Here is a 144,179-nt window from a genome sequence, read left to right as displayed (position 1 = left end):
AACATTTCGTACTATAATTTCGGCTAACTTGAGTTTCATTGCATTTGAGTAGAAGTTTGATTGTAATTATCCATAATTATTTAAGTTACTCTAACTTGTATGTTGGTACAAGTTAGAGTGATCTGGAGATCAAAAATCGTTGTCAAAACGTTCGTTACGCTTGTAAAGATTCTGGCAATTAGAATCTGGTTACAACAAACTCAGTAGAATAGAATATGCACTGTGAACTTGAATGACTTTCTATTAGGTTGGATCTATTGTCACTGAAATACCTATTGAGTATTTTTTCCGATATTTTTCTTGTTAATTCCTCTAGTTCTGACTTCAGGTTATGCAATTAACATGAAATTATACAACAAGCTTGAAACTGTTATTCTACATCTAAATGAAAAATTTCAAATCGATCGTATTTATAGTTTTTAAATCATCAAAATTCCGAAATATAATTTCAGCTATATTTACGAAACTCTTTCAGACAGATTTAGCCTAATTCATTCATCATCAATCAGTTGAACCTTATCGTTTGAGACCATTCCCGACTCAACCTTTTTGAGGTTGACGAAAAAATATTGTTTACGTTAATTAAAGGAATGGTATACATGTCCTCCACCCTCATAAGCTGTTTTGTAAAAGAGACAAACCACTGGATTATCTAAACACATATATGAAACGGGACATACTATGAAGTTCTCAGAGGCTAGGTGCTTAAGATCCGAGCGAAACAAATATAAAAGAGAGTTTTAGGAGGCGGTTGAAATCATGAGCCATGAAACAAATTTAAATATCTACTCAGATTTTAATGATATTAATTCCATTTATTGCAACATCGTTCAATTGATTAATATGAGTCAAATTAGATGATTATGCATTACAGATGATTCCCTCACTATAAAACGCCTTATCATTCCTCATTGTGTGACGTCACTCGTCCTCTGTTGTCGTTCCTCTCTGTGTCTCTTGTCTTTGTGTTTTTTTTTATGTTTTTAACCTTTGACATTATTCGGTCATATGTCTTTTAAGATTTGACTCGTTTGATTCTGTTGTTAAGATTAAGTAAAATATAGTTATTCCTGCCAAATTACATATTATATATGAACATTGTAATAATTTTAACTTTTAAGACTCACATTGATGTAAGTTATGCTGTGTTAATTTCCGTGTGTTTTTTACAACTTTATGTAATTTTCAGTAGCCCTGAAGAAGGACAATTTATTGTCCGAAAGCTTGGCTGAAGCAATAAAGAGATAAAATTGTTCAAGTTTGACTACACACCCGATATCCTCTCTATTTCAAAGAGATTCATTTTAGCAATGGCATCATGTCAGCAATCGAAAGAATTAAAATGCCGGTACCATACTGTTAACAAAATCCTATTACTACTCACAAAACAATATTTGAGTTTCAATTCCAACCGTTTCTTTGTACACCGGAACATTAATGATAATTATGATTCATTCAAATTGAAATCAATATTTTTATAAATGCTGATAAATATATGAGTTTAGCAGAGCATTTGAAAATTAAATCAAAAACAACCCAAACCAATTCTTATTACCAATGGCGACGTCAGTTTTCAAGGGTAGGGGGGCCAAGGAGAAACCTAGATATTATAAGGGGTGCCAAGATTTTTGGGATGGAATCGAAACAATCGAAGAATCGAAAAAAATATTGAACATATGAAAACAAACAAAAAATTCTTATGCAATACGAAATATTAATATCTATATGTGGCACCTCTGAAATTTTTCATTAGAATTGATACATGTTTCTCATATTTTTGACGGTATTGAATTTCTTTTCACTACTTTGAATGGCTACATTATGCGTTTCGAAAAATTGAGATCAAATAACCTATTCTTCCTGGTCCATCTATAGTTTACGTTAAATTCATGTTGAATTTTTTTCTAATGCAATATTTCAGGGAGGGAGCAAGCAAACATTTGAGGGGGGTGGCCTCTCTACCATCGACACAGCTTATTACGAAGGAAATAAATACGAACTCTAAGAAGAATTATATCGGTAATATGGCAAAGGGTTGAAAATACAAACTTTATAAATTTCCCGGTTTTGTATGCATTTTTGAGGAAGATAACTGTATCTTCCTCAAAAATGTGGATGTCAACTGTGACATCCACGATTCGCCATCGGTAACTTCGTGTAATTGCTAAAAAAAAATATACAATATCACCAGCTGGCAGTGCTGTGTTGATGTGACCATAAGGGCATCAGTAAAAAATCCTGAAATCCACCCCTGTCGCTGCCGGTACAGGGAGGGAGATGAACACTCGACAAAAATAATCACTGTCGCTCCAATTGTATAAATGCTGCAAGGTGGGCGTGGTGATTCGGATTATTAGGGGTTGAAGAGGGTTTTATTCATCTAGATATGAAGTGTGAATACTTGACAGCTACTGTATTATACCCTTATCTCTTTTCTCACCTCTCAAATCGACCGAAAATATCTTTGGTTGAATCCGAAAAATGGGAAACCGAATAGGTGTTAGATAATGTTTGGTAAGGATTAGGAATAATAGTGATGAGGATGTACCCCCTAGTCTGTATTGCATCTTTCAATGCAGATGTACAGGGTGGGCAAATTTCGATGTTTTAGCACTACAACTTTTGAACCAGAGGAGATAGACAAAATCTGATACCCCCTTTTCGGTCTCTCTTTCTGAGAAACCAACAAGGGTAGTATTCATTTTTGGCCAACTTCTTTTGTTTTCGAGTTATAAGCGAAAATTGGTAAAATGGCGATATCGAAAAACATTTATATCTCCGTTAATACTGATGATACAGCTTTGAATTTAAAACATTATACAGGCACTTTTTTACGTAGAATCCAGTGGCGTGCTCGTCTTTTTAAAAGGGTTTTTAATTACGAAGCTATGACCCAAAGTCATGTTTTTTCTAATGGGAACACTAGATTTCTGTGCTATTTTGTTGAAGCTTAATTTTTCCTGATTTCAAAAATAAATGACATCGTATGGTTTGTATCAATATAAATAATAGAAAATGGTCGAAAACATTTTTTTACCTAAGAGTCTCAATATTTCTATGGTTTCAACTGTTGACGAGCACAGAAAAATTGAGCTTTCTATAACAAGAGAAGTGTCCCTCCATTAATCTGATTATTTCTATGATTCTATATAAGCCATTGCTTTGTTTGCACGGTATTTTTCCCATCAAAATACAGTTTTTTATCAGTACACGAAACTCTTTTTCACCCATTTTTCAAACAACAACTGTAGCGTCACTTTATCTTTTATCTCTCTATCCTTTATAACTTTATAACGATTTTCTGAAGAAAGTTATATGAACCTGACAATGAAATCTGTGTGTCAGGCCTGAGACTTATTGAGTCATGTGTTATAATTGTTTGAGCAAATATCTCTATGGCTTCATTTCTTTTATTTGACTTACTTCTTTATTTGAATACATCGACACATCAGGCTTCTTTACAAAAATTTTGTTTTCTCTGAGAATCCTGTCAATACATTGTTTCACTCTTTCCATAAAGTATTCATAAAGTTTTTAGATATTTGTGGATTTATATATCAATTTTTACTCCTTTGTATTAATCAATTCTTACATTAATTTAATAATACTTTTACGGTTTTACCTTATAAAACCAAATGTTTCACGTTTCAATAAAAACATGTTATTCAACAAAAAGTTGAAAAACAAATACATATACAAAATAATCCTTCGAATGAAATTTGAAAAATATATATTCTCATATAGATACCAATTTTAGGTGAAAAGTACTAGTCGAAATGGAATTTAAATTGAAGATGCTTATTTTTTGTCGTATCTACTTATATTTCACTGTTTCATATAATCAAACGCTGAGTAGTTATCGGTATTAGATAATTAACCATAGTTTTCACTTCATGGATATCATTTTTCTATATTTCAGTTGTCACCGCTGAGTTGAATGTATGTTTTTCATGGAAAATATTTTCTACATGAAAATTAATTCCTACACCATTTTTTCACAGTTTCCTACTATTATATTTTTGCATAAATAAACTAAAACACCACAAGTTTCACATTGAAATATACAATTTATTCACATAATACACAAATATAAACATAATAATATATTATAAAATTTGAATAATCATCAAAAACCTTCATGGTAATTGATAATCTTGGTAACAATTTGGTACACCACAGGAGGGATCGAATAATTTAGATGCTACTTGAAATGCCGCCATATCTATTCCACTTTGGTGATGTGCTGACATGTTTCCTTGAGCTAGCGACATGTTTCCCAGAAGCAGTTCCCTGAAAAATAAGTCATGAATAAGTTTCCTTTTAGATTATAATAAAAATGGTCCTATTCTAGTAAGGTTTTCGCAACTTTTGATTTTCTGCTTGACTCAAACGTCTAAAATAGGCCTGAAGGCATCTTTTTTTTAAGCACGCATAATCAGAAATATAAATAGGCTTACGAAAATGGTAATATGGGGTTTGAAGTGCCAGACATCTGCCAGAAAACAGTCCTGATATGAACTTGAAAATATAGGTGTCAAAACAAATACGAAAAGGCCTAGTGTAATAAGGGGATTACATCATCAATAGCCTACTTGAATAATGTTTTAAAGATATGTAGATAATATGAGAATGAATGAGATCAAGTATATTATTTCCATAGACAAAAGCTTTAATAAGTAACACATTGATGTGACCAGCCGAAATTATGAGTTCGAAGATATAGAGTTTTCGGAAAAACTCAAGAAACTAGAAAAGAACAAGAGGGTTTATTCTTTTACCTATATTTTGTTCTTTCTTAGTTTCTTGGCGTCAAAGTAGTCATGATTTGATTGTACTAGTAAATTAGTAAATTACAGAACTAGGAAGAACATTTTTTGTTCCGACTAGGAAAGAGCCTTTATAGAGGGAGAAATTCCAAAAAGTCCACTTGTGAACTCTTATTTTGAGGATCAACCATTCAAACTTCAAACAGACTTCATAAGGTATTATCACCAAAATGAAATAATTACTTGGAGAGAATAGGAAGAGCAAGTATTGATGAAGGTATGTTTTCCTGAATGAGGAATGTGGCATATTTTGATACCTTGGGTTTGAAAGCATAAGGGATTACCAAATAGAATATTCCTACATTGTATACCTATGCAGCACCAGTAAAGCTGTTGACCTGGTTAGAGCCAAATAATTGTAAAATTACAATCAACTGCATTGAATGTGTACAAAAATAATCTGGAAGAGCCTATACTTAATATGTCATAATACTTGAGTAGTCTAATCTTCAAAGAATTTTTCGTAAACTTACGGTCTTGGTTGTGGTGTCCTATCTCGTTGGCGACGATTTTTGAACCAATTCGAAACTTGCGTTAGAGTGAGACCGGTCTTTTTTGCCAAAGATCTTTTTTCATCCGGGGTAGGATATCGATTTTTTGTATAACATTCTTTCAGTGCGTTTCGACTTCTTTCTTTGAAGCAATATACTGTTTCTTCTCCGTCCCATATGGTTTTTGGAAGAGGGTATTTCTTCCTCAGTCTATACTTATCCACAGCACCTGAAACGTAAAGATTTGTTCACCTACAAGTTGAATGGTCAAGCTTGATTTTCATTTTGTTCAAGAGACAAATGAGGTTGAAAAAAAGTTAATAAAATATGCTGAAGCTTCTCACAGTCAGATTGTTTGATAGAGTTGGATAATTCAGTGCTTTACAGCCGTTCTATAGTTGCTTTTCAACATAACATTTCGTGCACTACTGCGGTAGGCATCTTCTCAGGATTCTAGGTCGTAGATCTAGATGAAGTTCACCTCAGTAGGAAGTGAAATGACAGGTGAAAAACCACAACCACAAAATCACAACCAAAAAGGCTGTAATTTTCCAATTATGTTCAAAAAATTATTTCAGATACATCATCCATTAACGATTCCAAATGAAAATCATGTGAAGCAATCGTTTGTTTTTACTGTGGTAAAGGCGATAAAGTGGTAATCTTAAAATAAATAAAAGAAATATTTTTTCTTTAGAATAAGACCAACAGTACCTATCATACCATCACTTGTTTTTTTGGTTTTTCATTTTGATAATAATTAATTTTGTTTCATTTTCTTTCTTTATTTTCACCATCAATTATTTTCTATTTTTTTATGGCAGTTTTTCGAAGTAGTTGATTGAAGCTTTGTTTTATTTGGAGATATTACTCTTAGTTAGTAATGAACAAACTGAAAAAAGAAGGGTTTGTCCTTATCACTCACCTAATGGTCTACCTCTAACTTTTTCTGCTTCCCTGTAATGAGCTTTGAACCAATATGATTGAAGGTCTGCATGCCAGCGTGGATGAAATGAATGCGATTCTAGAATTGTATACAGTTCGTGGTAAGAACCTCTATGGAAAGCCACTGCAGCTCTTGCTCTCAATATACTCTCGTTTGTTCTAAGATGGGATGATGGTGGTAGCGACCAAAGGAAAGTTGCCAATCTGTCTATATCGCCTCTTTGGTGTAAAGCTTCGCACATACATTGCACCTGAAAACATTTTATATATTCTTCTTTGACTCCTTTATTGTAAATAATAATGAAAATCACTTCATATGAAGCAAATATATTCTTCGATTCTGAAGTGTATTTTAATTAAATACATTATATATATTATTTGGAAAGAAGTATAAAAGCAAAGACGTGAAATCAGGATCTACGCAAATCCTTGAAGACCATAGAACTCCTATAGGTAAATTCAAGGGTGCAATTCACGCATGTGTGAACAAGCGCTCAAAAGCACTTCACGTCGGTACTAACTTAATTTTTTTTTTATTTCCTGCTAGAATTTATGATTATGATATCAACTGGAGATTTTGCACGAAGCTTGAAATTTTTATACTATTTAGACAATCAAAATCTCAATTCCGTCATATCTTGTGTCACTAAAATATACTTAAGATTATTTTTATTTTGGATATTCCGCTTCAATTTTCTACAGTCGAGGCTAAGCTGTCAACATGTTCGGCACAAAGCTCAAAAATATTATTCTATAAATAAAGGCGAAATCTTAACTTGATCGTATCTATTGTCAATATAAACTATTGGGTATTTGTTTTCTTCTCGAATTTCCGATAATGTACCTTATGAGCTTGAAATTTTGCACGAAGCTTGAAATTATTATTCTATATCTTTGAAATCTCAACTCGGTTCAAAAATATTCTTCTTGAATTTGTCATTTCATATATTATACACGCAAAATGCCAACACAATCAAATTAGTAATCACGGAAATATTGGGTATTTTTTTAGGAAAATTTTGTTCAATTTTCTATATTATACTTTCTATTGTTTCGATGATATGATCAGCTTGAAATTTTGTACGGATCTAGGAATTGTTATTTTATATAAACTCTCAAAATTTCAATTCCGTCGGTTGGGAGATCACAGAAATATTGGTAATTTATTTTCGACATTCTTGTTGAAGTTTTTTTTTTTTGATCAACTTGAATTTTTGCATGAACTTTGAAATTGTTATTTCAATTCTAAATGCAATATTTCATTTTGCTCGAATCTGGGGTTTTGAAATAATAATAGAATTTCCTCTCGAATATCGTAATTCTGTGGAATAACTGCCTCAATGCTAATTTGAAAAAGCTTGCAAAAGCTGTTGATTTTCACATCAGCACTTTTCGGATTTTTGGGGTTTGTCATTTCTTAAACCGTTCCAAAAATACGAGGACCAACGCAGGATGAATATTTAAGCGTGCAAAAACTACAGATTCCAAGTTTTTTGCTTATTCGCCCATTTTCATTGGTTGAAGATACTATACAATACAATGTACAAAAATTGACAACAGATAAAATAAAAAAAATAGATATTCATTATGATTTTGTATGGTATCGTTTCGAATTTTTCTGAAAGAATATACTTATGGAAAAATGTTGTAACGATAGTGAAAATAAATTGTATCAAACTTCAATTGCCGACAAATGAAATTGGTATATCTCCCCTAAAAAATTCGAAACAATACCTTTAACTCACTTTCATCCTTGTAATTAACGATATAACCAAATATGCATTCTCATTTTATTGTCACAGATAACAAGAATGTGTAGAAGAAATATGATATACTAAGTTTTGTCAGAGTTATCAGCAACTCAACACTGTTTCACATAATCTTGTCGGGATCGAATGACAGTCTACTGAAACGTCTCACGATTATTCAAATTCCGTTTTTCTGCTTGAGTTTTATTTTTGAGTACCTACACTTTTTGATCAAGAATAGAAATATCTAAAACCTATTCCTACATACCCATTTTTTATCCTCGAAAAGTGATAATTTGTGAAAAATTATAGATCGAATTACGAAGACGAATTCGAAGTAACTAATACCCTCACGAAAATTGAAAAAAAGTGGTTAAGAAGACTTTTTATCAATGATAAAAATTTACGATAGGTACATTTTAATTTAATAGAACCGTTCTTTATTCGGAATTGTCAGGTTTCTAATGACGATTTGATTTCATGTATGATTAATTAGACGTTTCGGAGAGACTCTCCCTCTTCAGTAAAAATTGACAAATTTGATAGTTTACACTATGGAAATTAATTGAACTTGAGCCTGTAAAAGAACACAATCATTAAGCAATATTGATCTTTTTTGTAATGAGACATTATTTCATTTAATGTCTTTTCTTGTATAGTTTGCTGTGAGGAAAGCATATCTGGAATGAATATCTATCCATAATTTCATCACGTGAAAACCATTTTTTGAAATGATTAGAGTTATAGATACTTGTATTTATTTTACGTTGGGCTTTGGTGAGCGCTATAACTAATATAGGAACTTACAGCTTTCTTAAGAGAATAAAACTTGACTATTTCCCTCGTCTTAATTTCCACCAATCACAATCACTCAATTTTGAATTACAAATGGATAGAAAAACTGTATAAAAGCACCAGTCAGCAGTTTTTTTGAGTTTACCCGCGGCAAAACTTGACAGCTGTTCTAAAATTAAAATATCTTTGAAAACAAGTAACTATGGTGTCATGAAATAGTCTTGCCAAATAACATTCGAGCATTTAATTTTTCCTGTGAAAAAAATCGAAAAACACAATGCAAAAAGCTTTCGTGCAGTCAAGTTGCCACCAGCTCTCATGCTTCTCGTTAAAATATTAGTTAGTAATGTGTTTTTTCGATTTTTTTTTCGGAAGAATTAGATGACCTCATGATATTCCTTACGAAAAACTTATTATCAACGTTGATTTTTATGTAGAAATGGAAGATGAACAAACCGCAAAGAGGATATCGCTTTTCTCATTTTTTTCAGTTGAAGGTAAAAAAGGTGTTCCTCTATCGATTGATTCTTCGGCTCATTTGCTCCAATGTTCAAGCATATGTTGAAAGTTCTTTTCACCTCTATCAAACATTTTTTCGTTTCCCAGTTGAAACACAGAAACTAAATTAATATTTGCTTGATTATTCATGGCAAATAGTGGATTTTCATTTCATCTGTAATTTTCTAATTTTGAGCGAATTAGTGCGACACGCTGAATGTGCAAGAGATTTGACATTTTCAGGGCTGAGTTCGTTGATTCGTAGAATCTTTTCATATTGCCACATAGTTATACCTAAATTAATTTTTTGTTATCTCAATAGTTTGATTCAATATCCATTCGTTCGAATTAAAATTCAAAAATCATTTTTTGAGAATTATAAAAGATTTCCCGAGGATTATATCATTGGAAGACACCTTTTTTTAATTTCGATTCGATCGATAAAATGCGTTATCCAATAATTCAAAGAACTACGTACTGCAAAAATATTGAAGTTTTTATGATTAGATAATCCTAAATTTATATCAGAAAATAGACCGATTTGTTTCGATTTCTTTCTGTTATTTGCGGGGAGTGTTCAAAAAATGCATTATGCAAGAAGATACAAGTAGGGTGGATCCCTCATTTTTTAAAGTTGTGTGAATTTCGATAAAAATGTGATCTATTTTTTCGAAATAGACAAAATTTCAATACAGCATGTTCTTCTTTCATGATTTGGTGCATAATATAATGTCATATTCTAGTGAGGGGGGAAAATCAAATCTTCTAAGCATACATTGATTAAATTTCTATGCAATTTCATTCTCTCAAGAATATTGATCCAAAAAAATGATGAATGAATGAAGGTTTGGCTTGAGAAACTGGATAAGGTAAGTAATTGTATCAAAAATTCACATGAGAATTTGTAGAATAGTTATATGAATTGGTGCGAATTTGTATATTTGAGTGTGCAAAAGTTTCTTATGTCAGTGCTTTTTTTTATAACATAGAGTTTGGTCTGTTTTGCAATGAGGCAGATTCCTGTATGAATAAATTATATTTGATTTCGTGAAAATTACGTTAATTGAATCAGATTGGAAATTTTGCATAATGCTTTTTGTACTTTTAAATAATGAATTTAAATATTTATTTCAAAAATATTTAAAATCTTATTCTTAATCACAAATAGTTCACAGGCACCCAAAATGGAATTGGTTTTGGCAACATGCCAGTAAACTGACCTAGTGCACTGGAAATTTTTCTAATATTAAGTTATTCAAACTTGATTTGTTTGCTATTCTGGATATAAAACCTGAGATATATCTCTGGTATGTTGTACAAATGATTAAAAAATGGATAATAAATTATAAAAATCGAAACTCACTTGTTCTGATGAAAAACTTATCGTTTTCTTTCCAAAACCACTCAAATTGTTCAACTGAATCACTTCATTACTATCACTGTTATTTTTCGGTGTAAAATATTCCACAGCACCTTTTCGGTTCTCAGTCATTTTTTTGCCGTAGCTGTCGTACAATACAATTTGTTTAGCCAGTTCGTCACTTTTCATTTTTTCATGTACTACACTGTTATTGTTATTACTGGGACTTAATATGAGATCTCTTTTCAATTTGTTGGCAAGAAAATATGGATCCAATTTTTCGTTCATGGAAAAGAATAGATTTTCAGGATAACCACTAGAACTCATAATTTGAGAATATTGCACGCCACTGGACTCATTCGAGGAATTGGTGTCTCCTTCGATTTCCATGAGGAAAACAGGTAAAGACCTCATAGAAATTCAACTGATGTTAATTTCTGTGCTCATACTGCTTGTGTTCTATTCAGAATAAAATCCCGATTTGGGCTCAACTAACAGACCCTCTTGCAAGCACCTCCTCTCAGCCAATGGGGAGAGGGGTATTTCGTTGCCATAAAGGCATACACCCTCAGCAGTCGACCAATCGGGACACCGTACATCTCTTCTGTTATATCAGAAATATCAAATTTCACAAACAACCTCGCACTTTCATCCTGCATCTTGAAATTTCAATGAATTGTCGAGAGTCTTTTAATGCCACGTATAAAGGCAGGTGAGGTGGGTAGTTTCAGATTCTCCCAATATATTTTCCATTTTGAACAATCTTCTAGTGCTTCTTGACGATGAATTAAAAATTGGCTTAGTATGTGTCAGACCACTATTTGTAGTTCATATTCTCTTTGGCCAATGTAGCAATCTTCTTTTTAATGTTGCCTTATACGTATCTTCTGCACATTTCACCTTTTAAGAAATTGCGATCTTATTTTTTTGAGAAATTAAAGCAGTTTGAATGGTTATATGTTACACTGAAAAAATTCGTTCATTAATTGTTTTAAATAACGGCAATCATCGACTGGATTTCATTGACATAATGAACTTTTTCATCAATATAACGAAATTTTATATTTCAACGTATGTCTCTATTCAATGAATTTATGAAAATTTCACCTGATAAAGAATTCCATCTTAATTTTTTGAGAAATTACAACACTTTGAATGGTTACAATGAAAAAAATTCATTCATTGTATGAAATAACGGCAGTCATCGAATTGATCCATTGATATATTGAACATTTTCATCAATATAGGTAACGAAATTTTATCTCTAATCTTAGGTTCATGTTCAGTGTTCATTGTTTCGATGAAACAATTCATTGGATTGAAGAACTTCGTTCGATTTAAGGACATTATTGAACAAATGCATCATCAACTTGATTTCATTGGTATAATGAACTTTCTCATCAATGTAACGAAATTTTATCTTTTAACGTAAGTTTCTATTCATTGATAATATGAAAATTTCACCTTTTAAGGAATTGCTCTCTCTTAATTTTATGAGAAATTACAGCACTCAGAATGTCGGGAAAAAATTGTTCATTGTATGAAATAACGGCAGTCATCGACTTGATTTCATTGATATAATAAACATTTTCATCACGTTAACGAAATTTTATGTCTTAACGTATGTCTCTATTCATTGACATTATTAATCCCTGTTCATCAATATCACGATTATGAAGTTGATGTTCAGTGTTCATTGTTTCGATGAAACAATTCATTGGATTGAAGAACTTTGTTCGTTAGATGTATAAAATCGTAAATTAACTATTTCTGACAACTTCAATGAACAGTAGATACATTATTGATAAAAAGTACTATCCATCGAAAAATGAACCGAAATATTGTAATAATGAAGAGTTCATAGATTCAATGAAAACAATTCATCAATGTGCATTTTTATTGTATTAATGTTTCTGTTCGTTGCGTTGAAAAATGATAAATATAAAAATGATAATAAATGAAATTAAATTTTTCATGGAATTTATGTATGTATAGGTACTTTTGTAATGTATCAAATGAATTTGTCTCGTAGAGTTTCGCTATTCAAAACATGATCATTATCTCCGTCTATTTATGTGCGGTTTTGAAATGAAAACATTATACAGACACATTTTTATAGAAATCAAGTGACGTACTCTGATTTTTAACAAGAGGTTTTTTGCTGATCTATAACATAAAATATTTTTTCTTATGGAAACAATAGTTCTAACTGACTAGAGAAGAAGCACAATTCATTCAGATATCATGGAAAATATACCTAGTTTGTATGTGAAATTTGGCTGAATCTCAGAATAATATTTTGCGCTTGAATATTTTAAGAAACGTATAACTCTCCATGTTTTGATCTTTGCTTTAAAAAACTGTCAGTTACTAGAATTCTATGTAATGATTATATATTGTATATAGTAATTGATTTTGGAATTCAGAATCATTTATTTAACGAATTCAATCCTCACATGATTCATTAAGTATTAAATGAAATAACACAAAAATAATTATATCTAACAATTATTGTATATGTTAAAATATTTGTGACAATTTTTTTTTATTTCAGTCAAAATAATTCAAATAGTTCTATTTTTTTGACCTTCCAGATGGTGTAGTAAGTAGGGACGGATTTCATTTGTTATTTGCTTACCTTACCTACCCGTCGCACGTTGGGATGATGTCAGAAGAAGGCAAATTCAATTAATATTTAAGTTTGCAGATCATATTGTGTTCTTTGAAACACATTCATTTTCATTAAGAAACATTGCAAAGTAACCTAATATGTATCAATACAAAAAGCAGTGCAAAGAACTCAGCACCTTTGGAATTGGATTTCCGTGAATTTGGCTGAATTTTTGGTATGTTGTAGTTCTTGATGATAGGTTGATCAAAGTTGTCTTAAGCCATAAAGCTCAAATATGGACAGTTTTCGAAATATAGAGCTTTGAAATTTTTTTTTATTTTTTCGATAATTGCTCATTAATCGGAAAGCGCGGAATTTGAGTATTCCGCGCCGAGAACCCAAAACTGAGAAAGGTATTCCTTATTAACCAGAGCCATCGATAATTTTCCACGCTAGCTGTGAAATAAGATACAAAGATCTTCCATACATCTTCTCATGCTATAATAGGAGCTAAAATAATTCACACTTTCGAGATGTGACATATTTTGGGTATCTTTCCGAAGAGAGATCATAATAACTGAATCCCAAATATATTTGATGTCCAATAATATCAAATATTCTCGGTGAGCTGAAATGGTGTATTTCAGACATTCTCGGAAAACTTTAGAGCCTGCCTAGACGAATTAGGTACATAAGGAAGGATATTTCAACCAAGATTAAAATAAAATTTGGAAATAATAGAGATCTTCAAGAATTGATGGAGGATTATGATATTCAAAAATATTAATGAAATCAACTACTTAAACGAGAAATGGATCCAGAAAATTCAAATCACTCCTTTGTACAAGTTGAATTTTTGATTGAGCAGAGCTGCCCGAGAGTTGATTAGCTACAAAAGAAATAGATAGGAAACTCAGGGCAAAACTCAATGTACTCCAGTACAACAATAGATGTTTTGAAGATTGAAAGGAAGCTTAAAGCGAAGGATTTCAATGTCAAATATGACATATGAAACAGATATTTTTTTTATGAATTGATTTTTTACATAAATTCTTTGTTATGGATTAATTGTTATGAAGTTGAAAGTTTTTTCGGAATTAAACACGCTATATTAATAAATTGCGATATAATGTGATTATAATTATTCACAAAGTGAGTACAAGAATGGATAATGTATTTGAAAATCAGAATGCAATTATTAAAATGAGTATGTTTATAGAGAACTGTGTATCAAAATAAAATAAAGATATCACTAAGCATCGCGGAGCCGCTGGCATATACCTATCATCACAAAATGCTGCAACGTTGAATATTTCCCAGAAGAAATGAAGACAGATAAAATAAAACATGTATTCAAAGAAGGGGAAAGAAGCACAGCTTCGAATTATAGACCGATTGCGATTCTTCTTGGTCTTTATAGGATAATGGAGAGGTATAAAAGATACATTAACCAACTTTGTTCAAAAGATAAATATGCTCTGCAAGGAACAACATGTTTCCAAAAAAATTAATACACACATACAGCACAACCTTTTTCTGATAGGGGATAGGGATGTAAGCAGAAGAGTAAAGAAGCAATGCACTGAAACTAGTAAATAAGCTACCTTCAAAATAAAACACAGAAGATATTAGTCCGAAGAAAATGTTCGAGATGAATATTGAGTGTGAAATTCTTCAAGGATCTGTACCGGGACCGGTGTTGTTTCTTCTGTACAGGGTGGACAAATAAGCGAGGTAAGCGGCTATATCTCAGGATCCACTCATCGTAGAGACTTCCGGTAAAAATTTTTACCACTAAAGTGTACAAGAAAAAACACTGGAAATTTTTTTGAAGTTCATACCTCTAAGGCTAGGGGGCGTAATAGCTATCGTCGAGTAGAAAAATGAATTTTACTCGATAATGTTTCATATTGAGTTGAAGAAAAAATATCCTTGGAAAATTCTCTATGTTTTTGAATTGTCATATATTCAGTATACCTATATACAAAAGATTGTCAGTGGAGACGTATATGATAAGGAGGACAAAGCAAATTGCAGGAAAGCAGGCATCTCGTCACGCATATTTTGGATACTTCCACAGTCCCATCAGATAATATGCCCTATTATTTTGGAGTAAAGGACATGATAGCAAGAAGATCTTCATAAAATGAAGATTGCAATGATAATTACACCAATGAATTCTACTGGAAAAAAATGTCTCAAAATATTTTTGTTTATAGCACCAGTAAAAAAAGAAATTATGAGAACTTTTTATTTCACGCCATTTTACAATTTTCTCTTATAGCTCGAAAACTTTCGAATTTATGAGGTTGCGGTTTCCATCAAATAATTCTCTCAAAAATCGAATATTTTTTTCTAGTTCAAAGAGATGCTGAGATCCTCTCACCAGACAACGAATTTTGGACAACCGACACTTACTTGTATTCTGTACATCCATGATAAAGAGGATAATTTGACCAAAAAATGTAAATATCAATAGTATGAAACAAGAAATGCAAATATGTTCACAACACCGTACCACAGAATAAATATTGCTCAACTGAGTATAAACCATGAGGCTATCCAATTATATGATAAGGTCCCAGAACAATTTAAAATTATGATTTAAAAAAAAAAAGAGTAAAACACGGATCAAAAAGGCACTTGTCCAAAGGCATTCTTGTCGATGGAGTGATACTGAAGTTATTAGTTTAAATCCTGAAGAAAAATTGAACAAAAAAAATGAATGTAGATATATTGTATATTAATGTATGTGTAAACATGTGTGATAGTCGTATACCTGAATGTTTTGTTGGTTCACTCGATCATTTTATTTTTACATTTAATTGTTTGCTTTTATATATTTCACTCTGATTCATTTTGTGTCCTAATTAAATGAACTTACATTTACCCCATGTAAAACTTGATGGATCTAAGTTATTCGCAGTGTATGTATTTAATAATGTGAATAAAATTCTATTCTATTCTATAAAATGTATGTGCAAAATTTGCAGTTTTCAGCTCCAGCTTGCCAGCAATGAACCAGACTTCAGTGTGGATTTATAACTTGTGTCATTAAAACACGAACCATTAGGGTTGATAGGGTAGTTTTGAAGAACTCTATCATATGATAAATTTTAACGAAACATAATTGCACATTCGGTAACTGCAGTGAGGTGATTTATCTCCGTGAAACGGCGATATCCTGTTACATCTGTCCTATAATTAGCTCCACAGGGAGAGGCAATCATTTCAATTAGGGATTCCACCCTATGCGATCCAGAGGAAGAGAACCCTGACTCCCGTTAGAAACCGAGAACAAATCCGAGTAGTTGCAGAACAAATTTGACGAACAGGTGTTTAATTAACCTAGTGATATTATTGAATTACAGGGAGTGAGGTGAAAAATGATGTGAGAAGAATCGATTGATGTAGGCATGAATGGATATAACATACTGTTTTCGAAATAGAGGAAGCTTTTTATTGTAAAAATTTCGAAAATATTACGGATATACTGCTAAATTTTCAGTTATAATATCACAAGAGCATATCCAATATTCGATTATACACCGATTCATGAGATGTAGTTCGCGAAACATCACGAGAGCGAAGCTCAAGTGGTGTTTCGCGAACTACGTCGAGTGAAGAGGTTCGTATAATCGAAATATATTATCTATGCTCGAGTGGTATTCGTTACGATTATACATCATATAACGAATAATTTCAATAACTATAACCAAAGCACTGCATTTTGATAATTCAATGACATTTTACAGATTGACTTTTATTTTCTGGCGAACGTCCAACAATGTTACTTTGGAAATGATCACAATATGGCAGGAGGCGAAACACCAAAACGATTATACCACTTCGTCAAGTAGTATATTCACTTATCAATACGCCTTAACTATGGGAAATATACAGATTCTATTGGTTCATCAGAACATGAGTTGTATAATCATTTTTATTTTCTATGCTCAAAGGATTAGATGTACTTACAACAAAAATATTATTTCAAATTATGAGTAAAATAAGTATTAGGTATGTAGTGTTTGATATCTTGTCTACAAAATATATTTATTGAATTCTCAAGAGGAATCAAAGCGGTGTAATAAACGATTTTCAATATGTCATTTACAATTTAGCTAGGAAATAAAGGTAATTAGTCATTTTCAAAAAATCCGCTAAACTCATAGTCGAAATTTTTTTATTGCTACTTTGGCACAACTACCATTCCATCATACGAATTGTTACTTAGGGATAACGAGGAATTGATTTTTGATGCATTCAAAAGTGGTAGAGAAGTGGTGAAATTAAAATCGCTAAATTACAAAAAATTAGTTCCCAGTGGACCTAAGGTAAAGTAAGCTTTGTGACCACTTTGGGGTTAAAAAAAAATTGAGGTCTGCGATTTCAAAATTTCCATACACAAAATGTATTTCATACAATTCTAACAACTTTTGTTGATTTCTGCTGTATGTATTTTATGTATATAGCTAGATATTCTATTTGGGCTGTATAGTTTTCTAAACAAATTTCAGGTTTTTTCTTAGTTCAGCTCATTTGATTTTGGTGAAATTTGTTATTATATGTTCAGATTGGGTTGATAATGATTCTATTTGAATTTCAGCTCTTCCAGATATACAAAACGTGTTGGTATCAGTGGAAATGAAGCTGTGAAATTTGATGGAAGATAGGAAAATAATTCCAAACTCCGAAATTCGTGATATTTTCTGATTTAGTAAACATGAAAAGAGCAGGGTTGTATTAGGCCAAATGAAAAGTCCCCGGTCTGATGCACAGATCGCGGTGCTAGTATTGAATCCATATGATTTTTAGTTAGTAACAACCTTCAAACGAGTCCGACCATTAGTTTGTGCGATATTGCGTTGTGAGTGTAGCTACTTTTGTTATTTGAAAAAAGATGGAAAAAATAATTTCGTGTGCTGATAAAATATTGCTTTTCGAAGGAAAAAAATACAGTTGAAGCAAAATCTTGGCTTGATGAAAAGTTTCCGGGGTCTGCACCAGGAAAATCAACCATCATTGATTGGGAGTTTAAACGTGGTGAAATGAGCACCGAAGACGGCAGATACAGTGGACGCCCAAAAGAGGCTGTCACCGACGAAAAAATCAAAAAGTTCTCAAAATAATTTTGAATAATCGTAAAGTGAAGTTGATCGAGATATCAGATATTGTGAATATGAAGATATCATCTGACCGTGTCTTCTTCTTCAACATCCTGTCGCCATCCACTCCTGGACATAGGCCTCCCCTTGAATTTTCCAATTTTTTCTATCTTGAGCCAACTGGTGCCAACATCGTCCGACCTTTGATTTAATGTCATCTAACCAGCGTTTTGGTGGTCTTCCTACAATTCGCTTATGTTCTCGTGGTCTCCAATGTACAACTCTCTTAGTCTGACCGTGTACATCATATCATTCACGAATATTTGTACATGAGAAAGAAGTGTGCAAAATGGGTGCCGCGCGAGCTCAAAATCGATCAGAAGCAATAACGTGTTAATGATTCTGAGCAGTGTTTGAAGCTTTTTGAGTGCAATAAACCTGCGTCGATATGTCACAATGGATGAAACATGGCTCCCCATTTCACTCCGGAGTCCAATCAACTGGACACGATGAACCGAATCCAAAGCGAGGAAAAACACAAAACAGTGAGCTGGCAAGGTTATGGCATCAGTATTCTGAGATGCGCAAGGTATAAAATTCATTGATTTCCTCTAAAAGGGCCAGACCATCAACAGCGATTGTTATATAGCGTTATTTGATCGTTTAAAGAATGAAATCGTTGAAAAAGGGCCCCATTTGAAGAAAAAACAAAGGTGTTGTTTCATCAAGACAATGCAAAATTGCATGGAGTGGGCTTCTGCATCCACCGTATTCGCCAGATCTGACCCCCAGCGACTTTTTCCTATTCTCAACCTAGAAAGAATGCTCGCTGGAAAGAAATTAAGCCAATGAAAAAGTAATCGCCGAAACTGAGACCCATTTTGAAGCGAAAGACAAATCGTACTACAAAAATGGTATCGAAAAGTTGGAAGATCGCTATAATCGCTGTATCGCCCTCGAAGGCAACTATGTTGAATAATAAAATCGAATTTGGCCAAAAAAATGTGTTTTACTTTGGTAGACCGGGGACTTTTCAATTGGCTTCTTATGTTTCAGAAAAGTCATTCCTACTTTTTAAATAAAAAAAGTAAATTGTTGATTGGGAACGTTTAAACAATAATTCTACTTATTTATGAATAGAATGCATATTTTTCAAGAATATTCTTTTGGACTCTGGTTTGAAATATGTTATTAGAAATAAGTTTAGTCTCCTGACTTCGTCATCGTCCGCGATCTTTTTCACTTTCACTTGTTTATCTCAAAAAAATTAAAATTTTCAAAAATCACTACGTTCGGTGCCCGGTGGTACCTAAACACAGGCTCGATATGAAAAGTGATACTTCTCCTCCTTATGAAATAATATTCTATTTGTGTTTTGTTTTTCATTTCTCACGACCACAATTATTTTTTCAGGAATTTATGAATACTACAAACACACTGTTTCTATTCAATTATTATGTGTATAGATTCATAAAATCTAGAATTAATCGAAAGGAAAAGTTTTTTCATCTCTCGAGTCTCGGACGGAAGGGTGGTTCTATAAGCCAGTCAATGGAACAAGGCAATAAGGCATGGCATAACACACTACGAGCATAGGTTATAATAATGAAACCCGATAGGGCTATTCTGAGGGCGCAACACATGTGCTTCATTTTTTATTTCTGAATACCTTTGGACTCACTTAAATTGGTTCTTAAAAAATCGATCCAGTCAACATGGGTGAGAGACTTTTGACCCCAACGTTCCAATATAATTGGTGAGCAATAAATTTTGTAAAATTTACGACCCTTGAAAAAGTGTCGGTCCATTTGATTTTCGAACACATTCTGCCACTTTTAGGCGTCAAAATATTGTATTCCACGGTATGGAATTCCGGAGGACTATTATTTTTTTTTTTTCGTTTTTTTGTTTAATTTATGGCTGGCGATATTTCAATATCGTTTGCACGACGCTTTTTACACGTGTAGAGGATGCAGTCAGATGGAGATTTTGTTACGGAAGCGTTATTTGATTCCGCTCGTACACCTAAGGAGGAAATCTTGTAGATTCTATTTTGGTGAATTGGATTCCTCCTGCTGATGTTACATAGTGGAAAAAAAATTGGGCTGTATTGAGTACTGAATATGCTTAAAATCAACATAATTTTGCCTTAATGGAATAAGAAGTAGGGTAAATGCCCTGGTTAGCCGACCGGCACTGGTTCTCGACCATTCCGTGATTTGAGATAAAATAATAATAAAAATATATCATGTAGTGCACAATATTTTCGCGGTACGTGTTCTCGGCCATTCTACCCTTCCAAGATAGTTTGCATAGTAGTGGTATAGGTCAAAGTTTTCGCGCTAAAAATCAGTTTATAATCGTCTATCATAGAAAAGGGTTCTTTCTCGTCCTCTCTTAGAAAAGTGCTTTGTGATATATGACCAGAAAATAGTAATTATTTCAATCACAAAGCAAATAAATATATATTTTTTTGTTCAATATTCGGCGGTCGCGAACTGTTATTGGACAATTTGTATCTTTTATTTCTCGACCAAAGTGGTCGAGAACCAATATGTTACTTCAATAATTGTTTATTTCAACTGATATATTTCTGTTGGATCATTTTCGTTTTTTTTTTAGATACCCTGATTCGTTTATATATCTACTTTCTGAATATTAGTTTGCGACCACCGAATTAACGTTGAAACAATTATTTCTACCCTTTATTTATTCGCAGTCGAGAACCAATTTGATTGTACTTAATTCTCGACCATTGGTGGTCGGTGTTTTATATTTTATTTACTCATTAGTTTCTAAATAGATATTAAGAGCAAAATAACCAAATAATGTTGTATGAGTTGCTATTTTGAAATATTTATAGAAAGTGGAAACTTTTGCAAAATAATTTTTTTTTACGTTCCGAGTGTTTCTTACTTTATTACCTCATCTGAAACCCATCTGAGTAATAGGTAGTGATGTCGATGGTACGATACGAAAGTAAGTAGGTACTAATCACTCATCTCGCTCTAAAGTTTTTTAAAAAATTCTTAAGTGGAGCGGCCACTATTATTAGTGGTCGAAAACTAACACAAAAATGGTCGAGAACTCTGCGGTCGAGAACCGAAGGTTATTGATATTTTCTATATGTTTTCACATTTCAAAGGTTAAATGCGGAAAGAACGCTTAAAATTATATGACAAATCATTTAAAACTCGCCAAAGAATCGATGAACACCAACACCATTAAAATTTGATAAGTTTATGTGTGAAAAAATCGTGCTCGAAATCGATGTTTCTGTTAACTGGTCGAGAACCAGTGCATTTACCTACTCTACTAATAGGTCAATAAAATGCCACTAGCCGACCAAGAATTAGTAAAATATTAAACACATTTTCAGGAATCGACTTCGACTCTAATGTTAGCTGATAATTTTCTTCTTCTCTTGTTTCTATGGCTCTGACTTCTCTACAAACGCGAAGTTTTGCACGATATTGAATGTATGAAAAGTTATCGGTTACTTTCAAATGCTAGTTTTGTTTTTTGTAGACCTTCATGCTCTTGATAAGAAAAGCTGATCTGAAAACTTTGGTCAACGATGGTTCCCTAGTTATAGGGCGTTTGAAGTAGACATAGCCATAAAAGCAACAAAACTGTTCAAATTTACTACTTCACCAGGCAACTACTTGATGGAAGGAGCTTAGAACAAAAATTATATTGAATTGGCCAATCTGGAAACATCCTAAGTAAGTGTAGAATTCAAAAATTTATAACTCCGAAACTTTTGAAACTAGGACTTTGCAATGTAAAATATTGTATGTTGAATATAAACGCGACAACATGTTCTCAATTTTTTGGACCATGAATTTTTCAACATTTGATTCCTTGATTGAGTGCTTCAAAATGCGTTTATCGCGATCTCCAAATAGGAAGATCAATGCGATATAACGACTAGTTGTACATCTAAGAGAGTAGCTGTTTTGTTTATAATTATTATGGAAAATATTAAACAAAATATTATTATATATACATAAGCTCTATTTCTGAAAATGGAACTTGCTCATTAATCCAAATTTATTTTTTGTCAGCCACTCTACTTTATTTACAGTTGTTAGGTATTACATGAGAGCGTCACTGATAACGACTGATTTTCATAATAAACTTTATCCAAATAGTTCTCACAGTTTCCTAGAAAAGATTTGAACGACGGAAAACAGACGAAACTTCAATTCAAGGTTTATGAACGAAAACTGGGAAAATTTCAATAAAAAATGACTAGAGCTGTATAATAATATTGAATATGTCCTCGTTGGCAAAATCCAATATCTTTCAACAGAACCTTTTCTACAAATTATACGTTTATTTTGGAAAGACTGACTGTTTAATTGTGGTGATTGGCACAATCATTTTCTTGATTCAACTGCTATCGATTTGCGCTGCATTATAGATTCCAAAATAATTCTATTAAACTTTATGAGTTGTGATGTTATGATGACTGAATGACAGATAGGAAGAACTAATAAAGCATTGTGTATAATTTACTTGAATATTTGTAAAACAACTTTTGAAAAATATTGCGGCTTTTCTCAATTATTTCCTTGATTGAGAATTAATTATTTTTTCATCACCTCTAGAGAATAACATTCATTTTATTTGATAATTACGCCAAGATCATGAAAATATTAATCTTATCAGATATATAAGTCTATGTAAATATTTGAAAAACTTTAAACCTAAAAATTCGAGGAATAAAAAAGTGACGGAGCCAGGAAGAATTCCATTTTTTTACATCTTAGAATTGATCAAATTATTATTTTATTAGTGAAGTATGAATTTTCGCTTTGAGCGTTGATTACACGATTGGAAAAATTGATTTTCAACGATGGGCTTCTGACTTTGCTAGCTATTTTAAATATCATTAGGCAAAATAGCCTTTTTATATCAAAATATTATTAATTATTTATTATATATTTTAACATAAGAAATTTCTATGAGCACAATTCGAAAATATTTCATTTTGTGCAATTCATTGTCTCATTTGAAGTTTTGAAACTACATAATGAGAAATCCCGCTCCAGAAAATTTTCGCACAAATAACTTCATATTACAATGTTATTACATTTTTGGTAGGTATAGTTCATTATTTATTTTCATTAATAACTATAATTATTTTTATGGATGCTATAATCATGAAAAGTCGAAAGTCTGCTTGCTGGAACTGAAAATACTGTTCCACTCTATAGTTATTACCAATTTTTTATTCAAATGTACAAATAGGTACGGTTCTGGATAAAAACAAATCTACGAATACTTAATTCTTTTTCATTGAATGGATTAACGAAAAATTACTCATTGACCTCGACTTCTTTATAAATAAAAAGTGGAAAATTCATTTTTCATTCAGTATAATTTTGTTATTACTGAGACAAAATGAAACAATTTCTCATTTTTGCTGTTTTACTAAGTCTTGGGCTCTGCTCGAATATGCCACATGACTATAACGATTGTCCAGATCCAACAAAAGCGTAAGTAATTGCTAAGTAGTATGAGAAACTAAAACAATTTTGCGATTCTTTACGTTTTTCCCTTATAAAACTGTGTTGAAACAAAATATTTTAGTAATTTTAATTTTTAGTGCTACTATGGTATTCGAAAAACAAGTACAAAGGGCAGGAAGATGGTTTAGTATCATTGAAGACACAATTTCTTTCCCTGAAGTTGGAGTTAATAAAGATCCCATCACCTGTATTATGGTTTGTATATCTTTCAGATTTTATTATTATTTAACAACATTCTTCCTAGTATCTTTTTGTTTTGGATTTTATCTTGAGATTTGAATAAAAGCAATATTCATTTTATGGAAATATAATATTGTTTTTTCACATTCAAATAGTTTTTAAATTTTGCAACCAGAACAACTGGAATTTTTTTTTCAATAGTTATAAATATATCTCGAATTGAGAATTACTTATTTAATGATATTTATCCATGAATAAAGAGAGAAAATGTTCATACTGATGAAATTTATTGGTGATTTTAGGTGAAAGACTTGGCAAAAGATGGAAAAGGAGGATATGCCACAGTTGACGGAAATGTTGGTGGGTACAACCTCAAAATAAAATTACGTTCCCAAGTTGGACAAGGTTTACACTTCAGTGTAGCTGTGTACACTTAACTCAATTGAAAATTTATAATATATTTCAATTCATAACAAGTGTACCTACCCAAAATAATTTGTCACAATGATGTAAAATAAATAGAAATGTGAAATAGTGATATAGGTATATTATTTATTATTAAAATTCTTATTAATGTATTTGGCAATAAGGTTAATTTATTTCCTACTTCCAATTTGAAAATTTTCATTCGTCAAAAACTAAAATTTAGTTGTTTAGCAAATCGAGCATACGAAATATACAGGGTCATTCGCGAAAGGCTTCCTATTTAATAGGGGTTCCTGAAGAACCAAATGAGATTCAATTCTGAAAATTGGCATATGAGATGGTTATGGCACGTAAATTTCTTGCCCAAATGGTTGACATTTTTATGCACCTTCCGGTTATACCGGAATGTAGGAAAAATACCCACTTGAACAATTGCAAAATAGCAAAGTGAAAGTTTATGCAGATTGGGTGAGGATCGAATGATTAGAAGATTTAAAAATAAAAACAAAAATTGTTGTAAAATGTCGTTAACTCAGATTTCAATGGAAAATTGTATGTATGGGTGATCAAATAAAAAGTCATTTATTAAAAATCTTCCTATGTAGCTTTCACTCGGGAAAAATGATCTGAACCACATATTTATTTCGGAGGGAAGACTGATTTGCTTCGAATTCTTTCGATCAGTTGCAGGGAAGGCCAAAATACCAAAGAGCAAGAAGATACAAAAAGGATTAAATTTTCGTTTTAAGTTGTCGAATTCACGACAAAAGATGTAACTATTATTTTAACGAAAAGAAATCATTAAAAAAGATTGATTTCAACTGAAATAGACGAATTTGAATGTTCTTCTTGTTTGATTTGGTGTCAATATAATGACTCCTGACTCAACTATTTTTCTTGCGCTCATTCCCCGAACAGAGCACTATTTCATTCAGTTTCGACACACTAAGAGCGAATTCGTGAAAAAAATGCAAAATGTCCACAGAGCCAACCGTAAACATGATAACTCTCGATCGGAAGATCCTAGAAACTTGAACTTTTTAGGGTGGCATCGGAGTTCGGAGCGTCAAAAGAAGCAAAATCCGTCTGGGCGTTCGAAATTTGTTTTCTTAGCTGAAAATTTCAAAAATCGATGGGGATGAAATTACGCATTCAAATGTAGTATAATAAATCACAGCTTAAGGCAAAATATTATGTTGATCCCATCACCAGATCCAAAGAACATTCCAGAGCAATATCGGAAAAAAACACTGAATTGATCGCATCAACAGAACCATAGAAAATTTAAGCAGAATATCGAAAATATATTTAATATTTCCCTTACAATAGATTGAACTAAGTTGAAATTTAGTTTTTTATGTGAAATGATCACTCGAAAGTTCATGCCGAAGTTCAGGAGATCTCCATCTGGACAAACTAACCGACAACGATGACATGATAATAAATCTCATCTTATAAGTATAAAAAATACAGTTATGTGTGGTATTCAATAACCGCATGAATGAACGAGCGCGCAAAAGCTCCTGACATCACTTTCCTCTATTTTTCGATATTCTTTCAAATTTTTTTATGAATCTATCATTTTGCAACAGGTTTGAAAGTTATTCTCCATATATCGGGTGTTTTTTTTCGAGGTATATAACTTCAAGTTGGCATTACTGTTCAAGATGGAGACCGATTCAACAGCTGTCAAGTGATTTATTCTCAGTTTGGTTTGGCAATTCATCATGAATGGACTTACGCCTGAACAACGCTTGCAAATAGTGCAATTTTATTTCGAAAATGATGGTTCTGTGCGGAATACGTATCGCGCACTACGTCCATTTTGTCGTCGACAAAATCGTCCATCAGAGCAGTTGAATGGCTACGTCAACAAACCAAACTGCCGCATTTGGAGTGAAGCTAATCCTCAAGTGTATGTCGAAACACCATTACATCCAGAAAAACTGACTGTTTGGTGCGCTTTATGGGCTGGTGGAATCATTGGTCCGTACTTCTTCAAAAACGATGATGGCCAGAACGTTACAGTCAATGGTGATCGGTATAGAGCCATGATTACTAACTTTTTCATTTCTGAATTGACCAACCATGATGTCCAGGAGCTGTGGTTCCAACAAGACGGCGCAACATGTCACACAGCTCGTGCCACAATCGATTTATTGAAAGACACGTTTGGTGACCGCCTAATTTCACGTTTTGGACCTCCAAGATCTTGTGATTTAACACCGCTAGACTACTTTCTGTGGGGCTATGTAAAGTCATTGGTCTATGCGGATAAGCCACAAACCCATGACCATTTGGAAGATAACATTCGCCGTGTTATTGCCGACATACGGTCACAAATGTTGGAAAAAGTTATCGAAAATTGAACGTCCAGATTGGACTAAATCCGAGCCAGCCGTGGCGGTATTATGCCATAAATCATATTTAAAATGTAATGCCATAAGATCATCTTGCGGATAAATAAAATTCATGCCAATCGAATAATCCATCGTTGTTTTATTGCAACTTAAAGTTCTATAGCTCTAAAAAAAACACCCTTTACAAGCAAAATTTCACCTTGGTCGCATCTGATGTAACTGAAATATTACCTAGGTCTTTCCTTCAGTTTTCTGCTTGTATCTTCTATGGTTCTGGATGACGCTATCAGCACAAAATTTTGCAAGATTCTTGAAATTGTTATTCTCTGTATACACGTAAAATCTCATCAGAATCAAATCTGCCGCCACGAAATTTTTTATGGTTCTGATGGTATGATATACTTGAAATTTTGCACGGAGCTCTCACATATAAATGCAAATTTTACCTCGATATTGAGTCTGGTTATAGTTTTGAAACTATCGCGAAAACAAATTCCGAACAGCCATAAATATCCCTAGTCGGATTGAGTCCATCAACAAATTCAACCTCAGCATTCGAAATCTGAACCTACCGTGAAAATTTTAAGTTCTTCAAGTCTTTCCGTTCTAGAGTTATCCTTTTAACGGCGAACGGTCTGACGATATAGGCAAATTTGGGGACGGATCAGTGATTCGATCGTTGTATACAGGGCCGGCGCTGAGGTGAAACAGTGAAGCGACCATTTCAGGCGCCTCTATTTGAGGGTCGGCAATTCGGCCCAGTTTGCTGGACGCCATTCAACATTCCCTGCAATAAAAATCTCCAATTCTCCAAACTACCTTAACTAAGCCGCTTGTATATTGTATAATAAATAACACATGACATCCCAACCAATATAAACAGAATACCCTATTACGCTCACTGAAAGAGGAATAAAATAATTATGTATTTCACAAAGACGAAAAACAGCACCACTTTCTCTTTCGAATTATTTGGAAGCCGATTACACATTCAACATATGGAACATTCCTACGATTTTGCAAACGAAACTAGTGGCCTACTGTTAAATGCCGAAAATGTTTTCACCGGAACACATATTTGTAGTCTCAATTAGTTTTCGAAGCAATACTGAAACTTTGCACGCCCTACCGCAATTTGTATCTTGTGGTGTGATCGGTAATCATTCTTTGATCGTACGCAGTGCCATGTGGAAGATTTTTTATATTTACGATATACTATATACATACTTTGTGTATTTGTTTGTTTTGTTGTTTTATTTTATTCAATATTCTCGGAAACACTTGGTGTAATATTAGATAATTGAACATTCAATATCCTTCATTCACTAGAATTCAATTTTTTTAAACACATTTGCAAGATTCTTCAACGGAAAAGAAAGTTCTGTATTATCATCGGAGCAGGTGCTTTTTTTTGGGGGGTTGTTTGCTTCAGACACCAAAATTACTGACGCCGGCCCTGGTTGTATATCATTCCCGGCTCAAAATTCGAAATGATGAAGCGATCAGTAGGGAGACGATCAATTATGGCATTCTACTTAAATTTTAATTGTTCACATTACAGCATGAATAGACAGACAGCTTTTCTCAGAAACCATTCAACTAAATTTCGTACAAAAAACTTGACTGCTATATCTCATTGATCGCCCATATGGGTCATATGTCTTTCAAAACTTATTTCTAGTCCTATTTATACTATGGTCCATCATAATGAATATCTAGGTACAATGCCAAAATCTTAGCCTCGATAGTGAGAATGAATGAAAATTGTGGTAATCTAAACAAATAATTTATAGTAGATTCTGAACTATTCACGTCCATGTTTAAATTGCTCAATAATTTATAGTAAAACATATATTATTGGCACCAAACATGTTCATGATTATAATAATCAATCATTTACTACCAGCGACTGAATAGATTAAAAACGTATTTCCTAATTTGATCCAACATCCAACCCAGTTATTAAGAATTCAAATAGCTATTCTTTTAAAACAAAATCAGCCGGAAATGGGAATTCAGATAATTAACAATGATTCGCAATTATGAAGAAATATTAGACATCGAAGAAATCAATGAATGATATAGCATACACTAATCCTAATTGTACTTCATCGGCATTTTTTCAATGTCACCTAATACTTTCAAGACTACACGACCCAGGTTATACGTTAACATTGTGTGTACGAGATAAATACAAAACTTATCTGGATTATTTCGTTCTTATGCAATAGAAATGATTACATACACGTGTTCTTGAACTAGAAAAATTTGCTTGATAGTGTCTGCACTTCTTTCGTGTAATCGAGCATAGGTAGATATTTTATATGTGATCTGAAAATCAGCAGAATAGAAACAGGAAGACAGACAGAGATGTCTGCAATATGTTATCTGTCAATGTATTGTATTATTTATGTTTATGATAAAAGGACATTCTTTATAATTTTGTTACGTTTTGCGAGTTTTACTATTTTCAGACTCTCCTGCGTTCATAGGCATGCAATTCCAAGAATAAATTTCATTTGAGCAGGGCCGGTTAACATAATATAAAAACAAAAAGTAAATTAAAGAGAGAGTAATTTTTCACCCGAGGACGGGAGTATTTCATATCAAACAGGGTGTTCCTGGTTTGGAATGGGCTACCCTCCGGGATAGTGAACATCTTCAAGAATAGGTGGGATGCGTGGATGATAACTGGCCAAGAAATTTTTTTCTCAACTTGTGGTTTTTTTTTATTGGAGAGAATATTTATTTGTTTCTTTATTTTCTGTTTACAGGATAGTGAATTATTTTATTTTCCCTTGCATTGAGTTCTATAGATTTAGCTCAACTCATTTATAATAAATAATAATTCAGTTATAATTCCTGGTACATTTGGCTAACAAGATTATTATTTTTAGTAAGTAATTCCTACTTTAGCCTTTAAAGTGAGGATATTTCTTTATTTGGTTGGTATCAGCACTAACTCTCAAAAACTAGAACCAATAGAAAAAATCTGGTGGCGTTTTTGTAGTCAACTAATCAAAATTGTTGTTATTATGTTTAGGGAACAATGGCAAGTTAATTTATCCTAGTGGTAACACTGATCATATTCTATGATTGTATCAATGACATGTATTGCGCAGCCGCATATAGTCTTGTCTTGTCTATGAGTAGTACGTCATAAGTTGAAAAAAAAAAAAAAAAACTTGGAAGCCGTTGTTCTCCTGTTCTGTTTAAGAATAAAACTTATATTATAAAAGTGTTAAAACAGTTATTCGATCCACTAAACCCACGTTTAAAAACAGGTTATGTGCCCAGTCGTGCAACTGGAATAAAAACAATTTAACGATACGTTTTTCGAGTGTGTGAAAAGTAAAATCGAAAAAATCACGTGTGGTGTAAAATGGCAGATAACACGACCACGACGACATTAAAATTAAATGGTGATAATTGGCCCATATGGAAGTTTCAAACCAGTATTATATTAAAAGGACGAGGTCTTTTCGAGATCGCGGATGGTTCAAGAATAAAACCCAGTTCAGGAGATGAACTTAACAAATGGCTCAAGGACGACGCAAAAACTCAAGAATTGTTGGTTACACGTATGGAAGAAGGTCCTCTAACTCACTCACTGTCATGTGAATCTGCGAAAGAAATGTGGACCAAATTAAAAACGGTATATGATAAAGAATCAGTTGTAAGTGTGCATTTGCTACAACAAAGGTTTTTCATGCTCGACTTTGATTCCTCTGTGAATACATTTATATCCAAAATTGAGGAAATAAAAACCAAATTAAAGACTGCAGGTGAAGTTCTGTCAGATAAAATGATAATTACTAAAATCTTGATGACCTTGCCAGAACATTTTAAACACTTCAGATCAGCATGGGAGTCAGTTCCAGATAAAAATCAAACATTGGAAGAGTTAACCTCTAGATTATTGCTTGAAGAAGAAAGATGCAAAACAGTAGAGTCGACAACAGCACTAGTAAGCAAAACGAGTTCTCAGAATAATCCAACCAAAAAATGCTACATCTGTGCAAAAGCTGGTCACATAGCAAAGAACTGTTACTTTCGAACTAAGAACTCTAAGAATGATAAGGCTGATAAAACAAATAAATTTTGCAGTTACTGCCGAAAACAAGGACATCTAGTTCAGACTTGTTGGATCAAGAAGAAAAAGGAAGAACCGTCGAATAAGAATCCTGTCAAAGAAGAAGTGGAACACAACGCTTTTATGGTATATTCAGATGGTGTAAAATCAGGTGATTGGTACCTTGACTCGGGAGCCACTGAACATATGACATGGGATAGAAGCTTGTTCGAGAAAATGTTCGAGGATCGAACCCCTAGGATGGTGCAAGTTGGAAATGGGCAAACATTGGAGGTAAGAGGATATGGAAATATTAAAATGTGGTCCTATAATGGAAGAAAATTCATTGAAACGTCATTATCGAATGTTTTGTATATACCTGACCTAAAATTTAATTTATTCTCGGCTGGATGTGCTCTTGATAAGGGATATTTCATGTCATCTGATAATTCATCATGTAAGTTTTTTGATAAATATGGAAATATTAGAGCCCAGGCACTAAGACAGAATAAATTATATAAAATGCAGTTCAAGAAGGAAATGTATGAAAACAAAATAGAAAATGAATTAACTAATAATATTTCTGAATGTATGACAGTTAAAAATATAGAAAATTTAGAGACTTGGCATCACAGATTAGCACATCAAAATATTAAGTACATCAAAGATTTCCTTAAAAAAATGAATGTTGAGTATATAAACAATGAATTTATTTGTGAATACTGTTTATCGGGCAAACAACATAAATTAAAATTTCAACATAGTGAATCACGAGCTACTGTACCTTTAGAGCTAGTTCATGCAGATGTGTGTGGTCCTATGGAAACACCTTCGTTAGGAGGAGCTCGATATTTTTTATTATTTAAAGATGACTACACCTCATATAGACATGTTTATTTCCTAAAGCAGAAATCTGAAGTAGCAAAAGCAATTGAAAATTATATATCTATGGCAGAAAGGCAAACTGGTGCAAAGATGAAAGTTTTGAGGACAGACAATGGTTTAGAATTTGTGAACAAACAGGTAACGGAATGTCTGCAAAGCAGAGGTATATGCCACCAACGCACAGTGGTATATACTCCCCAACAAAATGGAAGGGCGGAACGAGAAAACCGAACATTGGTTGAAGCAGCCAGGACAATGTTACATAGCAATAAAAATTTGACAAAAATGTTTTGGGCAGAAGCAATAAATACCGCTACATATGTTCTGAATCGCTCTGGTCCAAGCATTGTTCAGTTTAAAACTCCTTTTGAATTATGGAATCAAAAGGAATATAAGATGGAAAATTTTAATATTTTTGGAAGTAGAGTTTCAGTACTAGTACCTAAGGAAAATAGATTGAAGTGGGACACAAAAAATGAACAAGGATACTTCCTTGGTTATGGAGAAGACACAAAGGGATTTAGAGTGTATTTACCTGATAAAAACAAGGTTGTCATACAGAGGGATGTAATATTCCTACCAGAAAAAGTTCAAGAAACAAAAGGTAAAATAACTGAATTCTGTAATATTGAAGAAAATCAAGACTTGGAGTTAGAAGATACCCAAATTGATAATATTGTACACGATGAAGAGACAATTACCGATGAAGAAGAGTTGGATCCAGAAATCAGTGAAGAAATAGTGAATGGAAGATATAACCTGAGAAGAAACTTAAGAGGAAACCCAAGGTTTGAAGATTTTGAAATGGATTTGGATAGTTTGTTGTTGACAGTTACAGAAGATGACGAACCAACATGCTATGAAGATGCTATGAAAAGCGTTGAGGCTGAGCAATGGAGGAAGGCAATGGAGGAGGAAGTAAAATCGTTGCAAGAAAATGAATCGTTTGAAGTAGTGTGTGATAGTGATGTTAAAAGGCCTGTCATAGAGTGCAAATGGGTGTATAAGAGGAAGAAAGACGAGTTCGGTAGTGTCACGAAATTCAAAGCAAGACTTGTTGCAAAAGGTTTTCAACAGACAATTCCATTAAACGGCGATATTTATAGTCCAGTAGCGAAATTAACTTCTGTAAGAATTTTCTTAGCTATATGCAATAATTTAAATTTCAGGATACATCAACTTGATGTATGTAGTGCTTTTTTAAATGGAGAAATAGATGATGATGTATATATTTTATTACCTAAAGGTTTTAATACTGACACAGGAAAATTTGCAAAGCTAAGGAAGTCCTTATATGGATTACGATCCTCACCAAAAAATTGGTATAAAAAATTTAATGATTTAATGATGACATTGAACTTTGTAAGATCTCAAAATGAATACTGTATTTACTACAAAATTTCAGGCTGTTCAAAGATTTTTGTATTGATCTATGTTGATGATCTATTAATTGCCGGATCAGATGAAAAAGAGGTTGATGATCTAAAAGTTACTTTGAATCAACACTTTAAAATGAAAGACTTAGGAGGTATCAGTTATTTTTTGGGTATGCACATCACACAAAATGTATTGAAAAATGAAATCATAATCAACCAAACTTTATATCTAAAGAAAATGTTGAAAATTTTTAAAATGGAAAACTGTAAACCTTGTAATACCCCTATGGAACCAAATTTTAGACATGATGATCTTAAACGCAAAAATTCTGAAAGTATAGAAATTGAAGAAAGATGTAGAGCAGCAATAGGTTCTATAATGTATGCCATGTTATGCTCTCGCCCAGATCTATGTATAAGCATAAGTATCCTAAGTAGATATCAATCAACTGCAAGTTCACAACTTTGGCAATCGATTAAACGAGTTTTAAGATATGTTCAAAAAACACAAAATTTAAGTTTAGTTTTTAGAAAAACTGATTTTCAGAATGAAATTGAAGGATATGCTGATGCAGATTGGGCTGGGGATAGAACAGACAGGAAATCTACGTCTGGTTATGTATTTAAAGTTTTTGGGTGCACAGTCAGTTGGTGCTCTAGAAAACAATCATCCGTAGCTCTGTCTTCAACAGAAGCGGAATATATAGCTTTAAGCTTAGCCATAAGTGAAGCTTGTTGGCTTAAGAGTTTAATTAGTGATTTAAAAATTTGTGATAGTTTAAATGTCATGATTTATGAAGATAATCAATCGGCTATCAAAGTGTGTAGGAACCCAGAGTTCCACAAGAGACTCAAACATATTGATATTCGTTATCATTTCATTCGAGACAAAATAAATGATAAAACAGTTTCACTAAAGTATATTCCAACCAAACTGCAACTCGCAGATTTGTTCACGAAACCGCTGTCTCTAAGTTCATTCAATAATTTTACAATCAACTGCAATGTACTTTAAGAAATTTTTTTGGGTAACTTACCATTGAGGGGGAGTGTTGTTATTATGTTTAGGGAACAATGGCAAGTTAATTTATCCTAGTGGTAACACTGATCATATTCTATGATTGTATCAATGACATGTATTGCGCAGCCGCATATAGTCTTGTCTTGTCTATGAGTAGTACGTCATAAGTTGAAAAAAAAAAAAAAAAAACTTGGAAGCCGTTGTTCTCCTGTTCTGTTTAAGAATAAAACTTATATTATAAAAGTGTTAAAACAGTTATTCGATCCACTAAACCCACGTTTAAAAACAAAAATCAACACATTTGCCGCCCTAACAGAATCCAATTCTGCAGAATGCAAAAATTTAATATTGGGTAATCAGGGTGTTATACCGAGAGATGAAAAAATTGAAGTCATCAGTTTTGATGAGAACTTAGTGGAAATATTAATTCAAAATTACCTCCAGGGGTTTTTCCTAAAAGAACAAATCTTGAAGAATACTCCCCGATTCTTATAATTTTTTTTTCGCCGTTATTCACACAATGATTTGTGGAACACTTTAGTATATCTACAAAATTTTAAAACCTGTTTATATTAAATGCCATCTTTTCTATGTGATTTACATCGTAGGTATTACCCATGCCGAAAAAATGCTAGAAAAGTATAAAATTAGAGAGCTTACTTTTTCTCAATTTGAAGTTCTCAAATCCAAAGGTAAATTGAAAAAATAAGAATATGATAACACCCTCTTTGCATATACATTACTAAACGATTAAAAAATATTATCATTGATTGTGGTATGAAATGAAAACACTTATATTTCTTAAGATAAAAATTGGAATCCTTTCTCCAATATTTTGAATTCTTCTGAGGAATCAACGTTCTTATTGGAGAATTGAATATATTGATGAAACCTGAAACATGAAGAAGCCGCCCCAAAAACGGAATAAAATTCGGCAAAGTTTATCAAAGAAATCGACATCCTGATGAGTGCATGAGTTTTTGCGTCAATAATTCGTGAAAAGAACTATACATATGCGTCATTTGAGATATTTATTATTATGATTAAAATGAATAATTGCAGCACTTTTAGATGGTGTTTGATATTTAATTTGTCTGTTTTCCTTCCTGTTGTTTCTGACTGAATTACAGTCTCATTCGGTACTGAGAATTTACACACAGGGGTTTTTGTTGATCAATCTAGAAAGGCCGTCCTTGAATTTTAGCGCCCTTGGCGATCACCCACCCCCTAGAGATAGTTGATGGCAGACCAATTAATATAAGAAATTGGGATTCGAAATTATTCACCTAAATCTGCTGTTGGGGACTGCTTGTATCTTATCAAAGGCCTGGAGGAATTCTCTTCGATGCGGTTTATTTTGGTACAATTTTTCTTGATTCAGAAAGCGATTTTTCACAAAAGCATATTTTACTTTGTTCAGGAAAACAACAAATTGAAAATCTAGATTTCCAATTAACATTTTATCCAACAATCAAATTTTTTCAGTTATTTGTGAGGAGTGTATAAAAAAAACAAGGAGAGCGGAATTTGCGGGAGTGTCAATGACATAGCATTCATTTTAATATAATCTCAGATTCTGATAAAACCACTGGTTGTATTCTGTGTAGGCTATGTTACCGTATTCAATCGAAATATGAGTGTTCATTTTTTACATAAAAGCGAACACATTTTGGAAAGTCAGACCAAAAATTACTGGATAGATTGTTAAAGTCATTTAAAATCTCATGCGAAATTTAGTAAAAAAAATAAGTGAATTCGAATTTGCACAAGTACGAGGGAGTTCTAGATTCCACGTCAGTGCTTATTGTATTTTTTATTGTTAAATCTAAGCACCTTTTGAATAAGTTTTACTATGGGAGATATTGAAGATTTACTTTCAATGAAACAAAATTGGGTACCTATTGTATCATTTTTTGATCAAGACAAAAATGGATATCAGGTATGCAATAATCAACAAAGAAAAACTGTAAATAAAATATTTATTCACACTAAATATGCATATTTCAATTTGATGGAAAAGAGGAGAGTACTCAATCTCTTTATTCCTATTAGCTAAACAAATTTACACAACAGACAATTTTTACCTTTTCATGATGCCAATTCAATTTTCATTATCTTGCAATATTAGAATATGGAAAGTATTGTCAGCTTAAATTACATGATTCGTGGAACAATTGTGAAAGAATAAAAAGGCGAACCAATAACTTATTATTTATTTTTTACAATTACTATAAAGTATTATTTATAAATCTGAAATTAATCGACTTATTAAAATGAAATTTGCTCCTAATTTATAGTTGAATTAGAACACTAATGAAGTATCACACTTGGGAAGTGTCAGTGATTTTCACCATAAGTTTTGTTTATTTTTCAACTGATCTCAACGATGCGCCAAAATTGAAAATACGAGATCGCAGTGTTTTTTTGTTGAACTTTCGTACCTTTCGACTATTAGCTTCAATTCCACGTATTGTACACTGAAAACACTTTTTGGTTTATGAGATATTGACTCGAATTTTGTTACATTGAGAACTCAAATTTAGCAATATCAGGATTTCGTCGGTAATCTATTATTGCACTCCATATATGTATATTCTTGTAGGAATGGAGCTGGGTGTTGAGTTTCGATCACTACAAGTGTTGAGGTGAAGGTTCATTTGTAGAAATCTCGCTTGGTTCATTCATGAGCAGTCACAGTTTCAGTTCATTGGCTATCTTGCTTGCAATATTCTTAAAACCAATACTTGTACCTGCAGAATTAGAATTTCTTAGTTATGTTAGTTAATATTCAATCCAACTGGTGATTATTACAAACTGAAGGTAGATATAAATTTAGCAAAAAACCATACAAATAATTTTTGTAGAGAAGAATGTAATACTTCAATTGTCATTTCCAGGATCTGGAAATCCAAGATATCAATAGAGATATTTGTGGATTCAGTAAGGGCAAAATTTATGCAACACAACAATTGTTTTCTAAATTGAATGTCAACGTCTTGAGGAAAGTAAAATGCAATAATTCTAATTCACAACGGTTTCCTTATCTATAGAAAAAGTGAGAAAAATGATATATTTAAGGCAACTGAATGTAAATGTTAGTCACCACACTAACCTGAAGAAGTCAATATGCAGTTGGAAACTCTACTGTTGTGTTAAATGAAATCTAAAGAAATAATACTTATTTCACTTTTAATCACAATATCAATCAATGAATTTCCATCAAGTAGAGACAAAACGAAGCAGAATTTACATTATAGAAGTGCTTTTTTAGTTAATGTTCAATGTGTAAAAATCATTAGTTTACTTTCATAGATAATTGTTAGGCACAAATTTCATGCAATCTTGTTTTCCATGCATATAAACAGTAATTAAAGATCTACAGAGATGGGAATAATTTAATAATGCTAATAAAAAATTCGAGTCAAAAGTATATGTACTCATTACTTTTCTAATTTGCATAAAGAATGAAATCAAATGAGATACTGCCGTTGAAGATAAATTTTCAAATACCGCCTAATTTTTTTAATAAATAATTACCTGAAATTCGTTTGAAGCGTACACCATTGAGAGACAATCTAGGCAGTTTGCATACTTCTATTTCCCACTGCACCAAACTGTCAGTATTGGGATCACCATGAACACATAATAACAGAAATCGTTCACGTTGATCATAATCACAATTGTTTGCATCCAATACTTTTCTGATCTCCTGCATTATTTCAGAAGGATCTCTACTAGAAGTGGTCTTCATAGACCATGTGAAACGAAGAGAGCGAGGTTTTACATGATCTTCATTTTGGGTGCTCCTGAAATAGAAAATTATTCTCAACACATTTCTAGAGGAAAATAACATCTTTTATTCCCGTCATAGTCAGATAAATGTGTTGTAAATACCAGGATTAAGTTTTAAATTTTCAAGGCTTCCTTAAAAATTATCACTTTGTTCAGTCTGAATAATATAGAGATAAGATGTAACTCAATATTTCTATTGAAATAATTTCATAATTATTGACTTGCTATTAAGAACCCGAATTTTATTTGCATATAACATATTTTCCCCATCTTTTTCATCCTGTGGAAATTCAGGTTGTTGGTCCAAAACTTCCAAACTGTTTTAATCCAGCACTAAATAGTCCATTTGATGTGAGATTGATTCCTTGACATATACTTGAAATAGATCACATGAATACTTTACGTAGAATATTTTAATTGAAGCTAGAACTTTATGGAATACATGGCAATAATCTCCTAGTTTTCATTCCTCATCAAGTGCCACTTCCCGAAGGTATACTGGAAAGCGTTGGTAAAATTCCTTTGCATACAAATCACAACATCAGTTAAAGCAGAAATTGATTAGTAACAAAAACATTTTATTGTCGATATTAATTTAGAATTGTTACGTTTCATGTAATATATCCAAAATGAAAAAAAAAAAACTGGCTCATGAAAAGATAAATAATTAATTTTATTCGAATAGTTTATATTGATGTAAACAAATTACAACAAAAATCACAGCACTTGATAAATAATAAAGGCTTCAAAGAAGAATTATTTTGATATTTTTTAGGATACCCGAAGAAGTACACATCCTTTTGGTATCTTTAATTAGATTATCAACTAAAACTTGATAATTATGGATGAAATATTATAATTAAATGGTTTTGAATTATACTGATAATGACTGATCCGTTTTGAATATTCACAAACAATATTATCCAAGTGTTTTGATTTCCACAAATTAATGGAAAATGTAACAACCATAACTGAATACAAATAATTAAATCCAATAACTTCATATAGCTTCAGCAAGGATAATTGTTTTCCTTAAATTACTCGAAATAAAAAGTAGGTTAATTCTTCTAAAATCTTTGGAGAAATTATCATTAGAAGCATGTGTTTCTTGATGAAAATTTGAAAAATATTCGTTCTTGTAATCTTCCTAGTAAATAATCTTCTAATTTTAAATTCAAATTAGTCATGTTCACGAATATCCTCTGGAATGGTGTCTCCTCTCAACCTTAGGTTGTGTAGTTTTCTTCTTACTCTACAAAATATGTATATTGTTGTAAATTATAATTGTTGGTTGTTTTATTTTATTTTTAAATGTATACATTTACACATCATTTCATCCCTCATGTTCCCAATTCAGTGTAGAAAAATGTACAATATATCACAGAAACCTGGGATATAAAGCAGCAGATAGAGTAAAGCACAACTTCCATTTCGCAATGTAAATAGAGTAGTGAATAATAGCTATTTAGATTACACATGGTACATCTCCATATATCACCAAGAGTTTTCTTTCAATTTTTTCATTCCACATGGCTATATACAAAGAAGCTGTTTTGGATAATAAATTTAATTTTTTTTAATGATTTTCCCACTGTTATGAGAATTCAAATAATAGGTATATTAATTAACTATCAAAAATGGTAAGCATATATAGTTTTTTACAGGAGCCTATTATTTCTTCCTTGATTTGAATAAATGAATTTCCACCTAATCACTGAAAAGTTTTAAGTGACACTTAAATTAAAGTGATATTTCTTCTACAATAGTTTCAGTGAATACCAGATTCCTCTAATACATGAAGCATTACTAGAAACAATTGTATGAACTATACATTCGTATTTAATATGTCCAAGTAATTTTGTTGATGAATCTATCGAAATTCTAATTTTTGGTTAATAATTTTTGTGACATTGACTGTATTATTATGGAGAAGTTGCTAAAAACACTAACCAGTAAAATCCAACACCATCCTGTCTTGGCAACAGATATGGTAAATTGTTTATAATAAACATATCAGCAAGTTAGTAAGTTAATGCCCAACAGAGTCATTTGTGAGAAATTTGATAATCTCTCACAAAAATAGAATTGAATTAATGTGAAAACTTTTCATTAAAAAAAATTGTAACTTGGTTGGATCAAATTTTATACTACCGCTTGATTTGGGTTGAAATTGAAGCAATGTGATGGGCAACATTAATCTTAAAGAAAACTTCAGTGAGTTGTACTTATTGTTGCAAAAAATGGATTACTTTGGAAAGGGTTGGTTTTTGAAAAATAATCAGTGAAATCTCCAACTAAAAAGGTTATAAGAATCCTTCAAAGAACAAGGAAAACTTATCAAAATCTTTATTCCTCAGAAATCTTAAACTGAAGGTTAATGAACTGTAATTTTTGGATAACGTTGATCACCATGACTCTCTTAAGACCTATAGGAATTTCTTTTAAGTTTTAAGATTATACTCAGTTGGTATCTGCTTGTTATGTATATACTTAAGACAAATATAGGCTTCAGATTATAATTATTAGTAAAATAACCCTATTTTGACGTTTTATATATGGAAGAAGAACAAGTTAAAGGGAGTATTCATCATATGTACTCATTCAGCCTGCATATGTGTATATATTGTAATGTTTGATGATAAACCTTTTAATTAACAGATATATCAATTATGTTAGAGATCCCTCAAAATTATAACAACTTTAAGTATAGTAATGAATAAAAAAACAAGAACAGATAACACAAAAACAATTCATCAAGAGAAAATAGAGCCCGAAAAGCTATAAAAAAGATCATCATTGATTAGTAGTTTTATAATTACCCAATTTAGGAAATTGGAATCGAGAATTAGAAATAAGCCACCAACATAGTTAAAAAAAAAACCAAAACCAATTATAAAGAATTAAGGAACAAGACTGGAATAAAATTTACTTACGTGACTGTGTTAGGCAAAGGTGAAACTCCGTGTTTAGCTTGTTGACCTGGTTCTAAGGCTCTGGAATTAAAAATATCAAATTTTATTCAAATATTACAAAGTTAATTTCAACATATTTTGATGAGTTTCTACATTTCTACAAGATATTCTGAGTACAAGAAGGAAAAAACTTATGACTATGGAAACCCACTTATACTTGAATATGACTTTAAATTCAAACGGTTTTTTCAACAAATATGCTCTCAGAAGATATTCCTTTTTGATTTACATTTTTTTTTCAATTATTCATTATTATATCTACAAAATGATCGTGAACAACATTAGTATAACATTTTCTATGGCAATGTACAATAAGATGGATTATCTGTTTTTTCATGAAAATCAAAAAGTTTGTTGAGGAAAAAAAAGAACCCCCATATTTTGTCTTTGGATCCCATGCCTATTTAAGCAGTTTTCCTCTACTTCAAACCATCAACCAAATTCTGATTGACATGATATGAAAGATAAAATTAATCTTATCCCAGAATAATAATTGAGAATAATCTTATCTTCTATCAATCATTCATAGCAATTAATTATTGGGACAGATATTTCATTTTACATTTGCCCCAATAAGATTTACAAATATTTCTATGCTTTTTTTATGTAATTTTGGGGTAAGTACAATTTCAAATGGCCTTATTTGCTAAAATTACACTTTAATTATCATTTTTAGAATGAACCGTAATATAAGAGATGTGAATACCAATGGAAAAATTATTTAAAATTTCAGCCAACAATGAAGATCAAAATTGACAAACCATAAATGAAACTTCGAAGATATGATCTGTGTGAAACATTGAATGATTGAGCAACAATTTTGGAGGATATAGATAAAAATTCAGAATTCTTTGTTATGTACTTTTTTTTTTATACGTGGATTTTTGCAGAAATTCCAAATTGGTTGAGAAAAAATGGATTCTGTTAATGAACTAATGAAGGACACATCCATTGAAGAGTAAAGTAAGAAAGTGGAATAATGAAAATAAAGTTTCAAATAAATATAGTCACTGGTGAAAAACATAATAGAAAAAGGGATTGTCTCATAATTGGAAAGCATTCAAAGTTGTCTTCACAGCATTTTCCTGAAAAACTTCTATATTAACCTTTATGCTTTTAATATTTTAATGGTAGACCTCCACTAGCGGAAAAAGCACTAGAAAAAGAAATATTTGTTTGTTCATAGATTTACACTTGCAATCCAAAAATTTTTGTTTGCCTCGGTAGTTATTAGATAGAATTTTTAGTTTGAGTATTGGAAAAAACTTTTCAACAATGTTCAACTACATCCCTATATTCTTAACAATTATAGAGATTTTTCACCTGATTTCAAAATAAGAGACAAAAACTGATACACGACGAAAAATCTATCTATAAGCCAATATTGTTCTAATTGAATATAGTATAATCAACTATAGAAATTGAATCAATAAAAATTACAGCAAGAAATTTAAATGAACATATGAAAAGTTCAGTATACATAGTACTATTACATTTCCAAGTTATTTTGGAACAAATTAGGAAATATAAAGGAAAGATGTTTTTGTCAAATATATTAACTAAATAATGAAAATTTGAATTACTACTATAACTGTTACTAGATATCTAGATTTGGCAGGTATAACAAGGAAGGTGAAGGCATTTAAAACAAGCATTAAACTTTTACACATATAATTTATACTAAACAATATATATAATTCACTAAAAATGAGAATGAATATATATCGAATATATAATCAAACCTCACTTATTTTTCTTTACAAAAGAGTTCTAATAGCATTATGTGCAATTTTTTGACATTTAAAGTGGAAATATTACGAATAATAGTCAAAATACTATCTTTCATTCTTTTAAAACTCATAATTGATCAAATTGAATTTCATTTTGACATATTTATTAATAGAAATGGCCGATCAATAAAAAGGCACTGATGTCTTTTTCTTGAAACAACCTTCAAATCACAGACTATATCATTAACGATATTCACAAAATATCAAATTGTTAACTTTTGATATAATGTTAAGATATATACACAAACAAAAACAAAATTGTTGTATTGAACTGAATGCTTAAAAAACTGATAAATCAAGTAAGGTCATTTGGTCAAATCCTCGTAAAAAAAAATTTATATCAATTGCTCTTTTTCAGACATTATCTGAAACACATACTGACTTACCGAAATAATAAAAGAAAGGAAGTGGACCAATATACCGTAACTTAAATTATCAGTCTCTTCTTTAAGCAAATGAAACTAGACAGTCTTCCATTCATTGAGTATCAGTTGTAAGAGGTCTTCGGGAAGGAGAGGTCCGTTTGGTATCAGCAAGGTCGTTTACTTTGGCAGCAAATAAGCGGGACACATCAGTTTGCGGTGGTTGGTCCCTCTGACACTGGCTAAGCCCTGAACCAGAAATAATTTTGATGAACATAAGAAAGATGCCATACAAAGGGACTAACCACACGCAAAAATGTTTTTGCAATTGTTACTTTTAAACTTTATCGAGAAAAAGCGATTTGTTAACAGTACATTTATCTCTTCAATATTTACAGGTTTTTAATATGCGTAAATACTTCAGTCATTTTTGGTAATGATGAAACAAAAAGGAAATTTTTATAAGTGTACAAATTTGTACAGAATTATTGACTATAGGTACAACATATATAGTCAACAACTGATGGATAATAATCCCTTATTAGTGAAGTTTAGAATGAAGCATTACCATAAGGCTACCGCAGCGTTTTCATCGATTAACAATTTTTTTGTTCGACCTTTATCTCCTAGAGTTCCTAGAATTGTATTCCCATTGTTCTAATTTGTAGATTTGTTGTAACAAATAACTAGATATTAATTAAATCCAATTTTTTTCCCAGAATTTAATTTCCTCAATATTTATATTTATGAAACAACAAGCTTGTCTTACCTGCTGAATTGAAAATATTCATTCATACTCTTCAAAAACTCGAATCAAGTGCTCAACATTCAATAAGAAGACGGTAGTTGGAATAAGTTTGTTTTTATATATTAATTAACTTTCTTGAAATTTAATTAAATAATGCTTTTGGAAACAAAAAATTTAATTTAATCAGTAGTTTTTTCACCTCTTTTTTATTGAATGCTTGACCTATTGACCGAAGAGGAATGCTAGATTTATCATAGCTTTAGGTTATTTCTGTTTTTGACAAAATAAGTGTACTTTTTATTTGATTTCCACATTATAAGACTGAAATTCCAATAGGAATTTCAATAGATTATCTATAAAAGTAACATGAATAAACAGTCACATATTTAAGAATACAATTCTCCAAAAGACAATATATTCAGATTACAATTTTTGGTATCTACGTATAAACATAGTCAAACTGGAAGTTTAACTCACACTCATCAACCTGTACTAAATTTAGAAACTGAGACCATTGAAATACCAAACTAAGCCGACTAGCATGAACAAAATCTAACAGATATGTTCAAATATTCTTGAATATAAAAACCAGTCGTAATTAAATGATATAGGTTAATTGAATCTTACTCTATGTCATGCATTAGTAAAAGAGATATAATTACCTTCGAGTAAAATTTTTGAGAGTGAACTTAGAAAAAAAAGATGTCCTAGAATGAGGACTATCTCCTGGCGATCCCTGAGTGTAAGAAGGTCTGGGTCTTGTTTGTCCCGAGTGGAAAGTACTCCTAGATGAAGTGTTTCGAGGAAAAGCCTGTTGTCTTGTAGTAGCCGGAGAAGCACTTGTGCGACTGTGGGAAAAATATCCAATTAGTTCAATGAATAAATAAATAAAGAACCTTGAAGAATTGCTGTTTCCATCGAAAAATTATTCTTAAATATTGAAAACTATAGGATAAGCAACAAAATTTTTCAGTTGCTTTGGTACATCATCATTAGCTTATTCCATTAATTTTGTTGGTAATTATTTACGATAGTAATATTTCAGTTTTTTAAATTTCAACATAAACCTTTCAATGAAAATTTTCAATTCCCTCCGAAGTTCACACTGTCGAACAAATCAAATGAAAAAAATTCGTCTGTCCATCTTTTATTGATTTCTCAAAAACTTTCGAGTTATTTGCATAAAAATTGGTACAAAAATTGGTTGCTTCACTGCATTGATCGCTGTAACTCCAGAGCACAATCCATTAATTCAGAAGGCCAAAAATGAAAGAACGAAAAAAAAAATTATGTTTCAGAAAATAAGCAATACATAATCATGAAACAGATAACACTAATTCCAATATTTTCATTGCAAACTTCTAGCATTTAAGGTTTTGAACCTATGAATTTAAAACATTTTTATATAGATGTTTAATATGTTTTTTCGCATATCAAGCTATTTATAGTGGAAAGAGAAAATAATAAACCATAGTGTAAAATTTGCAGAGTATTTTCAAGTGTTACCTTGATTCTGAGGGTAATGTAGATTGAATAACAAATAATAAGATAAAAAAGAAATAAAAAAGGACAAAACTAGTGGCCTAATCTCTAGTAGGTACCTGCTACCCTAATTTCTACAAAAGATCACATTCCACCTTATTTCATTAAATCAGGCAGTAAATTGATGACAAACTATAGTCATTAGAAAAATATTGTCGTTTTTGTTCATATTCATGCTTATTTTATATTGCGAAACAGTTATCCTAACTGAAATGTACTCATCTCAGAACAATTTGAAAAAATAAAATCCACCAAAAAACTCATTACACGGTAAATCCAATATCATGCATTATGAGAGTATCTATTTAGAAAGCTTAATCCTATAGTTGAGAAGGCAGATAATACATCAATACATTTTCTTTACAAACTGATTCAAATAACAAAGAAAGAACGAAGCGTAAATTTGAAAAAGCTGTAAAACTGTTTTAGTATGCTATTTACATAATACTCTTCAATATCATGCTGTCATCAATTAGAAAGATAGGCACCCTAGGCATTCCAGACATACCTAGAGCGTAAGGTATCAGTAGTAGCTTCAGGGCCACTACTACTAACTGAAGCCGATTTCACATGGCCTTTTCCTGGCCTTAAAGTATCTCCTGAACCAACATTCTCCCCGGTGCTGAACATGCGGTTAGTTTGGGAAGAGGAATTAAACATTTTACTTTGGATTTTATCATTTTGAAAATAATGTTATGAACTACTAGAACTTAGAATTATTGGAGAAATTTTTTATGATTATTCAAGGAATTCACAAAATCTTCTCAGAATTGGTGAGTAATGAGAATTTTTTTACAATCATGTCTTTAGTTTGATGAAGATGACAGTGCAAACGATAAGAAGAATGATAATTTAGATTCAATTTTGCAAATGATTTGGTTACAAACGCATTGGGTATTTTGTGAATGAATATACAACCGATTTGCTTTATAATGGTTCAAATGGCTTTATAATCGTCTGTTCTTGAAAATATAATTTATGTTATTGTACAGCCCGATATTACACTATCGACACCCCGCTTACGATGAAATCAATTCTTTGACATCATATTAGAGTTGAAGGACAAAAGCTAAAAATTAGGACGTTGGAAAAGGAAAAACTCAATTCCAAATTAAACCTAGTTCATAGTTCCAGTAATTCCCCATTGCTTATATTATGAATCCTTCATGTCATTCAATAGTATCGAAGTATAATTAATTATCGAACTCACCTTGGTGTTTCAGTGGCTAAATTTGTTTTTTCAATGCTTTCTGATTTGTTATCGTAGCTAATAGTAGAACGACGCCCCACTGTTGTTCCAAGAGATATTCCAGTATTTTTAGATACGGTTCTTCCTTTAGCTGGAGCAGTAATACCTGAGAAAAAATAAATATTTAGGAATTTGATGAAAAAACTGAAAAAATCATCTTTCAAGCAAAGTAGAGGTTTGAGAGCAGGCTTTGAATTATTTTTTTTCAGAACTTACTATTTTCTGTATTTGTCTTAGGTTGAGCACTGGCAGGTCTAGCATTAATTCTAGCACTATTTTCTTTAATAGTAGCACTATCCACAGTATTTTGTCTTTTGAAACCGGAAGGTTGATGGTTATTGGTTTGGGCACTGGGTACTTGGGGTTGAAGGGCTATCCTCAAGTTGTCTCCTACATTTAGAAATTTTACATGAAAATAAGCATCTAGCAGTGATAAAGTACATTGGTGAATTTTGAACATTTCCGATAAGTAATAGTAAATTTTACTTCAATACTTTTGAAATTGTTTCCTACTGATGCCAAAACAATCTTTCTTCAAATAAAAATTTTTCATAAATAAATTCAATTCTGAGGATACTATCAAGTGTATAAATAAACTAATATTGATTGAAAATGTACGTAAAGTGAGCGAGTTGAAATATTTTTGATATTTTGCTTTGTCTATGTCACTTTTTTTGGATTATATATTATATACATACCTATTGTGCCACCTGCATGAAAAAACAAAGCAAAATTGAGTTACACTTGAAAAATTTCAGAACAAAACTTTGAACTAATGTTGCGTCTTTTCTTTTACTAAATGGAGTGGGGTTTCTAAAGGATGCATTGTCTACTTGGTAGGTAATTCAAAACGACTGAATATTTTCTTACCGCCACTAGAGGCCCTTCTATTAGGCTTTGCGTGTGTTGCCGATATAGAACGATGGACACCACGATGCGAAGGACTTTGTGCTGTTGGTTGTGGGGTACTACCAGGCTGTTGTCCTGGTGTATGCCTAAGTGACAAACTGCTTCCACTCCTACTTCCATCACTTTCAGGCTTTCGAAAAAAAAAAACACATTAATTTAGAAATACAAATTAGAAATTAATTGAAAAATATTATTCTATTCATACTAATAAACAAAAGTAAAATGAGCTCACATCTATACACTTCCTGCCCAAGAGTAAATAAGTTGCATAGGCATCATCGTATTTCTGGGAATCTAAGGAATTTTCTACATCATATCTATTAAATCCTAATGATACTAAAGCTTCAATCCTCTTTGGATCATTCATATCCGCTTCTGGCTCAACATATGGTTTCAATTCGTCATTTTCATACCTGAAATAAATAGTGTTTCAAAAAAAGTCCAAAAAATTCGAGAAATATAAGTACTAATGACAATGAAATCGTATACAGATACTTTAAAAACATTGAATGCAGCACACTAAATTATATGAAATTAATTTTGGGGTGATTTGAAGGGATGTATAGAAATTGGAGAAATTAATAAAAAAATCAGGCGAGTATCACAGATGGACTTAAAAATAGCAAATAATTAACTACTATGAGCTAGACATAAATTACGAACAACATCAAATGAATGAACGATATGACTAACCCAACGTACCCCTGATTCATCCATTTGTCTTTCATAATGGTTTCTAGGCTGGCTCTCTTTGCCGGATTTAAGACTAAGAACTTCTTTAAGAGGTTCTCACAATCAGTGCTCATATAGAACGGGATCCTATATTTGCCTCGAAGAACTCTTTCTCTCAGCTCCCGAAGAGTTGAGCCATCAAATGGAAGACTCCCTGATACCAAAGTGTATAAAATTACACCCAAAGACCAGACGTCTACCTCAGGACCGTCATATTTTTTACCCTAAAATAAAAAAAAAACATAAAATAGATCAGTTACAAACATATAAGCTATCACAAATGAACTATTTCATTCAGTATAAACATGCGTTTGAATATGTACTTGATTCAATATTAAATAAATGATAAAGGAAAATCATATCACCATACTGATATTGGGAGAATTGAAATGGAATATAAAATTTTGAATATTGGGGCAATATCAAGAACTTTTAGGACTTAAGATAGTCTTGCTTTTATGTGTTATTGTGTTATGTTGAACCATAATAACCAATATGTGAAAATATCTGTTGGTATTAGAAAACTCATACAAACCTGGAAAAGTTCTGGTGCTGCATAAGGTGGACTGCCGCAAAATGTGTCCAACTTATTGCCAGGTGTAAATTCGTTCGAAAATCCGAAATCTGCTATTTTTATATTCATTTCACTATCCAAAAGTAAGTTTTCAGCCTTCAAGTCTCTATAAAAATATTGTTATTGATCAAAATAAAATATTTCATGTTTACTAAACAACTTACCTATGAATTATTCGTTTTTGATGACAATATTGAACTGCTGAAACAATTTGCCTGAATTTGGCACGGGCCTCTTTTTCTTTCATCCTGCCATGTAAGACGAGGTAGTCAAACACTTCTCCTCCAGATGCGTATTCCATTACCAGGTACAACGTTTTTTCTGTTTCAATGACTTGGAATAATTTCACTATGTTTGGATGATCTAACATTTTCATTATTCTTACCTGTGGAAAAAGAATAATCACATTAAAATACTAGTTTTATATCATATTTTTTATTTGAAAACAAAAATTTAGAGGAAAGCACTGACGTGAAGTCAGGAGCGATTAATTAATCACATCTCATATATGTACCTATATACCGTTCAGTGGTCTCCAAGGGCGTATGATGAATTAGCGCTCAAATGGAAATATTCTATAAATTAATGCCTAACAGAATTCAAGATTGAGTACCCAGATGTTCCCATTGATTATAAATGTTTCCAAAGCACTGTTTCACAGCGTGTTAGTGTTTTCGGTGGACATGGCAGTGTGGAAAGAAAGAGTGGAAGTGGTCGACAAACAAAAAGCACACCGGACTTGATTAATACGGTCAAAGATAGCATCGAAGAAGCTCCAAGAACTTCTGACAGAGTTTTATTCCAACTCACTAGTATCTGCTGTTGGTACATGTCACAAGATATTGAAACAAGACATCAATTTATTTCCATACTGATTCACCTGCTACCAAAAAGTTCAAGAGATTGATTATCCTTGTAGGATGGCTTTTTGTCAGTGGTTCCTGAATGAATTCAATAATAACCTCATGAATGTATTTTTTTTACGAAGCCTGGCTTCACCTTTCTGGGTATGTCAACTCACTAAACATGAATAAGTTAAAACCAAAAAATTTTTTTGGGACACCTCTTCATTCTTAAAAAGTTGGAGTTTGGTGTGCTACGAGTCAGAGGAGAATTATTGGCCCAATTTTTTTGAATGGAACATCAACATCAAGATGGGGTCGATAATGCTGCAGTCCAAAAGACCTTATCCGGCGGTAAACCGTTCGGACAGTTACAGAATGGCCTTGTTCTCCTAACAACTCATCAACCAAAGATCGAGTTGTCGCAAATAGGTCTCTAATGTCCATAAGTCTTAGACGTCGATCTTGAACTTCATTTGTGCCCTTTCGACGTCCGGTGCCTACTCTTCTTTGAATTTGGGCATAATCAAACCACGCTTAACAACATCTCATAAGAGTAGTTGGATTTCTGTTCGTACGGTTAGCGATTTCTCGAAATTACAACTCCGTCTCCCGTAGACCAATAATTCGACCTCTTTCAAATTCATTTAGCTGACGATTAATTACATTTTAACAACAACTAAACATCGACTTTGGATCTCCTCGAACAGGTGGTTTGTTGTAAAATTAAAAAAAAAAATGCAGACACGACTACAATATTTAAGTTGAATTGTTTACATGAAAAAACCTTCACGATTCTTTTCTACAATGTCAATCATTGTTTAACAAAAAAAAAAATTAAATTTAAACAGCTCCTTCTGGGTGTTGCAGTTTATTTGTCAGTTAGTATATTTAGTATTTATTTTCAATATTTGGCAATATAATTTTCATGTCATCATGCAGCAGCCAACGAAAACAAATTTTATCTGAATGTGCAAGTTCAATGAATTTCAATATATTTTGTTTAGGAGCAGTGTTTGTGTACAATTTGGGAAGTTGCTAAAAGCCGTTCACCTCGCTTATTTTTGGACCCATTGTCATTAGTCGGACATACAACAATCGGCACCAAAAAGGAGGTATACTTTGAATCATTTAGGAAGGAAATAACGGACCTGTTCCTATTGAAACGAATCGAGGTTAGATATGAATACTTGATATTAGGGAAAACGGTAATGCAACATTGAAAACTTCGGTCTATATAATTAAGCCTGACGATTTGACCATGACAAATTGGTATTATTGAAATTGGTACGATATGAAAAAACTAATGATAAATTTATAATAGTTTAACAGCACAATAATTATATTGCCGTTTCGAGATGAACGATTTTTTGAACTTTTAAGTACCTTGGGAAGTTTTTTTCAAATATGTGACAAGTTGTTTCAATGTTTTGTGACCGAGTAAAGATACTATTGAATGTAGTTCAATGGCGAATAAACAATAAGAATCACTTTATTTCAATACTACTCCACAACCATACGATTTAAAATAGCTAACACAATGAGTTAAAAATTTGCAATATGCCCTTTCATAAAATAGTAGTTTTGCAGTAGCGACAAGATTGTTTCATTCGCCAGTATTGATACAAATATTATATTAATTATACTCTGTGATAAAAGATGAAACACCAAGAAAATGTTGGAAGTTTTTGACAAACCTTTAATTAGTTAAACAATGTAATCGATTGAAATTTTAGTTAAAATTATGTATTAGCCATGGAAAATATGACGTTTTACTTGAAGTTACTTGGTATATTTCTTGCAAGATTTAGTCAATTTGGGTGTTGTTTTTGGTATCCGTTTTTTTTATTTTTGTGTTATTCTGTTTTGATGCTGCGATTATGCCAAGAATGCAACAAATGTGAGAATTATCGACAACTGACTGAATTCGACAGAGGACGCTTATTGGATTAGGTGAAGGTGGTTTTTCATTTAGAGGAATATCTAATCGCCTTGACCGTAGTACAGTGTTAAGATTAAGATTTAATTAAGAAGGATCCGTTTCGATGCGACCTAATTGTCTATTGTGCCCTCATCAGAGATATTCTCGCCATAACGTGATCTACAGTTCCAGAAGTCTAATGAATTCCAGTATCTGAAATGGCTTCAAGGAGGTTAATTTCTCATTTTTACAAGTTTCTTGCCCAACGCAGATTTTGCGTTGGCTAATGATGGCGAGGCATTCCGTCACCAGGTGATTCGGAGTTTCTTCCTCCTCCCCACAGAATATGCACTCGTCATTTTCTTCTGAACCCATTCTCATGAGGTGTTTCCTAAGGCAACAATGTCCTGTGAGGAATCCAGTGAGGGGAGGTGTTGGATCTCGCATTGTCAAAGTTTCGAGGAAAGTTTTTGGAATGATCCAAACCAGGAAAACTCCGCCAGAGTGTTTCTCTTTCTGTTTTTTCCTTCTCCTGAAAATGTAGGCACATTTGCCTAGACCACAGAAAGACTGTACCGATGAAATAAAAAATTTCGATAAATTACTTTCTTTGACTAATCAAACATTACTGCCAAGTTGGGATGAAAACTTCACAGCCTTCTTGATATTGCATTATTATACCACATAGTGTATTTTTCGAATTGATCCCAATTGTAAATCAACTCAAGTGAACAGTACCAATCTTAAATACATTATGAGATGGATATCGAGTTCGTTAGTTACTTAATTATTATTAATTTAAGCTCAATGAACAATAATAACTATTTCCCTAACAATAGCCTACGATACTGTATATTCTCTAGGACAACACACTTATCATGACAAGATAACAGTTGCCTGGGGCAAGTGGAACCGCACACTGCGATAATAACCGCAATTGGTAGATCATATAAAGAATGACAGCTTTTGTTCTTTCGAAACATGTATTCATGTGGCATTATTACTATCTTCATATGGAAGAATATCGATAAAACTTATTCTTGAAGGAATATGGTCGATGACTCAGAATTTGCCAATCTTTATATCAATGAAAGTAAAAAAATTAGTAATATTTCCAATACGATGCAAGGTATAGGAAATCGAAGTTCTCTTAAAAATTAAAGATAAAAATGTTTCTGAAATTCCAGTAATTATCTAAATTTGTTTTAGTGAAATTATGAGTGAAAGTTTTTTTTAAAACTTCCTCTATTTGTACTGTTCATTTCAAATTCAAAAGATGACATATTTGTGCCTTGATTACTGCTTTCAGAGCGAATTTTCCGTGCGCAAAACCTCATTTCCCGAAACGGTCGTAGGGAAAATATCAACTTACTTCTCTAAATAATTTCAACAAAGAGCCTGGGTTAAGTTGTGTCTTATCTATGATTTTGATGGCCACCTCCTTGCCAGTAGGAACGTGTTTCGCCAGTTTCACTTTGGCAAAGTTACCTTTGCCTATTGTTTTAAGTAACTTGTATTTGCCGATTGTCGGTTCCTCTCCCACCCTGGGCCTGTTCCTCGTCGAGGCCGAGCTGCTTCGTGTTTGTTCGCTTGATCCATCGCTTCCCTAAAAATAACAAGAAAAAAAAATTAGTTACACCGAAAATAAGGATGGAGCATTTCTATATTTCATAGAAAATAACTGGAAAGATTTGTTGTATGGAGAATTTAAGGTTGAATACCACTGGCGGCTCATGTTTAGTCTCATAATATAAACAAAAATGAAAATATCTAGAACAGAAGCTACTGAAACTGACAATACATCTGCTCATCTCAACTGCATAAAAATCTATGGGGGCAATTTATAGTTTTGGAGAGAAAAAAAGTAGGATGGAACAATATCAGGTAAATATGGTGGTTGTTCTCACTAGAAAATTGACCTTTGGCACACGAAATTCTATTTAGAATGCAAATTTTGTGACATATTCTTAGTTATACCGTATTTTTGTTTGTTTTAAAACATTACAGATGAACTGATCAAATGAAGCACAATAAATAAACTAAAAAGAAGAATTTGAAGGCTTTAGAAAAGATCATTTCCCAACATATTCAGAATCTCTGTATCCTTGGAATGACGATGCAATTCTTAAGTGTTGAAATTATATAGGGTGGCCTATATTAAACAGTCAGGACAGAGGAGGAAGTTTTGCCATTTCAAATTCGAGGGTTTTCGACCATTTTTATGGGAGGGGTGGCAATCCACTAAAAATCTAAAATGGCAAGCTACAAACTATAAATTTAATTTTTTTGAAGTTTTATGCTCCCTACCCTTGAATGAAGAGCTTTTATTGCTTTTTGAACAAGAATATGATACATGAATAATTAATGAACTAAATCATATGCATCTACATTACTGCGATGAATGCATTTTTGTTGCCGAATTGAACAAATTTTCCGAAGACAAACATTTCAACATAAGGGCCAAAAAAAACTTCCTGGTAAACGAAGCAACTTGCAATTGTGAATCCCAAAAAATATCATTAAGGCCAATATATCGAGCAAAATCGCGCATCATACCAAACCTAAACGAATTTTCGCTAAGCGAATTATATACGACTTTTCTTATTGACTTAGTTCAGCCTCAAGGCAATAACTATTAAACAGTTCAATATATCTGTTAATAACGTCTATTGTGGAAGAGAAACTGCTAGGCTTGAATTGCCTTTTCTCACTGGTGAACATTATGCATTATATGCCATAGAACAATAGTTTATAGTCGATGATGTCTAATACCTTGATGAGAGAATGATTGTATCGCCTCTTGAAAGTCCTAATCAAATGCACGCAAGCGGAACGATGTGTGTTCAGTTTAACGACTTCTTGGGACAGGATCGTCCTATTTATTACTCACGATTATGAAACTATGGTAGTGTCGACTTCGGAGACGCTTCGTGCTGGTCAATAAAGCAAAACGCTGACTTGAACGGTGGGTTCATACATTATTTATGAATTTGCGAAGATATACAAAATATAAACAATACTACTTTTTTCGAAAACTACCGGGAATTGGTGAATGAAACACAAAATATGAATTACTCATCCGAAAATCTTCCTAAATGATACACTCATGTCAACGAGTTTTGGAAAGAGTATAAAATGGATCGGAGCCATATCAGGGGAATAAAGTGGCTGGAGGTTGAAATTCGTTGAGTTTTTAGAGAGAAATTTCTCGTGGCGCGAAAAAACTCGTTTCTCATATTTGCATTGCAAAATTTAAGAAGCATTTTTTTTTGTAAAAATCACAGATGACGTTCCAATTTTGCACGAGAATAGAGCATATAATATACCAATTATTGACATATTATATTCATTGTTCGATCGATTTTTTTATACGGGGTGTTTATAAATTGGAGGTAAAAAAGAGAAATAAAGAGATTCCTCATATAATGTCAAGAAGAAAAGGTCTCGGAAAAAGTACAATGATATGGGTAGTAAAAGCATTGTTTTCCATATACATTGAATTTTTTTTTACAAGTTTTTTTCTCATAACATCTGCACTTCACAAGATATTTAACTGACATTTGGCATCGATTTTCCAATTTATAGTTACATAAGGTAGTACGTCAATTTCTATTGCCAATCTACAAGGTGATTTTTTTGGTGAAACATTGATTATTTAAAAACTGTGAAAAGAAACTTTGATCGGGAAAATCTAAATTATCATAAAATTCAGTTAGTGAGTAGAGATGAATAAATCAATTATTAGTTCTGGTGCTAATTTTCTCGATATAGCAATAATTCATAAAGATTCCATAAACTTATTGAAAATTGTCAATATGCATTTCCTATTGCATCAGATGTTTCGGATATGGAAATTTTTGTAATCAGAAAAAATTTCAGAGGACCAAAACATTCATTTCTCACAGTTAACAATGTATGGTTTAAAAGAAAAAACGTGTTTTCTCTCAGTGGAAATAATGTTACAATGAAAAAACCTAACGGTTTTTTCACCTTCTAACGAAGGTTCAGTTGTCGATTGAACATGCTTCAGGCTCATTCCAATTTTCTGCAAACTCGAATACAAATACAAGTATCCATTGTGCTAAATGTTCGTTTTCGGATGACAGGAACCCAATTTAAATTGTACAAACACGGTCGAACGTGGTAGAAACCAGTGGCGGATCCAGGATTTCTTCAACGAAGGGCTGCGCACAGTACCGAATTCACATGAAAGTTATACAGAAGAAATTGTACAAAATATTGAAGCATCATCGCCCAAAGCGGGCTGGACTAGCCACTCCTAGAAACTCTTGGAAAATTCTTATCGACAGCGTCGATAAGAGTATGCAGTATTCTGAATAATCCTCAAATTGAGCATTGTCCGAAAGAAAACAAAAAAATTCGATTTATCAATAATAATTTCTCAGGTTCATTTTGGGAATTCTAAATTACAAGAACACCATAATTCGATCCGGATTTGTATTGATGATGAATCATGAATTGAATATTGTACATTGGTTAAAAATATTGGTTGCAATATAGTATTGATCATTTTAGTTGGAGAACTAGATTCATTAATTTTAAAGGCAAAAAAATAAAGGTTCTTAATTGAAAAAATTATTTCTCAGGAATTTTAGAGACATGGCAAGTCAACCACTGGAAAGTTTTGACTTCAGTTCAGATGTGTGCCCAGAAAGCTCAATTCAGTATTGTGGTTAAAGGAGAAGAAGATGTTCAGAGTAATAAACATGTTAATTACTCAATGTAACAGAGAATATTTTTCTGTGGTCTTTGGTTATCAAGAAAAGTAATAAATATACTACATACTTAATTCCCAGATTATTTTTTCGCACGCTCAATTATAAAAAATCAAAAAGGTGATGATAAGAAAATGAGATTTTTAATATTGATCGTGGAAGATAGTAGGTTAGACAGTGTTGCAGAATCATAACGATTAGAGAGTTTCTTAAAGAGGTAAAGAGGATTTTACATTGAATGTGAGTAAAGTTTCGTAGCTCTTGAAGTATGCACCGTTTTAATTTTGTATGTTAATCCCTGAAGAAAACATTGAAAGCTTGGAAGCGTCAATGAAGAGTTTAAGAAACTAATAGCCTTTTTTTGTGAACTTACAAAATCTGATAATTTTCAATCAAATTAGAATGCACACAGCTCGATACGTCTTCAAATATTCATAACATAAAACCCGCAATGTTTTTGTTAGCCAAGTGTAGGTTACTCAAATTAATTGCTCAACCAGGACATCGGAAACAAGATAATACCAAGCAGAGTGGTGGACAAATTGGGGTTGAATGTATCAGCTTAATTGAGATCCAATTCTCCCGCTTCGACCTTTTTGCGAAATGCCGACCCCAATACATCATGATTCAACGTTTCGAGTCCCACTTTCTGATAAGATACACTTGACATAATTTTATCGAGAGGGGACTTTTGAGGGGTTGCTACTCTTAAATGTCGCACATTTATTGATTGCGGTTTTTCGCTATACCAGCAAGCGTCACTGAGATCCGGTTCAACACGGAAAGTTGGGAAATTGAAAAAGTTCTTCCGGCCAAGGCAGCACGCACTGTGCGAAATCTTCGAATGGGAGCAAAACGCTTTGGAGAAACTCATTTTTTAATTTGTCCTCTTCGAAGAAGGATTTTAAATGAATAAACCTATGAAGAACACTGCACATTTCCAGCTATGCTTTGTAATTTCCCCCTATCTCGAAAAAAAAACTCAAATTATTAGAAATGGTCGTATAAAAAATTAAAATTTTCTGAAGTAGGTAGATCTGAAGCTAGGACTTCTTGCTGCTTCAACCAGCTTACATGTTTTACAAGCTGAAGACGCAATTATAATGATAATTATTCGAACAAGAATATTGAATATTTTCTTACTTAATTATAAGGGTCAGGGCTAATGATAATTATTATATTTTTTCATTTTGAATCTCAAATTCGTTGTGCTACAGTAAAGGTTTTTTATATCAAATTTTATCAAATAGCTCTTAAAGTTTCTAAAACTGTTTTCATTTTTAAATTTCAAATAAGTATTCCAAAACTATGTGAATTTTATTAGATCAACATTGCTATTGTTTATTCTAAATCAAAAAAGTTGGAATAACATCCTGAACTGTAGTATTTCCTTCCGATATGTACTGTCTACTATTGGCAAATGAATCGCGAAAAAAGATCTTAGAGAGCAAAATATTTGTTTTGTTGCAAAATCAGAGAGTGACTTCTGTTTTTCACTTAGTATAACTATCTAAAATTATCCATGGAATCTCTCTCATTTTTGTTTTTTTTCCCAATTTAGGAACATCCTGTATAGATATAATTTGAAATAATTAATTTATCGATAAAGAAGGCAGTTTTTGAGTTATTGAACATTTCATTAGTATCAATTTAAGAATGAGCCTTTCTTCATTAACTTCTTTCTGAGTGGCATATTAAAATTTTTGATTAATATTACATGATTCAATGACAAGAAATCTGAACTTCTTATGCGAAGAAAATTTTTTTGTTTTGTATTTATCCGTTCAATGGATAATTTTCAATTCGAAAGATTACATTCACACAATGGTGATTTTTGGTCACGTACTTTAAAAATCGATCGTAAATTTCCGATTGTTTACACAATTCCAACAGTTATTTCATTTTGAACTGCGATAACAAACGAAAACCAACAAATAGAGCAATCTGAGAAGTAGGTCATAAAAATGTTTGTTGTACAGGTGTTTCAAGACATGTGTATATGTAAGTAAGGGGAACTCTGGCATTGGATTTTCTCCATAGATATCTCAATACGATATTTTATTCAGAATGTACGATATTTCTTTTTAATTTTTTTTAGGAAAATTAAATGGAAACATTTTTATTATCAGAACTATAACGTTCAAAACGAAGTTTATTCGAGAAGAGTATCTAGTTAATAGTTGATTTATTGTCTTTGGAAAATAAACTTTAATTTAAAATCGAAAACAAATCGCATAAACTGTTTAATTGCAACTTATAATTGAGAGTATAATTTTAATTATTATGCATGTGTGATAAGTTAACGATATAGAATTTGATATTTTTTGGATAACGGTAGATAATCGTCAATGGCTCAATCGTAGATGCAATCTTATAAATTTTTCTTTTTATGAAAATTTTCCTTAAAATCAAATAAATTTGTCCGAAAATGTACCAAATATTGATACCAAAATTGAAAAAATTTTCAACTTTAACAGGTGTAACCACGAAGCACAAATCTATTATGTTTCGTTAAATAAGAATAATAATTATTTGGTAGGAACATTTGTTGATGCAATTCGTTCTGTACTTGGAATTCCTATTAGATTTATGACGTTTTATTTAACAAAAGCCTTCAACATTGATCTTTGATATTTGCGTTAGTTTGATTAAAACTTTAATACCCAGTGGAAATTATATCGCAAAAAATATGTTGTACATAAGCTTCAATCGGATCCATTTCAAATTGATTCTAGTTAGACATTGTGGCGAGAAGTTGGATCCAAACAAAGCCACTATACGTCATTAAAATTAGTTTTCCAAAGTTTCGGCTACCATAATTTATTCAATACCAATTTTCGAAAATCAAATCCCGAATAATCCAAGGCCCGATTTACCTTCAAATCTAGTTTCCTCCTAGGAGGTCCCACCGACACAGGATGGGCACGCCCCTGCGCATCAGAGGCGGCTCTGACGACCGCGCTGATCTTTCTCGTGTTGCTCCTGCTACCCACTTCCATGCTTTTCCGCTCGATGGCGTGCCTATCGAATGGCTTTTCCGAAGTTTCCAAGTCGCTCAAACCGTTCGCCTGAAGGTCGTCCACTTCTGCACAATGCTTGATGGGATTCAGCAGCGTCTGCTCGGGATCCAGAAAATCGTGAGATTTTTCCGAACGTCGGTCCGATATAGAGGCTATGGGGATGTCGATCTTCAAATTGCGCAGTATCTCATCGAATTTCTTAAGTTTTTCCTCCTGTTTCTCCCTGTTATCGATCTTGGTGATCAGGCTCTCGATCTGGTTCAGATGGTTCAAGGTGCTGTCAGCGTCGCTTTCCTTCTTAGGGTTCAAGATGAGGTTCAGCGCTATGGTTGGGGGTTTTGGAAGCGCCTTGACGTTGTTCTGCTCGATGTGATAGACGTTCTTGTCCTTCCTCAGCTTCATCTCGCTCTTGGGCGACGACACTGGCGATTTGTATACATTCAAAGGTTGCTGGATCTTGACGTTATCGCTATCAATCGGCTTATAACGCACAAGGACGTTCTCGCCTTTGTTCAGATCGTTCGTAGCGTTACTGTTCGAGCTGTTTTGGAACAGACGATCCGACTTGGTTCTGTCGCGCAGAGACTGGCTCCTGATGGCCTTACAGCTCTCGACCAGAGGGGAATCCTTGCTGACTTCTCGGTCGAAGGTGAGTTTAGAATGGCGTTCCGAGTATTTACCGGATTTCAAGCTGGCCTCGCGTTGCTCCCTCAACATCCTGATGCCGATATCGTACTTATCTCCTGAGTTCCAAGTGCTTCTGTCCGGCTTCTTCTCCAATGACATAGTTCGGCTACAGCAGGATCAAACGCACATACATACTCCGCACTTTTTCCACCAAGAAAATCAAGACAAAAGAAGGAAGGTACCGTGGAAACGCCCGCTACGATTTCGAAGTCTCGTATCAATCTGATCCGATAGGTCTCATCATCACCAAGATAGCGCCGTATTATCAATCACTTCGGCGGCTTATCTGCGACGATTATCTTACAAATCAAACAGAATTCTACTTGCAACGAAATCTAAATTGGACACATATCTACCGACGACGTGTGCAGCAAGTTTATCTGCAGCCAGTCGGCGGGCCTGCCGAGTGACTAAAGATCCCCTATTACCGGTTGTGTAATCGCTTTAGTCAAGGTAGAGCCGAGAGAATTCGATCATAACATTTTACCGTGTGCGGCCGAGATCGACGAAATATAGTTACGAACAGCTGATGCACAGAGCAGCGCGTTCAATTGTCCGATAGCGGTAACGTGGGATGTAAAATTTCAGGTTTCGTGGAAATGGTGTCGTTTGAGGAAATTCGCGACCTTGGACGTACTGGCATGGGAGCACGATGGGGGGAGGCGATGGGTAATGCATGAAAGCTAATTGATGTCGTCGTCTGTACGGGGCCTGGCCCATTCGAAGGTCTCCTGTCGGATATAGTAGACAAAGGACCCAGATATGGAACGGTTGAATCATCTTCATCCGGTAGGTTCTGCCCGATCTGCGAGCGATTGCGATTTAAGATATGCAAGAGTGTGTTCGTGAATTGGAGGTATTAAGGAGAGTGGGAGATTCCTTGGGTGATTTTGAGAGAAAAAGTCCTACAGACGTGGGCTCGCAAACGCTTTGTTTTAGAGATATAGGGTGTTTCTTGTAGTCCTACTGTTTTGTGATGATTTTACCAATTTATCGAATCTATATTAATCTACGCTGTAGATTGGGTAAATAAGAGCCAAAACTAATCATTAATTTATTCATCACAGCTTCTTACTGGATCTTTATAATGATTTGGATTTTCCTGAGGATTGCTAGAGAATTATTTTCTCGAAATCAATAAAAGATACGACAAAACTATAAGAAACCAAAAAATGTAGTACTGAACCAAATTTTCATTTTACATTTCTCTGATGACGTTTATACCAGTTTATCGAATCTTAATTATACTTTGCTACAGATTGGGTGAACAAATGCCAAAACTTGTGATTAATTTAGCTCACTAACTGGATCTCTATAATAATTTGCATTTTTCTGAGAATTACTAGATTTATGTTTCTCGAAATCGATAGAAGATACGTCGTAACTACAAAAAACAAAAGAGTGTAGTTTCTTTTAACAATTTTCTTAACTAACAGTGACCCACAATAAAAAAATATAAAGGAAAAAAGCGAACACTGTTATATGCCTTTAAGTTGATTATCTTGTGGAGGAAAGGTTCTATGAGAAAAAAACCTGAAAAAAAAAATAAAACTTTGCACCCTGTATCTCGAAAACTAATCATTTGCGAGCCTTTGTTTATAGGACTTTCTTTTTGAAATGATCCTAGGAATCTGCATTTCTCTAATAGTTTTCCAAAACGAATGATGTAATTTAAAATTGTTATAATGGCAACACTGAATATTATTTTTTGACATTTCTTATGTCATTTGTGTCCAGTTGGTTATATCGCTTCATCATCAAAAGATACACTCTACAACAACGTTAAAAATTGTTTTATCAAAATCAGTGCTCACTTGTGAATAGGTACTGAGAAAAAATTATAATTAATTTATAAATGTAACACAAATTATCTTGAATTATTGAATTATCCAGAAAATAAACAGTAAAATTCCAGGGGTTTGAAAAACTTTTTTTCCTCGAACGATTCTGAGGATTAGCATTTATAATACTAAGATCTTCTTATTTATACTGGAACCTTATGGCCTAGAGGTATATCTATATTTATACCATAACGCATAATATAATTTCTTAAAAGAACGACTTTCAAAAAAATAGTATTTAGATGGAAATCTAAGCAAATAACAATATCTCATATATAGAGTTCGCAAATTTCGAAATAAATTCCATTGGAAAATCACTTTTTAAAAATTTTTAACTTTTATTAAAATCTGAAACAAAATTTTCCGAATGAGGTTTGTATAATTTTTTCCAATTATATAGTTGAAAAATTTTACGACCTTCGACAACTATTTACATAGAATATTCCAACAATTCAATTAAAGTTAATGACTGGATACTCATCTGATGAAATGATTCAATATGTTTACTAGAAAATTGGATTCCATGTAATGCTTATTACGTTTGACGTACCCATTCAAATTATTACAATCCATATGACTCATTTTTACTCAAAACTGGAGATTCTCAAAACATTACTTCCATAACCTTGAAAATAAAACGTATCCCTAATAATTGGAGCTAATACTAATAATTTTTGTGTTCGGAGAGTGAAACAATATGTTGTTGAATTTAGGGCACATTGAACTCTTGGTTCTTTTGACATCTGGACCTTCCACAGTAAACATTTTATGATAACGTCATATCCATGATGTGGGTACTAATAAAAGAGTATGTTATACATACTGGACTCAAGTTTGTCTCAGTAGTACGGTGCTACTTGAACATGAAAATATCAGTTGATTGAGAATCGAATGTGCAGGTTATGTTATCAAGCTAATAGCCACCATAATCATGTAATTTAGCACCATGAGACTATTTAATTTGGGGTTGGGTGGAACATTGAGTCGCATAAATGTATTATCGAAGGGAAGGTCGAAATAATTTTCGTTACCGGTTAATTAAAACCACATTTCTGTAATCATGTCGTTGAAATTTTCACATAAAATGAATATCCATAGAAGAATAAGAGGAACAAAATTCGCTGTATTGTTCGCCGTGTTCCACTTCCCTACATGCTCTCGAAGGCAAATTAAATATTAAATTACTTCGGAACAAAAATTAAATGAAATAGCCTTCAGATATAAAAGTAGAGGTAGATAATAATAAGAATGTAAATTCTCTTCGCCGACTTTTCTCCCAAGTTTTCCTGGTAAAGGTATACACATCATACAAGTTCAACAACAGATGCGGAACGTCAATCTCACGTAGTTAGAACCTTGATTTAACCACTCCCGTGCATCGTTAAGACGATCGAGAAAAGAACCAGTGACCTGTGAACTCCGCAACAAAGACACATTGGAAAATAAGTTGGTTTCTTGCGAACATATAACTGCAACTGAATAACGGTTTTCTTCGATGGAATTGAAGGTTTCTCTGATCTCAGATTGTTTCGACTTTCGTTGGATATTGCACTTCATTCAATAAGTCTCAGGTCTAACCAGTAAAATCACCTTCAGGAGTGATTCATGTACTCCAACTTTCCTTTAGCTTTTCTATACCTTTTCTGTAGAAAGATCTCTCTTTTCTTTGGGAATAGACTTGAACCTCGGAAATCACTTCTTATAAGAGACGAATTCCTTTCTCTAGATCATTGCTTGAAGGCCTTCCATAAGCCAGTAATCAATCACTGGAGGGTAGATCTGAAGAATAAGCTGGTGGTCAAGCAGTTGGAAGTGCAATTTGTTCACTTTGGCCATGGTTTTCATAAATTTGCGACAAGGAGCATTGTCTTGGTGAGCATTTTTTCTTAATTTCTACACTCAGTGGATCCAATAACGTTATGTAATATTCACTGTTGAAGGTTTAACATTTGTCAAGATAGCACGAAATATACCATGCACGTCCCAAAACACGGATGCCATAACCTTGCCAGCTGATTAAGATTTTGGTCGCCTTGGACAGCTTTCCACTCAGCTGATGGTCTCTGACTCAGTCACATTCTATTTATTCAGATCCAAACAACGTTTGAAATCTACGATGCGTTGTTGCTTTTGATCAACAGTGAGCAAGCTCGGCACCCATTTGTCATGGACGAATGTTCAAGCAAAAAGTGAATACACTGCCTCTTGATTTTTTCAAATTCACAGATTTCTCACGCAACTTCAATATAGGATCGCTCAAAACCATTTCATTGACTTTTTTGATGTTTTCTTGAACAACTGCCGAATTCAGGCGATCAGAGCTTTAGCATCGTCGGTAGTTCTTCGATCACGTTTAAAGTCAGGATACCACCTTCTAACCGGTGTTGTCGATGGAGCAGAGCCTGACTAATACATATCAAACCATTGTTTTGCTTGCATAGTACTTTTCCCTATCAAGAAACAGTGTTTCATCATTACACGAAACTCGTCAAGTGTTAGGAATGAAGCGATACAAAATTATTTGAACAGTTTAAAAAATGGAAAAAAAAAACAGGTTTTGAATTTTCTGGAAATGAGTTTCAACATCTTTTGGTCTAAAAGTGTACTGCTTGTTCCAAATTTCTAGATTCTAATGAAGAATATCGACAATAATAACATATCTTTATAATGAATTTCTCTTTCGGAAAGTGAAAAAATCCTTAAATTTAATAATCATATTCTTTACTTCGAATTGCTTCTGCATCCACCGTATTCGCCAGATATGGCCCCTAGCGACATTTTCCTGTTCTCAGACCTCAAAAGAATGCTCGCTGGTAAGAAATTTAGCGCCAATGAAGAAGTAATCGCCGAAACTGAGGCCTATTTTGAAGCGAAAGACAAATTGTTCTACAAAAATGGAATCGAAAAGTTGGAAGATCGCTATAATCGCTGTATCGCCCTCGAAGTCAACTATGTTGAATAATAAAATAGAATTTTGCAAAAAAAAAATGTGTTTTACTGTGGTAGACCGGGGACTTTTCAATAGGCCTGTTATTCGAGGATCCATAACATTGAAACCATTCGTCTAAGAATTTCTGGTGAAATCTTTTTTTTTAAGCCCGTAAGCAGTAAAAATTTCATCTAGGTTTAAATTTTCTTTTTCCTTAAAGAAAATAAACAAAATTATATTTATCTCCCAATATCTTTCTTACACTCAACTACCCCATTACCTTTTTTTTTCTAGCCACCACACAAGGCAGACCCTCCACCATGTTCACCACCATACCACCAGCGGCGGCGCCGGGATCGTTGCTCTCCCTGCGACGCGCGACGCCGCTGGCGTCCTCGTATCGTACGTGGTGCGCCGCTGTCCTCTTCAAAGGGTACCGGGTGTCGGCACTCACCCTCCTTTCGATCTTGGAGGAGGGCGGCTGCACAGCCGACTTTGACCTTCGCAGCATCCGCAGGATCTGATCCTTCACCCTGTTCGGCCTGTGCTCGTCGGTCTGCTGCATTGCCGCCGCGGCGTCCACCCTCGCGACGCCTACGCTCGACACCTCGAACATCATGGCGGTATCACATCAGTCAACTGTCACTATCGAGATGTCGCGCTGAAAAGTCTTTTGTGCGAAATCGCGAGCCACTGGATTGATAGGTTATCGATGAAGAACACCTGTATATGTATATCGAGATTTATAGTGGAATATAGAGGTTCAATTGTGGAAATAATGGAGCTGTTCAACAATGCTTGTTAACTGAACTTGAAATAGTTGCGGGAATATTGATTTCTGATTAGTTTATGTAATTGTACTAATATAAACTGAACTAACACGTGCCGTGGATTTACCTAACTGGTTATATAATTGTAGAAGCTCATACTTGAAATTTTTTATTACCTATACAGTGTGGTCCAACGTGAACTTAACTCCCCGATTTTCCGGCTTTAAAATGAGGAACATTACTTGGAACCGACAATTTCTGATTCTAGGGGAACAACTTTTCCGCTCTTCGCATCTACGTAAGTGCAATCTTCTAACGAGGGTGATTACAACCCCTTGATTTTGAATAGGGATGAGGGGTGGTGCGATACCTCATAGGGATTCACGGTTTGACTTGATTTTCATGATACTTGGCTTGAGCTTGATTTCATTTAGTAGTTTTTCAATCTCAAGTCAAATATTTATTCATCAAGTACTTGAATCATATTCACAAGCTACTTGTTTTTAAGCAGTTTTATTGTGTAGTGTCACAACAATAAAAAATGAATAAATGAGAAGGAACCTTGCAAAGAACACTTTTATTTATTGAACTTATTGTATAAAAGAACCGAAAATATCAACAATTTTGGAACAGAAACATAAATCAAATCACTATAAATCAACAAATTAAAAAATAATCAAAAAATAAAGTTTCTTAATATTGGGAAACCTCCAGGCTTTGTTCGATTTCATAAATCTTCCATCCAGGATCTAAGACACATGAGGCATCTTATAGATTTGTCACCTAACCTATTGCGGGTTTCTCAACTTTGAGATCAGCTCAGGAAAATTGTCTTTCAACAGGAGCTGAAGATGCTGGCGTTGATAAAAAATCTTTGGTCATTTTGGCCAAGTGTGGAAAGATATTTCTGATTCTATAGAAATGTGAGAAAACTACTAATAAAGTCACACTGGCGAATGCTTCCCTCTCTCGGCGCTCGAGGAGTCACCTTATTTAGTATAAGCGCGCACGAGATTGCAGAAATATATGCCGTGCGACGAGTGCATATCAAGCTCAAGTAATATCAATCTTGCTATCAAGTCAAGCAATGAATATCTAAAATCAAGGCAAGCTCAAGTATGTAATTTTTCACGAGCTTGATTTTCAAGTCAAGTAGTTGGTAAAAATGTCAAGCTACTTGGCTTGATGAATCCCTAATACATACGTCATTTTGAAAATCTTATCGAGTACTATCTGATCCTCATCCCTATTCAAAATCAAGGGGTTGTACTGACCCCCATTAGGGGTTTGCAGTTACGAGGATGCAAAGAGCGGAAAAGTTGCTCCCACTCGAATCAGAAATTGACGAGTCCGTGTGATTTTCCACATTTTCATTTTAAAGCCAGAAAATCGAGATGTTAAGTTTTCGTCAGACCACGCTGTATATACTTCTACGATAATTACGTATCTACGATAAAGCTTCTGAATACGATTATTCAAAAAATTTCTTATCATACGATGTTGAAGAGAGGGTTCAAAAAGCTTTCAAATGATGTATCACAATGTATCTTTCCTATTCAATTGCAAGGGGTGCACCCCGCTTGAGAGGATTGCTTGTTTAAGCCACAAGTATACATCAGCAAATTTCTTTGTTGAATAATTCCGAAGGTAATTAATAAATCAATAATCAATCTGGGCGTATACTAAGTAGTCATCATAAATTGTTTCAATTGGTATAAACATCTCATTAAGATGTAAAAAATGGGAAAGATCGTTAACGTGTCAAGATACTGGAAATTGACTGCCAAGGAATAGTTCATGGGCGTAGACAGCAAATGTTTGTGAATGTTAGTCGACTCACAAAATGTCATGTGCGGTAATGAAAAGGCAAGTTTCAAGTTCACAAGTGAATGTGCACAAGACAAACAAACAATATGTTCACTTAGATATCATGAATTTGCACTTTTATTTGTGCATTTGTAACATGTTTTATCGAAATATCGGGTCATGTTGTTTTCAGGAATTTGGAACTGCTACGAGATGAGCTTCAGTGAATTGTGGAACTGCTGAAGGTCTGTATTGGGTAGTCGTGCCAAATGGGCTTGTCAGTAGAAATATGCAGGCTCTGCAAATCGTGGTAAGGAACAGCTGAGTCGACTTTGTGCAAATGTCTAGAATTGGCTGGTATAAATGCCAAACTCCTAGGTAGGCCAGTTCTTAATCTTTACGATATGATGTTTCTGGCCCCTAAGGATGTCGTCAGATTCCCAACACTATACGCTCTATTAGTGATGACGTCACACACCACCATTTTAGTTCTCCTGTCAGTCATCGGAATCCAAACAAACAAATTGTCATTCAATTTATTACGTTGTCGTTGAAGAAATTGGCTTATTTTGATAAATAAGATTATTGAAGGAACGATTTTACTATTAATTAATAGACAGAAGGCACGAGATTAATACCAGTAAGTTCGAACTTGAAGTTCAACTAATAAACACGGATTTTTACAAAATCTGGGGAATGATACAGGATTCAAACTTACTGGTATTAACCTCGTTCTTTCTGTCTATCAATTAATGCTGAAATAGTTCCTCAAATACTCTTATTTATAAAAATAAGCCAATTCCTTCAACGCGTATTAATTTTAATGACAATTTATTTGTTTGGATTCCGAATACTGACAGGAGAACCCAAAATGGCGGTGTGTGACGTCACACTAATAGAGCGTATTGAAGATCTTGGGAGCAGGGCATAGGGACAAAAGATAAAAATGGGCCAGATCCTGAAAAGTTGAGCCTCAGTCTAATCTGTGTAACTCTCATATCTATATGACCCACAGATCCATGTAGCATAGATCCATATAGCTCACAGATATTCCTAGTCAGTTCTATGTAGTAGTTGGTAGAAACCTACTTCGCAGATATATCTACCTTACCGCCTAGTTCCTTCTTGAATGTCTACATTACAATATAACCTTCAATATTCTGTTCAAACCTATAATTTCTACATGAAAATCAACGTATGTAAATTTCTTTTCTTTTTCAACCAAATCCGAATATCTATAATTGAAAGAAAATGTATCATTATAGATGTTTGAATTTAAACCATCAGAAGTAGATTTCACAACATGATACTTTCAAATTTTAATTGTTACTTCTTATAAACCTAGATCAAACAGATAATCAGTGGACTTTTCTGTAGGGGTGCAACGAAACGCCATTTTCAAACCGAACCGAATTTTTCGATCCGGCTGTATTGGCCGGACCGAACCGAATTTGTAGGCCGAATCACAAACCGAACCGTTGGCCGGATGGCAGATCGAAACTCCTTCAAAGAAGCTTCAGAAAAAGGACTAGAGGAAAAATCTAGTTTTTAATAAAAACTATTCCATAGCTACCTTCATCGACCCGAGATATAAAAATGTGTTTTTTAACACATCGGGAAAAAAATCAATTATTTCCATTGTGATCAAGGAAATAACTTCTATAAGTAGACTTACTGGAGGAAGCGATTCGGAAACGAATAACTCAGATGACGAACCATTAATAAAAAAAAAGAAGGCCAGTAACGAGACTTCAACTTTATGGCAATGCTTTGAAGACATTGCCAATTCCTCTAAAGAAAACAAAAACTGTGATGTTAAAAAATCCATCACGGATGAAATTGGTGAATACCTCCAAAAACCCATTTTAGATCGGAATTCGTGTCCTCTCGAATTTTGGAAGACACAGAATAAAAACTTTCCTTACATTTTCAAACTTGTACCGAAATTTCTTTTATGTCCTGGAACAAGTGTTCCAAGCGAACGCTTATTCTCAGAAATGAGGAACATTTTCGAAGATAAGAGAAGTTTGTTGGATCCCGAAATGGCCGAAAAAATAGTGTTCATTCATGAAAATGTTTAGTTGTTTTATTTGACTACTCTATAGAATCAGAAATATTTTTGTTTTCATCCTGATGTTATTAATTATGAATTATGTTATGATCCTTTTCGTGAAGAGTATTTTTTATGTTTTCAGCTGTGATAATTATGAATTACGTTCCTTTTCTAGAAGACTTTTATTTTTTAATCTGTGATATTTAGGATTGATATATCATATTTCTAGAAGACTTTTCATTTTTATTATGCAAATAAATTATCAAAATTATCTCCTGTTTTTCTTTCAATTTTCACTTGGAAAAATTCGGCCGAATCGAATTGGAATTCGGCCTAGGCCGGAATTCCGGCCGAGCAGCCGAATCGGCCGGAATTGGTAGTTCGGTTCGGTTTCGGTTGCAGCCCTACTTTTCTGTTCCAATAGCGAACTTCAGTTATAGTGCTGAAAGCAGGGTTTAAAAGACAAGTTAATATAAACCGATTTAGTAAAGTTTACATCCACTTCTGTCTACCCGATCTCAAGGTTCAGGTATTAAGAATAACAAAGATAAATTATGGCTTCGGTTGCATCATTATCCTTCTACGTAAAACGGAAAGACTGGGCGCAAGTACATCTTGTCTTGTTACAGCAGTTGGTTATCGAGGTGAGCGCTTAATCGTTTACGCAAACGAAAATAACCACTCGCGAGGTGTACCAGAACAGCACGATGCGGAAACCTGAGGGATAAAAACAGATTACTGAACCCCGCCACGTTCTATCATTGTGTTCTTGTCCGTTTGATAATAACAGTGGACCGACTGGAGCATGAAGGAGAAATGCAAGCATAATGCAACACTGTACCAGATGATCGACCGTTCGCGTTCATCTGGCCCAAGGACCTTTCACACCTGAGCGTTTTTGTTCGATTATTTTCTGTGATAAAGCTTTTTTGTAAACCGATTAAACAAATTGAATTAGGCATTTGTGGAAAGTTGCTGGAAATCTGATGAACTCCGATCTGGGTTGGAATTCCCTTGCTAAAAATCCATTGTATAAAATTGTGGCCAAAACTATACAGGGTTATAAGTTCGGAAAACTTCAGGGGATGATTCTGCATGAAAAAAATAATAACAGCTTGATATAAAACTATTGCTTGCAAGTGCTAACTTTATTCCTCTCGATCTTTCAAAGAAAAAATGGCACGCCACTGAGATATTCCATACTGCATATAATTTTTGAATTGCTCGTTCCAGATTCCGTTTGTGAAAAATTAAACATCTTAACTCTGTCGTAAAGTTAAGATGTTTTGTTTTTACAAACGAAATGGCACCTCATACGAAAAAAAAAGGCATCAGAGGTTTTTTGCCTGAAATGGAACGAGCAATTCAACTATTATTTGTAGTTTGAAATATCTCATTGGCGTACCATTAAAAGATGTTGTGGTTTAATTTATTATAACTCTTCATTCAATAAGAGTCCTTCATTGTTATTATTATTATAAAAATATTTTTCAAATGTATGTTGAAACAGAAGGTCTTTCTGGTTACAGTGTGTTCATAAAGACTAATGCATATTTGACAGTAGCTATGGTAATTGGTAAAGTCAGCCTGCTAATTATTCAACATCGAACTGAAAAATGAAAGAAGAGTTTCGATTTTTTTTTCGTGTAATTTTCATATCAATCATGATACATATATCATAAATTTTTAACTTGACAAAAAAACTGCTTCAGGGGAAAAGCACTTTCGATTCCAATTTACATTGGAAAAATTCAAATAATATTTTATAACCATGGACTTAATAAATTTCATAATTTCTTTGGCAAGGTATTCTAAACCAATGTTATCGTACAATATCTTATATCTGATGGAATAATCAGTGAAGGATTTGGTGTTCCCCGTCTTATACACCCCCACATAGAGATGGTGACTGCCAGAGAACGGTTGGGTTCAGATCTATCTGAACGGCTTGGAAAGAGTCATCACATGTGTATTATCAATTAATTATTTGAAATGGAGTTCTTTCAATACGTAATTGGCCATATTTTCTTGAAGTTTGATACCTTGGATTTTGCTTTTCGACTTTATTTATTCAATCCTAAGACACATTTATCACTGAACATAATAGAGAAATAACGTCACATTGAAGTGAGGGCTAAATGAAAGACCGCTAGTTGACCTTGGAAGAGAATATAATATGGAAGAACGGGGATTAAATGAGAGGGCTGCAATTTACAATAAACATATTCATCCCTGGGTGGAACACACCTAACTAACTCTCCTTTCACCCTAATCCACCAACACAGCAGATGATTCTACACATACAAAATGTATAACGATCCCGTAAACACATGAAGCGTTTCATGCAACATAAACGAATAGGTGGGAACACCTGGTTTTAGACGGACAGAATCGAGCCAAAAATTTATGAGAAAACTGCTGTGTTCAGGTGTTGGCAGACCTGTTGAGTCAGCTTGTGAAAACTTCAGGACTATGTTGGCAGGACAATAGATGTCTTATTTAGATTTTGGTAGGTAATAGTGAAAACCTTATTTTGTTCTGTATTGGCATGTGTTAGAAGCTTAAAAAATATAAGGACAATAAAAATAGCAATAATAAATAAAATACGAGGAGGGCACTGACGTGAAGTTGGGAGATTTCGAGTGCTTGTTCATTCATGCACCAATTTCACCCTTGGAGACTACATATTTACCAATATACATAGCTATGTGTGGTCTCCAAGGCAGCAATTGGCGTATGAATGAACTATCGCTGAAAAGCTTTTGACTTCACGTCGATGCTTCACTCGTTTTTTTTTCAATATTTTGCTTGAAATTTCTATGGTTCTGAGGCAGCTATTAACAACAAATTTTGCATGAAGCTTGGAATGGATATTTTATATATCGACCTAAAATTTCAACTCGCACGTATCTATGATACCTAATAGAAATATAAAATAGATAGATAGAACTAACTAAAATATTAAACATTTTCTTTCCAATTTTCTTCTTGAATTGTCTATAATTCTGATCAGCTTGAAAATTTACATAGAGCATAAACTGTTATTTCATATAAATAATCTTAACTCCATCAGTTTTGTGGTCACTGAAATATTGGGTGATATTTTTTCGATAATGTAGACAATTGAATTTTTTATGGTTTGGTTGAACGATCGACATTAAATGTTGCATGAGGTTAAGACTGTAATTCAAGTGGAATCTCAATCGAATATACAGTTTTAAAATAAAAAAAACATTATTTGTATATTTTTCGACATTTGATACTACTATCGTGAAATAATTTGAGGCCATACCTGGCTCCAAATTTGAAAAATACTGACATCATCACGAAATTATCCACCTCATGGTTCGAAGAACAAGCGCTCGAAAAATTTGTTGTAAAAGTCAGAAAATTGATCAATTTTTGTGCCAAAGTATATTCGATAGCTCTAATAAAAAAACGTGGTTGATGCCAAAAACCACATCAAATAGAATATTATCATTGCAGATAGTGAAGGAAATAATTAATAAGGTAACTAGATAATCACACCAGTTTTTCTCATTTTAAAAATACCGTGGCTCTGAAAATGATTTGTGTTTTTATCGCCTAGCGTTGTTAATTTGCGTGAATTTCAAATAGATCAGTTGGCAACATTTTCACTATCATAATACGCTACCTGCCGGAAAGTTTGGGCAGCTGTACTTAAAAATTTTCCGATAAACTCCATATGCCCAACAAAGACGTTAATCTTAATGTTTTGTTTATGTGGTATTCAATTCATTATTTACATAAACGCGTCTCACCTGATTGTCTTGGGATTTATTACGCCCGAGATAAAGTTGAAATTAATTGTTCTATATTTAAATAGTAAATAAGGCTAAAAATAAGTGGAGGATCATGTTGAACTATCCAGGCACGGGACTGGACTTTTGGATTTTGCGAAATTCAATGAAATTAAAAAACTATTTTTTTATTCACGAAAATTTTTCAATTTTCACACAATGCAGTTCTTTAAATATCATCAACAAAATTCTTAAAATTCATCTTAAGTTTTTTCATCTTAAATAAGCGTTCAAAACCACCCGAATTCGACTCCTGGATCAATTAAGTTTAGTCCTCAAAGTGATAAACATAGAAAGAGGGAGTACATGTCAGTAAGCAAATTTTGTCCCCAACATGAACTATTAAATTTGTCATGAAGTTAGCGGAAATGAAAACGTATCATATTCCACTCAATTCGCGAGTTTCTCCACAAAAAACGCACTTCTTATGTCCCATAGTGAATCAACGTTTCATATTAACTCAAAATATATTGAAATAAATACCTAAATATATCAGAAATTCAGAAATCAATGTTGAAGCGCGCCAAACGACGTGAAACAACCGATGAATCTAGGAGAGCAAAAGTTGCCAAACCTTGGATTTCAGCAGGTAGATACAGAAAATAATAAATATTCTGCTTATTTCAAATTCGAAAATTAGGAAAAATATCGGATTCCGAATGGTCAAATTTGAATATTTGATCGGGAATCACCAAAATAAATATATTTCATTCAATATAATACACATTCATAACGATATAGTAAAATTGTGGATTTAAAATAATGTCACAATCCGACTACGTAATCTAACCATGTTGGGGACATATAAAAATTGCTTGTACTCCCTCTATCGATGTTTATTACTCTATGGTTCAATCCAACGGATATATCACTCGAACAAAAATTATCTTCAGGCTTTAAGGAAAACGAATTGGCGGTAAACCCAAAACCGCAAACAAGAAATCGGACAATGACGATAAACTAATAATATGACGAAATAATCGAATATAGAATCGAGTAGGTACATGCAAATTTCAATCGTTACATTAAGGCGAGATAAATTCAAATTTACCGTACCAGAAGGAACGTGGTAAGCAGACATATCAATTTAATTAACCTTGTGAACAAGTTCTCCAATGCTTCATGATAAATAATGAAATATGTTGAAACATACCAGGTTTAGGAAAAATCCTAGTAATTTCCTGAATCCGCTTATCAGTTTCGTGTTAACACATAATTTCAACATTTCATAAACATAACAATAGATTAGCGTTTCAAATAGTAATTGAATGGAAATGTTTCAAGTAAAATAATAACTTGTGAACTAGTGAATAGTGCATTGGAGTTCTACAAATTATTCAATACTTGATTTGCAACAATGAAATAAAATTATTGAGAAAATCGTCACAATATTCGATATCACAAAAAATATTGAATGAGTTACCTTGAAAGTGCAATAGCGATAGCATTGGAAATATGAATCGAGATCTGATAAATCCATAAGAAGCTGATTGCGAAATTCATATAATTCGAAAAATACAGTTATATCGCTATGCGCTTAGTCAGACGGTTTCTGCGAAACAAATTCAATTTTCAGTACTTGAATTCAGCATAACACGTTAAGTTTTTTATCTTAAGTGGAAAATTGATCGAAATATATCTGCAAAGTTGTGTAAAATAACGAGTGCTTTTTTAGCAGCATGAGGATTTTTCGATGGTTATTTTCTATGGTTTGACAGTTGAGAATGTCAAACTGTGTTGACATTTCTATTTAGTAGGGTTTAGCAATTCATCATGAATCGTTTTAGAGCCATGCAAACGCTTTCTTATTGTGGAATTCGAAAAAATAAATCTGTTCGCGAAGTTCATTGAGAACTTCATCTATTTTACGTTCAACATAATCTACCTAGTGAGCAATTCGTGTAGTTATTGATCGTTTTCGCACTAATTTTACTTCTCTCGATTCAAAACCAACAAGATAAAGAAATGTGTGTACCGAAGAGAATATTGCTGCTGTAGCGCGAAATGTTGAACAAGCCACCTAAATGTCGATACGTCGCCGTTCTCAACTTGTTGGTCTTTGTCTTTCGACTAGGAGGAAAATTTTATGCCTATAAAATATTTCTCGTGCAAGGATTGAAGCCAAGTGATCATAATCATTTTTGCTGATTGGGCTAATTTGAAACTAGCCGAAGATGAGCATTTTTATCGAAGAATTGTGTTTAGTGTAGAAGGTCCTTTCTGGTTTAATAATTTCGTCAATAACCAAAATTGCTGTATATGGAGAAGACAATCCTCAAGCCATTAAGAAATTGGTCCTGTTAAGTTATTGGTTTATGCCGACAAACCAGCAACTCTTGAAACACAGGATGCCAATATTCAAGCTACCATTGACGCTATACGGCCAGATTTATTTGAAGAAGTAGTGAAAAATTATCGAATGGACATATGTCGGAAATCATATCAAAAAAAATAAATGCCATGAAATTATTTACCAGATTATAATAACAAAAAAATTCATTACAATGAGATTTTTGTTTTGTATTATTACTTGAAGATTTCAAGCTTTTAAGGAAGCGCCCATTATAACTGTGAGCTAGATAGATCTGTGGTTTAGGTTGTTCTGACGGTTAGGTAGACCTCCGACGCGTGTAAATCTCACGCAAAACTCTTTTTCGTCTGGATCCCTCAGTTAACAGGCGGAACTGTCAGATTTGAACTTCAGAATATCCTGGAGTTATCCCTATTCATGATGTTCGAGAGGCGTTCAATACTAAGGAATCCTGTGGCGGTTGTTCCTATTGTTCGACGTTCTCGGATTCGTGTTCTGGAATCTAGAACCTCCGTATTATTCGGAATTCTATTTGTCATAGTGCCGCGATTTCTTCGAAAGGCAAACCAGCTTCCGCCAAAACCACTATTCTAACTTAATCACGTAGACTTTATGGAAACGGATCTTCTAACAATGCTCTGCGAGATAATCATCGGTATTTTGTAGAAAAACAGTATGCAGTGTCATTTACTCATGAATTTTGACAAAGAAAGATATCGATACTTTTCCAATTAATGAAAATGAATGTAAAATTAATCTGAAGACTGATAGCGAAAAATTATTGGAAAATTTCATGGAAATTAATTTTATCAAATTTGTTAATGAAACAACTTTGAGCTAAAAAAAATTCAACCTTGAAACATAAGACTTCATTCATTTGTTATAATGACTTTCGACGTTTGAAAAACGGACCTACTTTAAATCTTACCGACTTTATGGAAACCATTCAACGTACAATTCAACAAGATATATAGGTATTGACCTCTAAGAAATGGGACACCTGGTCCACTTTTTACTCTGATTCTTTTTTTTCGGCAACTCAACCACAAGAAAACTTATTCATATATCACACAAAAGCTCTTATTCCGTTCGAGTCACTCACAGCTGTTTGAAACCAGTGAGATTTCAATAAATTATATTTCTCAGCTTTAGATACTACCCATCCAAATTCATTCTTGTTATAGTAGAATGGTAAGGATGGATTGGTCCCTTTAAAGACGCAGCTGCTACCCATTGTATCTTCGTAAGTCTAAGACTCATTACGGAAACAAACAGCCAAATGCTGCACCGAAGAAACTATGTTGAAATTTCAGAATTGATGGTTTTATTTAACGGTAACCAGAAAATATATTTTCCTCAATACATATCTTGCTGAATCCAAATTAAATTATTCTATTTTTCTAGTTATTCTATTTCCACTGTTCAATTCCATAAATTACGATTATTAATAAATTTATAAATTATTTTCACTACACAGAAGCTTCTTCAGATTTTACATTTTTAATAACTTATTACAAAATTGAAAATACAAGATCTGCAGAAGCTACTGTGTAGCGAAACAATTATAAATAATTCATAAAATTTAAAAGAGTAAATAGAACAACAGAACAAAAGTTCACCACCTTTTAGGCAAATGTTTGTAATCAATTACAAATGTAAATTCTAGTATAATTGCTTCATTATTTCCATCTCAATTGAACCAATATTCAGAAAATTTTAAAAATTGTTCTTCTATTTAAAATTCAGAAATATCATCAAGAAATGACATGCACTTCTCGACTATATTATATGAATCATAAAAATCTGAAGTATTCAATATAAGGAGTAGTTCGTACCTTTATTACTAGACTGTTAATTTTTATAGGCCTTAAATTCGAATTTAAAATTTTATTATAGTTATTCATTATATTTCACAGCTATTTGATGACGTCGTTTCAACCTGTGTTTTTCGTTCAAAACAACATTGATTTGAAATATAATGGACGAGTCTGAGAACCATCTCTAACTTCTAACAATTCAACATTGGGAGAGATTATTGAATGCTGCATATTGCGGTTTGATTCTGGTATAGTTATTTATAATACAAGTGCAGAAGGCATTGGTATTCTTCCACGAGTTCAAAATTCAAAAACGAGCCACGAAGTGGCGAGTTTTGGAATGAACGAGTGGTAGAATGAGCCTTCTGTACGAGTATTATACATTATTTTCTCTAATTCATTGCATTTTCATTGAAATTAATGCAATATTTCCATAAATATAATTTAGTGATTTTTGCATTGAAAAATGTTGGTTGGCAGAACTGATTTCTTTAAGGCAAATTGATGAATTGACAGATAAAGCCGTGGCGGAAAGTTCGGAGTACCAACATAGAATAATAAAATATAACCATGAAAACTGTGCGTTTCTGATATATTCTCGCACGATTTTGTTCTACAAGATGTGGAAGAATGAACGGAATAACCACAGAATTAGAGAAAAGTTTTATATACTTTCGGCTTCTTTCATTATCCTATTAATTTTTCTATGAATAGTTGTTCATAATAGAAATATTTCAAATACTTAATAATTAGTGAAGGAATACCAAATGACAGTTAAGAAATTGGAGCCCCGAAAAAAATAATATCCTTTTTTTTTCGTTTTATCCTCTGTAGATACCTAAATAGGTATTATTACTCAATTTTTGTTAACGTGAATTGTTCTAGAATTGCTTCTCAGACTTACCCAGTATATCGCATATCAATGTTTTGTATAACTGACTTTTTTTAATTATTTATAATATTCAGTTTTCGCTGTTTGTTTTTTTAAGAAATTGGAGTCAATTTCAATATTTCCGAAATATATTTCTCTCCTAATTCTAATGCATAATTTCTTTAGTGTTGAAAATATTATCAAGTGTGTTCTCCTACGTCAAAAGTGCAAAACGAATCTCAGTAGCATACGCCGAAAATTCTAAACGACAGCACTGTTTACAACCACCACCACCATCGCACTTCGGCACCACAACACACGTGACGTCACTCTGTCTTCCGGAAACCGCTTTTGCACCGGAACTTCACCGGATCACCTTTCGTTAGCCAAATTGAATTTGTACTGGAGCTACACATATCCAATGGCGTCATCACGGGAGATGCTGTTCATCTCGATAATCGGGTAAATACTGAAAGGATTGTCTGATAGAATGCTGCTGCTCTCAGCACGAGGCTGACAAAACAAACCGACCAGGACCGGCGGAAGTATATTTCGCGAGGTAACAAGAGCGTCACAAGTGAACTGCGTCGATGACGTACAGACGGATACAGGAGGAACGATGCAAATGAGATCTTGGGTAGTTACGTGATCTTCTGCATAGGAAACGACAGGAGGTGTTCTGGGAAATCGACTCAGGACATAATGTTACTGAAGAAATTACAAATATTCTCATACAGGGTGGCCATTTGAAAACGAAACAGACGAGATTACAGACGAAATAAAGTTTTTCGATAGAAATACTCGGACAGGTCGATTTCTGTTTCGAGGGGGACAACTTAAGATGTAGGTTATGGACGCATAGCGCTTCAACCCTTGCTACTACAACCCTCACCCCCAAATTTTGAATAGGGAAGATGGGGTGAGTGATACCCCATTTGAAAGGTATTTTTATACTGATTTCAGCACAGTAATTGTTTTTTCATTTTATGCATTAGTTCTCGAAATATTCTTAACTAAGTATTTGGAAATGAAGTGGTGTTTTCATGGCACTTGTAGTATTTTGTGAAAAATCGACATTTTGAGCTTCAAAACAACCATGACTGTGGCTTCCTTCCTAACTAACTAACGCATGAATATTTCGAGAACTAATGCATAAAATGAAAAAACAATTACTGTGCTGAAATCAGTATAAAAATACCTTTAAATTGAGGTATCACTCACCCCATCTTCCCTATTTAAAAATTGGGGGTGAGGGTTGTAGCAGCAAGGGTTGAAGCGCTATGCGTCCGTAACCTACATCTTAAGTTGTCTCCCTCGAAACAGAAATCGACCTGTCCGAGCATTTCTTTCGAAAAACTTTATTTCGTCTGTAATCTCGTCTGTTTCGTTTTCAAATGGCCACCCTGTATAATTGAAGATTAAGATGTCAGTAAAACGAGGAAAGTCAGTAAGTCGTTCATTCACACAGTTATGTGATCTCCAAGGATGCAGTTGGTGAATGAATGAAAAAGCGTTCAAAAGCGCCAGACTTCACGTCATTGCTTTCCAAATTTGTTTTTGTACAGTGTGTTCCAACAAAACTTAACATCTCGATTTTCCCACTTTAAAATAAAAATGTGGAAAATCGCTCGGACCCGCCAATTTCTGATTCGAAGGGAAACAACTTTTTCGTTCCCCGCGGGGGTTGTGCTCACCCTTTTAGGGGGTTGAAGTTACTGGGAAGAATAAAGCGGAAAAGTTGTTCCCCTCGAATCAGAAATTTACTGGTCCAAACGATTTTCCCCATTTTCATTTTCAAGTCCGAAAATCGAGGTGTTAAGTTTTCGTTGGACCACCCTGTATACTTCTATGGTCTATGGTTCTGTGAATATGATCATCTTAAAATTTAGCTCATAGCTTGAAATTGTAATTCATTATATAGATACACGCAAAATTTCAATCGCGTGGTAAATGACCCAAATATGTTTTTTTTCCTATGGAACACCCTGTTTTCATTGACTTTTCAGATTGCACGCAATAAATGAACATAAGTTTGTTCATATGCTTAAAACATACCATTTCTGAGATATTTTTATTGGAGAGTTTTTGGAAAAACCAAATAAGTCAAATTAATAAATTATTGATTTATATCAAAACACAAATTCTAAACTCCATGAGTTTTGTGATCAAGGAAATATAAGGAAATTGTTTGTAATATTCTTTTTGAATTTTATTTAACTCTGCTTACGTGATAAACTTACACGTGGCTTCAAATTGTCATTTTACATACCAATGCAAATTTGAAGCATAAATTATCGACAACAACTGTTAAATGGTGATCCAGGGAAAAAAATTAGACTCCAATTAAGATATGATTATCGAGATTGAAGCTCATTTAGAAATCAAAGACGAATCTTTCTTCGGAAAAGACATTGCTATGTTGACCAATAACCAATAATAATAAAGTTTTTACGGAAAACGGAAATTATTGAATGAAATCTTATATGCAACGTCAGTTTGTGCAATTTGGAGTCTTCAACTTAATTTCGGAGAATAGTTCCTATCGATTTTATATTAAATTAAAATTTAAAATTAATTCATACGAAGAGAGTGTTCGTTCATTCAATCGACTCACTATTAGTATTATTCTAGACAAATTTGAAAGCGAATTTTCTTTGTACAAGAGTATCAGTACCAAGTACTGCGCAGTACATGGTACCACTTCCAAATTTGTCTAAAACACGACAAATAGTGAGTCGCTCAACTGAATATTGTAATTCATTAGTTTTTATCAAATTACTTTCATTATATACACAAATATGTGCAATAATTATGATAAAACAAATGAAAAACTTGTTGTTGAAACGTGTATATTCCCATGATTAAATGGCGTAACCTACAGAACACAAATCAGAAAAGAAATGTCAAAACTAAGTGTTGACACTATAGGAAACATTCCTATTGGAAATCCTTTTGTAATTCGAGATAAATCACTTAGTATATACATTAAAACACAAAAGGTAGACAATGCTGTAAGTAATTGCAGATGGTGTCTGTGTCGCGTCAATAAATCGCTTTCAATTTACATTTCAAATCATGGTAAATAATGCCAAAAATTGGCATGACTAATTACGAATGTTCTCAATGTTCGTTCAACAAATATGCGGGCATTCTAAATATTTAAATGAATACATTGGCAAAGACTGACGATGACAGAAAGGAGGTCATTGTATTGTTTGAGAAGCGAAGAGAATTTTTAATTTATACGAATATTTCACAGTTACAATTCGAAACTCCCATGTCTGACAGTTTTGCGAGAATACTGGCCATCTTTAAATTGATTTTACTCAATCGGAAGAGCTGAACGCATAAAATACAAAAGATGCCATTTCCATCTCTTTTCTGGGGCCGAAATCATTAGTTTGTTTTTATTTACTTCGAAATGTTACCATAGCAACCGCATAATTTCGACCTCATAGGGAGGATTCTGAAGCCGAATCCCAATAGTTACTAGCAGAAGAATTTCAATCTCTGTTTGCTTTCAGAATCTTACGCATCATAAAAAAATCCTAACGTTCCCTCTACGACCCTTGTCCGAAGTCAAAACAACAAAGACGAGATTTGGTTTCATAGCCATCAGAACTTTTGAACAGACCAGGCAACTCTATTTATTTTATTGCTCTGAGAATGTATGTCTTAAATTTGTAGATGAAGAAAAGTAAAGAAAAAACTAAAAATAAGTGAAGAAACGAGAAGCAGGTTCTCAATTTTAGTCCTCCATTTTTAAACATTATCTATAATTATACTTCAATAAGTGGCTGAACAATGATACTTAAATCCATTTCAAAGCTGTAGAAATGTAAGATGTAAGTTCTGAACTTATACGGTTATTATCTGAATTATGAAAGGATACCTTCAAACTCCACTGATATCAAACAAAAACAAACAACAGAATATAATGACAGGAACTCTTAAGAATGCATTGAGTGAAGTAAGGATCAGACTTCAAAGATATTCCCACTTGTGAGAATGTAAACATCGAATTTAATTGCGGTAGAAAATACAAACACACAAGTAAAAGAAGTATATAAGTATGTCTTCTATTTATTAATAGTTTCATGAACTTGAAAGTTCAAGGTCTAGTGAAAATGTGCCCCTTTATCTGGATAAATCTAATCTAACACTTTTTACTTTTCAGTGACTAAATTCTTATGCATCGATATTTACTTTGGGTATTTGAAATATGTATTCACAACTAGGAATATCGAGAAAAAAAAAGGAGCCAAGGCGGTCTGAAATGATAATGCCTGGGAATACTGACCTGGACGTTTATGTAGAAAATGAGGGTGACTAAACAGCAGGAATGGTGGGACAATATGGTATCAGATTCGATAACATTAGACATGAAAACTCCATATCGAGGGTACAGAGTAAACAAGTTCGTAGTGGTTTATCTGTTCTTGGATTATGAACTTGCGTCAGTTCAATTCGCACTACTCTACATATAACAACGTGTGAATGAAAATTTGGGAAGAGCATCTACTTGGCGTTAGGAGCTTTTGAGAGATCGTCATTCATTGAACTATATACAGGGTGATTCACCGCTGATGATCTGTTAGACGTTTATGGAAATCATAATTTTGTGCTGAAAATTTACATGTTGGTGTTTGAGACAGTGATCTTTCTCTCTTAAGTATTTAATGAATTTTGCGAGATGTTTCTTTCGACTTAAATTCAAGCCACAACTGCTCCAATTTAAAAATTGTGAAAGCTCTTCAAATCAGTCCTACGATTAAGCCTTCAAGGGAACGAATAAAATGAACAGCATCCTCGAATGAGTGCAGGCATAATCAACAAACGAGGAAACCATTCCGTTGCCGAATAAAAACGAATAAGAAGTGTATGTACAGTAACAATGCAAGGATTGCATAAATGTCTTTTCCGCTGTCAATTAGCATAACAGGCGAAATAAGAGCAGTACAATAGAAAGTACGCTCTTCGTTTAAACAGAATACCTCAGAGTCGTTGGTATCACTTTATATTGAAACGATGCAAATTGAGAAATACAACGCATTTATTCATTGTCAGTTGAGTCACGTTCTAATTAACACTTATATTTGCAACCACGTGTAACAGTGTTTTTTTCCATAAAGTGATCGAATCCTGGCAAGATTCATAATTGGAATTGTTATCGTAGAGTAGTATTGTGTCTTCAATTCACGTTGGGTCTGTATCAAACAGCGACTACAGCAATTCAACGAACAATACTACAATTTAATCGAGGAATATGTAGATTGATTATCCATTGAATTGGAATCAATCGAAATGAATCGCTTCCCGGCACTGAATTGGTGAGATTCAACTCCTCCAACGGTATAAACCATATGGTAATCTCAAGAACTTTAGAAACTTGGGAATGGTAATTTTTTGTACCTCGCAAAAAAAGAATTATAATGAACTGCAAAATGCGTTCCTGAGTTATAAAATGAAGAATAAAGGCAGTATTCATGTTGTCGTTCAAAAACTCAGAGTAATAAACCTAGATATAGAGAGCATATGTCATTTTCAGTAAGTAAATTTTGTCTCCAACATGAACTATCAAATTTGACTTGATGCGCGCGGAAATTAAAACATATCAGTGATACGATATTACACTCAATTCGCGAGTTCCTCCCCAAAGATCGCATTTCTGATGTCCCATAGTGAATCAACGTTTCATATTAACTCAAAATATATTGAAATAAATACCTAAATATATCAGAAATTCTGAAAACAAACTTCAAGCGAGCCAAACGACTTGAAACAACCGATGACACTAGGAGAGCAAAAGTTGCCAAACCTTGGATTTCAGCAGGTAGATACAGAAAATAATAAATATTCTGCTTATTATAAATTCGACAATTAGGAAAAATATCGCATTCCAAATATTCAAATTTGTATATTTAATCGATAATCACTCAAATAAACATATTTCATTCAATATAATATACGTTCATAACGATATGATGAAATTGTGGATTTGAAAATATCTCACAATCCGACAACGTAATCTAACCATGTTGGAGACTTGTAAAAATTGCGTATACTTCCTGTATCTATGTTTATAACTCTATGTATCAAACATACTCCCCTTGATAAGGGGAAGCATTTAGGCATAGTTGACATTTTTGAGCGGAAAACGTCGAACTTCACAATTTCAAACGTCAAATAATGTCTGAAACTTCAAAGTGTTGGATATGAAATAACATCGCGAACATACCTCTATATTGCAATTTGCAGAATCTGACTAACTGCATTGAATAGAGGAAATACCATATGGAAAAGTTCAAGGCTGAATAGATCGATTTTCTGCAGACGTGGTCTTTGAAGAAAATGAAAGTGAAATACTGGGATTCGAACTTGAGTATAGCTGAGTTCAGATTTCCGTATGTCGAAATACAAAATAAAGTTTCATTGTTTCTTCAATAGATGGTACATATGTTCAAAATGATCTTTCATCTGATCCTCAGACTAATAAACATAGATAGAGGGAGCATATGTCATTTTCAGAAAGCAAATTTTGTCCTCAACATGAACTATCAAATTCGACATGAAGCGCCCGGAAATGAAAACATATCAGTTATACGATATTTCATTCAATTCGCGAGTTTCTCCACAAAGAACGCACCTCTTATGTCCCATAGTGAATCAACGTTTCATAGTAACTCAAAATATATTGAAATAAATACCTAAATATATCAGAAATTCAAAAAACAAACTTCAAGTGCGCCAAACGACGTGAAACAACCAATGACACTAGGAGAGCAAAAGTTGCCAAACCTTGAATTTCAGCAGGCAGATACAGAAAATAATAAATATTCTGCTTCTGCTTATTATAAATTCTACAATTAGGAAAAATATCGTATTCCAAATATTCAAATATGCATATTCAATCGGGAATCACTCAAATAAATATATTTCATTCAATATAATATAATTCATAATGATGAGTAAAATATTTATTATATGCTATAAACACTGCTTTTTTCAACTTCAAAGCCCTCCCTGTACCTCAGAAACGAAGCAATTCCGGACATATCCCCACATTTTAAACCACCTTGCGAATCATCCTACGAAGTTTCGTACAACATTTAGAAAACACCCTTCCAATTGAAATATGGAAACATTTCAGGAAAGTTGACATTTTTCTGTCGAAAAGGTATAGCACGTCTCCAAACTTTAAATATCGCTAGACATCTCTCCTACTGGGATTAGGTTAGAATATGAAATAGCTTTGCGAATATCGCAATTTGCAGTATTGCAGCAGGTGAAGGAAATATCGTGACATGTGAAATGTCAACGTTTACGGAAAAGTTCAAGGTCGAATATATCGATTTCCCGAGAGGTCCAACAAGAACTCAAGGAAATTAAATCATACAGTATTAACAAGTTGAAATGTTCGTTCTAAGAATATCATACTGCCCCAATGCCACTAAAAGTAATTCTACTCGGCCTTTGAGAGCTGATAGATTAATACAAGTTGAGATAATGATAATAGGCTTTGTTACTGTTTCCCAACATCACCTCAGGCACAACACTATTAATTGGGTGGTAGCGGTTGAGGCAGAAAATTTCTCGTCTCATAGAATAATTCAATGCTGACGAAACAAAGATGTTTTGACATAAACATTGTTTGTTGGGTTTAGCATCATTAGACGCTGATAAACCTCAAACATAATATGAATAAGCTAACCGATGACACCTTATATGCCAATGAAGTCCGCCTACGTTGTTTATCACCATAATGAGATGTGTGATGAATTCATTGGAAAATTGTGGGATTATACCTCAGGGTAATAAACATAGATAGAGCATATGTCATTTTCGGTAAGCAAATTTTGTCCCCAACATGAACTATCAAATTTGACATGAAGCGCGCGGAAATGAAAACATATCAGTGAGACGATATTTCACTCCATTCGCGAGTTTCTCCATAAAGAACGCTCTGTATATGTCCCATAGTGAATCAACGTTTCATATTAACTCAAAATATATTGAAATAAATACCTAAATGTATCAGAAATTCAGAAAACAAACTTTAAGCGCGCGAAACGACGTGAAACAACGTATGACACTAGGACAGCAAAAGTTGCCAAACCTTGGATTTCAGCTGGTAGATACAGAAAATAATAAATATTCTGTTTATTATAAATTCGACATTTAGGAAAAATATCGGACTCAAAATACTCAAATTTGCATAATTAATCGGGAATCACTCAAATAAATATATTTCATTCAATATAATATACATACATAATGATATAGTAAAATTGTGAATTTGAAAATATATCACAATCCGACAATGTAATCTACCCATGTTGCGGACATGTAAAAATTGCGTATACTCCCTCTATTTTTATTGCTCTATAGATTATACACAATATGTACTTATATAGACGAAAATTCTTTCGAGAAACTAAAATGCGTTATCCAAAGAATAACAGAACACAAAGAAATAATTATGTAACTGATAAAGAATTTGAAAGAAACATTTCTATTAAAGTGTGATTAGTGACTGTGTTTTTATTTCATCAACCCCAATCTGTAGACATCCTAAAAATCAAAAATCGAATTGCAAGAAGAAAAAATTCGTGTAATCGTCAGAGTTCGCCAGGGGTACCTATACAGGCCATTTTAAATTTCCCGTACTTGATCATTTCATTTGGCGAAATTACCGTTCTGCTAAATAGTGAAATATTGCTAGGAAATTGGGGAAATATTACTTAATTATCAACATGCTATTTTCCGCCGAGGTTATGGATTATGCCAGATTGGTTCAATTACTCTCGCCGATGTTCAAATGCAATAAGCTTCTAAAGAGGAGTTAAAACCTTTGAAAACCGTTTACACCCCTAGTTTAACACACACTTTGAATACAGGACATTTGATCAGTATTTAGCTGGGATTAGCTTAGTCTTTCAATTACCATCGTACGATTTATTTATTAGAATGCTCAATTCTCTTGGCCGTGAGTTTATCCTTCACCGTCATTAACGGTGTAATTTATTCAATAAATTAACTGGTATTGATATTATTCAATATATTCGGAAATTTCCATAGTTGAAAAATCTTATCTAACATGTTTACTACTGAAGCCATCTAAAGCCTTTTTCTGAAACTATTTGAGATTTATTTGAATGATCCGAAACTACTAGTTTCAAACGAAATAACACAGAATTAATTTTCTCTAATTCTGTGGTTATTCCGTTCATTCTTCCACATCTTGTAGAACAAAATCGTGCGAGAATATATCATTCTCAAATTGTGACATCAACATTCATTGTTTCCCCAACATTGTGGCTTTCTCAGATAAATTTTAAAATCGAACTGATATAAAACAGAGCTTATTGATATGAAGACCAACTTACAAAATTTGAAAGTTGACCGAAAAATCCTTGAGAATTAAAAAGGTTCTAATAATGAACAGAAGTAAACTCATCTCTATTGTTGAATATCTTGAGAAAGTTTGGAAATCCCAAGCGGCAAATATCCAATTTACCTGTAAAGTTTATTGAATCTTTTTTAGTTTTCATAGATTTTTCTTTCTTATTTTGTTACTTATACAAGCTCTGTTTTGTATCAGTAGAAATTGTTTTTTATACTATTTCAACTTTATAATATTCATTTGTATTTCAAGTTCGTATTGTTCCATTGAATAAGGTTGAATAAGATGTCTGCCAAGATTAGCTTTTCATAACAGAAATAATGCCAAAATATACCATATAAATCCTTAATTATAACGTTATGATTATTTCGTGAACACAAGTGGAACAGGAATTATATCCTTCATGTCTTCATATATTCACGTTTTCATATTCAATTTAAAAAACATGAATCACCCAACGGAATTCTTGTTTGATAAACACCGCACCAAAATAAAAATATATCCACAATTATCATTTATTCCAATAATCCAGTATGATCCTGTTCTCGGGACAAGGAAATAAATGATAACGATAACCACATAAATTATAATGTTTCCTATTATTCAACAAAACTTCAAGACATCGAAGATCCATTTCATTATTTTTTCCATCTCATAAATTCATAACAACCTTAATTACCGAATACGCCAACACTATAGCGCTGTCCAGATATTCATTCATAAAATACAGGTAGGAAAGTTACCTACTCCTTTCCATTTTCAAGGATCACTTTCAATATTATAATACTATAATAAATACATTTTTGAGCCATACACTGATTTATCATTCCAAAATTCAGTTCATTAAATATTTAATTGAATATCGAGATGTTGAAACTTTTGACCACAATTTTTTCACTTTGAAACTATTGGAGGTATAATTTCAGGTCATTCAATTTAATCTTATCACACAACGTCATTATGATCATTATTAAATGACGGTTCAGAAAGAAATTATTTATAAACCAATAAGCAGGAGATTCATGCTTGATATTCACGCAATTGATTATTTTATTGTTATTCAAATGATTACAATGACATGTCTCGACTATTGAGTACTTTTTCAGTGTTTCAGTATTTCTCTAAAACAACTCCAAGGGCGAAAATATTGCAGAAGTTTAGCAAAAAGCGTGTCGTTCTAATTCCAAAACAGAACAAACTGTACATTAGTTCTGTTCCTGAGGTAACTTCGAATTGAATATAAAGTTGAGAGGTGATGAAAGAAGTCAAGGATACTGAGGCAGTGTGAAGAACGTGAAAGGAATACGAAATACATAATCCATTTGCGAAATATTCGCAAGATGAAGAGGAGAACATTGGCTGTGATGGAGACCAAAAAAGGATTCAGAATAAAATCTTACGCTCAGTGACAGACTTGGGCTTGCAGAATTCATAAGACGAAGAATTAAGCTTTAGAAAAATATCCTATTTTCTATTGAATTCCACTACATATTCAAAATATTTTCCTAGAAGATTCCAGAGGTCGAGTGGTTGTAATAATAAACAAACCAAAATATAAGACTGGTTAATATTTCACTGATGAAGGTAAAATAAATTAACGAATCTTTTAAGCACTTAGATGTTTTGACATTTCGCAGATTACGACTTGTGACTCCATAAAAGAAGATAAAAGCTTTCAACTGGCGATGAAACTCAAATTTCAATTGCAATGGAAATGATAAGAACAACAATGTAGTATTAAGCCATATTATTTGACATACCATGAATAAATAGCATTATTGCCAAGATGAAATGAAGACGAGAAAGAGGTTGTTTTCTGAAATGAATAATGATGGAAACAACTTGTTTACCGCTGATATTATCATCAGTACATCTAGATTACCAAACATATTATCTATGGAAAAAATAAAGCGAAGATAACAACAGAAACTCGAATGAATTTTATAGATAACTTACCATACTACAATGATCGTATGGAATTATGTACCTGTATTTGATTCAATATGTCTTTTTTCAAACATGGATTCGAGAAAACCAAAAATTGAATTTCCAATCTTTTCACTTGTTCATTCGAATCTCAAATCAAAACTATATGCGGCCGAAAATAAAATGATAGTTACTTTACTTCCATTCTTTAATTCTATAAATTTGATTTTGCTACACAGTAGCTTTTAGAACAGATGTTAAAATGAAACTCACTTAGGTAAATTTGAGGGTAGGTACATGTTATCAACAATGGCTCCTTGTAATTTCAGCAATGAATGATTCACAAGGGACCGTTGTTAACTTTCACTTTGTGGTTTAATAATATTCCATTATGTCTGTTTATTTCCAGAGTTTCTAGGAATGTTAAGCCATTGCTTTTCTTTGCGGTACCGGTGTATAATTTCAAAATTATCATTAAACGTATGTACTAATTCTTATAAGTGATTGGAATATGTAGAATTATTCTTGCTGTTTAGGAAATTCCACAAATTCTAATTTGAAGAGATTTTCCTGTTTGTTCAATATATACCTACTTTTTGGCAATCATTACAAGTTAACTTATAAATGTAGGTACTCATGATATATCATCATTCGATGTATTATCTTTGTTGTTCTTGATAAATTTAACTGAGGTTTAAATTTGTTATGAAAAAATTTCTGGAATTATATTTATTTTCAAAATGGTGGAAATTTTTTCAGATATACCTTTGGTATAATTTGTGGCAATGTATAGTACATCAAAAAATGATAACTCAGGAGTATTTGAGTTATTAGCCTGTAATGCTCGTCAAAAAGTATATATTGGACAAGCAGGATGATCTTCTCAGATTGGAATAAATGAACCTTTTGAGAAATTCCTCAACAACAAAAACAATTCTGCATATTCCAATCATTCATTAGAATTAGGATATACGTTTAACCATGACTATGACATTCTACTTACCGAACATAAAAGTTGTGGCTCAAAATTCCTAGAAATTCTAGAAATAAATAGACATAATACAATTATTGACACATTATTGAATGACCAAGTGAAAGTTAACAACTGACCATTCTAAATATTACTGGTATTCTCAAAATCCTTCGTTGACAACCTACCCTCATATGGCGCCATATAAGTGAGAATTTCATTTCTAAAATTTCAGATATTGAAATTATAAAATCTGAAGAACCCACTATGGAGCGAAGCAAAGGTAATTTACATAATTAAAAAGTAGAATCAGACTATCATATTATTTTCGATTTAAAATGAGTTTCCATTGAGAAACACCAAGTCAATTCAATATTTGGAAAAACTATACAGAACTACACATATGTATTTTCTTTTTAATTGCAATATGCTGGTAATCTGGATGATCTACTTTACGCATAGATCTACCTAGAAATGTGAGAATATAGTGCACAATGATTCTTCAATAGGTATTTTTTTTCCAATGCAGATTTTTCACCGAGCACAAAACAATCCTATCATTACTCGAATTAACATCGAGTTACAGTCTGATTGTTGCACGGAAAAAATTGCAAAACCAGTTACTTAGTTTATGAATCATGTAACATCTTCGCATAACCTAGTAACTAGCCTACTCCGATGTCAATGATCCGACTCTCCTTTGTGAAGATGGAAATTCTCCCAGATGATGATAATCATTTCTGCAAACAGTTACGATTAACGTTGCTATTGTTCCATCGTCTCGTGTTTTTATGAAGATTTCCTCACTTAACGAGAAATACTAATTATTGTAAATATTAATTGCGATTCGTTGATCAACAAGTACTGCTAACTCGAAGAGAATTGGTAATTTTAGAGAGAGGTATGGAATTCAAGAAGATCTCAACATGAAGCATTGCGAGTTCGACACTATTATAATGTATTTTCTTCTACACTGTGTCCCTAAAGTATGGAACAAATTCATTTTTAGCTAAACAGACCATTTTTGAAATAATCCTGAAACACGTCTATTATTTATTTTAATTTACCGTATTTTAAAATAATAATCTAATATATGAATAATATATATGAATTACTTTCGAGTAATGACGTCACCGTCATTTTTTTCAAATGGAACACCCCTATTTTGTCTAAATTTTCCGATTACTCTAGCTGAGTTGATTCCAAAAATGTATCACATGTTGATTCCAATTGGTACAGGGTGGGTAAAAATACAATAGTTTTGTGTGTGCTCATAAAGTAATGCGTAACATTCTTTATTTGTTAAATTAACAATATTATCAAAAATAATTATTGTCTAGCGGCAATTGGTTTGAATGTAACACCTTGTAGTTTGTTACATTTTTAGATGAATAAAAATGAGCTGTTTCCAAACATGTTTGGTACTTGTGGTTCAGCAGACAGAATATGAAAGAAATTATTTCTTATTTTTATACTTCTAAAAATGTAACAAACTACAGGGTGTTACATTCAAACCAATTGCCGCTAGACAATAATTATTTTTGATGATATTGTTAATTTAACTAATAAAGGATGTTACGCGTTACTTTATGAGCACACACAAAACTTTTGCATTTTTGTCCACCCTGTACCAATTTAAATCAACATGTAAGATACCTTTTTGGAATCAGCTCAACTAGAATAATTGGAAAATTGAGACAAAATAGGGGTGTTCCATTTAAAAAAAATGACGATGACGTCATTACTCGAAAGTAATTCACTCTGTATATTATATTATTATTTTAAAAAACGGTAAATTAAAATAAAAAATCGACATGTTTCAGGATTATTTCTTAAAATGGTCTATTTGGCTAAAAATGAATTTGTTCCATTAGGACAAAGTATATCATACAATATCGCAACTCATATGAAAAAACACAGTAAACGTTAAGGTAAAACATATTGAAGAATTTCTACCTGTGGACTATAAACACGCATTGACAACCAATTTCATGAAAAAATAGCTATCACAATAATTGAGAAAAGCTCTCAGTGACCGACGAATTTTTTCTTTGATTTTTGGATTCTACACATTTTAAAACGTACACAGTAAACATTTCAGGAAAGCTGAAACATTTTTAATTGAAAATAATAAACAAAATTCCAGTAATGAATAATGAAATTTCAATGGAACTTCATAAATTCATAGCTTTGAAACAATTTTGTAATTTTTATCAATCTAATTTACAGGAAAACGTGAACCAATTCCAAATGTTTATACTTGAAGATATCAAATCATAGAATAACGAAATTAAGCTCAAGTACCTTGAAAGTTGGATTCATGAATATTCACGTAATCATTGAATTTCAGAATTATGGATATAATTCTTTCATTAGCACTTAATAAACAAGTAAAAATAATAATAAACGTAATCTTATAATACATCAAGCTTTATTCGATGTTGAGATTAAACATACCCATAATTTGTAATTACGTTTCGATGTTCCTCAGAATTTGAATTATAAGTCAATGATGGCAGATTAATTATGAATAAAAAATGTATATGAATCATGGAGATTTCGGTGGCGAATATTGTTTATGGTTTAATTCAATGTAAACATGTAAATAAATAGGACTTACTTTTTTCATATGTCGTACTGAATAAATACCGTACAAAGTCCTCATCATTCAGTATTCAATTCCCTTGGGTTTCAATTTTTATTAACAATTCACTTCATTCGAACCAATTGCGCGAAATATAAAGATTATAATTTCATCCAGCCGAGAATATTCACGAAACTTGCAAATACTGAGACACTGAGACAACTATTTCTTCTACAGCCGGTACTTAAAGAGATCATAGAATATCAATTACTCTTCGTTCGGTAAACAGCCCATTTAAGAATGACTAATAATTTATGAATGTTCAAAACCCAAAGTAGAACGTTCTGTGAGAAACTTTGCGACAACAATACGTTTTTAATGAAGTTTGACATGGATAAAAGAAAAATAGTTTAAGTTTTATATCAGAAACATTTTTCTAGAATGTATAATATTGCATATAACAAGAAATGAACATAGATATGGCCTGTTGCAGCTAATTTTACAAGGCAAAATTTACGGAAAGCGTGGCCCAGGAAGAAGAAGAAACTCTTGGCTACAGAATCTTAGACAGTGGTTCTCCTTAACAACAACAGGACTCTTTCGTGCCGCCGCAGATAAAGTGAAGATAGCCATGTTGGTCGCCAACATACGTCTCGAATAGGCACTCCAAGAAGAAGATAATATTGCAAAATGGTGCCCATTTTAAAAATTTATATAGAGTAAAATCAATGAACTAATCTCGAAACACTCATGTCCATATACTTCTACAATTTGACCGTATAGATGGCGCCACAAATGAAGCGGAGATAATATATCAGTGCATTTATTGATAACAAGACAATCAGGAAATATCACTTAATGGTTTATGTAAATAATAATACAAGAACAGTTTTTTCGAAATCATCTAAAAAAAAACCAATATTCTCAATTTCGACATATCTTTTAACATTACGAGTAAATATAGTATTTGGGATTTTTAATTTGATGAAAATTGAAAATTGCAATACCAATAATATATATCGTATAAAATTTTCACATTAGGAAATAGTTTCGAACGAATTTATATATCTCATAATAGTCGAAATTTGTTCAAATATAAATATTTTTCAATTCCGAACCTTGTCATCTACAAAATTGTAAAGGTTGTAATTGAGAGAACGAAGTTCACTCAGTCAAAAAAAAAAATCAAATAACTAGAATCCTTGAAGTAACTCCCTTCAATTTCACAAACACCATGTTTGCGAAAACCAGTTCAAAAGTATATCAAGTTCAATAATCTCCAGACGTATTGATTTGGATTAATTAGAAAGTAGGTTTGCATTCTGACTCGTTTGTATTTTCTCGTCAGGAAGTTGAGGCTAGACCCATTACTTCAAGATCGACTTGGAAAGGCATTCTGGCGACGAATTAATTTTTTTTTTTCATAGGAGAAAGTGATGGTTGATCACAGTAATTCAATTATTGACCATCTTCAAAGCGGAAATAAAAAATGTATAAAACAATTATTTTACTCCAACAATTCCACGATATCCCTATAATGTGGAATAGAATGATAGAATTATACAGAAATGGTTCGTTGAACTGTTACAGAATAATGTTTAAATAATAATAGAACTTCTTTTTACGAATCAAGAACCATCAACGAAATGATTCACAAAAAAAGCAGTGGGGTACATGATTTTATTCATTGGAAATATTAATCTTATTATGTTACTCAGAGCCAACTAAAATTTTTATCGTGAAAGGTTGTTCCCATGAGTATTTTACACACATGAAATTAAATAAAAATAGATTCATATAGTTCTGAAGAAAATCAATTTTTTTTTATAAATCATGGAAAAAAAGCAAAAACGAACCTATATTTGAATTAAATTCAAATAATTCATATATTATATTATAAGGCCTACAAATTCAATCGATTGAATGAATTTTAGAATATTCTGAAAATTTTTTAACTTGGAAACTAGTTAATAGTTCAATAAAAAATTGTGTTTCAATTTAGTCTTCATGAAACTATGTTCTTATATGCTGAATGTTTCAATAAAATTCTAAGGGCGATACGGCTAGATTACTTCCTGATAGCATGATAAAAACCAACAACAAAGATTTTACTGTTGTTTTCACTTCAACGTAATGAGTCAAATCAATACAAGGGACGATAATCAAATGACGTACTGTTAATTATGTTCGTGCTTTTATTATTAGGCAACGCATCCCAGTATATTGATTGGATTTGAAAGATATCGAAGCAAAGTTTGCAGATAAATATGTATTTCAAATTCTGACGTATATTCATCGTCACGTCTACATATTCCAAAGATAATTGACATTTGAGCGATCAACAAATCAATATTTAATGTTTCTTCATTAATTGGAATATTTGTTCAATATTCTTCTTGAATTTTCTATGGTTCTGGAAATGCTTTCAATACAAAATTTTGTATGAAGCTTGAAAATGCCATGCTACATCTAAATGCAAATTTAGGATAATTTATAAATACGCCCTGTACCTCGGAAACGAACAACTTCGGACATGTTCGTAGGACCTTTTTTCTTAAAATGACTTAAATAATCATTCTCTTAAGTTTCGTACCGTAGTTAGGAATCGCCCTGTATAATCAAATCTTAGGAAGGATTCGTGATGAATGAGTCGAACCTCATGGTTAGAGACCAGAATCAAGAGAAATTGCCAATAATGTTGCAAATCATTACACTATATCCAAATTATATTATATCGACAATTGACGTGTGCTGAAATTTAATAGGATCGGAAGTCAGTATAGACAACCACAAAACGATAAATATAACTGAAAACAATGCTGTAATGAGTTCATTACAGCACTATTTTTAGTTCTGTAATGAACTCATTATGATACTGAAATAAAGAAAAGATATTTTCTATAGTTTACCGCCAAATCGCAGTCTTGATAGTTGAAAGGTTATTTTATTATGCATCTTTTAATCCAAAAATCATTATCGCGAATAATAAATCAAAACAGCATTGCCTCAATCTGCTGACCGCGCTAAAATCGCATTGCCCCCTCCAAGCAGTACGTTGCAGTACCAAGACACTGTACCGTGTCTACTGACAACTTTTCCCGTGATCGTCATCATTACTACTACATACTTGTTTAGCGACTGACCGATCGGGTTTCTAGTGAAATCCATTGTGAAGTACGGTGATCGGGGTTCCGTAGCATATGCACTCGAAAGCCTAGCCGCGAGGTCTTGCATTACGACCAAGGAAGTCGGACAATCGACGCTATGACTCATTGTGGTCAATTGTGCAGGGTGATAGCGGATATCTCTCTCGTATCCCGTTTATCTATTCGTTTAATGGGAAGTTCAAGTCTTTTTTAAAAATTGGAATCTATCCGATTGTCCTAAGGATTTTACGGACGAGCAATTCAAACGAAAAACACTGCCGATTTTACAATATGGTTTCAGTATGGTAATGAGTTCATTACGGTACTAAAAAATGTACTGTAATCAATATCAACACACGTTTATTGTCAATAAAATATAATTTGGATATAGTGAAATGATTTGCAATATTATTCGCAATTTCTCTCAATTCTGGTGGTGTTAAATCGATTTCGTCAGACATAAGGCACGAATTTAATACGTAATTATAAATTATTCCAGAATTCGAAACACACGATTCAAATTCAGTAATCTGTCAATTTCCGTAACAATCACACCAACTGCCAAGATACAATACAAAATTCACTAAGATCAAATCTGAATTTTTCATTGAATTCCGACAATATTTGACGAAACTTGACTGGAATAGAGAAAATATCGTCTAATACTCGTTGCAGAAGGCAATTCCAACACTCATGCGTTCGAAAACTCGCTCCTTCGTTGCTCGTGTTGGAATAGGAGCCGATTCTGCAACTTGTTTTAGAATATACTATGATATTATATTTCTTCCTATATAATTGGAATATCTCAAATAGAGGGTTTTTCGAAATGAAAAAAAATAGAACCTAGTAGCGTTCTTACCAAAGAGTAATAAACATAGATAAAGGGAGTGTACGCAATTTTGTCCCCAACATGGTTAGATTACGTGATCGGATCGTGATATATTTTCAAATCCACAATTTTTGTATATTGTTATAAATGTATATTATATTGAATGAAATATAATTTATTGGAGTGATTGTCAATTGAATATGCAAATCTGAATATTTTAAATCCGATATTTTTCCTAATTGTCACATTTTTAGTAAGCAGAATATTTATTTTTTCTGCATCTACCTGCTGAAATCCAAGGTTTGGCAACTATTGCGCGCCTACTGTCGTCGATTGTTTCACGTCGTTTGGCGTGTTTGAAGTTTGTATTCTGAATTTCTGATATACATATTCATGTATTATCTCAATATATTTTATGTTAATATGAAACTTTGATTCACTATGGGACATAAGAAGTGTTTTCTTTTAGAAGAAATCCGCGAATTGGGTGGAATATCGTATCACTGATATGTTTTCATTTAAGCGACCCTTATTCCAAATTTGACAGTTCATGTTGGGGACAAAATTTGCTTACTGAAAACGACATATTATCCCTCTATCTATGTTTATTACAATTTATACAAATTATTTTTTATCTTGAAACAAGAATATTCGAATTCCGAAACAACAAGAGTTGTAGACTTTGCATTAATACGATATACCGATCCCAAACGCTTTATATTTGCAATAATACTGAAAATATTGCATAATGGTTTCATTTCACCTCACAGATTATGCCAAATCATAAAAAGAAATATTTGGATTCGGCGTTCAAACCTATTCCTCCTACAAACTCCAAAACGATTAAGAGAAGGACTTTGCAGCTGAAATATGTGTATTCAGTGTTATGATGCTGAATTTATGATGATAATGAAGACAAATTTCAAGCCAAAAATTGCATCCACATTCGAGGTTAAACTTTGTACATCCGTTTGTTTATAAACACGAAAACACTTGAATTGACTCGAAATTCACCAAAGCAGTCAAGGTAGTGTTCGTAGCTAATAAATCTAATGGTTTACGAAATGTAACAGAAAAACATGAAATTTTGTAATTTCACCATTTCAGGCGAAATAAATCTGTTACAATGCAAACTGCAAAGGCACAACTCTGAGTAGAAATTTTCAAACTATCCAAGGTCAACTTCGTAAAATGAGATCGGTCTAATGGTTCCGTAGTTATCACTTATAATTGAAAATGTTGTTATCTCAATATTTCTAGATATACAGTACAGATCCCGTCAGATTACGAAACGGTTTATTAGTTTTAAATTAAACTGAAATGAGATCTGATCTAAGATATCTGAATGGATATATTTCTCCAAATAAGGAATATCACATTACGAGATTTTCTGGATACGTAAAGGACACCCTACAAATAATTCATCGCAGTCGGCATAAGAAATTACCACTCTTACGTCAGCATGGAAATTGTTTTTCGATATCGTGGAAAAGGGCAGCATTCTTAATTTCCACATCCAAAAATAGTCACATGATTATTGGAATGAACCGATCTATAACTTTATGGAGATTCATAAACTTCTTATTTTTTGTCGTTTTTTCTCGTTATGAATAGAATTAACGAACCGAAGGATGTTACTGAGGAGGAAATGAATTTGAAGGGTATTCAGAATTCTTGAATGAGAATGAATAGAAAAGCAATTTTTACGAATTTGAATCAATCATATATGGCTATTATTAAATTATACATTTTTTATGTTTGTTACGTGTTATTTAATGAATTGTGCTTATTCATCAAAAATTTTTATTCATTATGTAATATAGTATGACCAAATTCAGACAACTTGACGAAATAAACATATTCTTTATAATTCATTAGGGGAAAGTTTCATTGGTCCTGCATTTTTTTTTCAACTGATCCTTAAATTTCTAGGATTGTTGCGATTCAGCAGCGAATCACAGATGGTAATTCGTTCGATGAGGTTTTTAGCGTCAATACGTGTGATTCCCATGAATAAGATTCTTCTTGAGACCAGCCTTATACAAATGGTTCCGAACGGTTTTCTGTACAATATTCAGCACTTTGACAATAGAAACAGCTCTTAGATGATGATCGGAATGGATAATGTCCTTGATATTATCGACATTTTCGACAATTGGCTGTAATTAACTCATTACAGCATTGTTTTCGGTTATATTTTCCGTTTTGTGGTTTTCAACACTGACTTCCGATCCTATCTAATTTCAACACATGTCAATTGTCAATAAAAGATAATTTGGATAGAGTGAAATGATTTGCAATATCAATCGCAATTTCTCTTAATTCTGGTAGTGTTAAATCGATTTCGTCAGACATAAGGCACGAATTTAATGCGTTATTATAAATTATTTCAAAATTCAAAACGTACGATTCAAATCTGCCAATTTTCGCAACAATCACACCAATCATACAATACAAAATTCACGAAGATCTATAATCTGAGTTTTTCATTGAATTCCGACAATATTTCACAAAACTTGACTGGAATAGAGAAAATATCGTCTAATACTCGTTGCAGAAGGCAATTACAACACTCATGCGTTCGAAATTTCGCTCCTTCGTCACTCGTTTCTGAATTTCGCATTCGTGTTGGAATAGGAGCCTATTCTGCAACTTGTTTTGGAATATCCTATTACATTTTCAGCCGCCTGGTTTGCATTTTCCCCTTTATCGAAGAAGAACTGTAAAATATAGCGTATTTTCTCATTGCTGGTGCCCATCTTTGACGCGCGCTCAAACTAAATTGCATCAACTAATCACAAAACTGTCAGAAAAGTTTTTGTAGTACGAAAACTGATCTTTCTAACGCCATCTAGTGGAATTCGATCGGAAGCCATGTATTGGAAAAATAATGGATTTCCTTTTACTACACCTAATAATACCAGAAACCCAATGAGGGGTGGTCAATTGCAAAGCTACAATATTCATGAGCCGCCACTGGTCTTAAGGCTGAAAAAAAAACTTAGTCTTACCTTATTCGTGGACGTGTGAAAGTTGTATGACCGTGACGGCTTGTTGACCTCTGAGGATGCTTTTACGGATGTCTTGTTGCTGCCGCCCCCGCTGGAGATCGCGGCGGTGGTGCCGGAAGTGGCATCCGCGTTCTTCGTCACCTCCAGGCTTTCGGGGACCGTTTGCAGTGTGGATCGCATGGCTGCCGACATGGCGACGTCACTGCTTGACGAGGACTCGAAATTAGGCTGGTCCCCTGATCTGATCACCGACGACAGGAGCTGGGGGCTACCCGACTAGATTACATTACCTAGAAAGGAATGAAACCGTTGAACATTTTGGGTGGAACAGATGCTGCAGTTCTTCGCAAACGTGAATCGAAACCCAGATGACACATTATGTCACATTAGCTAACCTATCCTTATGTGTTACCAAATGTCGATAAGAACTTCCTACGACCTTCAGTTATTTGATAAAGAATGTTTTATGTGAATACAGTTCCAAGAATCAGTTTCGATTCTTCGAACTGTCATCAAATGACGTAACAATACCTTTCCAAACCTAAAATTATATAAACTAGGAAAAAGTACTTCAGACGATCTTGACCTTCGAAAGCTAGTTTGTTGAACATTCGGCAAAAAAGTATTCAGTTCTTTGCAATCGCATGTTTGTTTGTATAAGCCTTAAACTGTACAGGCCTCTGTGATTAAATGTTCCTATCCTATAGCTTACAGGATAAATCATATTATTATTATTATAAAATAGTTTCACGACTAGCAATCTATTTTTTATTTTGCAATAGCTTACCTTACCAAACCTATTACTATCGAGGGGGAACTTTAGACGATCTCAACTTTTGTAAGATTTTCAAACATTTGACAAAAAAGTGGGCCGTATTTTGAAATGTTTGTTTGTCGAACATAGTCTCAGACACGGGCGAAGCCAGTGGGGGGGTTCACTAGAAAACCTGTAACTACCTTAGGCGTTTTCGTGTCTATAGTTTATGAACCTTCAATCAGGCTTGAGATCAAATCAAATCAAATTAATTCCAAGATGCAACCGAAGTTTTCGCCCTTCAAAGTTAAAATTCAGGTCGAGCCACTTAAATTTCACTGTTCAACGTATCACTTCAAGTTTTGTTGCTTTTATGATTGTATTACTGCAGTATTTTGCTATTCTATCAAAAATGTATGAATAAAACATAAACCTGACCTCAAAAATAACTCCACGGTTTGCAACTCTACAAGAAGCACATAAATAAATGAGAAAACATAGTTTAATAGTGCCAAACATCTTTCAGTCGAGCAAAAGGAACGAAAATGAGGGGTTACTTCAAAATAATCCAATATTTTGCAAAAAACTCAGCAGCATGGTATGAAAATTTGCAGGAGACTACCCAGATGGCGTACGTCAAACGTCACATTAGCTAAACTTTCCTAACCTAAAAACCCCCATCCAAGAGACAGTAATCGTTCCATATCATTTTTAAAATGATACAAACAGAAAAAGTTTAGGTGGTCTTCCTTCAGGACAGTTGAGCAAAAAACAAAAATCCGTAGGTATACTTTCTAGTGTTAAAATCACTGAACGATTTTTATGGAAATTTTATTTCCATAAAATTATTTATTTATTATGATAATTTCCAGTATAAACGTTTGAAATAATAAAGTAAATTCCTATTGATTCAGCAAATTAGATAGCTTATTACAATATTGAATTTCAGGAAAGCGGATGTCAAAGCCGAACAACAAAAGGGTGCAGGATGTCGTTGCAGAACCAGTGTCCAAAAATAGTCAACTTTGACTTTTGGATCTGCACCACAACAATACTTCCAGAACGGTTACAAACCAGAGGTTATAGGACATGGAAATCTTCTTGATAAGGAGATTGTAGATCTTTGAACTGTTCTAATACACAGTCCCTGCAGGAATACTATTTAGAACTATTAAAAGGGGATATCGAAAACCGTTAGAAATACAGGGTGGCTTAAATTACAAAAAAATTACGTTATTTAGGGTGTGTTGGTGTGAACAGATCTGAAATATCTACAATGGTTCCCGCGATATCCCGAAGCAACAAAAATCGAGATTTTCAGTATAACTCATTTGTTTCTGGGGATAACTTCACGAAATTCGATTTGTAGCCATTATCCAATATAGAGATTCTAATAACAATTATTTTTTCTTGTGGGTGCCATAATTGTTCTCCTTAGGAGATGATAAAGAAAAAAATTACGAATTCAACAATGTATCACACTCTACAAAAATATCGAGTCTAGCTAAGCAAATTTGAACTTCCCTCTTATTTTTTGTTTAAATAATAGGCTGGTGCCAGAATTGTCAAATCACTTGTTACTTCGTTCAGTTGGTATGTGAAACCATCTCTTAATTTTTGAAAAATTGTTCATCCTGTTGGATAAGTAATTTTTCATAGGAATTTCTTGTTTCTTCCTTTAGAATGCGAAGAACTTGGTGTTAATATCTTTCTTATTGGTTGATTAATCAGTGAGAATATAGTTGTGTGGTGGCTATTTCTTGAGACCATTCTCGGTTCCAAATTCGAAAAAAGACACTGTGACAAAATGATAGAGCTATTTGTTCAGGGTAGAGCGCTCGAAATTTTTCAGGATAACGAATAACTTAGAAATCCTATATTACCATAGCCACAGACTCAAAGGTTGATGCCCTCTAGAGATAGTAATATAAATTTTTCATCAAAGCACCATCCTGAATTATAATAAAGATATCAAATATAATCGGAACATAAATTAATTAATAAAATCCCTAAAATTATCCCACCTCAGGCTTCCCAGTTATTCCGTCTTTACAAAAAGGTGTTTCAGCGCCTTTGTGCAGCTTTTTAAGTCTCCCTTTGAGAAACAGTTATTGTTGAAATAAACCATAAAAGGAATTCGCTACACCCCTCTCCAACACCGTAAACGTCAATATAAGGGTATATAAATTGGTCTTGAAAAGTTCGAAGGAATGTTTTTCGGAGGATGGGTATTTTTCTGGAATACCAATACGTGTAATAAAACGTGGTCGAGATAGCTACACGAAACTTACCACAAACCCTCCTAAGGGAAGATATCGGATGTGACAGGAATTGCTAGATCGTTTCACCCCAATGTTATATGAATCGAATGAAAAAATTCCAAAGAAGTTTTTGCATGTTTGTTTGGTAATATTTGTATTGATTTTACTGATTAAGTTACATAATACGATAATTTTCGGAGTTATAAGGTATCCAGAAAACGTGGATGTTTCAATTGTGATGATTTCCATTTTCCATAGCACTCCTGTTGGATGTTCAAGGTCGCCATCAAGGTCAAATTCGAAAATTCGTTTAAGGGTCAAAAGGAGTATAATCTGCGTATTTTCAAAGCGTTTGTGATGTAAGTGCTAAAATGGCATCAGTTTTAGTTTCATTGTTTTCCTTTTTTGCAACTTTCGAAGCCCTACTAATAATGGTGCGACAAATCATTTTGACATAAAATTTTACATGCTTGCGATATGGAGATCCAAATGATGCTGAGCCTCATCAAGTGAGAGATTTTCTCAATGTAATTTTTTTCTTTTTCTTTAGGGATGGATGGGTAGAAGAGGACCAATAGAAAATCAACATATTTTATTTATATTTCAAGTGCAGAATTTCAACGAAATATTTGAAGAGATCTAAATTTCCAATTTGATAAATAAGCTAGGAACTTAGAAACTTTTTTGAGTGATTTTTCAACAAATATAGGTACGATTCTATCATTTCGTTAAAATGTCTGTATTTTTTTTTAAATTTCAAGCCGGAAATGGACTCAAACGATAAGGACTCCATGGTCAAATTCAAGAATGTCTATCCATCTGGTTCTCCAACCGGACAACAGAAGGACCTAGAAACTTGAAATTTACAGGATAGGCTCAGATGTGAAATTGTGATATCCGTAAATATGGCCATTAGAAATTTTGTTTTTTTTTTGTTAATTTCAAAACGGCAGAATCGATAGGGATAAATATTTGCATTTGGATGTAGAATGATAACTTGAAACTTGGTGCACAATTTCAAGATGATCTCTCAACCAGAACCATAGAAAATTCAAGAATAGTATAAAAAATTACTCAATATTTACGTAACCGCAAAAACGAGTTCAGACTGACCAACAGAACCATAGAAAATGCAAGAAAAATATTGGGAAAAAATGGTCAATATTTCTGTGATAACAGGGTTGAATATACAGGGTGTTCCATCTCAGACGAACCACCCCGTATATTTCTTATCTCATAGTGATTGGAAAAATTTCCCCAAAACACGTCGAATTATTTCGTTTGGGGGGACATCTTTTGATGTATATTTGAGGCTTAAACGCTTCAACCCCTTAAAATTGAATAGGAAAAAGGGGTTGAGTGATACCGTTTCCTTCTGCATACAAGACACCATTTCAGATTCATTTCATTTTTATGTTAGAAGCGAAGTCAAAACCATAAAAAAATCTAGTGGAATATTGGAAAAAATGTAGGAAAACCTTAACGTGAAGTCGGATGCTTTTGAGCTCTCGTCATTCATCATTAACAGCGTAAAAGAACGGTAAATCACTGGAATGAAAAATAGCCCAATCTGCATACCTAATATTTCCGATATTCAAACTACACTTAAGTGCATGTCATCTGACGCAATAAAAGGGATATCAAAAACAACCCTGATTGTTCGATGAACCCGCATAGCATTATGTCCATTCAGTTATCGATTTTCTCATTATTTAATTCAAGAGCGTGACCAGCAAAAAGTTTCATGGTGAATCTCGTGCCAAGAAAACAATTTCAAATTAAGGAGGTTTTCAATTTATTTCCTCTATTCGAAAAATGGGGGGAAAACGCCCGGAGGTGAAGTGTGCGAACTATTCCTTTGTTTTCCATCGACGGCAGTCGAGAATGGCTTAGACTGATTTCCCGATTGAAAAGAATATGCGAAATCGATATCCTTTTTCTCCAACTCGGTTCTCACAACAAGAGAGAGTATTTCATTTACATAGGTACATACATAGTATAAGGATAGTTACTTCTCCACTTTGGGTAGTCAATAGTGTTCGATATATGCAACCCGTAAAACATTGGTTCCAAATACAGAAGCGACTCCAAGTGACCAGCTCCTTGCCGTCAAACGGCGGTTGGCTTACTATCCTTTCCTTATACTATGGTACATATACGTATGATCTTTCGATTTACAAACAGATTTGTTATACAGATACTTTTGTTTCATGTACTTCGCAAATGTTTAATTCATTCCAAAGCTATGTTTTATTTAGGAGAAGCGAAATCAGACATTTACGAATTTACAGTATTCGATGTAGATTTGTGTATTTCATGGTGATGATATAAAATAACAATTTCAATCTGATCACATCATAAGAACTATGAGAAATTCAAGAATAATATTGGAAAACAAATACAAACAAATACAAAACAAAAATTTTCGTGGAAGATCCGATCGGGATAGATTTACAAGTTTCTTGCATAATGTCGCGTTGATAGTCATCAGAACTAACAAAAAATCAAGCAGAATATGGATCAAATTCGAGACTTTGCCAGTATGTATAACAATTCCAAGATTCTTGCAAAATTTCTTGTTGATAGCGTCGTCAGAACCATAAACCATGAGGAATTTCGAAAAAAAAAATGAAGAAATCATGAAGCCAGTAGCTTTTGAGAAATTCTCATTCATGCGCTAATTGCACCCTTGGATATCTACAGGTATGCAGTTTTCAAGGGCGTAATTGACACTTAATAAACTAGCGTTTAATAGCATTCGAATTTACGTCAGTGGCAGTGCTTTCCTCATTTTTTATACTGTTTCCTGTCGCCATAGCACCGTTACCTAATTGTTTAGCTTATACTCTTATAGCAAATGGTTGACATAACCCGACCAGAAAATTTCTTTTCCGGTTCAGGGCTCGAACTCCCGACTTCAGCGAAAGTTTAAACCACTGTTCCTAACCGTCACCATCCATTTAGTTCATGTATCGCATGATTGGATTGTTATGTCTGCACGGGATTTTGTTTCATTACCTTGTTCTAATAAAAACTACGTGAAGCTTTAAGTAGAAAAATTTTGAACTCCACTTTGTTCATTTTAATTTGCATTAAAAAAATCATGTGCCACCATCAAATTTGAAAAAATATCGACTTTCAATCGAAGTTTTGCTCCACTAATAATAAATTCATTGACAAAAATCAGAAAGTGCATCAGAACTCTTTATTAATACAAATAATACAACAAATTCAAAAGTTAACAAAAAACTTTTAGAGAAAGAGACAGAAATTTGAAGTAAAAGTCTGTAAAAAATGACTTCATATAAAAAACCGTAACCGTTTCAATTCATCGTTTGTTTTTCCTTTTTCGCAAAGGCTGATTTCTATGCACATATCGACATTACATACATAATAATGTACAAGGTGTTGAAGAAGTGGCCCCGATGCTAGAATAGGTAGAACACTGCAAAGTAAGTTGGTTTTGTTCAGTAAAAAATTTTCGCAACGTGGTTGAACTGATTTCTCAAAAAAAAAAATGAAATATCACCAGGAGTTTTCTCTAAAATAATTCCTAACTATTATAATACCCCCCTTTTCTCCGCCTTTATCTTTTTTACGATCTATGACTGAAAGAGCAAGTGACATACGAAATCATCACAAGGCATTCTACAGAAAAAATCTAAAACTACTCTCACAATCATTTGAAATTATTTATATAAGTAGTTGTGTGGACGGTGAATATGGTTTTTTGTTTCAACTGTTCCCAAAATGAAGCCACCAATTTGTGAATCAACGCTCAGCTTCCGAATCGAAAAAAAAAATTGCCAACTGCCTCTCATGATCATTAAAATCGAATTATTTGACCTATCACAATAATATCGATTACATATTTCAAGCTGATCGTTGTTTTGTGTCGATATCAAAAAGAGTAATATGGTTAACGACCTAGAGAAACAATGATTAAAGATAAAAAATGATTGTTTAGCAAAACAAATTTTTTAATGTAAACGTACTAAATCAACCACCTCCGTTTCAGAAATTTCTACTTTTCTGTATTAGCTTAAGAAATCAAAAAATTGATTTTGATTATTATCTTATAAAACAAGCAATTCTGTTTGAAAAATATCATTTCAAGTTTCAAGATAAAAACCAAATTGTCAACTTGACATCTGTAAGGAATTATTTAAGTCATAGAACAACATTACATTTATTTACATAAACTTAGATAATGTATGTTTAGATTATCAATGTGTCAAAGCATATTCAATGGAAGAAAAATTTTCATTTTTTCAACTTCTATAAAGCATAAACTTCAAAAAGTAAAAGTACATGGACATTCTTTAAAATGAAAGGATATTTCTAGAGTAGCAACAATAATCTCCGATCATGAAACTCCCATTCGTGAATAATTGGAGCAAAAATAATCACGTCCAGGACAGTGAACAGGTCTGCTTGAAACAAAAGTATTCAGATCAAACATTTCTCTCAGTCGAATTGATTGGAGGCCAGACATATGTGATGATATACTATTCTCCATTGCGTGAAACAGTACAAATAATAGGCCATTATTTAATATGTTATTGTAAATTATTAACTTCAAATTGGAGAAGCTTCGAGACTAAGGTCGATCCTGGTAAATCAACTTCAAGATCATTCCGGAAAGTTTTAAATACACCGTAATTCTAAACGATCTGGACCATTAAAAAGTTTTCCTTTATAATGAATGATTCGAAATTACAATCAAGGACGAATTTTTCAAACATTACCTATTTGTATCATGAATATCATTATGATAAAAGAAAGACTGCATTGGATTTCGGGTCTACTAATATCCGTTTCAGTTTCTCTATGCTAGAGAATTCCTGATTGTTGTTTATAAAAAAAAAATTGTAAAAATATGGTTATAAGTTTGAGATAAATGAAAGAATTCAGCTCGAGCGGACCCATATTAGCCACTGTCGTGGTTGAAGAAGAAGAAAGAATTCTAACAAAAAATACATCATTCTAAAAACAATTGCTTCTAGCCAAAGTTGGTTGCGGTGTTCACATCAAATTATCAACAGTAGTACTTCCGACTTCAAATTGAACCCTTGACATTGTTTAAACATAAGGGCATATTTTGGATTATGGACAAACGATCCTAACAATCTCGAAAATAATACAAGAACTAAGTACCTGATGATCGATTAAATCAGAATTCAACTTGAAAACTTAATCTGCATAACCTTCAAATTCAAATGATGAAAGAAAAAATATTTTGACAGTAATGATAATGAATTGAACCATAGTAGTGCAATGTCCAAAACAAAGTAGTTAACTGTAAATGCTTCCAAATATTACAGGTATATATTATAGGGACTTACCGTAACTGTTTAAAAAATATTTCAATTCACTGATAGCAAAATTGTTCAACGAAAACAGACACTTCGAATTACAAAACAATTACAATATTAAATGAGGTTAAGTAAGATATTTGATCATTCTGTCAGTTTTTAGACGATAATGAAATAGATTAATTTAGACGTTTCCTTATGAAATGATTATAAAAAGTGTGCCCTAGGGAATAGACGGAAATATTAAAATGGAGTCAAAATAACGGAAGAAAATTTGATTGCGACTTCGCCAAAAATTTCACTACGAATTGAATTTGTTGCATATGTTGTCCAGTTCAATTACTCAAGAAGTATGAATTGAGATCAATTAACAAACCTTTGAATGACATTCTTCTATGAAATGAATAGGTAATCGAAATATAGAGAATATGTACCTACTTCAATTATTTGGACTTTTATACGTTCACATAATTCAAGTCTAACCTTGATAATGAACAATAATTGGGAAAGAAAAAACAATGCCATAAATCAATAGGAGAATAGATGAATCTTATAAGAATTCTTATCAAAGAAGAACAACATTCACAAGTAGAATCTTGTAAGTTCTGTGATATTGATAATACAATATTACAAAATAATTTACACCCACCTTATTACAGTTAATGTTCACTTATCCTTCAATAATAAATCAACAACACTGTTCTATGGTATCACGCCCCTTCACACGTTGAACTTGCAGAACGTGAACTTTTGGGAATACTTCAGTAGTAAAAATTTGATAAAGAGAATGGGAAAAGATAAGGTTCAAAATCTTTCACCACAAGCCCATATAACATTTCATTTTGAATAACACCAGATCAGCACTTAAATGATTTAAATTCTGTGGAGAAAGTGGAGCGATTTAATGATAGAAATTGGCTCAGAAATGGTGATAATCAACAATGTTGAAAATATTTATAGATTAAAATCAAGAAAGAATCGAATTTTTCGGATGAAATGAATACATATATGGAAATCAAATACTACAGATTAAAACTGAAATTTTATTGGGAAGCTTGTGCAGGTTAAGAATTGAGAATGGCTATAACTCGAGTAATAACAATAGAGAATATTTCGAGCCGGATTTCGTAACGGGCAATTTGATTACTGTTTTGTTTGCACTAGTTTTCGATCACAACTAAGAACGCGTATCAATGTCAGATTTTCAGCTGTAGCTGTCAGATTTCTCGTGTTTGTTGAACCTAAGATCAATTGATCGATTAAGAGTTTGTATGAGTACATATTAAATAAGTATCGCTTATTGAGCACCACAACACTTAGCCACCGCAAAAGGACCCGAGGCGATGAATGAGTCATTTATAGGAATTACTTTAGAGATTCTCAACTGTCTTTTTTGGTGAATCAGCCCACCTGCCCAGAGAAACATAAACTCTAGAATAATCACAGTATCAGTTGTTATAAATGAGACGATCACTAAATACAAAAAATCGATCCGGGACCATGTCTCAAAAAGGAACAGTAAAATAGTTATACCTACATAACACTAATAATAAAATAATGCTGCACTGACCCCTATTGAGTTATCCACACTAACCGAATTGATCTATGATAATTTTTCCAAACCAACTATTTAACCTAAAACCGTCTTTTAATAATCGATTGACACAGCTGCTTCTTATTCTTCTAATAAGAATATTTTTTAACAGAGAGAAAGCTAGAGGAAGAATCCTGGAAACTATTTTACACCGATTACACTGCACTGGCCCCCGAAAGAACTTTTCTAATAGAAACTTTATTCAAAAACTACGAAACTCACCCATTAATAAACTCGAAACACTCAGAATTTCTCAAAAAATCAACACACACCTCGAATAAGCATACTTTCAGATTTCAACAAGATGGCTGGGAAACTGAACATATTTTCGTCTACAAGCTACGACATTCGGCCCCGCCACTGTACCCTGGGATATGGCGAATCGCCGCTGTCGTATGTCGGAGCTAGCACGTTAACAATCCACTGGTGACGTCACACAAAAGGTAAGTTGATTCAGTGGGCATGATCGAGTTGCTGTTGTTCAGGGGTCGCCAAAGTATAACGGGAAAAAGAACTTTTACATTTTTTGTGTTCGAATTTCTTCTATCATTTATTTTTGGAAGAAAAACTCGATACAAGTTCTAAGAACTTTTTTATTCTTATACATTTAACTGAGTCACTTAGAAAAAGGTACATAGGCGTTGTAGATGTTCAGAAATTTCATTGACATCTTACCGGTAGTCGTAGTTTTGCTCTAGGGTTATTTGAATATAATTTTTTTAAATTTTCAAAATGAAGAGCATCAGAAGTGTAATGCCTACTGAAAAATTATAGAACCGATCTGGCTTTTCATTAATTTTAATCCATTTACTGTTTACAATGATATAAGATCAAATAAATTAGATATAGACTAAAGTTATTCGCGAAATGAAAAAAAAAACGATGTTCTCAGAAAACAAAGTCATTTATTCTTATCTCATTTAATATGAACATCACAAGGTAACGGACTACTCCATCTAATATTTGATATAGTTCGTATCAAACACTGGAATGAAAAAAAAATCAGTTTTTCAAATTTTTAATCATATCGTAAATGAAAATTTCAGTACATATTGTTACAACTTGTTTGCATTCTACAATGTAGTATAGTTCGTATCAAATACTGGAATGAAAAAAAATTCAGCTTTTCAAATTTTTAATCATATCGTAAATAAAAATTTCAGTACATATTGTTACAACTTGTTTGCATTCTACAATGTAGTTTTCAACATGCAGCTATTGAATATTTTCTTCATATCCTGTAGACATCAACATTAATTGGGTACAATAGAAAAAAAAAGAGTTTTGAATATTCATTCATAAAATTACAAGTTTAAAATATAATATAAAAGTCATAAATATAAAAATATACCTCATTTCAATTAGCAAAAAATTTTCAAAAATTCAATATGGAAGAAAAAGTGGATATATCGATTATTATTATTATATATGAAAAGTGATAAAATGAATCAATGTCACTGTCAACAGGGCTTAGGATATACATTTTTACTATACTATAAAATAAAAATTTCGCTTTTTGGCTTGAACAGAAAAATATTATCAGTTCTGCAAAATCACAAGTATGACTAGATAAAATTAATATCCATACAATTATTTATGAAATATATAGATTATGTTGTCTGGTATTATTTATTCAATGCTGACAGGACACATATAGAAGGAATATAAAAAGAACAAATCAAATTCATAGAATTATGAATACATATACATACATAAATTTGTTGATAAGAAAGGCTACAACTTAATGGGTCTTTAATTTTAAATCAGTTTTTTCTTCTGAAACTTAAGTGTCAGGTCAAACATGAATGTAGTACTTGAAGTCCTTCAGATAAGTATATCTAAGATATATACAGATAAATGTTTACACATCAGTTGAAACCATTCTTCTTCAATGAGAAGGTAAAGAAAAATTTAGAAACTAACCTATTATAAATCATTGAGTGCGATTTGTACTTTTGGAATCAATGATAAATAGAAATATGAACTTCAATTCATTAAATAACAAAATAAAATACCCGATTTTTAAACACTTGTACTGATATGACAGAAAATAACCTAGATTCAGGAACTATTCTTATTTCTTTCAGCTTCCTGTGCCATTTCAATTCTTTTCATTCGTTTCTGATTCTCTTGTTGCTGCTTGATGAACATACTGAGTCTTTCCAATAAAAATTGTTTATCATGGCCTTCTAAAACTAACTGATTTTTTAATACTTTCACCATATGCCGGTTAGCTGAATTCACTGCCGTGAAATAATACAATGAAAGAGATAAAAGTATTATAACAGGAACAGCAAAACCGGCAGTACTCAAGAAAGAAATAAAATCCTGAAACCATTTTGGAGCATTTTGAAAAAGTTTTTCCACCGTATACCAAACATAAGGATCATTTTGAAATGGTCCACAGCTTGTAGAGGGTGCTAATTCCGATACAGAAAACATTAATGGCAGTAAAGCAAATATAAACGATACCAATAAAAAAATCATGAACATAGAATTGGATCGTGATACTCTGTATATAATTCCACTAGGTTTAGAATTGACCAAGCAAGCAAACTTCTTGATATGAAAAATACAGAATAAGTGAAAAACAGACATAAGTGAAAGGAGTGGAGTGTAGAAACATCCAATCCAAATGAGAGTCTGAGAGTAAACTACATCTAGAACATGCTTTGGTAAATCAAAAGTTTGTGAGCCAATAAATGTACAGAATTTGTTGTTGAAATGATATGCAAGAAGAGATCTTGGAAAATTTATAAAGAATGTAACCATAATAGTTGACGCAAAATCAGTTAAGAAAAGTTTGTATATTTGTTGACCGACGTAAGTCTCCCAACAATTAGTTGATAACTTACAATGTTCTCCCTCACAAGTGATTTTAGAATACATAGAAGCATAAAAAACTATCAAAGCCGCCATTCTGAGTAATACTGTTCTGAACAGTGTTAATCTCACAACGAACAGTGGTGTATAATTTTCGAAAATTATGAGATATTGGAAAATGAACGGAATGAACATATTCAAACCGACAATAGTAAATGACGGTAAAAATTCATATACAAGTTTTTCATAATTGATGGAATCATCTGTAAATGCTTTGATTTTGTCTGTACAAAAGCTGAATATGAAATAGATTGAGCAACCACAAAAAATTAATATTCCTATAACAACAGAATTCACCAGCAATCTTATTGAATATAATTTTGTTCTCTCACTACTTGTTCGGTTCCGTCTTTCATCTTCCATTCTTTCAACTTCTAAATTTCCTTTTATTTCATTAAATATAGCTTGGTGCTTGATTGCTGCTGATTTAGCGTCATGTATACAAAAGTCCCATCCTCCAAAAATTATGTTACAAAAAAGGTAAAATTGGCCTTCACCTTCAATCAGTCTTTCTCTAAACCTCCTTGCTCCTGCCTTTACCATACACATTAAAGACACAATCAAATACAAGAATGTCACTATTACATATGCTAATGGAAAATTGTAATATATGTTAGCACTACCTATAGGATAAGTCAATATTTCAGAAGGATAATAGCCATAAAACAAATATGTACATTCCATGAAACCTGTGCCTTGTACCAAATTCAACATTGTATTGACTGGATTAAGTTCTTCCGAACATATTGCTGTCACATTTGTATAATTTGCATCTCTTTGTTCTGGATTCCAGGCAATATATGGCAGTGTGATGAAAAAGAATATAATACCAAATATAAAAATATTTAAAAATAAAAGCCACTTGAGAAAAAGAAAATATGATACAACTCCAGTACCAAAACGTCCTTCAATTGTTTTGAGATCACCTTTCCACAGTTCAATTTTATCATACCATTCAGATAATTTGGTGTGCAATTTTTTCCATAATTTCCTCCGTTTCCATTTGAATTGTTCATAGCCTTGTAACCGTAAATTGGGTTGGTTCTGAAAACATATAGTCCAATGTTATATATATATATATTCTGGGCTTATATCGATGGCCTAGGCGGTTATTTGAATGGGTCCCGCCAGGACGAAGGAAAAGAGGTAGACCGAGACGCTCTTGGAGTGAGGGAGTGCACCAATCTATGGAACAGAGACAGTTGAACGTGGAACTAATATGTGATATACCATAGTCCAATGTTAAAGGATCAAATTATAAATTTCTAAGGAGCAATAAAACTCATTAATAATTTTGTATTTCGCAGGTTATAAATTAATAAGTGCAAAAATTTCAAAGGAATGAATATTTTTGAAAAATTGGATGGATCTATCATATAAAAACAAATTGTTTGAGAGACCTCTATTTTGATAAAAATTAATTCAACTTAAATTGAGAATTGTACAGATTAACTGAAGTTGATAGCTTCGTCATTTGTTAAAAATGGTATCACATGGGGTATGAGCTTGTTGAAATACAAGTTATTGTTATCATGTGAATATGTAGTTTGATATCAATCTTTTTTTATCAAAAATGAAAAACTATAAGATGACAGCAATTTATGAAATGAGTTAATGAATTGTTAGACATACATCATTCAAATTGATCTTATGAGTGAAGAGCATAATACTCAATGGATTTTGAGAAAATTTTGATACATTCCATTCATTCCAGAATTAAACAAATAAGCAAACTAATTGAAACTTTCCCTGGCGATTTAATGGATTTTGAATTACAGAAAAGTATGGATAATCCGAAGTACCCTATAATTCGAACAGCCCAATTGGCAAAAATGAAATCCGAACTGCCTGAACTCAACAATCCGAACAGGACAATGATAGTATCTTTGATAGTATCAGGAGAAGTACTAGATCAAGGTTTTGATTCAGTGGAATTAGTGAATAAAGTAAATTGTACTATGATCCAATAGATGAAACAGAAAATCAAAAATGGACACAAGGTGATGATGAAGAAAATTGCAACTCAGAGTTTTAGGAAGATGATGAGATAATTGCTGATGTAACTGGGGAAAATAAAAGCTCTGACAACGAAGATGAACCTATTCAGAAAGTGTCCACTAAAGAGGGGATCATATCATTGAATTCATGTCTTTGATGGGCAGAAATACATATTTTTATATACAGTATTATTAAGTACAGCATTTTTTTATGAAAATGAATTTGCACACTCTAGAAATGATTCCATAATCTGAAAGACGTTCGGATTATAGATATAGTTATCATACAACATGATTTCTATACTCCGAAATAATTTAATAAACCGAACAGGTCCTGCCAACTTTCTGTTCAAATTATCCATACATTACTGTACTAGTACATAATACAACAGCGCAGGCTGGAACGATCGATGCTGGGAATAAGTCTAAGAGACATAATTTGAAACGAGGAGATTCGCAGAAGGACGGGTGTGGATGATGTTTTGGAGAGAGTGACGAGAGCTAAGTGGAGGTGGGGAGGACATGTTGCAAGATCTAACGATGGAAGGTGGAAGAGGAAAATTCTGGAATGGCGACCAAGAGCAGAGAAGCGAAGCCGAGGCTGACCTCCAGCCAGATGGACCGATGACTTGAAAAGAATCCACACCAATTGGATGGAAGCCGCACAAAATAGAGAAAGATGGAAATGCCTTGGGGAGGCCTATGTCCAGCAGTGGACGGTTTAGGGCTGAATGATGATGATGATAACATAATACATTTCTCTTACATGTTTTAATTATGGCTCTCATCAGTTACTACAATACCATTATTTATATGTAGTGTTCTTTGAGACCCCAACAAGTTTCAAAGAGTTTATATGTGGTGACAACACCTTGATGTTTACTTTATAAAGCATAAATTTTAAATGGAGATTTATTGCTTATCCATTCAAAATTTTAACAGGAAACTTACAGTGTCACAAGTATATGGTGGAAGAGCATTGATCATATTGAAGAGTTGAAGCAATTCATATAATGAAAGAAAAAAATTATGTCATCAATTATTAATACTCACTAAAATTTTTGCTTTCAGTTCCTTCTTTTGGGCCATTGGAATAGGCATGGTTTTAATTTGCATTATCTCCTCCCATATACTTTGTTCATTTGAAATATTTTCCGAAAGATCAGGTAACATAGAAACTTGAACATCTTGAGTAGTTGATGTTCTTCGATTTACCGTAGAGTCTCTTCTTGATCTCAGAGTGGTATGCCTTCTAATTGTTCTCTCAGCTGTACTTCTATTTGTTCTCATACGAATTGTTGCTTGTAATGTGGTCACTAGAACACAATAAAGTTTGTATTATAGTCTTTTTAGAAGGGTTTTCAAACTTCATGAATTTATTGATTACAAGAAGATAAAACATTATTTGGAGCCAACTTATATTATAGATTACTAATTTCTTCGAGGTTGTAGCTTAGATCTAAGACTAACATGTATTTCATCCGCATACAAAAGAATAAGGTTTCCAGAAAAGGCATATGAGACAACTTAGAAAAATTCATTCCACTTGAATGTTCAAAATAAAATTGAATGTTGTAACACTTTTCGATGAAACTGCAAAAAGCATGAAGAAAGCATCGATCAGAAAACAATTTCTCAAAGTAATATAAAACTCAATATTGTCTTTACCTGCTCTTGTTTGTTTACTAGGCAACAAAGTAGCTAAATGCTGTGGATCTTTTTGATATACATCTAGTTCTCCATCTACAGCAGGGTAACTTTCTTGATAAAACTCTGAACCTGCTTCTTCCCATCCTTGGGTCTTGGTAGGTTTTTTCTTTGCACCACCGGACATGTCCAAAAGCAGAATTAATGGAACAGATGGCACAAAAAAAGATGCTTATTTTCTAGTACATCATATCTATTTCCTTTGAAAATTTTATCCAAAAACAATTGTTTTGCAGTATCATGATATGCATTCACAGAGAACTTCGTCATTATCCAAATTCAAGTAAATGAGATAATCATTATCAATTCAACTCATCTCATACAATCCTTTTATCTAGCCATAAAAATAGTCACACCTTCCAGATTTACAAGGGGTAATAGATGATAGATCTGATCTGATCATTAGAAAAACAAAAAGCAAATACGATAGATATTTGACATTGACATTTACGTTGCGAGCACAGAAAAGAAAGAACCACAGATTTAATACTGAAACCTTCGCAGTTCGCACAGTGAATCCATCCCATCTATGCATCTTGTAAGGGTGTACAAATGTGTCGGTAGTGTCGATAGTTTATTTGAAAACTCCCTGGAATACCGTAGTACCATAAGCAACTCGGTAGAGGGCGTAAAGGTAACAATGTAACTTTCCTCTGGCATCGAAGACATAAAAGGCCGATGAACTTGTGAAAAAGTTTTAACAGCCGTGTACACCGATGATTCCATAGGGAAGATTAGTAGATGATCAATTATAATAGGCAACCAGGAACACTTCAAAGAATTTTTGCGCTCTTGTTAGTATTTCTGACATGAAAATAACGTCAACACACAAAGCACCTCAAAGTAGTGAATGAAACAGCAGAACGGAAAACCAGAAAAGCCGAAAAGCAAAATGCCAGGAATGCTAGAACCTGAAATACAACATACCAGACGTACAAGATATATCGCCATAATGAAAGACATTACCATTCTAGATACCATGTAAGATGGCACATCGGACCACAACAATGAATCAGATTGGGAAACGGGCCAAAAACAGAAGAATTTCAAACGAAACACTTCACAGGCTGGCATAAGAATAGAGACACCCTAAATGATAAAGCACTTGAATCCCACTTAAAAGATCTCCTGAAGAACTAGAAGATTAAAAAGAAGAACATTTCAGTAGAAGCACCCTGAACACGCAAGCAAATTCAAAATTCCCGCCCTAAAGTTTAAATTTCCCGCCATTCGAATATTGCTCCAACCAAAAATGGCAGCACAAACTTCCACATTTGTGAAAAAAATTGGACTTTCCCCACTTGTTGCACCATATACTATTCTACATATATCATCATATATGTATCGATAAATACATGGATTAAAAAAAGGTTTGTTTTGCATCACTTCATTCCTATACAAAGGAATTTTTCAATATCAACATTTTTCTGGGTTTGTTTACCAATTCGTTTTTTCTAAATCTTCACTTATTGTTTGTAAGAAACAATATTTAAATTTTTTTATAGATCACAATTTTAGTGCGAGCATTTCGTGAAAGAGAAAGCAGTTGAATTTTAAGATTTGAATGCCAACTAAACATAATTTGTAGAGTTAAAAGTGAGATTGACGTGCAGTAATTGTGGGTCTTATGGAAGAAGGCCATGCTCAAAGGTTTTTGACCAATAGAGGTAATGCTTCGCAAACTGACAGATCTTGGACGAGGAATCTCCTAAACGAACTAATTCTCTTCATGATATACCAAGGAGCGTCAGAAGGCGAGTTACTATATTACCCTTATATCCACATAACTGTCTCAAAAAAAAACTCACCATAGCATTACTAGCAGTCCAAAGAGATATGAGACATGTCTAGGGAATTCAAGTATCGCTCTCTATATGACAAATATTTGCGATAAGTTTGAGGTATCGTCTAACACTGATGGTACCCCATCTACAACCTAAGCACATAACTAAGCGTTTACATTTGCACCAACAGCACGTGGACTTGCACAAAGAATTTTGGAATTGGAATTTTTTCGATGAGACTAGAATCTGTTTTATACAGGATACCCATTGAATTCGTGTGTGGAGAGAGCCATCAAGGAAATCATTTCAGCTCGCCTCTGCTCGCCCTGTTCCTCCTTTTGTCAGAGGAAGTGCTATGTATGTTTTTGGATGTTTTGGGTATTAAGTCCAAGGGACCAAGCGTTGCACATAATCAATATTCGGGGAACGATGCCTGGCGATAGACACTTCAGGAAGATTCTATCTCCAGATATGAATCACATAGAACATGATTGGGGCATGCTTGGCAGGTCAGTAGATCAAGCAGAAATCCACCTAGAAGTTTACACAACCTTGTTCAAATCCCTCAAAAAAACCTCTCAATATCCTTTAGCAGCAAATCAGTAATCTGGTGACCGATATGGGTGAATTGCTTTTATTTAAGTACTGCTTTTTTGAAACAAAGGTTAAAAATAAATGATTGAAAATAATAAAGTTCAATCCAAAACCTGTAGGTGTATATTCTTTAATCGATTTTTTACTTGCAATTATCAATTAAGTAGTATATAAAAAGATAAAAGAAGTACAATTTCCAATAGTGTAATAATATCATACGATATTAATTATTTATCTGGTTAATGTATCAGGAAAATGCCATCAACATAACCACTGTCAGACAGAAGGTCTCCACGCTATTACGTAGGAATCATAATCGAAAGTAACCCAAGGAGAATGCATGTCATCGAGGGAGAATAGTGATATACCGGTTTCACCCTTATTAGGGATCATCAGTCCGTATAACTCTACCCAAGGACAAACAAACGAAATAGCAGGCACCTTAAGTAGTATATACTTCATTTATTATTAAGAAAAAAAAAATGTTGGGATATAGGGTGATGAAAAACTTTTGAATCTATGTGTATATGATGGGTCTACCGCTATATATCACTGGATAGGTTTTTAACTCAAATGCGCAATGTTTTAGGTACGATTTTTATTAAATAGCAATATGAGAACTAAAACTTCGAAATTTACATATCTACAAGATGGTACAGTTATAATATGAGTTAATATAACTATACAAATGCAGAAATATGTCGACTATTATTCATTGAAAAAGTTCGATACTAGCAGCACCACACCAAAATTCTTGAAGTTCATTTGAGTTTATGGACGTCACATTTCACATTTCTTTGGCACAAACCTGAAATATATTATTCAAGTCAAAAAACATCACACATTTTTAAGCAACAATGCCCATTTTTGTCGATTTGAATAATCATTCATTTGTTTCGTACCTATACAAATATATCTATATTATATAAAATATTTTGAGATATTTTAGGTTACAGCTATAAAAACTAACAAATCAGATATAATTTATAACTCTTCAAAAATTTATTGGGTAATATCTTGTTACAAATGATTTCGATTGTATTAAAAATAAGCTTTGGTAAGTGAATGAGTAGATTAAATAAATTATAAATAAAAATGGTTAAGTAACAGAACTTCAGACGAATTCCCGTTGTCATTTGAAACTCTGTGATAAATAAATTAAGTAGGTACAATGACAATGGATAAGAAGAATAAACACTTAGTTACCTTCAATACAGTTTGTATTTGAATACAATTTTGGAATACCTATACTATCACCAAATGATTTTTTGCTGATGTAGGTATAAAATGTTCATCGGGAGTTCTGTTAGTTTGAAGGTAATCGAAACTTGAGATAATTATATATTAGTTTTTCGAAAAGAAATTGAGCATTTACATTTCAAAGATATATTACTGAATATATACAAAAATGTAAATAATAATGTCAGTAAAATTAGGATTAGTACATAAAAAAGTATTTTTCGCGCGAAAAACTTCATCTCAAATTTCATTCACCGCATTATAAAAAAAAATAAAAATACAAAATGTGCAAAAATAATAAAAAACCACAAAGATATGTACGACATTTTAACAATTTCGATCTTCAATAATGAACAGCTGAATATGAAACTTTATGTAAAAACTACTCGCTAACACTGTTTTCCAGAATCATATTATAAAATGTCATTTGAGTTTGAGGACTTCCTTTGGTTGTCTACTTCCTCCAGACGGTTGTTGTTCTTGTTCCTCTTCATAGCTGCATAAATCGAGGCAGCTTTATAGTTGATAGGGCCGTATTGGTCATCCAGATCAGCGTACACTAAATCTCCGTCGGTTGGATAAAAAGGCTGAAAAAACAGAAAGTACTAGTAGGTATAGTTGGCATTTGTATGGATATAGATTCGGACTAGTAAAGAATATCTTGAAGTATGGAATACCTGTTCAGTGTTCTCGGATCGTTCGTTTTTATTATGTTCTCTAGATCAGTGATCTGAAGAACTCTTAGTTCTAGGACTTATGATTTGGTATATTGAATGGATGTTATAAATTTGGATCTCTTGGTTATGGTATTCCAGAACTACAATGTTTATAGTATTATCCATATTATTTTATAGGAGATGAAAACTTTTGTGTCCAGCAAAATTGCAAATAAGTTAATCACTCTGTGTATTCAAGACACATTGAATAGAAAACATTTTCAGCTAATTATTTGTGGATACTGTATCTATAATCAACATTCAGAAAATATTGAGGCGCAAAAAAGAATCTAGTTTTGATATTGAAAATAATAAACTAAAGCCAATAGAATATTTAATCGGAATTTTTTTTAATTTTATTCTATTTGATGAGTACTAAACTGAAAATAGGAAATTTGAAAAATTTTTGGTACCAAACAGCGCATCTGACATCTGACTTTTTTGTTGTTTGAGACTGAAAGCATATTTTTAGGAATGAAGGGTAGGCGATTATTGGAAAGTGAAAGATAGAGAACCAACGTCACAGGAGTGGAATACGAAAATCCCAGAATTTAGGTGATATTTTTGGGAATGTGCTAAAATTGGAAAACATTTTTTTTTCAAAAAACCGACCCGATAATAAAAGTCTAAAGCTTTTCATTATTATATTCAACATACAAATATTTTTTAGGATTTCATAAAAAAATTCGAATGTTTGTAAAATTTGATAGCCGTCAGTGTGTTGCAGTATGCGTTGCGATAGCAAAAAACAATTAACAAATATAATACCTAATGTGCATTTTTAATAGCTCAGTCAGTTTTGAATGACTTTATTTCAAACGCTACTGTGTTAATTTTTTCATTAACAAAAAAGTTTTTACCTCAATAAATATAGGTATCGCTAGTTCTCGTACGGCCGTTGGTCTAAAAAAAAATTTTGATATTAATATTTGTTGAAACAAATGTTTACTACCATTCAAAGCAAGTATTTTAATAGGAATGAAGGGAGGTTGGGAATTATTGATATATTCGGGAAACCAGGGACATTATAATTTCTTTACTGATGTGAATTTTGTGATAAACTCCCATTTTGTGGAATATATTCGAAGTAAAACACAGAAGCTAAACCGTCTTCAAATGATGAAATTTTAACGTATCGTTTAGTGAGTTTTTATTGTATATGAAGCTTTATTATTCTCAATAAAAAACAATTCGAATCATTATCGGAAATGATACAGCCCTTCTTGAATTTGCATAGTTTAAGTTCAGGAAAATGAACCTAAACCTTAATTGACTGATTTACAACCTCTGGGCTTCAATACAAATTATGTACAAAGAATACCGAAACTGATCCCCCAATATGCGAACACACTGTGCGAATTTTCTACTGCTCGAGTGTAGTGTCTACTGTCTAGCATTGGGTTCCTTGGTAATATACGGCCAGGCTTAGACATACATGTAGACTCATCTTACCTAGTGTCAGTTACAACTTTTTATAGCATTCCGAATTTTTTGATAATAGTTCTCTATTCGAATTGAAGAAAAAGTTTTCGACTTAGCTCAGATAATGCTATTTTAGATAAGTTTTTGTTGAAGGATTGATTGACATACGGATTTCAAACACGAGTTTACTGTTTGTGTTATTTGAGTATGGTAATTCATTTTTGTGTTGTATTTTTGATTGAATTCTAAATCGTTAATAATAGTTTCAAATTTCTGTCTGAAGTTAAGTCGAGCTAGACTAAGCTTCGATACTTAGTTAACGAGTATTGTAACAGTACGAAATAAAGGCACTTTATTATTTCATTGAAAACTAACATATTCGAGCACATTACATTAAATTTATTTTAAGAATTTTAGATTCTTCGAATGAGTTTGGATATTTATTTGTAAATTATTGAACTTTGTGAATATTATTGCATACTATTTTAGATCATCGTAAAAAATTATAAATATCTTTATTATTGTTTTGCTCATTTAATCCACCAAAGAACATTTCTTCCCACTTCATTTTGTTATTTCTATTTCTTCAATAATTTACATATCGCCTAGTCAATGCAATATCAGGATACTAACCTTAAAAATACAATAAAAACAATTAGTTAACATTCAGTTAGACATCGATTTCCTGACCGATATCGTTAAATTGTAGTGTAGCATATTCAGTCTTTGGTTTGTGTTTTTGCTGTTTCGGCTTCGACGAATTACTACTCGAAACCTTCTTGCTCGGTTTTGGCATGTCTAAATCTGCATAAACAATTCCGTTCGGTCGTCCACTCTGCGGCTTTAGAGAGTTCAATCCAAGTTGTGGATACTGCAGGTGAACCGAATTTTGCACATTCTCTTGGAAACTGAGGCTGTCCTGGTAGTCATTTTGACGCATGACCACCAGGGGGCCGTTTGTTTTCTGTTTGTGCTTGTCCCTTTTATTGTTAGATCTTGGCACACGATTACAGTCGGCGTAGTCCGAAACATAACCATTCTTCATCAAGTTTTCCTCGTGGAGGTTTTTTATCGGCTGAAAGTAGCTTTCGGCCGTTTGGAATTTGAAACTATGACATTTCTGCAGTGGTATTTGAAAATGCTTCTTCTGTTTGGATTTGCTGGAGAAGGATTTGCTCTTTGTCAATTGCTCTTCTTGGAAGAGAGCTCTTGGTATGAGCTTTGTATGCTTGGGATGAGGGATTGTTGCTGAATAGTGAGCGGCCAGATCAATACTGGGCGGTTTCTGATGAGGAGCTGTTAGTGTGTAAAAAGCGTTCTGAAAAAATTAGGCGGTTAGTAAAACGCACAATATTAAGCTTCACAGGGTTCTACCAATGGATCAAATTGTAACAAAAATTGAAAGGAATGATGTTTTATAAAGATCAAACGAAAAAATAATATATAAAAGTATAAGTGGGGGTGTGTAGTCCAAGAAAAATGCGAAAGCATTGATTCTTTTGAAATTATCAACCTTCGAATTTGTTTCTATATTATTTACTAGAAAAATCAAAATTTATTTCAGATACCAGAAGAGAGTAGTAGAACGTGTTTTTCAACTTTTAAACCGCAGTGGCGCCCAAAAATATCAAAAGAAAAAAAATGTTCAAGAGTGGCGTAATCTAGTCATAACTATTACGGTCGCGCGTCGGCACGTGTGCTTACTCCTATTTTCCCGCTTTTTTTGCGCTTCATCAAGTTTGCCGGTATTTCTTCGACCAACGGTCATCTATTTTTGTGGGGCTTCTTTTTCTTTGATACAATTTTATGAAAATCGGTTTTTTAGATCTTCAGGAATCATCTTTTTATATGTATATGAAATGTGTATTTCATTGGGTGTTTATGAATAGTTGCTCAAAAAATTAGGGGATGATTCCGTGTTAAAAAATGGGGTGGGTCTTTCATATAAACTTTTTTTAGCCTTTCCAGCTTAGTTATAGCCCCCTAAAGATTGCGCCAGAAAAGTAGTTTTTAATTTTCTTCTTGAAAACCGAAAAATTCACATAAATCAAATCAAGCTGACATTTTATGTAGGCGAGAAGGCATTCAGAAATTTTTTTTTACGGTTTTTGAGAAAATAAATATCAACAGATTATACGCCTGAGTTGTGGACGTTGGAATTATTTTCGACCTCAAAAAATTATTTTTATTGAGAACTGGTAGAAATATAAGAAAAACGTAACAAAAAAAAATTATAAATTTTTCACAAATTGAAAACTTATTTTTGGGCGCCATCTTAAGAGGGCTGTAAATAAGCAGGGGAAGGCTAAAAAAAAAGTTTATATGAAGGACGGAATCGCTCCCAGAATTTTTCTCAACTATTCACATACAGCCTGTATGATATCGTGTATTATTCCAAAATTTCAACGAAAATATATGACTCAAATTATGAACAAAAGTATACTATAAGAAAATACCTATAATGGATGAAAAAAAAATCTTCGAAAATTGGGGACGCTCTCTAATATATTGCCACAGGCGCAAGAGTACCTGGATACGGCTCTGCCTATTAGCGACATCAGAAATGTTGTTACATTTGCATCATTCTAAAATGGTTATAAACAAGTAAAAAAAAACCATTACAATATGAATAGGCATGTTTTCAAAAATTGAAAATTTCACTGCACAAACTGTTACAAGTTACAAGTTGGTCCATTGGAAAACTGCGAGATATTTGAGGCTTAATTCATTTTTTGAATCGATCAGCTTCAAATATCCTTTCATTAAAAAAAAACACCAAAAACACACACCTGCTTATTGTTTTGATTAAACTTGGAACTCCATTTATTTTCAGAAGTATCCAAAATAGACATTTTGGGAACTTCGATATCGGATATACTTGAGGTCGTATTTAGGGAACTAGTATTTGGGGAAGGAGACATCTCAACCGGGGAATTTTTAACTTTGGCTACTTTTTTGGTATTAACTCTAGACGTAGACGAGTTTTTTGGTATGGAATTTGGTGAATTATTTGGTTCATCTTTGGTTGTAGGTAACACAAGAGCTTTGGCTTTTTCCTTGTCAGATTTTACACTTTGAATACTTGAGTTAGGGGAAGAATTCTGACTTGGCGATCCCTTTATCTTAGCTTGAATCTGAATAGAAAGGGCACCTTTTGTGATTTCAGTTCTGGATTTCATATTAGGACATACTTTGACAGTTGGAGAACGTTTGAAAGCAGAAGTAGAAAGAGGAATATCAATTGATTTTTTTGGGCTTACAGCAACCAACTTTGGACGAGTGTCTGCTGATGATTTCATAAGAGAATTTTTAGGAGAAGAAATCGTCTTAGTAGACAAAGGTGATGAAATAATAGTTTTATGTGTCTTAGTTGCGATGGAATCAACTTCATCTGTGCTTTTTCCTTTCAACTGGCGTTCTTTTGTTTTGGGCGAAGAATGTATTTCCACTTCCGTAGTTGGTATATCCTCTTTACCTGAAGACAATTCGATATCATCAGTTTCATCGGAAAGATTCGGAAGAGAACTATTTTTTAGTGCTTCCGCTACATTTTGATATACTATTTCCCTTTTTCGGTGTTTCTTACATCTTGGTGCCGGTATAGGAACAATATGAAAATGTTTGACACTTTCATTATCTGAAGTGCCACTATCTTGGCAATTTGGTAAATCACCATCACTCAAAATTCTCTTGGGTACTGCATAAACTAATGTTCTCTTCTTCGAGTGTTTTTTGCATCGCAAAGAATGGAAGGTAGGAGAATAGCACTTATGTTTTTTCAACGGATCGTTTGATTCGTTATGTACTTCACTGTCACTTTGAGTGGTATATTCTTTATTCGTTGCATCACATTTTTTAGTTTTTGGGAGTTGTTCGTTACGTTTGTCGATTGGCTTTGGTTTTGATGTTCGAAGGTTTGATTCTGATTTATAAATGATGAATTTATCATTCGAACAAACATTTTTGATTCTTTTCTTATTCTGTGAAGGAACATCGAATGGATTTTTTTGTGGATCAGTTATTGGAAAGCTCAGATTGAGTCGATTCATGTCAAAATTTTGCACCGAAAGGGTAGAGAAGCTTGGATTTTTCACACATTGTGACTTGGTTTTTGTATTGGACAATCTTTGAACTGAAGATTTGTTCAAGAAATTTTGGGAACTGAATTGTCTTTCCGAGGGATTGTTCATCAAGATAGATGGATGCTTATAGTTGAAGTATTGACTATTTGACACATTTAAGAAATTGTTTGAACTATATGCAGGTTGGAGATTTCTGGGGAAGCCACTGAACGACTGATGACGTTTGACACATATGTTCGGCTTAGATTTTGCTGAATTGCGTGGAAGGGTAGGTTTAACAATTTGGGTTTGTTCCTGGTTAAAAGGTGCTATAACTGATATCGGCTGAAAACGAAAAACATGCAAAATTAAAACAAAAGAAGCACATTTAAAAACACATGCAAGTAATTCAGTTTTTGAGTAATTATTACCTTGTTTGGTGGATTCTGCATACTATGGAAGGGTAGGTTTTCATAGAAACCCTTGTCAGGATCGTAGGTAGGGTCTGCTATACCTCCAACCGGTGGCGCAGCCCCTAAGCCCGTCTTATCTCCTATAGAGGACTGGTTGGGTACTGAAAAATGAAAATAACACTTAGAGAAATCGATAAATATGTTATAAGGCTCGGTAAAAAAATTGTTCCGCTCCAAAGCCAATGTATCAGAAGGAAAAATGTGATATCTGAAGAATTTCAACATTTGTGTTAAAATATTGAATAAGTAAAATAAGTTCTTCAGAAACAGCATTGCAGTCTACTTGGAGTTCGTCAATATACTTCGTCATTGTTAAAAAGCGAGGTATTGAGTCATCTTGAAATAACTGAACTGGAGTTACAAGTATTGTTTTTATGGTATTACATTTTTTCAGATCAAGGTGACTGAAGTATTGATAATTTGGGTCTTCGTTTAGCTGATTTCCAATTTTATTTCTTATTATTATCATTATTAACATTCTCAATTGTTCTGGAGTTATTCGATTTCTTCTCTTTACCGAACTGCTTGTACAATTTAAAAAAAAAATCTATCTATCGTAGACATAGAGTGAACGAAGAAGTCAAAATTGTTTGGACAACCCTGCAGCTCAAAATTTCGAATATAATTGTCTTCCACTTGTCAATATAATACATAATTCACTTTCAGTAGTTGAATTCCTAGAATTTATTTCTGTGTTTATCCAAAACTAAGACCTACATTTGAGTCCAAACTATTATTTCTCATAAAACTCAGTCGCAAAAGTAGATTCTGAATTATTACATTTTAGATAATAGAGCAACATATCACTCTTACAAAGTTGAGAAAATGACCTTAAATATAATTGTTCGACACATAGAACTAATCTACAGAACAAAGCGTTTATCAAGCATGAAGAAAAACTGTAATATTCAAACAAAAAACAGCGACCTACCTGCTCCAGGCTTTTTTCTCTTCCTGGACAACATTGTGGATGGAATCTCGGAGTTTTGGCTCATGGTCGATTTCTTATAAGTAACCACTAACATGCAAAACGAAAAACATCAACAAAATTAAAAAAAACACTTGCAAAAACTACCTTACCTCCACTCGATCTCTGGGTCAGACCTGATGGTACGTAGTCGTACCCATTAAACCCCAAGAACGTCTTAAGACGTTCCAACCGAGCGTAGACTTTAGGTCTATTTTTCGCATATTTTGACTCATTTAGTTTGCGAGAAACTGACGTGGTTTTGAATGGTGTTATTTCTCTATCTAACTGTATGATGTTTATGTTCTGTAATTTGTGTCCAGGCACTAGTATTCCGGGTCTCAGAGGCCACCTTTGATTAGAGGCTTCAGGAGAGTAACCATCTGGTCTGAGAGTAAAGAGTTGTGTAGAACAATATTTTATGTATTTAATCTATTGACCATTTCACAATTTTATGAACTTTTTCAATAAAAAAAGAATGAACTAATTTTATCTTCTAATCTGAGATTTGTTCAAGCATTGAACGCTTTTAGGCTAAGATGTCTCTTCAGAATTTAGACATCTTACAGAATTGTCGCGTCAAAGGAAAATATATGAATAAGCTTATATTGCCTTATAATTTTGTCAGTATAATAATGATTTCAGAATAAAAATTTTATGAAATCCATTCTAGCGAAACTATGCAATGGTCAGTAGAAAAAGCTTTTCACCACCACCAATAATATTAAGAGTCTGAAAGGAAAAAGAACTACTGATATAAGACTATAAAGTGCCGAATTGGTGTTAGTCAAAATAAATGGAAAATATCTAGAAGAACTCTTGTAGATAATCAGGGATCGCAAGTTATTTTGAAAAGCTAGTGTGGGAACTCTTTGCTAGCTCGATGGCGTTCCATGCTGCGCAATTCCTAGTAGAACTGCACCGCTATGGATGTGGTGGGTGTATATGACAGGGACCACTGAGTTGCCATACTGATGATCCCATCAGAGACCCTGGGATAAAACACCAAAATCCCCTCAGAGAGGGCGCACCATTAAAATTGGCCGCGAAAGCCTATAATTTAAAGTTTTTCTGCCAAAAATTTCGACCAATGAAGATCCTAGTATTGTGGAATTTGAAGAAAATTAATTGAACTGTGTGAATATTATATAAGCAATTGCACGAAGTTGAATATATTTATGATGAGTGTTGCGGTTGAAAGCAGTCGGTCAATACTAAGAAAGGATGCAAAAAATGTGGCAGCCGTCAAGAAAGACTTCACAGAAATTTTCGAATACTTCTGTTGCAGCAGTAGTTATGTGTTGAAAGTTGACAGAAATGGATTTATCTATCAAATGAAGAATATTAATTTTAAGTCTGAACTACACAATGCATTCTCAAATCGATAGTACGTAGTGGAAATAATGTAGATCATCCTACGACAGTGTAAAGAACCTACCATACCAATAACTGAAGAGTGCTACTCTAAACTTTGTATCATCATTCATCCATAAATATACTTTGTAAGAGCATGCAAATTTATTTTACCTTACCACCCAAAATTCACAAAAATTCTTGAGGAAGAGTTATGAAATTGGTCAATTGAGAACATCTCGTTGTATGAAAATATAAATTCTAATATAAATTTCTAACTTTTGAACTTATTCTTTTATTTTGGTTTATTTTATTGGTAATGGAAGTCCTTTGGACTTGCTTTAATTTTCAGGCAGTTAAAACAAAATTTACTAATCTGTGTGAATTTTTACTGAATTGAGGATAAGAGCAATGAGTGGAATAATGTTTTCTTTCAAAAAATGAAATTTAGTTTCTGTTATCCCCAATGTTCAGTACTCAAAGTTCATTATGTTAGAGTCAACAGTTAGATGAAACGTAGATGAAAATACAGGGATGTGAAATAGTAAAGATTATGTTTGAGCATTCATATATTCTAATCCTATTTGAATTTGTTAACAATTTTTATGCGTCATTATAACTAATTATTTTGTTTCGTTTCAGTTTTTGTGTATTGAAATTTTTATACATTTTCATCTTGACCTCTTTCAACTGCATTCGAGATGTGTTTCATATTCACTTATACTTTATACACTTCATCTCAATTTTTGCAAATCGGCATGCAACATATAAGCAAACTTTATGTACATTTGGTAGTTGGTTAGTACCTTGGCTTCCTAAATAAGTTATCCTACCACAAGGAACTAAAGGTAAGCCCAGTACGTCCGGACTTTGAGTGCAAATGAACCTGAGAGATGTAAGAGATGGAAATTAGCGAATTGATTAGGTTACTTATTTAGTAAGGGGTGTGTTGTTTGACTGTTTTGGGTGGTATAGGTTTATTTATGCGAAGAAAAATAACCTCATCATGAAAATAATATATTCTTTGGAAATAGGTGTATCGGTTATTTTTGTTCATGCATAAAATCATCATCAGCAGAAACTCTGAACAAACGAATGTGCAGAGGTAATGGTTGTGTTTTGGACATGCAATTGAGGGTACTTTTACGTTATTATGCTAATATTCCGGCAATATCGTAATGAATTTTGGGATGAAATTAATTCAGTTACCAAGTGATTTGTGTAGAAAATCTCTTTTTATCAAAAAACCAATTACTCGAAAATTATTATATGGGTAGTTGTTATCAATTTATGGTGCAAAATTCTTGACGACAAACTGATTCGATATGATAACTAAGATAATCTTTCATGATTGTACGATAACTTTCAATGGCGATTATCTTGCAATGTATTTTGAAAAGATTTAATTTTTTTTATTTTTGGTTCCATCCGTTGAAATACATGGGAAAAAATTTATTTGGGGAAACATACTATAATTTTTCTGACTGAATTTTCATAGAAGACGAGGACCGTTATATGGAGGAACTGAAATGAAAAATAGAAACAGAGCGAAAATCAATTCACTTGAATAACAGCCAACAAGTATAATCTGTCAGCATGTGGACCAAATGAGGGATGCAAATTATATCGTAGCTTTCATACCATCATCATTAGGTACGCGAAGAGATAACTTCTGGATATAAATATCTTCCCGAAGGATTTTGAAATAGACGAACAGTAAAATCAGAAATAAATATATCTAATCAGCTAGTCGTGAAGTAGGTACTCTGCATCCTATTGCGAATGAATGTGATAACCAACTGATTTAGAATATTATTCAGATAATTCTAGTGAAAAAGTATTCCAAAATATGAAGGTAGTTAAGATTAAAATTAGAATAACAATTCAATTGATTTAGATTGTTCTCGGACAATATTGTCCAAAGATAATTGTAATCTCATTTGAGTTTTTTATTCAGAACAAAAAAGGAGGATAGTTTTTTTTACAATTCTAAATGTACAGGGTGGGCGAATAAGCGAGGTAAGCGGCTATATCTCAGGATCCACAAATCGTAGACTTGCGGTAAAAATTTGTACGACTGAAGTCTACAAGAAAACACACTGGAAATTGTTTTGAAGTTCATACCTGTACCGCTAGGGGGCGTGATAGCTATCGTCGAGTAGAAAAATGAATTTTACTCGAAAATGTTTCATATGAAGTTGAAGAAAAAATATCATCACAGTAATCCTTGGAAAATTCTTTATCTTTTTGAATTTTCACTTTCGATTTTACGACATCATATAAGGGTAGCGGGAAGGGAGAAATCTGTTTGATTGAAATGCCTGTAACAAATTTATCATGAGTATATTTTGTTCTCAATCAACAAGATATTATCTCTCAGACGAGATCTAATTCGCTCAAAAATTTTGAGCCAAACTGAAGTTACAGGCATTTCAATAAGACAGATTTCCCCCTTCGCCCTATCCTCATTTGATCAGTGACGGCTCGTCAGGGTCGGCAGGGTCGGCCGGGCCGACCCAAAAATTATCGGGAAATAGAAAATAATTCTAGATATTCAATTCATTCAAACTCAATCGGAGTTATCGATTTCGATATCCAAATTCCCTCGGTAATGAATATTTCCACTCAGAACAGGAAAATATAACTTATACCGGCCAATATTTTCTTTCGGACCCACCTAATATTCGATTTCCAAAGCATCCAGCGTTGTTATTCCCTTTCATAAATTGTAACAAACCACAATCGTAAATGGTTACTTTTCGTAACATCACCCCAAACAGGTTATTCCAGAATTGTACGTAACACCGTAACATTAGGTCTGAAATGTAACACAAATGTTACAATTATACAATTGCAACCCCTGGAATGTCACTGAAAGCATCTAATCACGTTAGGTCGGCCAAGAGCCGATGGCGGAACCAGCGCTACCGAGAGCGCTACGTAAAGGAAAAGATACTACGACATACGCCCAGTATACGACCACTCAATAGAACGGCACAACAACTCGATGTAAGGTCGCTTCCCAATACACAGGGTCGGCTGGCCGGTTATCCTATTGCAGAGCGTCAAGCAGCAACTTTTCACAGTTTATTTCAAATATTTGATAATTAAATGAATGGTTAATTTATGTATTTATTTATATTTTTATTAAATTATGAGACATTATGTCTTAATCAGAAAAGAACTTATTTATGCCGTTCGATAGTAGCTATTGATTTTCAGATCATGAAAATATAATTAATATATTCAAATGAATGGTTAATTATGGGATATTACGTGTTGTTCACGCCTAAATACGACCCTGTTTCTCGCCTAACTCCGACTCTGTATACTCAACCCCTGACCCGAACTTCAAGTACCACCAAGACGCTGAAGACGGAACGAAGAGGCAGTATGCAGCTAACAATCTAGGGGTTAACATCTTAATTTTACCCTAATTTCAATATATTTCAACGCTGTATGCTCTTAAGCAATAAACGCAGTTTTTAAGTTTACAATTGAATTTAAAACCACACAATCCCCAACATGGTCCATTCGAGCCACATTTGAATCCAGTGAATTCAGAAAAGCGATACACATTCGAATCCAGTGAATCCAGAAAAGCGATACACATTTGAATCCAGTGAATCCAGAAAAGCGAGCCACATTCAAATCCAGTGAATCCAGAAAAGCGATACACATTTGAATCCAGTGAATCCAGAAAAGCGAGCCACATTTGAATTCAGGGAATTCAAAAAAGCGACACATTCAAGATTTCAAGCATCCAGACGTCCAGTGAAACTCAATCCTACGCATTCCAATCCAAGGGCGCAGTGGATCACCGCAATCGTCGAAGCGATTCAACTCTAGATCCAGGCATACACACAAGCTGGGCAACTGGAACTACTTCGTGAGGGGTAAATAAATTCCTTCTTTCTCTCTTATACTGTTGCTGATTTTAAGCGATATTGACTTCAACGTCCCATAAGTATCCCACTACTCTTTTCAATATTTCTAATAATCGTTCACATTCCATAATGAATTTAGAAACTCTTAAAAGAAATCGCGGTGCTATTAAATCAAAACTAACGATATTTACGAATTTCTTGAACGAAATCAAGTCAAAAACGGAATTACTTAGCACAGATTACATACAAATTTCAGAAAGGCTTTTGAAATTTGATAACGTTCTCGAGGAATTTGAGGAAGTTCAGAATCTAATTGAGAATTCATCGGAAGATGAGGAAGTCAACTTTTCAGAAAGAGAATCTTTCACAAACAAGTACTACATGCAAAAGGCGTTCGCTAAATCAATTCTAGAGAAAAAACAATCCGAAGAAAACGCAAGTTCCATCTCAATTCAGAACAATAGTAATAATTATTATTCAAACTCGATCAAGCTTCCAACTATTGAGCTACCTAAATTTGATGGAAATTATCAAAATTGGTTAGAGTTTCGCGATACATTCGAATCTCTAATCGAGAAAAATCAAGCTATAAATGAAATTCAAAAATTTCATTATCTTCGGGCATCTCTGGAGGGAAGCGCGGTACAAGTGATTCAATCATTAGATTTCTCCGCTACAAATTATGCAGTGGCGTGGAATAGCTTGCACGAACGGTACGATAACAGACGATTACTTATTCACAATCACGTGAAATCCATCTTTAACTTTGAAACTATCGCGAAAGAATCGAGTGAAAAATTACGTGAGCTTTTAGATACAGTTTCGAAAAATCTTCGAGCACTCGAACAACTAAACCAGCCCACATGTCATTGGAGCACATTAATAGTTTTTCTCATTCAAACCAAACTAGACTCAGTAACGGTACGCGAGTGGGAAAAATTTAGGGCTGACAAGGATGTTCCAACTTGGGACGATCTGAAAAAATTCCTAAAGTCTAGAGCTGATTTTCTCGAAACGATAGAAACGAATCATACGCAAAGGCATATTGAGATAAAATATCAAAGGCACAACACAACTAGAGGTTTTTATACCAGTGGCGCAGAAAACAAACCCAAATGTGTTTTTTGCGCAAAGAATCACTACAGCCAAACATGCGAAAACTTCTTGAAACTTTCTGTGAACAAAAGAAAAGAGCGGATTAAAGAATTGAAATTATGTATGAATTGTCTACGTCTAGGTCACTTCAGCGAACAATGCAGATCTTCAAATTGCAAGAAATGCAATGGCAGACATCATACACAAATTCATTCTGATATAGTTAACGTAAAAACGCCCAATGTCAATACCGATAATTCGTCGTCTACAAATTCAAACAACGCGTTATCATATGCGTTGTCAGCGAATAAGTCGAACTCATGCGTACTCCTCTCCACAGCAGTTGCTCATATTGTGGATAATGAATCAAATCGGCAAAATATCCGAATTCTATTTGATTCCGGTTCGGAATCTAGCTTCATCAGAGCAGATGTCTGCAAACGTCTAAAACTAAGGACTACTCCGGTGAATGTTGAAGTTTGCGGTCTCAATCGTGCGGTTTCCTACATAAAATCAAAATGCTCTGTCGATGTTCACTCTCGTTATAATTCATTCTCCATGAAAATTCACTGCTACATTCTTCCTGAAATCACAGGAAACATTCCAGCCTCAAAAATCCTCGATTATTCTCATTTGAACATTCCAGACGACATCAATCTTGCAGATCCTAATTTTCACGAACCAAACACGATTGACATGCTAATAGGTGCAGATTATTTCTATTCCATGTTAAATGTCGGTCAAATCTCTTTAGGTACTAACCAACCGATATTACAAAAAACCAGTCTCGGTTGGGTAATTTCAGGACCCATAAGCAAATTAAGGCCCAAGCGCATCGCATGCAATTTCGCACGAACCGCCGATGTTCAAAAACAATCAGCGCGATTTTTGGAAATCGAAGAAATTCTATCCGATAAACCACTGTCAGAGGAGGGGAAGCTGTGTAAAGAGCACTTTGCTCAAAACACACAACTCATTATTTTCGAACGATTTTCAAGTATCAACAGACTCGAAAGATGCATGGCTTATGTCTTGAGATTTGTGAACAACGTTTCAAAAGGTCATAAAAAACAAACCGACACACTGTTTCCTAACGATTTGAAGTCAGCGCGTACGAAACTAATAAAATTAGCTGCTCAACTCGAATCATTTTCCATCGACATCAAGAATCTGGAAATGAAACAGAAAACAAATTCAAAGAGTACAATTTCGAGTCTAAATCCCTTTTTTGATGAACACGGAGTACTCAGAGTGGGAGGAAGAATTTTTCAATCCACGTACGCGTTTGGCAAAAAACATCCCCTGATATTGAGCCACAAGCATCATTTCACGAAACTGTTGTTCGAAAATGAGCATAGAAAACTATTGCACTCCGGTCCTCAACAATTGCTTTATGCACTTCGCGGAACTTTCTGCCCAACCTCTAGTCGCTCTTTCGCAAGAAAAACCGTACGCCACTGCATGAAGTGTTTTCGGAACAAACCAATGATTGTCCAGCCCATAATGGGCGATCCACCTCTAAAAAGAGTAAAACCACAACCACCCTTGATTTCAGACTTAAGCAAAGACGCCTTTGTATAAGCACTTCACAGATTCATATCACGCAAAGGAAAACCTCATAAAATACATTCCGATCATGGAAAAATGCTCGTAGGCGCCAATTCTGAAATCCAAAATTTCCTCAAGTTAAAAGAACCAAATTTAACATATGCCCTTTCTTCAGAAGGCATTCAATGGAAATTTATTCCACCTGACTCCCCTCATTTTGGCGGTCTTTGGGAAGACGGTATGAAATCAATAAAACACCACGTGAAAAGAGTGATGGGAAACGCTCATTTGACGTTTGAAGAACTATATTCATTACTAACGCAAATTGAAGCAACAGTTAACTCCCGTCCACTCACACCTCTTTCCACCAATCCCTCAGACCTTTTACCTCTTACACCAGCACATTTTTTGATCGGGCGACCGCTAACTTCCGCCCCAGATGTCGACTTGAGAGATGTCCCCATGAACAGATTGTCCTCTTATCAACGCTTGCAACAGTTGAACCAACATTTTTGGGAGAGATGGAGCAAGGAATTCATCTCTGAAACACAACAGCGGGTGAAATGGAAAACCTCCCAACAAACCCTGCAAACTGGAACCCTTGTAATGCTCAAAGAAGACAATCAACCTTCCCTCGTCTGGAAGCTAGGAAGAATCGAATCCTTGCACCCTGGAAAAGATGGCATCTCCCGAGTACCAACCATACGAACGTCAACGGGTCTAACGAAGAGAGCCTTCAGTAAAATTTGTCCGCTTCCTGTTGATGTTGAAAGCCAGCCCTTTCAAGGCGGGGGCCATGTTCACGCCTAAATACGACCCTGTTTCTCGCCTAACTCCGACTCTGTATACTCAACCCCTGACCCGAACTTCAAGTACCACCAAGACGCTGAAGACGGAACGAAGAGGCAGTATGCAGCTAACAATCTAGGGGTTAACATCTTAATTTTACCCTAATTTCAATATATTTCAACGCTGTATGCTCTTAAGCAATAAACGCAGTTTTTAAGTTTACAATTGAATTTAAAACCACACAATCCCCAACACGTGTTAATCAGAAAAGAACTTATTTATGCCGTTCGATAGTAGTTAGGTATTGATTGTCTGGTCATGAAAATATAATTAATATATTCCTAACTTTGAAAACATCCTGATTTCAAAAGTTCTGTAATTTCGAGGGAGAAAATTCGCGAGGAAATAAATAATTCTGCGTGCTTTTCTTGGGAAATAGACGAAACAACGGATGTTAAATATTTTTGTCAGATGTCAGTAATTTTCCGCTTCGTTCGAGAAGGTAAAATATCCGAACGATTTTGGGGTTTTTTCGATGTTAGTAAAGGTCGAACCGCGAATGATATTTTCAATACCTTGTTGGACAATTTTAAAGATTTCAATTTAGCGACTAAATTAGTAGGTCAAACATATGACGGGACAGCTGTGATGGCGGGGGAAATTAATGGGTTACAAGCGCGAATAAAAACAATTGCTCCTCAAGCACTATTCACGCACTGTTATGCACATAAATTGAATTTAGTGTTACAAGATTCGACCAAGAAAATCAATGAGTGTCGCGTGTTTTTTTCGAATCTTTCAGGATTTTCGTCGTTTTTCACTAAATCAAGTAAACGCACTAATATTCTAGACGAAATTTGCAAAAAAAGATTACCCTCTAGATCGGAAACTCGTTGGAATTTCAAATCTCGCGCTGTAAAAACAATATTCGATAAGAGAGAAGAATTAATTGAAGTTTTTGATCATATCAGCGACAATTTAGATGAATGGGATGATATTACAATACGTGAAGCTACCGGTCTGAAGAAAATGTTGAATGATTTCGAATTTTTGTTCATTCTCCACTCTTTTAATTTGATTTTTACATACACAGATCCCGTTTTTTCTATAATCCAGCATAAGTTATCAGATATAACTTATTGCAACGCCAGAATCACTTCTTTATTATCGACTCTGAAAAAATTTCGCACAGAAGATGAGTATTTCATTCGCTTATATTCAGAAGTAGAAAAACTCCCAGAAGTAATGCCACCGAGTGCTAGACGTCGAAAACGTAAAATAGATTCCGAAATTCAGCTCACGGATAATTCCTCAATGAAACGGCTTTTTTGTGAAATTCTGGATTTAATTATAACTCAAATTGAAATAAGGTTTAAAGACATTTCATCACTTCATTTTTTGGAACTAATGAATTTTAATAAATTTGATATATACGTTCGTAATTTTCCGGAGTGTGGCCGACCCACATCTCGAGGGCACGAGCCGTCACTGCATTTGATGTTGTAAAATCGAAAGTGACAATTCAAAAAGATAGAGAATTTTCCAAGGCTTACTGTGATGATATTTTTTCTTCAACTTCATATGAAACATTTTCGAGTAAAATTCATTTTTCTACTCGACGATAGTTATTACGCCCCCTAGCGGTACAGTTACGAACTTCAAAACAATTTCCAGTGTGTTTTCTTGTACACTTTAGCAAGTCTCTACGATTAGTGGATCCTGAGATATATCCGCTTACCTCGCTTATTTGCCCCCCCTGTACAAGTACAAGAGTAGATTGAATCTGCGTTTTAAATTTTGAGATGAAAGAAAAAATGGCATTTGATAAACTTTTTCATAAGTTTCCATTACTCAAAAAAACTGTACTACTATCAACAATATTCATTGTAAATTTTTCAATTATAACAATTAAATTTGAGTCGTAACATATAAAGGCTTTATTTACATAAAATAAGTGTAAATATTTATATAAATGAAATATTTTACAGCCGGAACAGTTCGAGTTATTTACAACGTAAGTACTGGCCATACCACCCATAAAACTAACCATCGTTACAATATACCCTCACCATAGAGTTAGACAATTCTCAATTCACCATACGATTTACCATTTCCAGAAACAAACAGACAAATAGGTTCATGAGATACTGTTGTAAACTTACTTTTCCCTCTCTTCCATTTCCAGAGGACTATTGTCTGTTGGCGAAAACAAAATAAAATGTCTTATTAGTCTGTATTAATTTACAAAAGCAACAACCACTCATAAGTAATGCGCATGTTGATTATAAAGGCCATATACATCATGGTGGGTTGTTAAAACGAACTTACATTTTGTGTTGGCCCTTTTTCTGCGACAGAGAATTATTATTATGATGCATATCACTAGCACGCACAATATAAGCACTGCAGACGATGCGATGATGACGATGATTTTGTTTTCGTCCTCCATGTTGTTCCACCACGGCCTTGCACCTGAAAAAGAATTCGAGTTTGAATGAAAAGCGGAAGAACAAGCAATAAAAACATAAAAACTTCGTCAAAAGTCTAGGCCCCCAAGGATTCTCAAGAAATTATCAATGTTCTGGAAATGAGATGAATATTTTCCTCTATTTCAACTGCAATATATATTATAGAAAATCTTTGTATGTCATTCTTTGCTTCATGATCAATTGGATTCATGTTTGGTGCGTTTGCTGGCCAGTTCATTCTCTTGAAGAATTTTTTGAACCCTTCCTGTGCGTGGGGCGTTATTCTTGTTATTCGCTAAAAGCTTCGAATACACCTTTATTCTCCCGAACAAAATACATTTTTTGCTGGTTTATTGTTTTCATTTAAGTGATAAGATAATAAATATTCCGAACACTAAAAATTGTCAGGTTGCATTCAACAAGTTGAGAGTTGATAGGGGGGCCAAAACTTTTGACGATGTGTGTATATATCTTGAATATGATGTTATTCATCATCAAGGTAACCGCACATGAAGTAACCAGAAGACAATGGAAAACGATTCGAAAATGTATCTTGTTATAGTAAGTGATTATATAACACTTGACAATAAAACAGTGGCAGGTTAATATAAGTGGTACCCTGAGCATCAGAGAAACCTGGGACCTGGGAAATGTGTATATGCGTCTATAAACATTGATAGAAAATATCGTTCTACCTCAAGCAGAATAGCAAAATTATAGTATAATTCCGTAACAACATATTCTCCAACATTCTTCAGACATCAACCAACTTTTCGAATTTCTCCGACTAGGATGTGATTTCGTTTGTTTCTGTAATGAGGAATGTTAAAATGTAAAGTCAGAAGATTTCAAGAGCGCGTCCATTCATGTGCCAATTACATTTTGGATCTTCAAGGGCGCAAATGATTCATGAATGAACAAGCGAACATTCCCATTTTTTCCTCTCGTTAAAGTATATAAAGTTTATAAGTATTGCTTAAAAAAAGCGTGCATGGAACATAGTGATAAGTTTACATGAATAAAGCTGAATCATGACCAACTTTGACTTCATATTCTGATCCCCAGTATCAGTAGGGGTTGAGTAAACAGATCCTGTACTTTAAATTTGTTCAACAAGAGAAAATTTTACACGAACTCCTATCTTTGCTGAAGGTTTTCCTCGGAAATATGAGCTTAATATAGAGTCTGTTTGATCGATGAAAATATACATCCTCAGGAGAGGTTGATTCAGTTTTAATGAACTTGAAGATGAATGCGAAGCAGGTAAATATTTGGCATCTGTTGCAAGTTATTATAACTTCGTTAAGTAGCTTTCGGAAGTTCGAGGAGAACTAATTACGTAGTAGGTGTCTTGATAATTTATAGTAAAGTCGTCTTCAACAATGGAGTATATGAGGGAAGTGCAGAATTTGAAATTTCCGGTACATTCCGAATTTTAATTCACTCAACAAACGAAAAAAATTCCATAAGAAGAACAGAATTTGGGAATCAAAAAAATTGATTTGAACTCTCGATATTTCTGGGATGATTGATGTCTTAAACCTACTCTTTGAGAAAACGAAGGTTGTGAAGATCTTTCAGCTAGTTCAGCTGTATCATTTTTAATTAATTTGAGTTACAGATGACGGTGAAACCGTGCGAAATAAAATTTTTTTGACATTTTAAAATGTTTGATGTTTTTTTTCCCGACTTTTAAAGATCTTTCAGAAGTTGAGAAGTTTTGAAATGTAGGCATCATTACTGTGTCCAGTTGCCACTTCAGGCAGATCATCATAAATTGATTCGCCAAAATTGTGAAAAATAATGATACTGCATCAAAATATGCATTGAGCAATGATGATAAATTTGAGTTTCAGGGATTGTGTTAAAATATCATGAATAAAATCGAATTTTTTCACTGAAAATTGGAACTTGAAGCATTTGAAATTTCTTAATTTTGATAGATTTCTACAGATCAACGTTCATGAAGAGAAGACAACAAAATAGAAAGAAGAAATTGGCAGAAATAAGAAAAATTTCGATTTCTATTCCAACATTATGAATCTGAGTGAGGATAACTGGCATATTTTTGTGAAATTTCTCGAATACGTGAAAATGTTGATAATGTCCTATATTTACATAAATAATGTAAGTGCGCTCATACCTTGTCAATTCGAAATTTTCAATCCAGTCTCAGAATTCCGCGTTGTTTACCTACATCACAAATTTATCTCACTCATACCATATCGCAAACTTCACGAATTATTCTGTTAACTAATATCCAACTTAAAAACATACGGAGAGAAAGCAACACTTGCAAATACAATACCCATCAAGGTACGAGGTATCTATTAGTATTTTTAGTGAGGTGATAAAGTCATCACTTGCTAGTCGATTGCCAAGTCTATAAATATTTTGTCACCGTTGGATGAACTCAAGTAGGGTTACTCATAGAAGAAATTTCTGAAAACATCTCAATTTTCACTCGATCATCAAGAATTTTCAATTTTGGAAAAGCAAAATCCAAAAATTTTTATGTAAACTTAGCAGTTTTGCATACTTGTTTAAGTTTGTACTCATGTCATTTTTTCACAAAATTCATAATGAACTGTTGTGATACAATTAGTAAATTAACCGGAAAAATGACATGACATGAAAATATAGCATTAGTTACGAGATACTTTCAACACAATGCCGTTTTTCCAATTCTTATCTAGAAATGAAAAATCATAAAATGCATCATTCAAATTTTCAATGTTGGAGAAACTCATCTTTTCAGTTAAAGTTTTAGATTTGAAAGAAAATGATAAGTTTTCTTGTCATGCAACCAATATTGTGCGAAAATTTCGTGCTTACTTCACCTTATTATGGCATCTTAGCATTCCTTCGATCATTCCAGCGAATAACCGAAAAAATTCGAAACAAATCAGTCCGCTTACCGAAAAATATTTTATTGTTCAGAAATACAGAATTATTTTTTCTTATGTAAAAACTAGCTGAAATAAACGGACTTTATTGCTGAAGATCATATACTTATATTCAAAATTTCAGTGCAAACCGATAGAAAGATTCAGAAATTTTTCCTTACGAATTTCGATGTTCACTCTTGCTAACGATATTTTGTAATTATATTTTTTCACTGAAGCTAATAACAGTAATAGTAATAGAGAAAAATTAAAGTTGACCCCACTAGTCTTCTTCTGCTTTAGGAAAATTATTTAAAAAAAATGTGGGTTGAAATTATAGATTAGATATAATGCAAGCAGAAAATAAAAACTAAAGTCCTTTGGACCGATTGGAGGGAAACCTTTGAATAGCATGTTTAGCCCCTTATAACTAACTGTTTATTTCCTCAGATAAAATTAGAGCTTGAGGGCATTGACTTGAACAATAGAAGTTTAAGTGAATAGAAAAAAAAGCATTGAAAGTGACAACGTTTTTGGTGAATATAAGTATAAAAGAAAGTTTATTCTATTCAGTTTACGTGAACGTAATGACGCTGAGGTCACGGGGTATATGTTAATTGGTAGCCTGGCTCTTGGGAATATAGCCGCTATGGAGCGTTTCTCGGGATCAAATCGTGCGTTATGCGTACGCGATTTTTACAGAATTGGCAATTCTGCGACTATAGCGCGAAGAAGTTTCTCCAATATTCAAGGTATTTATCACTTAAGTAATGCATCAAGCATTTTCGACACTAGATGAACCGAAATCTGATCACCCAAAGTTTTTGAGAATGTAATAGAACGTGGTTAATCGATCCGTTCATGATGATCCCGACCATTCGGAAGCGTGCAAAAGCTTCAAATGTGCATAGCTCAGCGCTACACTGCATTTTACACAAAGATCTGAAGCTGCACCTCTATAAAATTCAATTTTGGTCCAAGAATTGAAACCCCAATGTGTTCTGTGTTCTTGAACTTTTTCCAGGCAAATTAATCTCCAGAACAGATGACATTCATTGCCCCCCGCCGTCTTGATTTGTCACCTAAGAACTTTTAAGTGTAGGGTTCACTTGAATCTGAAGTTTACGTTAGTAAACTTACTTTCTTGGCCCAGTTGAAACAAAATATTCGCCATAAAATGGAAGCCATCACGGAGCATCCTTACGAAGTCGTCATCAGAAATTTTATAGCCTTAGATAGAATAAGTGTCATGAATGTGAGGGTAGACATTTCGACGACATAATTTTTCAGAACGGCTTATTTTTTGTTAATAGCTTCTCACGTATAAATTTTCTTTTGAGATACTTTGTATTTGCAACCAAATTTCCTTGTTATAAATACAATGAGTTCATCATTTACCTGCTACAGACTTCTCACACGGACTGCTGATACCAACGCTGTTGTTTACATAGCAGAAATACGTCCTGGCAGTATCCACAGCTGGATCCAGGAAAAGGTAGCTGTGAAGACCATCTTGTATGATGTTTTCAGTCTCGACGTAGGTCTCATTGTATTCTTCCACCCTCCAGGTGAAAGACACTTCTTGAGGATTAGCCACCGCAGTGCAAAGTAACGTTGGCTTTCCCTCCTTCTGAATTAAAGTCACCGAGCATTCTGGTATATCTGAAAGTAAGGAAGGTATTTTGAAAGCGAGTATTAACATATAAATACTCAGGCAATGTGTGAAGCTCAATGATTTTTTTTTTCTCGCCCCATTAGATTACTATGAACATTTACACATTTATGAACCAACCCGAATACCCATATCAACAGTAGAACCTTAGACATTGAGGTTGAGGGATTTTCATGTTTGCGCACTTCCAAGACACTCCTTAGGTATCTCATGGAGAGCAACAATTCAGAAGAAACCATCTATAACCCTAAATTGGATATCTATTCCAAATTTCATCAATACCGGTTATAGCTACTACCTTCAGTATACTCGTTTTGTAAAATGGCATTGTAGGGAATCTATCGATTCCCTCGAAAATATTCTAAGTTTGATAGTTTAATTTCGAACGAAAATCTTATTAACGGAAGAGTTCGGTGTACAAACTCAGGATTATCAAAACCACACCCATAAAGGATCCGTAGAAAGGCTTTGCTAACGGTCGAATCTAAAACGGCCTGAATGCCCATAAAAAT

At 33.3% G+C, this 144,179-nt stretch overlaps 5 protein-coding genes and 1 long non-coding RNA gene across 22 annotated transcripts in view; 2 read left to right on the top strand and 4 right to left on the bottom strand.

The window, feature by feature from the left end:
* Positions 1-4,054: 4,054 nt before the first annotated feature.
* Positions 4,055-11,424, bottom strand: LOC123673032 (homeobox protein six1b). The gene is made up of 4 exons (XM_045607440.1): positions 10,667-11,424; positions 6,243-6,513; positions 5,300-5,546; positions 4,055-4,290 (listed from the first exon to the last, which is right to left on the bottom strand). The coding sequence occupies exons 1-4, from the start codon at positions 11,075-11,077 to the stop codon at positions 4,137-4,139; spliced, it is 1,083 nt and encodes a 360-aa protein (XP_045463396.1). The 5' UTR covers positions 11,078-11,424; the 3' UTR covers positions 4,055-4,136.
* Positions 11,425-23,725: 12,301 nt separating this feature from the next.
* Positions 23,726-24,582, top strand: LOC123673031 (probable salivary secreted peptide). Its single transcript, XM_045607439.1, has 3 exons — positions 23,726-23,886; positions 23,997-24,114; positions 24,402-24,582. The coding sequence occupies exons 1-3, from the start codon at positions 23,792-23,794 to the stop codon at positions 24,534-24,536; spliced, it is 348 nt and encodes a 115-aa protein (XP_045463395.1). The 5' UTR covers positions 23,726-23,791; the 3' UTR covers positions 24,537-24,582.
* An 11,856-nt stretch (positions 24,583-36,438) lies between these two features.
* LOC123673027 (serine/threonine-protein kinase MARK2) lies at positions 36,439-110,496 on the bottom strand. Of its 17 annotated transcripts, none has more exons than XM_045607431.1 (15): positions 110,350-110,496; positions 100,204-100,493; positions 53,045-53,278; positions 49,074-49,294; positions 48,871-49,015; positions 48,297-48,559; positions 47,836-48,016; positions 47,565-47,733; positions 46,911-47,084; positions 46,656-46,800; positions 45,954-46,067; positions 44,566-44,751; positions 40,965-41,024; positions 37,777-38,045; positions 36,439-36,989 (listed from the first exon to the last, which is right to left on the bottom strand). In XM_045607431.1, the coding sequence occupies exons 2-15, from the start codon at positions 100,393-100,395 to the stop codon at positions 36,931-36,933; spliced, it is 2,412 nt and encodes an 803-aa protein (XP_045463387.1). In that variant the 5' UTR covers positions 100,396-100,493; positions 110,350-110,496; the 3' UTR covers positions 36,439-36,930. The 17 variants fall into 17 exon arrangements, with proteins under 17 accessions (XP_045463387.1, XP_045463390.1, XP_045463391.1 ...); XM_045607434.1 differs by having other exon boundaries at positions 48,306-48,559; XM_045607435.1 differs by lacking the exon at positions 110,350-110,496 and adding an exon at positions 110,104-110,229 and having other exon boundaries at positions 48,306-48,559.
* Positions 41,545-42,812, top strand: LOC123673030. The gene is made up of 2 exons (XR_006746408.1): positions 41,545-41,620; positions 41,680-42,812. It is a non-coding gene; the product is annotated as an uncharacterized LOC123673030 (long non-coding RNA).
* Positions 110,497-111,129: 633 nt separating the features above from the next.
* Positions 111,130-117,169, bottom strand: LOC123673029 (transmembrane channel-like protein 7). The gene is made up of 3 exons (XM_045607437.1): positions 116,676-117,169; positions 116,061-116,323; positions 111,130-114,054 (listed from the first exon to the last, which is right to left on the bottom strand). The coding sequence occupies exons 1-3, from the start codon at positions 116,839-116,841 to the stop codon at positions 112,189-112,191; spliced, it is 2,295 nt and encodes a 764-aa protein (XP_045463393.1). The 5' UTR covers positions 116,842-117,169; the 3' UTR covers positions 111,130-112,188.
* Positions 117,170-120,838: 3,669 nt separating this feature from the next.
* LOC123673787 overlaps positions 120,839-144,179 on the bottom strand; it is a gene marked incomplete in the record, with an annotated part of 335,142 nt that continues 311,801 nt past the window's right edge. The window contains 10 exon segments of the mRNA XM_045608469.1: positions 120,839-120,918; positions 121,908-121,950; positions 123,103-123,787; positions 125,259-126,875; positions 126,962-127,104; positions 127,935-128,021; positions 128,084-128,358; positions 138,805-138,838; positions 138,971-139,114; positions 143,394-143,657. Coding sequence (XP_045464425.1) covers positions 123,140-123,787; positions 125,259-126,875; positions 126,962-127,104; positions 127,935-128,021; positions 128,084-128,358; positions 138,805-138,838; positions 138,971-139,114; positions 143,394-143,657 — 3,212 coding nt within the window.

This window comes from Harmonia axyridis, chromosome 2, assembly GCF_914767665.1.
Source record: "Harmonia axyridis chromosome 2, icHarAxyr1.1, whole genome shotgun sequence".
Lineage (NCBI taxonomy): Eukaryota > Metazoa > Arthropoda > Insecta > Coleoptera > Coccinellidae > Harmonia > Harmonia axyridis.
Note: the sequence above shows the minus strand (reverse complement) of the source record. Positions and strands in the feature narration are given on the sequence as shown.

What these genes read in the sequence shown, in the direction of transcription:
- LOC123673029 (XM_045607437.1), bottom strand. Translation starts at nt 116,841, where the DNA reads ATGTCCGGTGGTGCAAAGAAAAAACCTACCAAGACCCAAGGATGGGAA. An exon ending in TAGTAAACAAACAAGAGCAG is followed by an intron (nt 116,324 to 116,675) that starts GTAAAGACAATA and finishes ATTGTGTTCTAG; the next exon opens with TGACCACATTACAAGCAACA. An exon ending in AACTGAAAGCAAAAATTTTA is followed by an intron (nt 114,055 to 116,060) that starts GTGAGTATTAAT and finishes ATATGTTTTCAG; the next exon opens with AACCAACCCAATTTACGGTT.
- LOC123673027 (XM_045607418.1), bottom strand. Translation starts at nt 60,214, where the DNA reads ATGTCATTGGAGAAGAAGCCGGACAGAAGCACTTGGAACTCAGGAGAT. An exon ending in GGAGGAAACTAGATTTGAAG is followed by an intron (nt 53,279 to 59,284) that starts GTAAATCGGGCC and finishes TGTTATTTTTAG; the next exon opens with GGAAGCGATGGATCAAGCGA. An exon ending in CAAAAACGAATAATTCATAG is followed by an intron (nt 49,016 to 49,073) that starts GTAAGTTGTTTA and finishes ATATTTTTATAG; the next exon opens with AGACTTGAAGGCTGAAAACT.
- LOC123673031 (XM_045607439.1), top strand. Translation starts at nt 23,792, where the DNA reads ATGAAACAATTTCTCATTTTTGCTGTTTTACTAAGTCTTGGGCTCTGC. An exon ending in TGTCCAGATCCAACAAAAGC is followed by an intron (nt 23,887 to 23,996) that starts GTAAGTAATTGC and finishes TTTAATTTTTAG; the next exon opens with TGCTACTATGGTATTCGAAA. An exon ending in ATCCCATCACCTGTATTATG is followed by an intron (nt 24,115 to 24,401) that starts GTTTGTATATCT and finishes TGGTGATTTTAG; the next exon opens with GTGAAAGACTTGGCAAAAGA.
- LOC123673032 (XM_045607440.1), bottom strand. Translation starts at nt 11,077, where the DNA reads ATGAGGTCTTTACCTGTTTTCCTCATGGAAATCGAAGGAGACACCAAT. An exon ending in AGTTAGAGGTAGACCATTAG is followed by an intron (nt 5,547 to 6,242) that starts GTGAGTGATAAG and finishes TTTACGTTTCAG; the next exon opens with GTGCTGTGGATAAGTATAGA. An exon ending in AGGACACCACAACCAAGACC is followed by an intron (nt 4,291 to 5,299) that starts GTAAGTTTACGA and finishes CTTATTTTTCAG; the next exon opens with GGAACTGCTTCTGGGAAACA.